This window comes from Medicago sativa, chromosome 6, assembly GCF_051527215.1.
Source record: "Medicago sativa cultivar Bolivia chromosome 6, Bolivia_mono, whole genome shotgun sequence".
Taxonomy (NCBI): domain Eukaryota; kingdom Viridiplantae; phylum Streptophyta; class Magnoliopsida; order Fabales; family Fabaceae; genus Medicago; species Medicago sativa.
Genome location: NC_140754.1, coordinates 37,140,887 through 37,285,065, shown reverse-complemented (window position 1 = coordinate 37,285,065; position 144,179 = coordinate 37,140,887). Strand labels below are relative to the sequence as shown.

The window sequence follows — 144,179 nt, the reverse complement described above, 5'->3', positions numbered from 1 at the left end:
AAAATTCATGGTGGAAAGGATATGGGTTTTTTGTTGATTTAGGGTTACGATTCTGAATGGTGAAGGTTCTGAGTGAGAGTTCTAAGTTCTTTGAGTTCAGAATCAAGAAGATTTGAGAAAGAATTGGAAAGGTTCTCAGTGAGGGTTTAGATCTGTGAGTTTTGTTTCCTGAAAATTTAGGGGGATGTATTAGATTAGGATTCTATGGGATTTTAAAAGACTTTTTAATTATGAAAAAGTCTTGTGGTATTCAATCAAGACTTTTTGCAACTTAAAAAAGTCTTGTGGTATTCAATCAAGACTCTTTGTCATTTTAAAAAAGTCTTGAGGTATTCAATCAAGACTTTTCATCACTTAAAAAAAGTCTCATGGTATTCAAAATCATTCAAATTTCGAAGGATTGTTTAATAAATTGGATTTTGATGGATTTTGTGGAATTTTGTAGTGTAATTTTAACAAGAAAAAGTCTTTTATGAAAAGATGAGATTTCTTGGGATTGTTTTTCATTTAAAAGTTACTATCTCTTTCTTCTCCCTTCTCTCTCTCCCCTCCCCCCTCTCTCCTTTCTCTCTTCGTCTCTCTATCTCTCCATTCTCTCTCTCTCTCTCTCTCCCTCCTCTCTTCTCTCTCTCTCACCTCTCTTAGAAAAACTCAAACGACTTCTCTAATTTCAAACACAAAATGAGGGCTGACACAATATTTTTTTTTTTGAAAGATTTGTAAGAGCTGTCATAATTTTAAATATGTACAATTGAATTTTGTGGGAATAACATTTTTAACAAATAAAAAATGTGTATGGAGAATAATGTGTTAAGAGTGTTTTTTAGTCCCTTAAAATCTTATAAAATCCATAAAATCCTTAAAATTTTAAAATCAATAGTAAAAGAATTTTTTATTGGTTTTATTTTTCTTTATTCAAACGCTAGAATTTATTTGTTCATTATTTTTATCATTCACACTTGTAAGTTTGTTCTTTTTTTCCCTAAAATTCATTGAATCCTTTAAAATTTTAAAATCCCATAAAATCCTTTGAAATCCTTAAAAGTCAATGTGATAAATCCATTAAAATCTTGAGTGTATAAAGTCTTTTACATAAAAAGTCTTTTAAAATCTCACAGAATCAATATAATCTCACACAGTCTTTTAAAATCTTAAAGACTTTTTTTATTAAAATAGTCTTTTAAAATTCTAATCCAATACACCCAGAATAGGATGAAATTGTGAGTGAGAAAAGTTTAATTTTATTATTTAATAAAGCTGCAAAAAAGAATAAAATAAAAGTATAGATTTTGGAATTACCAAACCCATTAGTGACTGATTTATCCATCACCAAATCGGTCTCTAAAATAATTTGCGACTAATTTAGTGACTCAAGAAAATTTGGTTATAAAACAAAATATTCAGTCTCTGATTCGGTCTTAACAGTGACTAAATTATTTGGGTCGCTAAATCAGTCACTGATGGCGTGTTTTCTAGTAGTGAATTCAGTAATAGTTTTATGTTTAAAAAATGCGGTAATTCTTAATGTTTGAGGTAAGAAAATTACTTGGCGATCTATCAAACAAAGTATGCGCATTGATCAAAGCCACTCAAGTCCAAAAAAAGTTACAATATCATTCAGAATAAGGAAGTAGTTTCTTCTGGTGAAAAAATAATACAATCAACAAAATAACCGGCAACAAAGCTTATAAGAAGTCGAATACTGCCAGCAGGAGAGCCCTTTCTGAATGATAAGGAACACAAAACAAACGATCCATACTTTCAGACCTCTTCTCCTCTAATTCTGATGATCCATATTTTCCCATCCATCATCCAATTTAACAAGATTTGTTGTTCTCTTGATCCATCTGCTTTACCACATTGATATTCACCTTTTTCAACAAATCGAATTTGCCAGATGTTGTCATCTTATGAAAGGTCTATTAATGATGAGGTTGAGGAAGATCTGCACTTTCATGACAAAGTGGTATACCATGGATTTAAGTATAGCCAAGTTAGCTATGATAGCTTGATGAATGGGTTATTTATAACAGGACACACACGAGCTGCTCTCATGTCTGTCCCATTTTACATAATCCATTGATAAAGATTACTAAAAGTCAATTCAGATCACAACATTTAGTTGAATCATAGTAAAGATCTAGACACACACGAGCTACCCTCATGTCAACTTTAGCATACATATATACTGTCTAGGTTATATGAGTCATCGAGGAGGAGCACACTCCCAGTCCCAAGTGAATACCACCAGACCAACCAAAGTGGGTTAATTTTTTATTTTATTTTACTCTGGTCGACGTATTAGTGTCTTTGTCATGTATGCACTTTCATAAGTTCCCAAACCACACATTGAGGTAAGCCTCGTGAACAAGGATACTTCTATTTCACTTTATATATTGTATATTTAACTGCTCTTACCAATATTTCATTTGAAATATAAGCTCGTAAGAGATGAGATTCCATTTAACTTTTTTCAATGTTCCCAACGATCTGTTTATTCCATGTATGTTTAAGCCTTGTCTAATTCTTTCATCATTATCTGATTTGAAATATAAGATTCATTGTTTAGTGCTTATACAGCTCATGATTATCTGTTTCAAATGGTGTTTGTTTTAAGTAGGCAACAATTGTATGCTTGGTATTCCGGTTTGTAATCTCATGAGCTTCCTCTCCCCTTTAACATGGCGAGTTGGGACTGACCTCCCAGCTTTCCATTTGGCTTGTTGGCTCGTCTTGGGGCCTGTAGTGCCGTCCGAGGCATTTTTTTCTCGCAATGTTTTCCAACCTAAAAACCCCTAAACATCATCTAATCAATGCACATTACATCGAACGATTCTTGAAAATGAAAATCATGGATAATCTTAACATATACAATGAGAATGGCTTATGAGAGTTTATACACGAACATGATCGGGTAGCAATAAACCTAAGCATGTGAACTCTAGAACCTCGACTTAGGTAGTCGAGAATATGTAAGATAGCACGCCTCTAAAGGGTATTATGAATATGATATGTATATGACCATGTTTATGTATGATATGTCGTGTCTCTTGTGATCCATGTCAGAGGGATTTCAAGGGGTTCACATCAGGGGAACGGGACATGCTCCGCAAGGTAGGCCCGGACGACATTAAGAGGAGTCTGATGTATCTTAGCTAGGAATTCATCGGTCATGTAAGGGATTGTACTCGGGGTTACTCCACCCGATACACTCCGTAAAATCAACTCAGATAATTGTTGGATACACCATGCACTACTACAAATTTGGGAAAATATAGCGCCTCATAAATAGCGCTTTTAACACTAAAGCGCTATAAATTAAAACACGGAGGTCTTAGCTAGCGCTTTTTTGAAAAAGCTCTATCTATCATTTTAAGTATATATAGCGCTTTGTATTGAAAGCGTCAGTATAGGTTAAATAAAAATAACAGTTATTTAAATAAAAAATATGATTAATCGTATATGGCACTTTTTATGAAAAGCGCTATATATAAATCAACCTTAAATAGCGTTTATAGGTTAAAAAAAGTGCGATTGTATGCTTGAGAAAGATAGCGCTTATAGGTTAAAAAAAGCGCCATTTTATTAACTGATTTAATGTACATTAACTAACAGGTCCCCTGTTCGATCCCCTGCATAGCATATTTCAAATATTTTTTGAATTTTTATGAAAAATGGATTGCATCTTTCAAACAAAAAATGAAAAATGGATTGCAGTAACAAAGCACACCTTTTTTTTAAAAAAAAAAATTGGTACAAACCTTTTTTAATTCTTTTATCATATATATAACAAACTAAATCTAAACTTTTAAAAAAAAAAAACAAATCTAAACTTTTTTCCCAAAAAACAAATCCAAACTAAAAAAAACAAATCAAATGTCCTGGTCCCACTAAATCCTACTTTTCCATAAATCCTACTTTGCAGGTTGCGTTTTTTGTTTTTTTATTTATATTTGAAAAAAAATGCTTTATACACTAACAACAAAGCGTAACTTCTTTTTGTTATATACTCAAAAGTAAAAAAGAATCCCAATTTTAATGGAAATCCCTATTTTAATGCATCCTAAAGATAAAATAAAAACTATAACATAATTTTCATGAAGTTTGCGTTTTTTGTTTTTTATTTATATTTGAAAAGAAATGCTTTTTTTTTTGTTACACAAAAAAAAACGCTTTATACACTAACAACAAAACGTAACTTCTTTTTGTTATATACTCAAAAGTAACAAAGAATCCCAATTTTAATGGAAATCCCTATTTTAATGCATCCTAAAGATAAAATAAAAACTATAACATAATTTTCATTAAACGTATTTTTTAAATCAATTAATAACATAACCCAAAACTACTTTACTCAAAACTTTCATTAGATCGTGTGCAGGCAATTCAGTCCAAAACCACCACCTCTATCGATTCATTCATCACCAACCACCTATATCTATCAATTCATTCATCACCATCACTCGACTCCTTCGATCTATTCCAAAACCATAACCGTCTCTTTTGATTCATTCCAGAACAACCACCTCTATCTCACTCTTAATTGCGGTGCATCATATCGTCGCTGACGTCATCCGGTTACATCTTTTTCAATACTCAATTCTTCATCTCAGGTACCATCTTCATTCTTTCCTTACCTCAATTTAACTCAAATATTCTTTAATTTTTTCATATTTTCATCTGGATATTTTAGGTTTTCAAGGTTCAAACTAAATTTAAGACTGCACTGTTAGTGATTAGGATGAATTTGACAATCGAAAATTCAAAATTTTTGTTTGATGAATAATTATCCATCCATCGTGACTTCTACATGGCATACCAAATAAACTAACTTATACAATTACTTATTATTTTATTTTTTGTAGTGTCCTCGCCAAGAAAATGGTATAGATGTCGGGTACTTTGTGATGAGGTTTATGAAAGATATTCTCATTTCAAAACTGAATGAGATTCCAAAGTTGGTATGTTTTTTTTTATATTAAAGTATAATATCTATGTATAATTAAGTTTAGTAAGTAACATGGTTATTTTTAATGTTATAATATATACAGTACATTGATGGTTTCTAATAGAAATCTAAGAAGAATGGTGTCGGTTCATGATCAGCCTAAAAGTTATATGATTTTTTTTTTATAATAAGGTGAGTTTAATGTTTCTAAATATATTTGCTAGAAGTGGTAGTTGTTTTAATTTATAATCTTGCTTTAATTTGTACTCATGATCAGTAGTACTTTGAATTTATCTCTAATATAATATAGCGTTATTGCTTAATGGCGTTTTCTGGTATATATTCAGGTGGAGGAGAGTGAACGAAATTTGGAAATGAATGATGATTTGCATGCTTGTTTTGGATAAAAATGTTGAGAAGACCAAGAAGATAGATGAAGACTGCATGATACCATAGAAGATTTTGATCTTTATGTCAACTAATTAGTTGTAACTCTTAGAGATATCCATGTTACCATATTAGAGGCTAAACATTTCTGACTTTTATGCTATATATATACATACATTTTTTATGATATGGTTATGTTTTATTTGATAAATAATAGTCTCAATTATAATGTGCCTAAATTATATACATTTCCCTTTAAATTTCAGACTTTATATATATATATATATATATATATATATATATATATATATTACTTTAAATTAATAAAAAAACACTATCTTGATCAAAAAAAAATAAAAAAAACGCTATCTGGAAAGGAATTTTTTTTTGACAAAAATAAAATAAAATAAATGCTTTTCCTAGCGCTTTTTAAACAAAAACACTGTTTTTAAACTTGTCTTAGATGACGTTTATTTTTGAAAGCGCTATCTAAGGAGAACCTTTGCTAGCACTTTTTGACATAAAGCGCTATATAAACCCTGCTATAGCTAGCGCTTTATACGGAAAAAAAGCGCTATATTACCTTTACCATCGCCATTTACAATAGCGCTTCAAAAGCGCTACCTAAAGCCAAAAAAAAGCGCTATATAAGCCCATTTTTGTAGTAGTGATGATATGCTATGTTTATGACAAGAAATGACATGATATACGACATGATACAAGTTTAGCTACAAGTGACGACGGTTTAGGCTTGCACAATCGTCTTAGGTATGAATGAGTTGACTCACGTACAATCAACCATTCGGTTGTGTTGTAGACACGTGGTAACCGTAGGTTTCCCCGAGGTTACCTCTAGCCTAGGACTTAGGTAGAACTCACCGAGACTTTATGTCTCAACCCATCCCTTCATTTGTTAACGTTCATAGGTTGCTCGAGGCAAAGGTAAGGAGAAGGCTTCGGATTGATCGTGCTTTGTTGGATTTAGCTCTTATGACCCTTAGTTGATGTTATGTTATGTATATATATATATATATGTGTGTGTGTGTGTGTTGTAATCAACCTTGTCGTACTTGTTTCATTCGACTTACCATGTATAAATAATGTAATATATGTGACTTGAGACGACTTATGTATCTGAATCTCAACTTATTTTGCTTTCGTATTGTATTATTAATGTATCCAGTATCAGTTATAACGCACATGTTAAATATTCTAGACACGTTTAATATGGGCGTTACAATGTTCTTCGTATAGACGGACCAATTCGATCACCCTACATAACAAAGATAGGAAGGAAAAATAAAAATTTCATACCCTATCATTTTGTACGGAAAAAACAAGAAAATTTCCCCACTCATTCCTCCGATCATCTGAACAGTTTGGAGCAGGTGCTACCAAAAAATAAGACGATCCGGAAATATCACATGTATTTCTCTTATCAAATGAATCTGTATTTAAATCTCTGGGCCTGCAAAAAATAAATAGAAATAGATTAACATGTTTATTAGTAAATAGATCACCCAAAAGAAATTATTTGAATAATTTTAAAATACAGGTAAAAACATAATAATCCTTACAATTTAGTTAGTGGGCTGGTGCACTTTATGTGGCATATCAATGTGGAGCCTTTTTAACGCTAATGACATTGTTGATCTGCTGGTGTGAGTGGCTGGTAAGATCACGCAAATGTAATAAAATAAAATAACTTTTTTCGATGGAAATTAGATATCTTATTTTAGGCTCCTGTAATCTCAATCTGAGACTACGAATAACGAGAGATTGTTTTGGAACGAACAGAAACTCATGTACTTGGAGGCGAGAAAATGAAAGTGAAAGACTATACATGTATGTATATTATGTGCTTAGTTGGTGTTTTTCTGTCTCATTTCTTTTTCGAAAAGACTTAACATTTGACAATGGTGGAAAATTAGAAAGATTTGACAATTCTTTGTATTTCTTTAAGTTTTAAAATCAGAGGTATTGATTTATAAAATTGGCAAAGTAAAACCATAAAAGCCAACAATTTAATAAAAAAGCCAAAGAAGGTAAACTTGATATATGGTGGGAGTTTAGATCATAGTATGCAACTTAGGATAATGTGGATTCTGTTAAAGAAATCTAGGACATGATGCTTTAACATTATAGATCAATAAGTTAGAAAGCAAATAAATTATTAGTTTCAAAGATCAATAACAGGATGCCTAATGTAGAAAGCAAACTAAAAGATGGAGTAAAGAGTCATTAACCAATGCCTAATGACTTACAGAGTTCACTCAGTATGTGTGTTTGGCCACTTGTGTGTTTGTTCCATGTTAAAGGTGGAATCCGATAGATTGTGCGTTAGGATAAAAGGATCGTTGGTTTCTAGCATGCTGTGTTTTGGCATGAGCTTTTTGTTGTCTTCTGTCCAATTTCCAGCTAGCCTCTTTGGCCTCCCACAAGATAAAGCCATGTCAATAATTCCTGAAATAAAAGATTTTATTATCTTAGGATTGCAACAAATAGTCAGAGGATAATTACCTGATCGAGGTAATAAGTACAAATTCTCACCTGATCGAGGTGAAAGCTCTTGGAGGGAGAATAACAATTCAGAGTGCTGCAGCGGTAAGAACAACTTCACTGGTAGTTTCTAACCGTTGGATCAACCACTCAAGGTTTATTTCAAAAAATCAATCTTCCTCTCATAAAAATAATGAGGACTTTGTTGTCGCATTCATCTTTATTATTACTTCTTTTGCTGCAGTAAAGTAGTATATTCTATTTAAAACACAGAAAATACCAAACTGTATATTCTTTTAAGCCAAGATTAGTTTAAATTATATTAAAATATATTAAAAATACCAAAAAAAAAAACAGAAGAATGGTTAAAAGGTATCGTTTGATCCATATTGCCGATCCTACTTGATGGAAAAAACAAATGGTTGTTGTTTTATGTTCATACTTAAAGAATGACACCTATTTACTTCAATTTGACGGCTTTCCCAATATTATTTCAACACTGCGACATAACTTATATAGACGAATCTTTTTGTTACCTGCATGCAAATAGTTAATGATATTAATAATAATAATCCACATTTATTTTATAATAGATCAATGGTTATATAAAAAGCTTATTGACCCAAGTGTGAAGATTTCTACATTTATTCTAGACCTAGTAGAAGAAGTGAACATGAACAAGTTCTGCTGCTCTAACTGTCAACCATTTCAGAGCAGAATCCATACCACTACTGCCACTCTTGGAATACAGGTACCTATAACAAGTATACAAAGTTTGAAACAATTAAAATGTCAAGGCCCATATAACACCAAAACCACCACTCTGCTACCATTACATTACAAAGAGGTGTGAAATAAAGATATCAAAGTCCATTAAATTTGTTGATAATTCGTATGACAATTATAACACAGCCTATACTATAGTTAAAGATCTTCCAGTAAAATCTATATTTGTCATTATCTTTTGACGTCATGAACAACTCAGAAATCTGCAAAATACAAAAAGGAAAAATTAATTCATCAATACAAAGAAAATGTTGTTACTACACCCTACATTGTCAAGATTCAACCATAATCTTGAAAATGTCGGTTGTAGCAACATTTTCTCTATTTTGATGAACTGACTTTTCCTTATTTTATTTTGCAGATCATTGAGTTATTCATAATGCCAAAAAAAGATCACAAATAAAATTTACAGGAAGATATACCATTAAAGTTTCCGAAACATTATAATTATCATGCGAATTTTCAACTGTCCTTGCATCTCAATTCAATTTTAGGTCAAGATAGTTTGTAGTCCACTGGTTCACAATTTTAATCTTGATTCTAAACACAAGACTCTCATTATTTAGTTATTGTGTGCATGTCTAAGAGCACCACAACTAAATAATCAATTGAGTATATATGAAACCAAGTGTGTATTTCTCTTTGAAAAAAGATAATAAACTTACACTTCAGTTCAAAATATATTAGCTGCAAAATATTCCACATAGATTCAAATAGTAAATCAGTAACATAAAGTCTCATATGATCAAATTAACGAGTATCAAACCAAAGTAGATCAATTTAATGATTAAATCTGTTATGGACCGACTCAGGACAATCAAGAAACCCTTCTGGCTCAAGGATTTCATTACTAAGTAGTGTTTGTTATTTGGGCCTCCTTTTCTTTTTTGGGCTTAGTTATTTTTGTTTCCCCTAAAGTCACTTGATGACTAAGTAAGGACAGTTCTGTAATTTCAGTTTCTATCTCTGCACTATATATATGGGCTTGTAGCCAAACCCTAGACTATGGAGAATCTGAAATGATATTTTACTTGTTCTTATCTTTTTTGTGAAAACTTAGCAGAATTTACAGCCTTCTTTTAATTTATCAGTCTTAGGAATAGAAATCTCTATCAATTGGTGCTTTCATTTATCACTTCAATGCCTCCCAAACCTGCAAATAAAGATCTGGATGAAGTCAATTTGCAGCTGGGTGCTTTACAATCACAGATTGAAAATCAACAGATTATGCAAGATACCAGGCATGAGTCGCTGCAAACCGCTATGGCAGCTGGGCAAGAGTCTCTCACCACCATGATGAATGGCTTAAAGGAACAAATTGCTGCTATCAGCTTGCAATCGCAGCAGAACCACGCGTCTTCCTCAGGTAATACTCCTCCACCTAGATCCCTAGGATTGGAACACTCACACATGGTTTCGACAACATTTGTCTCACCCACCATGCCACACACACCAGATCTGACCTATGGCCGATCCACACCACACACCACAGCTTCACACATAACAGCACCATACATACCACTCCCAAGGCTAACCCATTCTCCAAATTTCAATATCTACAACCCATCCCTTCAATACATGAGCCAAACCCAGCCCTTTACATCACCTCTCTACTCTACGTCATTCCAAACTAACCCAACTATCCCATATTTTAACAATTCACAAAATTACAATCCAACCGGTTTTACCCCATATCCATCCCACACCATCGCCGCGCAAAACCCCTCAACCCAACAACGAAAACCGAAGCTAGATTTGCTTGTTTTTGATGGAACTGAACCACTTGATTGGTTATTTCAAGCCGAACAGTTTTTTCAATTTTATCAAATACCAGCTGACCAAAAACTTTCATTGGTGAGTTTTTATATGAAAGGGGAAGCTCTAAGTTGGTATAAATGGATGTATGATAACAAACAGCTCACAGATTGGCCCGCCTTTACCAGACACCTAGAACTACGTTTTGGTCCTTCAACCTACGAAAACCACCAGGCTGAGTTGTTTAAGATACGCCAACAGGGCAGTGTTGCCGATTACCGGGCCAAATTCAAAAAACTGTGTAACCGCGTTTTAGGGCTTTCAGCTGAAGCCATTCTAAATTGCTACATTTCGGGCCTGATTCCGGAAATCCGAAATGAGATGGCTGTCCTAAAACCTACCATAATCTCCCAAGCCATTGGTTTATCCAAACTACTTGAAGCCAAACAAAAAGAGTCAAAGCCCAAATATTTTAAGAACTTCACACCAAATACCACCACCCCTACACCCTCTCGTACCACTACAAACCCTCCCACCCTACCACAAAAGCCCAGCCCTACATCTCTTCCACTACCCCAACCACCCACACCCACTAATTTACCCATCAAACGAATATCAGCAAGCCAAATGCAAGAGAGACGCACTCAGGGACTTTGCTACAATTGCGATGAGAATTACATCGCTGGACACAAATGTGCTGTTGGCAAATTTTTGTTGCTGTTAGATGATGAGCTGGAGGACACTACTAATGACGACACAACTGACGACCCAGAATTGCCAACGGAGGAACTCTACTTTCACCTATCCCCACAAGCTCTACATGGAAAACCATCGCCAAAAATACTTCGTTTTAAAGGAATGATAGGCGAACTGTGTGTCACAGTGCTTATCGACACCGGGTGCAACCGCAACATTTTACAACCACGAATTTCCAACCACCTAAAGCTGCAAACAGCCCCCTGCCCAAATTTTTCAGTAATGGTGGGAAACGGCTCCCATATCCATTGTTCCAAGATGTGTCCAAAGGTTCCCCTCATTCTACAAAACCAGTGTTTTACAATTCCATTCTATCTCCGATCAATCCAAGGGGCAGATGCTGTCCTTGGCTTGGAATGGCTAGAAACGTTGGGCCCTATACAAGCTGATTTTTCTACCCGTACAATCACTATTACCCACAACAATTCCCCCCTTACACTACAGGCTGAGACCTCTAACACACCCTCAAACACTACTTTCCACCAGTTTTTTCAATTACTCCACACAGACTCTATTTCCTCAATGCACCTCCTAACCATACAAGAAATTGATCCCACACCCACCCAACCCAAACCACAACCTTGGCCACCCGAAATACAATCTCTTTTGAATGATTATCCAGCAGTTTTCCAGGAACCACATGGCCTACACCCACCAAGACCTCAGGATCATCATATTCCCTTGTTACCCAACACCACCCCTGTTAATGTGAAACCTTACCGTTACCCTCATTCACAAAAAGAAGCAATGTCTAGCCTCATTCAGGACATGCTGAAAGAGGGCATAATTATGCCCAGCAACAGCCCTTTCTCTTCACCTGTGCTATTGGTACGAAAAAAAGATGGTACTTGGCGCTTTTGTGTTGATTATCGCGCCCTCAACGCTGTCACTATCAAGGATAGATTTCCTATTCCGACTATTGATGAGTTATTAGATGAACTGGGTTCTGCAACTGTTTTCACAAAAATTGATTTACGTTCAGGTTATCATCAGATTCGAGTTATCACAGAAGACACTCATAAAACAGCTTTTCGCACTTTTGATGGGCATTACGAATTTCTTGTTATGCCTTTTGGCTTATCTAATGCCCCATCTACATTTCAGTCCGCAATGAATGACATGTTACGACCCTACTTGCGGCGGTTTGTTTTAGTTTTCTTTGATGACATTCTAATTTTTAGCAAAATTTTTTCAGACCATTTAACTCATGTTCGCCTTGTTTTAGAATTACTGAATTCAAATCAATTTGTTGCGAAGTTATCTAAGTGTGTTTTTCCTGTTGATACTATTAACTATTTGGGTCATGTTATTTCCTCAAAGGGTGTCACACCAGATCCAGAGAAGATTCAAGCGGTCGTTGACTGGCCAGAACCTCGTTCACTCACGGCCCTTCGAGGATTTCTCGGTCTCACGGGGTTTTATCGGCGATTTATTCGCCATTACGCCACTCTCGCCGCTCCTCTCACCGATTTGTTACGTTCCACTAAATTTACATGGAGTACAGAGGCCACAGAGGCATTTACAGAATTAAAATCAAAAATTTCAGAGTTGCCACTTCTTGGACTGCCAGATTTCTCCAAGACCTTTGTTGTCGAAACAGATGCATCTTCAGTCGCTATTTGCGCCGTTTTACGACAAGACAGCCAGCCTCTAGCATTCTTCTGCAAAAAGATGTGTCCCGGGATGCAAGCTGCTTCCGTCTATGACCGTGAAATGTACGCAGTCACCGAAGCTGTCAAAAAATGGAGGCAATATCTTATTGGTCAACATTATCATATTTATACAGACCAAAGGAGTTTAAAGAATCTGCTGACCCAAAAGATCCAAACACCAGAACAGCAAAAATGGGCAACAAAACTACAAGGATTCAGTTTCGAGATTTTCTACAAACCTGGAAAGTCGAATCAAGTTGCCGATGCACTCAGCCGCAAGTTTGTCGACGAACCAACGCTACTTCTTGCCATATCATCTCCAGTACCAGCAGTTTTGAACAGGCTCCAGCAATATTATGAGTCAGACGAAGAAGGGAAAGAATTAGTTGTGAAGCTCTTAAGTGACACTCAATGCAATGACTTGTACAAATTCCACAATGGTTTACTTTATTTCAAAGAGCGGCTCTTTATGCCTGATCTCCCGGAACTCAGACAGGCTTTCCTTCGAGAATATCATTCTACTCCTACGAGCGGCCACTCTGGTACTCAGGCCACTCTAGCTCGGATCTCCTCTTCTTTCTACTGGCCTGGCGTCTCAAAGGACACCAAGTTATTTGTCAAGAAGTGCTCTACCTGCCAACAGAACAAATACATAACAAAAAAAAAGAGAGGGTTACTATAACCACTTCCTGTTCCGAATCAAGTATGGGAAGAGCTAACAATGGATTTTATAACTCATCTTCCAAACTCTTTTGGACATACAGCAATTTGGGTCATTTGTGATAGACTTACCAAGTTTGTTCATTTTCTAGCTCTTCCTACTAAGTATTCTGCCTCAGATCTTGCAACACGCTTTTCAGTAGAAATTTGCCGTTTGCATGGAATCCCAAAGTCCATCATATCTGACAGAGATCCAATATTTCTCAGTTCATTTTGGAAAGAATTATTCAAAGTACAAGGAACAACATTAAGGTACAGTACAGCTTACCACCCAGAAACTGACGGCCAAACAGAGGTCATGAATAGATGCTTGGAAGCTTATTTAAGATGTTTTGCCAGCGACCAACCCAAGCAGTGGTTCAAGTTCCTCCACCTCGCAGAATACTGGCACAACTCCACTTATCATTCCTCCATCCAAATGACACCTTTTCAAGCTCTGTATGGAAGAACACCACCAACTGCAGCTGATTATACGCCTGGCTCAACACAGATCGGATCCTTAGATGCCACTATGCAAAAACGACAGGAAATACTTAAGACTTTATAGAGTAACTTGAAACGAAACAGACAGCGCATGCAAGAACAAGCGAATAAAAACAGAGAGGACTGTACCTTTGCATGTGGTGACTGGGTTCTCCTTCATCTCCGACCATACCGTCAACAAACGGTGCAGAGAAGAACATCTCAAAAGTTGGCAAAACGTTACTTTGGGCCTTTCCAGATCCTCCGTCGTATTGGTGCGGTCGCATATGAGCTAGATCTACCTCCTTAGTCTCGGATCCATCCTGTTTTTCATGTATCTTTGCTAAGGAAATATCATGGTGATAATCCTCTTGGACACTACAAACCCCTACCAACAGACATCTCTTCCTTCATGTCTGAAGAAGGCGTTGCAAACAATAAGCAGGAAGAAGACAGAGAGTTTTTTAAGTTAAGAAAAAGGGAAGAGCAAGTTGATGCGGGAGAGAAGAAAATTTCTAAGTTGGGAGCATTCTCAGAGGAGAGTACAAAAACAAATCTAAGTCCCCCTCTGTCTCCAAATCCTAGTCTTAAATCTCCTTCAGTTTACAAAGGCCCATCTACACCATTGATTTCAAAAGGACCGTCGGATGGGAACTTAGGGAAGGAAAAACGTTCCAAAAGCACTTTTCCCATGACCTCATCAGTACATGGACCCCCTACAGCTGTACCCACTACACAACAATTAAATTCAATTAATTCTTCCAAAGGATCCGTTGAACAAGTCACATGGGCAACAGTCTCCTCACATCTCAATACACAATCTCAGCCACTCCTTTCTCAATCAAAAAATGTGCCCACACCTACCTCCAACCAAAAGGCAACAACTGTCCCACTACAGACCAAACCATTACCCAATGTTTTCCAACCCATCACTGCGTCACACACGCGTCCACACGCGCCCTCCAACCACTCTCCCACGCGTTCCCACGCGTCTGACCCTCCTTCCAGCCATGCTCCTTTGACTGCTGTCCCTACAAGCTATTGGGCCGGATCCCCTTCACAAAAACTGAACCTTGAGGACAAGGTTCCTCTTGGGCCCGGGAGTATTGTTATGGACCGACTCAGGACAATCAAGAAACCCTTCTGGCTCAAGGATTTCATTACTAAGTAGTGTTTGTTATTTGGGCCTCCTTTTCTTTTTTGGGCTTAGTTATTTTTGTTTTCCCTAAAGTCACTTGATGACTAAGTAAGGACAGTTCTGTAATTTCAGTTTCTATCTCTGCACTATATATATGGGCTTGTAGCCAAACCCTAGACTATGGAGAATCTGAAATGATATTTTACTTGTTCTTATATTTTTTGTGAAAACTTAGCAGAATTTACAGCCTTCTTTTAATTTATCAGTCTTAGGAATAGAAATCTCTATCAAAATCTCTTCTTAAAAAAAGTGTAATGATTAAATACAGTATTTCACAAATCCCAAAACTTTTAGTTAGATTCTCATGAAAACATGTTCCACCATCAATTCTCTTATGGTTGATTCTAGTTTTATATTGAGAGATTGTTGTGGATCTGGAATAAAAATAAACACAGGCGTCCCTAGAATTTTAGTCACAATAAAGATTAACAACTTGGTAAATAGTTTCCTTAAAAAAAAAAAAAAAACTTGTAAATAGTTTTTGTGGTATAATTAGTAATAGAATTCTTCTTCCAAAAAAAAAAATGGTCATGGAATTATCTCATATTCAAAAACAACATAAAATTATAAGCATCAAATAACTATTAATGAGAGCAAATATAAATAGAGAATAGATAAACTTATCGGTAGTAAAATTCTTGAATGCAAAATTGACCACGGATATAACTCGATCAGCATCTCTAACATCAATTCACAAGACCTCTAGAATAATATAGATTACAGAATAGCAGTGGTAGTACATAGTCACTATGCTAAGGAGCTGCCTTATATGTAACTGAGAGAGTATATTTGTATACTATGTGCAATGAATAGTGGAGGTCCAACATAAAAATAGGATTTGACTGCATGGGATTAGGGACTAAAGATAGGGATTGTCGAACAACCAACACACATGGGCATTTCTTAAGGATTAAGCTCGAGAAGAATAAGTCAAGAAAGAAGAGAAACCAAAAATTAAATAAAATTATTTTCAATTAATTTCCTTTTAGAATTCTTCAAGTGCATTATATTTGTACAGGTGCATTATAGGTTAGTAAGGTCATTATCATTTTGTTGGGCACCAAGATTTCTGAAAAGAATTCTTCAAGTGCATTATATTTTTTCAATAATACTTATTAGTTAAATTTAATATATTTTTTACTACAAATGAAAAGCTAACATAAAACATACCACACATTGCATTATATTTATGAAAGAAATATTAATTTGGTCCTTACGAATATTTATTTGGTCCTTAAGAATGTCAAAGATATACTTTTATTTTTTATTGAAAGAGTGTTTTTTTTATTTGTATGAAAACTAATTACAATGAATGGAAAAGGCAGAGGAAACATATTTGCAAGGGACTGGTGATGCACATATTGAGGAAGTGAGAGGATGGAATTGAGAGAGAGAAGTAGGTAACCTAAATTATTCCCTTGAAAATTTGTGATTATGCTTACGTTTTGTAAATTGACTTGTTCCATTGATTTAATATTTAAGACTTCTATTGCTTTTCTATATATACATACATATCACCCTTATACATTTATCGTCGCCACTCTTGTGATACAATAATGTCATTTGTAAAACAACCAATATCAGTATTGGCAACATACAGTGGATAAGCTATTTTTTTGCGAAAGTACCCCGCGTAAGAATGTAGCTTGTCCACTATATGTTGCCAATATTGATGGAAGCATACTAAAAGCATCTTCAAGGATAATTAATTAATTATATATTTGGATCTACATTCGTGACAAGTTGTAGGTAAATTTTGGTTTTGCAGTAAGTTTCAGTTAGGAAATGTAGTAGTTTAAGGAACGATTAGGAGGAATAAAAGCCATGTCATTGTCCTAAGAAAAGCTTGTTAGATGATCGTTAGTGAATTAATATATCTTAAATTAAGAGGAATAAAGGTTGTTGTGTGGATTAAGAGCTTAAATGTTTCACTCTGAATGAATGTCATTAACTAGGTTGAAGCATTTGGAATTCTCCGCACATGATTCTACTGCTGCAAAGACCATTGCCGCACCTCTCAATCTTTATCATGTTGCAGTGAAAAGGTAACTACTTGAAATGCATTTGTGTAATGTAATATGAGCATTTATCATGCGAGGATAGTGTAATTTACTCAAACTTTAATAATGGCATTGGTTCAAGTTTCTAAATGTATAAGTAATCATTGTTCAAATGAAAAGATTTAAATATCATTAGCAAAGATATATCTTGTAGTGCTTCTGAATAAACTTTTATGCATATTTGACATGTTGTCAAATATTTTAGGGACATGGAATGATCTCTTCTTTTGTCGTACACAAGACATGATGATATAAACAGAACTTGATCAGGTTCTTCTCCATGTTTTCGAATGAATTGTTATTTCAAAACAAGCACTAATCAGGAATGCAAATATCATTTAATTTAAGGAATCTTTCAATTGTAACAAGCACTAAACAGAAAATTTGTGCAACAACCAATAATGTTATAGGTTATCCAAATCTTTTGAAATTGAAAAATTGGCTTAAATATGTTTTTCGTCCCTGCAAATAGGGGTCGCTTAATATTTCGTCCCTGCAATCGCTAATCCTTTTTTTTTGCCCCTGCAAAGTTTAATCACTTAAAATTTCGTCCCTTGACCCAGTTAATTAATGCCATGTCATCTGATTACTGACGTGGCACTGTTAATCTGGTTTTCACTGTGATTCAGCAAATGGGCACGGGAATGGACAAAATTGCCACTCTTCATCTGAGACCAAGGAAAAATGACGAAAATGCCCTTCATTCCTTCATTGTTTTCATTTTCACACGAATTGAGATTTGTGGGTGACGAATTTCTAGGGTTTGAAAAGGGGAAAAACGCAATTGAAGATTGTTGTTGATGTATGATACGAATCGATCTCAATGAAGTGGTCTAGCTCGTATTCAATGGCGAATCCAGGGAATGTGTCAAACTCGAGTTCGAAGAACGCAGCGTCTGGAGAATCATCACGACGTTATACGGGTATGTGTTGTCGAAATGATGAACTATGTTTGTAGTTGTTGTATTTTATTGAATGTGTAACACCCATACCAGACGTATCTAGAATGTCTAACATGTGCGTTAGTTTAGTACTGAATACATTAGAAATTTACAACATAAAAACTTCGAATGAATATCGTATACAACAAATGCGTTCGTACAATAAGATTATAACTCAACTTTTCTAAGATATAATAAAGACATCCTTGAATATCCATATCCTGCTGCAGCTGGTACGAACGAACACTTGTTGAAACATCCATCCGGCTACTAGCTTCCCAAACCATCCTGATATTTGAAACAAATAAGGATTGGGATGAGACATAATGTCTCAGTGAGTTCCACCTAACCCTAGGCTATAGGCAACCACGGGGAAAACCTACGGTCACCACGTGTCTACAATACAACCTGCTGGTTGATTATACGTGTGTGGGGACTTGCTTTCTTAGATGGCGGTGCTTGATAGGGCCGTCTTAATATTCTTAACTCGTTATAGGCTTCTCTTCCTATACGTGTCATGGCAGTTAAGGGGAATCTAAAACCGCAATGCCAAGATACGCTCTATGCATCAAGGCTCTCATAAACTTCTATCATGACACGATTCTAAACCGGACGATTAGGGAAAACCTAAGATCGTCACTGGCATTTTTTCTATTCTTGCTTCTACTTGCTTAATATGTTGTTTCAACAACATATCTTCTCTTATCACATAAGTGATCCTTGCTATCTTACTACTTCTTGACGAACTACGCCAAGTCTCTACTTGTTCTTGACGACCTACGTCAAGGCTCTATGACATAACATAAACATGTATGATAGATATGCATAGTTAGCTTCATTAATTATGTTAGCGTGTAACAAACAACTTTTCTGAGTTCATTTTACGGATTAGTCCCGAGTGGAGTAACCCCGGAAGATAATCCCTTACTACCGGTGAAATGCTTAGCAAGAGCGCACCGGACTCCCTTAGTGAACGTGCGGGTCCCTTACGGCTCATCCCGTTCCCCATGGAGAACCTTTTATATCCAACCTTGGAAGGAATATAAAAGACACGACACCTTTACTTCTTAGTGGTCTTGACCACTTAATACTTAGTCTTATGCATGTATGAAGGTTAAACCTATTTATGCTATCTGTTTTACCTCGGATCTTAAACCGACCCCTACTAGAGGTAACTTGTATGCTTGTTTATCATACTTTGTGAATAGATTAACTAATCATTCACATCTTAACTTAAATAAATCTAAGCTTAACTATCTAGTTTTCGATAACTAAACCGAGGCTCTAGTTCTTTCCCTTTCTTAAAAGATTAACTTGCTACCCAATTCATGATATAATTCTCTCATTTACCATGCTTAGATAAACTTGCCAAGTACTTGATTCTTATTCCATGGAAACATTTTGGAAACCTATGCCTTAGGGTCTTGATATAAGTAGTTTATTAGTGTAAAAGAATGCATGCAAGCTAACTGGACCCAAATGGCAACGCACAAGATGAGACGAGCAAAACAATGCAGTGAGCACTGCTTCACTCGCCTCGCGAGAGAACTTACTCGCAGTGGCGAGTACTAACTCGCAGTGGCGAGCTAAGAGGCGAGCAACACCCCCAGTTCGGCCATTCTGCTCGCATCGCGAGCTCCTTGCTCGCAGTTGCGAGTACTTACAGTCCAGCACCTGCATAATGCTTGTTTATGACCAAAAATCTTCAAATCCAAGTATCCCAAGGCATATAGTGACTCTAATATTCATATAACACCTGGAAAATAGTCATGGAACAAGTGTACACAAGTATATCAAACATGATAAAGATAGGGTAATACAATCACAAAATGAAACTCTAGAAAAAATATGTTTCCTTACTAGCATGATCACACAAAACCAAGGGAGGAAAGCTAACTAAGGAACTCACCTAAACAATACTCTTGTGACATCTCCAAGTTCCAAGCTCAAACAAGTCCAAACCCTAGCTTTTGTCCCACTTGCTCCCTTTGCTCAAACCATTACCCTCTTGATGTTTTCTTGCAATTTAAGACATCTTGATCCTTGCTTGACCTTCTTTAATCCAACCCCAAGCTCTCTTCAACAAAACACTAATCTCATAATCCTTTCCATGTGATGATTGAGTTGGAAAATAAGCTTAATAGAAGCTTCTACTTGTTCATAAATCTTGGTAGTATCATAACATGAGCTTAATCTTTAAGAAGAATAGGTTTTGGAAGATTGATGAAGAGGAGAAGAGAGATGGTGGCGTGGGAGTAGAGAGAGAAGGGAGAGAAGTTCCCAAATCCAACCCTAGAGAGAGAAAGGAATAAAGATTATGAAGATATTTGTCTCCAAAGCCAAATAAATATCCCTTAGCGTGTAATTACCATAATACCCTTGCCTCAAGCGTTTTAATTATGACACTGATACTTAACTAGTATTTAGCTGACATCTCGTAATAATTATTCTCCATACTTACTTTCCATAAACTTTAATCCTCTGGCACGATCGACTGGTAATATTCCGATACTGACAGGCGGGATATTACATTCTACCCCCCTTAAATAAATTTCGTCCTCGAAATTTAGAAATCATCTACCAATCATTGCAACTGAGACCTACCTTCTTAGTTTTCCGTTAAATAATTTTCGATCATTTCCACTTAAAAGGTTTGATACATACTTTCCTTATCGAAACATGTAACTCATCCTCTTCTTAACCCGTGATAGGCGTTTGGCAAGTGCACCAAATGCTATCGAAGTAGTAAAAATATCGATCCCACGAGGACTGTTTTTAACTTCAATAATTCAATCGCGTTATAAAATTAGGATGTATAAAAGTTTATTTTGTTTTGCCACTAGGCAGTAGATTTGGTTTGATTTTATGAAATCAAATAAAAGAAAATAGATTTGATTAAGAAAATATGGAGAGAGAGATGAGATCAGATCCGTCGAATCCTCTAAGTTCCCCTAATTGGTCTACTGCACCTATTTGTTATGAATCCTCTTCTAATTTACGATGATTAACAAAATAGCCCTAATCAATCCCTTGAGTTAGGACCCTCTTCTTAAACTACAACCCCTAATTCCTTAGGTGGTCTAATAATTCTTGAAGGTTTTACCGAACGTTAACCTATTATCACTAACAAACGATTATCTATTCCTAGACTAACCCTGTTTATTAGAACAATTCAATTAGGTCTAAGTCGAAAGCCATGGTCAGTGGTCGTTCGTTCTCACGAAATCAAGTTATATGTGATCAAGATATAAAAAGCATTAAGAACAATTGAATTGAATAAACTAGAATTGAATTCATAAACAAAATAGAGTTTCACAGCAACATGTGTCAATTAGGGATACAAAGATTCATCTCGGATCTAATCTCTAAGAGATTTAGCTACTCATAATCGAGTTTACAAATAGCATAATCAATGAAATAATTAAAACATACATGAATTGGTAAAAGGTTGAAGAAATCGCCCTTCTAGCCGTCTCCGATGTCTCAAAATCGCACTTTGCTCTCCAAAATCGTTACCCCCATTCTTCAGATTGAGTGCAGTATTTATAGAAGTTTTGGGCCTGAAGTTGCAAAATCGCGCCGCGCCGTGTTAATAATCGCGCCGCGATTTCACTCAAACAGGGATGTTGTAATTTTCTGCGTCCAAAATCGCGCCACGCCTCATAAAAAATCGCGCCACGATTCTGCAATTTCCAGCACTTCCAGAATTTCTGCTTTTCACACACCCAGACTGTCTAAAATTGCTACATACTCAATAAAAACATCAACACAACTGTTTCTTCAAAATCTTCTATTTTTCTTGCTTTTCTTGCTGCTTAATCTTGCTTGTGAACTCCAAAATGTGATGAAAATGACACTAAAAATAGCGAATAATTGACTGTCATCACATCCCCAAACTTGAACCATTCCTTGTCCTCAAGGAATCTACTTGCAATATTGACAATCGACAGTAAAATAACAATTACCTGATCAAGCGATAGTACCCAAAAGTTCAACACCTTACTAGCTAAAGATGAGCTAGTTTGACTTGTACGCATCCACCAATTCACAACTCCACGCAAAAATATGAAAGGGTTCACACATAGTCGACATGCAATCTACATATTACCATACGCTTGAAAAGTTTCTAAACGTCAATCAAAATCAATGTCAATGCATACTTTGAGGTCTTTAAGGGTTATAACGGGGCTTAGGTGAAGGTGGGATAATATTTGGATAAGTAGGCTACACAAAATTTGAGTTAGGCATTCCTACGGAAGTTAAGCACAAAATTCAATCCATCATTCATTCACCTTATGGAACAACAATTCTTGCAAAGGTACTAGAGAACACTTGTAACTATTGGGACAATCGAGTTTAAAGTTACTCGGATTTTCAATGTTTTGTCCCTTTTTCATTCTATTCTTTTCTTCCTTTTTTTTTTTTGATACACCATTTTTGTGTGTATTTTTCATGATAATGTTCTTTGTTCTCTAGTACCCCCAGCCCCAAACTTAGTTGGTTGCAAATTCCAATAGCAACCCCAAACTTAATTATTTAGAAACATTCTACAATGCCTAACTCAGAAAAGCAATATGGGACAAGTCCTAAAAGTCTCTAAGCTTGTAATGTAGTTTGTCACCGAACAAAAAGTTCTAATCCTACCGGCTCAAATTGGTTAAGAAAAGGATAAAATATAACAGTTATAATCAGGGTAGGCTTCAAAAGGCTCACATGACCAAGCGCTTTTGCTTCAGTGTGCTAATGACAAAGATCAATCAACATTAGAGAAAAATCGCAAGTTCTAGAAATGTAAATGCATGGAACACTCTAATATAAGTAAATTGAAAAACAAAATTTGGCCATGAATCCTTACAGTTTAGATATCTGGGAGTTGTGACTACCTATCTTTAACGTCGTACGCTTCGCCTTTGATGCACAAGTCACTCCTCCTTTTGAACTTTTGGAATACCAATTGAACAAATATTTGTTACTAAACTGGAAAAAGTCAACAAACAAGCAAATTCATTAATAACAAACAAGTTCAAGAACAATTACATCAACGGGGGCCACAACCGAGTTAATCCAAAATGAAAATTAAAGACAAATTGTTTGACTCAACAATAGAAATAAAATACTGAAAATAAAGACATAATAAAAAGGATGGGTTGCCTCCCACCAAGCGCTTTCTTTTACGTCATTGAGCTCGACGCTTCAACCACTGTTAGGGTGGCAAATATGTCAAAAAGAACACTTCATCCTTCTTCTTCCTCTTGTTTGATAGGAATTCCATGAATTTGGCACAAAGAATCAGATACTTCCATGCACCCACTGTTAAACCTTTAGAGTTTGAACTCTCCCACCTTAGAGAAGGACATTCATCCATTTGCACACGAGTGATTTCCTTAACCCCTGTTTGTTCAGACTTCGGAAAAATGTCAGCACTCCTCACTTTTGGATTTTCTTCCACCACAACTTTGTGACACTCAATCTCCATCTGAACCAGCTTCCTCTGAGACTCATGTGCTTTCTCAACAAGATCACCACACTGAACATCAAACTTTTCAAATAAAACTTGATTTGACACCAAGAAATCATCTAAAATATTCTGAAGTTGAGTATTGTAATCGATGTTGATCACCTCTTTCATCCCTTCACCATCACTACCTGGTTGATTTGCCTCATGATGATCACAACTCGATATTTTGTTGTCAAAAATTTTGATCTTAAAAGATAGCATATATTTTTCATACTGCAACTTAGCAATCTCTTCTGTGTCATAGAGGAGTACCCTGTCTATCATAGCTGCAAAAGTTGGATAAACTTTTCAGTAGAACAGTACAATGAGAAGAAAACAAAGAGCATAATATTTTTTTTTAATATATATATACAAAAATATAAAAGACAGAAATCCTAAATAATAACGTAATTGCCAAATTGAAATGACTCAACAGTCCCCGGCAACTGCGCCAAAAACTTGATAGGCGTTTGGCAAATGCACCAAATACTATCGAAGTAGTAAAAATATCGATCCCACGAGGACTATTTTTAACTTCAATAATTCAATCGCGTTATAAAATTAGGATGTATAAAAGTTTATTTTGTTTTGCCACTAGGCAGTAGATTTGGTTTGATTTTATGAAATCAAATAAAAGAAAATAGATTTGATTAAGAAAATATGGAGAGAGAGATGAGATCAGATCCGTCGAATCCTCTAAGTTCCCCTAATTGGTCTACTGCACCTATTTGTTATGAATCCTCTTCTAATTTACGATGATTAACAAAATAGCCCTAATCAATCCCTTGAGTTAGGACCCTCTTCTTAAACTACAGCCCCTAATTCCTTAGGTGGTCTAATAATTCTTGAAGGTTTTACCAAACGTTAACCTATTATCACTAACAAACGATTATCTATTCCTAGACTAACCCTGTTTGTTAGAACAATTCAATTAGGTCTAAGTCGAAAGCCATGGTCAGTGGTCGTTCGTTCTCACGAAATCAAGTTATATGTGATCAAGATATAAAAAGCATTAAGAACAATTGAATTGAATAAACTAGAATTGAATTCATAAACAAAATAGAGTTTCACAGCAACATGTGTCAATTAGGGTTACAAAGATTCATCTCGGATCTAATCTCTAAGAGATTTAGCTACTCATAATCGAGTTTACAAATAGCATAATCAATGAAATAATTAAAACATACATGAATTGGTAAAAGGTTGTAGAAATCGCCCTTCTAGCCGTCTCCGATGTCTCAAAATCGCACTTTGCTTTCCAAAATCGTTACCCCCATTCTTCAGATTAAGTGGAGTATTTATAGAAGTTTTGGGCCTGAAGTTGCAAAATCGCGCCGCGCCGTGTTAATAATCGCGCCGCGATTTCACTCAAACAGGGATGTTGTAATTTTCTGCATCCAAAATCGCGCCACGATTCTGCAATTTCCAGCACTTCCATAATTTCTGCTTTTCACACCCCCAGACTGTCTAAAATTGCTACAGACTCAATAAAAACATCAACACAACTGTTTCTTCAAAATCTTCTATTTTTCTTGCTTTTCTTGCTGCTTAATCTTGCTTGTGAACTCCAAAATGTGATGAAAATGAAACTAAAAATAGCGAATAATTGACTGTCATCAACCCGCATAAGAAACGAATATGATCTCCTCTAACTTAATATCTTCCTCAAAATCACAGAACTATTTTGGAACATAGTGATTGAACTTACCTCTGCTACATGAGAATTGGTTGTTCGGATCCATAACTTATCCATTTAGTATTAACCACTCATATAAGTAACATTCCTGTTAACTAAACACTCAAGATTTGCCTTTTAACTGGGGTCCTAATGGAAATCTATGTTTGCCCTGCAGTGCTCACTTGCATCTAGATCATCTTATCATGCATACATAGTCTTTCTTACCGCACCTTGCGATTTATGCCTCTTACTTATGTTACTTATCTTGATGATTATACAAATCTCTTAGCTCTTCCAAGCTCTTCAAAAACCTTTCTAACTTGACATGAAGAAGCGAAACCCATTACGTTGATTCACCTGACAACTTATTAACCATTTTTTGTGGTTCACTTTCCCTTAAAACTTTCTGCTAAGTCCATTCGCACTTGCATTGAACACTTTGGTACACAACCGTGCATCCCGTATGATATTGATATCACGCGAACGTTGTCAATTCCTCTTAAATCTTTATCTCCATAATATTTGCATACCTTCTAACACCGTTTCTTGTTAGATAATAACGATACTCTTTCTAGTACTTTACTTCAAAAGATTTCTAAACTTTGGTAGATAGGTTCTTGGAACGAACATTTACTTGAATAAAGAAAATCTCATTTTGAAGCCAAGTTTGTAATGGTACCTCAGAACCACAGGACGAGTCTCTAAATTTTATTAAAAAGGTTTTACAACTCGCCTCAAACTTGTCTATATCAAGTTGGTTCTGAAGTCCTTACGTCTTAAGTGAGCTTGCTCACGTACGGCGCAACTCATCGGTTTCATCAATGTTAAAAAAATATTTTAAAACAACTTCGTTCCCAAGTTCCTTGATACCAATCTTAACTTTAAGAAAGTTATACTCATAGCTTGACACTATTCTAACAAGTATCGTTATCATTTAACAAGTTTGATATAGGAGGGTATGTACTTCTTCGTGCATATCTCATGAATGACATTCCTTTATCTCAGCACATATTCTTCCTGACCAGCCCATAACTCTTCTATGCATTCGACATTACCAATTAGGCAATCCGATTACTTCATTGTGGTAACTCTAGTCTTCCTTGTCTTACTTAAGTGAATGCACCTCCTTTATACTTTTACCTTAATCAACACTGACTGCATAAGCATTGATAATTACTTCTCATCAAAAATCTTTGCTCGTCTCTTAATGCTTCTTCACTAAAACCGTATTACTATCTCAAACATTCTTCACGAAGATTCTTACTTCCAATTTTCATACTCTATAGTTACCATCGACAACTTAACCGATTAACTTATGTTGCGCTACTCTGATTCCCTCCGGTTGGCCTAAACCAAAACTCTAATCCGTTGAGATGAGTAAAACTTTACACTTACCACTGCTTGTGAATTTAAAACTCATGATATACTTATCGTATACTCATAATACTTTACTTGGGGATAAGCCTTACGTTCTTGCTAATGGAGTTCACCTCCTGATTTATACATATCATACTTGAGCTTATTTCCGAGGGATCTCAAATTCCCATAGTAGACTCATCTTTCACTTGAATATACACTCCTTAAACATCTAACTTGTACCTTAGTACCCTCTCATATTATATTTTGCTTACTCATTCCTATGCTTGCTCGTTGGTTTTTCTTTTAAAGAAAACTTCATAATTAGCACACGGGTCATTGACGTTGATGAGTTTTCCACTATAAGTATTTACATATATTATATAAATACTGAATCTAGGTCCTAGTTGTTACTCTAAAATCATAGAACGAGTTGATAACATATACGTGTCATCAAATCTTGGTTCTATTGAGTTTAGCCCACTCAACGCAAGTCGTAACAACCGGTACCTACAAAACTTCTTTTGAATTTTCAAAACTGTCAACTTCAATTACCCACATGTGTATGTCATTCTAAAATCTTGTAAACTTTATGATTCAACATCCTAACGAGCCTTAGCAAGTTAATTAAGCAAAACGTAGATTCGGGGAATACTCATAACTCCACAAAATTCAAAAACCTTGTGATCTAATAAAACTCTTCACCACTTAACTGCTTACTTCATGTCTTCACCTCCGTGACGTTCATTCTAAATACCTGAATCTCTAAACTCTTGGTCTAAACTCCTTCTCTACCCTTGTCACATTAACTTCCTAAGTTACCTTAAACTGAATCGATGTTCATTAATGTTTGCTCATGCCTTTTCCTTTGAAAACTTTAGGATGTGATATGCATTAGTCACTCAATGTCCTAATGGTTTTTTTTTTTCGCATAAAGAATTGTAAAGGCAACTCTCCAATAATTAATGCAAATCCTAGAGACGAACTAACAGTTTTCGGAAAAACTGAGAATTTCGCCCCAGGTTCGCTATTGGCGAGTTTCTTCAGCTCATTTTTCTCAAAAATATACTTTGCATGAAAATTCTTATTTCTCAAGTAATCCAATGCACATCAATCATTCCTAACATCGTAAATATTATATAACATATGCATGGCAAGCATCAACCTAATTCAATACAATCCTTGGCACGTCGGAAATCAATGCCTTAGTCCTGATAACATAAAACTCTCACTTAAATCCTTAACTTCTCCCACTACGAGTAGCTTACCTCATTACGTTTCCGCTTAACGTAAGTTCCCAAACACTAGAACCTACTTTGAACACACAAACCCTTGGCTTTATTCACATAACACAACCCCTGAGATCCCACTGATTCCATCAACATATGTCGACCTCTCCTTACCTTGTAGTCTTGCACTTACTTTCCAGAATACAATTCCTTTCTATGCAATAAACCCGTTCCAACAACGACTCTTACTGAAGCTTCCAGTTGTACTTAGATATATCTAATTCCTTCTCTTACGGGGTGTACAGAGTATACTTAACATCTTACCCGCCATTGTCTGAACGTTCCTTCTTAGCATTGCCTTACCTTCCTAGAGGTTTCATACTTCTACTTGTTTGTTCACCGGCCACCTACTGGCACGATCAACTTCTTATCAATACTCAGTCTGATTTCTCACTTCTGAGTTCACACCTTCCAGTGTATCTTCATCACATACTTCGTTCCTCGAGGGTCCTATTCAGCTCTAAGGCATCCTTTCTAATCGTCGAATGTTAAATTGAGTTGATCAGGCTCAACTAACAACAACAACTAGAACATTTACCCGGAAGCCAATGGTCCCACTACCTTTGTTGTAACTTAATGACCCAAGGCACGGTCTGAATCGACCTGCTCTGATACCAAATGTAACACCCATACCAGACGTATCTAGAATGTCTAGCATGTGCGTTAGTTTAGTACTGGATACATTAAAAATTTACAACATAAAAACTTCGAATGAATATCATATACAACAAATGCGTTCGTACAATAAGATTATAACTCAACTTTTCCAAGATATAATAAAGACATCCTTGAATATCCATATCCTGCTGCAGCTGGTACGAACGAACACTTGTTGAAACATCCATCCGGCTACTAGCTTCCCAAACCATCCTGATATCTGAAACAAATAAGGATTGGGATGAGACATAATGTCTCAGTGAGTTCCACCTAACCCTAGGCTATAGGCAACCACGGGGAAAACCTACGGTCACCACGTGTCTACAATACAACCTGCCGGTTGATTATACGTGTGTGGGGACTTGCTTTCTTAGACGGCGGTGCTTGATAGGGTCGTCTTAATATTCTTAACTCGTTATAGGCTTCTCTTCCTATACGTGGCATGGCAGTTAAGGGGAATCTAAAACCGCAATGCCAAGATACGCTCTATGCATCAAGGCTCTCATAAACTTCTATCATGACACGATTCTAAACCGGACGATTAGGGAAAACCTAAGATCGTCACTGGCATTCTTTCTATTCTTGCTTCTACTTGCTTAATATGTTGTTTCAACAACATATCTTCTCTTATCACATAAGTGATCCTTGCTATCTTACTACTTCTTGACGAACTACGCCAAGTCTCTACTTGTTCTTGACGACCTACGTCAAGGCTCTATGACATAACATAAACATGTATGATAGATATGCATAGTTAGCTTCATTAATTATGTTAGCTTCATTTTACGGATTAGTCCCGAGTGGAGTAACCCCGGAAGATAATCCCTTACTACCGGTGAAATGCTTAGCAAGAGCGCACCGGACTCCATTAGTGAACGTGCGGGTCCCTTACGGCTCATCCCGTTCCCCATGGAGAACCTTTTATATCCAACCTTGGAAGGAATATAAAAGACACGACACCTTTACTTCTTAGTGGTCTTGACCACTTAATACTTAGTCTTATGCATGTATGAAGGTTAAACCTATTTATGCTATCTCTTTTACCTCGGATCTTAAACCGACCCCTACTAGAGGTAACTTGTATGCTTGTTTATCTTACTTTGTGAATAGATTAACTAATCATTCACATCTTAACTTAAATAAATCTAAGCTTAACTATCTAGTTCTCGATAACTATACCGAGGCTCTAGTTCTTTCCCTTTCTTAAAAGATTAACTTGCTACCCAATTCATGATATAATTCTCTCATTTACCATGCTTAGATAAACTTTCCAAGTACTTGATTCTTATTCCATGGAAACATTTTGGAAACCTATGCCTTGGGGTCTTGATATAAGGAGTTTATTAGTGTAAAAGATTGCATGCAAGCTAACTGGACCCAAATGGCAACGCATAAGATGAGACGAGCAAAACAATGCAGTGAGCACTGCTTCACTCGCCTCGCGAGAGAACTTACTCGCAGTGGCGAGTAGTAACTCACAGTGGCGAGCTAAGAGGCGAGCAACACCCCCAGTTTGGCCATTCTGCTCGCATCGCGAGCTCCTTGCTCGCAGTTGCGAGTACTTACAGTCCAGCACCTGCATAATGCTTGTTTATGACCCAAAATCTTCAAATCCAAGTATCCCAAGGCATATAGTGACTCTAATATTCATATAACACCTGGAAAATAGTCATGGAACAAGTGTACACAAGTATATCAAACATGATAAAGATAGGGTAATACAATCACAAAATGAAACTCTAGAAAAAATATGTTTCCTTACTAGCATGATCACACAAAACCAAGGGAGGAAAGCTAACTAAGGAACTCACCTAAACAATACTCTTGTGACATCTCCAAGTTCCAAGCTCAAACAAGGCCAAACCCTAGCTTTTGTCCCACTTGCTCCCTTTGCTCAAACCATTACCCTCCTGATGTTTTCTTGCAATTTAAGACATCTTGATCCTTGCTTGACCTTATTTAATCCAACCCCAAGCTCTCTTCAACAAAACCCTAATCTCATAATCCTTTCCTTGTGATGATTGAGTTGGAAAATAAGCTTAATAGAAGCTTCTACTTGTTCATAAATCTTGGTAGTATCATAACATGAGCTTAATCTTTAAGAAGAATAGGTTTTGGAAGATTGATGAAGAGGAGAAGAGAGATGGTGGCGTGGGAGTAGAGAGAGAAGGGAGAGAAGTTCCCAAATCCAACCCTAGAGAGAGAAAGGAATAAAGATTATGAAGATATTTGTCTCCAAAGCCAAATAAATATCCCTTAGCATGTAATTACCATAATACCCTTGCCTCAAGCGTTTTAATTATGACACTGATACTTAACTAGTATTTAGCTGACATCTCATAATAATTATTCTCCATACTTACTTTCCATAAACTTTAATCCTCTGGCACGATCGACTGGTAATATTCCGATACTGACAGGCGGGATATTACAGAATGTCTGTGTTATTAGTTGTTGTTTTTGAGTAAATGTTAAATAATATTGACGATGTTGTCTGTTATGTGTGGTTTCCATCGTTTCTAAATTTCCGTTTATTTGTTTTTCCAGATGGTATTGCTGTTAAGTTTCATTACGGGGGTAGCTTTGTTAGGGATTGGGTTATTTGTTACAATGGTGGAAAAGAAACATTGATTGAAGGTTTAGATCCTGATAGGTGGAGTTACTTTGAGATAAAGGGAATTCTGGGAACTGGTTTGCTAGTTAAGGAACCTTATAGGTTGTGGTGGATGTTAGATGAAGAGGTTAGTTTTAGGGTGATTAAAGATGATGCTAGTGCTGAAGTTGTAAAAGATTATGCAGTTAAAAAAATGTCTGTTGTGAATGTTTTTGTTGAGCATGATGTGGATGAAAGTATAGCTGTAGTTGATGTTCCTAATTACGTTGTTGTTGGTGAGGAGTTGGGTCAGAGTTATGATGTAGTTAACAATGAAAAGGGTGAGAGTTCTGATGCTGTAAGAAGGGAGAAAGGTAAAGGGGTGTTAGTTTACAGTGATAATGAACAAGGAGATGTTTGTTGTACAAGTAGCAGTGAGGATGAGGGTGAAGATGAAGATAATATTGACAGGGAACTTGATAGTGAAGAAGAGAGAGCACTTGGCTTTGAAGATGGGTTTGAAGGAGTGGATAATGTCAATATGAATGAAGACACTGATGTAAAGATGGCTGATGTAGGAACAAGTGAGCAAGTGGATAATGTTGCTGATGTGTATGATGCTGATTGGGGGAAGGAGTATGAGAGTGAAGAGTTAGATTCTGATGATCCAGATTTGAGTGGTGATGAGAAAGGACCTGCTTATAATGTATTTCAGCCCAGCCAATTAACTAAGGATTATGTGTTTACAGTTGGCATGGACTTTAGGAGTCTTAAAGAATTCAAGGAGGGTGTAAAGGAGTGGTGTGTATTAAATCAGACCCAGGTTAAAACTGTCAAACATGATAAAGTAAGGTGTAGAATAGTGTGCAAAGATACCAATTATAAATTTTTAACTCTTTGCAGCAAGGTGGCCCACACCCATTCATTTAAATTAAAGACATGGAATGGGGACCACACATGTGGTAAGGTTTTAGAAAACAGAAGTGCTGATGTACACTTTGTTACCAAATATGCCCTTGATAAGTTGAGGAACTCTGACATGAAGGTTACTGATATAATGACAGATCTGAGAACACAGAAATCAGTTGGAGTTTCATTTTATGTAGCTTGGATGGCAAAAAAGAGGGCCATGGAAATCATTGAAGGGGATGCAAGGAAACAATATACTTTAATGTGGAGATATGCAGCTGAGCTTCAAAGGGTGTCCAAAGGAAATAGATGCAAGATTAATGTTGAGAGATTGTCTTTGAATGTTCAACCTAGGTTTAGCAGGTTTTATTTTTGCTTTGATGGTTGTAAGCAGGGCTTTTTATCAAGTTGTAGGCCATTCATAGGGGTAGATGGGTGTCATCTGAAAACCCAATATGGAGGTATTCTACTGGTTGTAGTGGGTAGAGATGCAAATGACCAATACTTCCCTTTGGCCTTTGGAGTTGTAGAGAATGAGACAACAGATTCATGGAGGTGGTTCCTTACATTATTGCTTGAAGATATTGGAACCAACAGGAGATGGGTATTTATATCTGATCAACAGAAGGTTAGTTATTTTTTTTAGATCTGGTTGCTTCCTTTAATTTAATTGTGTAACTGGCTCTTTAACTCTTGAACTATATAACTGTTAATTAATTTCAGGGTCTGATATCAGTTCTTGATGAGTGGTCAGACATAGTTGAACACAGACTTTGTTTGAGGCATCTTTATGCAAATTTTAAAAAGAGGTTTGGAGGTGGTGCTTTGATCAGAGACTTGATGATGGGTGCAGCCAAAGCCACTTACTATCAATTGAGGAAGTCAAAGATGGATGAGCTACAAAAGGTTGACTTGAAAGCATGGGAGTGGTTAATGGGACATAACCCTAAATATTGGTGTAAGCATGCTATGTCTTATTACCCTAAATGTGATGTTTTAATGAACAATATATCTGAATCATTTAATTCAACAATATTGGTTGCTAGAGACAAACCAATCCTTAGCATGGCTGAATGGATTAGAACATATTTAATGAATAGGATGTCAACCAATAGGGCTAAGGTACAAAATTGGAACTATAGGATAATGCCTATGCCTAGGAAAAGATTAAATACAGAAATTGTGAAGTCTGGTGGTTGGGTAGCCATATGGGTTATTGCTGATGAATTTGAAGTTCATCAAATTGGAGGAGGTCATGCCTTTACTGTTAATTTGGCCAAACACACCTGTTCTTGTAATTTCTGGGAGTTGGTGGGGATTCCATGCAGACATGCCATTCAGGCAATGTCTAAAACATCAAAGGACCCAGAAAATTATGTATCTGAATGGTATAGCAGGGACATGTATGAAAAATGCTACTCACACAATGTCAGTGCTATTAATGGTCAAGACATGTGGCCAGAGGTTGAATGTGAAGAGATGTTACCTCCTGATTACAAGAAAGGGGTAGGAAGACCAAAAAAGCTTAGAAGGAGAGAAGCTGATGAAGCACCATCATCACAGGGTAAGTATAAAAGATCTGGAACTACTTACAGGTGCACAAGATGTGATGAGTTTGGGCATAATGCTAAAGGATGCAAAAATCTAACTGTCAACCCCAATGCTCAAAAAAGAAAGGTATTACATTTACATGTTAATATTCTCACTGTTTATATCATATCACTTTGAGTTATAAGCTAACATGTGTGCACTTTTATGAATGAAAACAGAGAAAGCCACCAAGACAAACAAGTGCAAGTGCAAGTGAAGCTGTTGATGGAGCAAGTGCAAGTCAGAGTCAAGCAGGGACTAGGGAGTCTATACTGAGTACCCTAGACATAACTGAGGTTGTTCAGGGTGCAAGTAAAAAAAGGAAGGTTGGGAGCAATAGAAGATTCAATCCTCCAAGACAGAGTAAGAAACCTCCAAAAAATCCAATGGCTTTTATGTCTTCATCTGTCAAGCCAAGTGCTAATGTACAAACAACAGTGCACACCACCAAAAAATCACACACCTTTATAGTGCCAAGTGCTAATGTCAACATTGTTGTGCACACATCAAAAAATGCACACACACATATGAAGCCAACTGCTAATGTCAACACTGTTGTGCACACATCAAAAAATGCACACACACATGTGAAGCCAACTGCTAATGTCAACACTGATGTCCACACATCAAAAAATGCACACACAGTTATCAAACCCTCAGCTAATGTCACCACAGTTGTGAAACCAACACCCAATGCCCAGCAACCTGTCATGAAAAAACCTGCTATGCAGAAAAAGCCCCCAACAAAACCTCCTGTTAAGACCTTAGATGTTGTTAGAGCCATTGTGGAGCCAATAGTGAAAGTGAAACAAGTTAGGAGGAGTAGCAGAACAATATGGAAAGGTCCAAAAATCAAAGATGGTCCAGGGAAAGATATGGAAAACCCAATTGAGCTGGTTGATGAAGAAGTTGCAGAGGCAAATGGATCAGGGAAAGATGTTGCTGAAGCTAGCCCAAGGAAATTAAGAGATGAAGGTGGAAGCTGCTTGGCCTTGTTAAGAAGTGTTGAGAATGTGAGATATATTTAGTGATTCCTACTGACTTGTATTTTCTGTTTGGCTATGTCCAACTTTTGTAACAGCAGTACTTGGTTAAGACTTGTATTTTGTGTTTGCCTATATCCAACTTATGTAATAGCAGTACTTGGTTAAGACTTGTATTTTGTGTTTGGCTATGTCCAACTTATGTAATAGCAGTACTTGAATTGACATAACTCTGTCATTTGCTTGGCTAAGACCAACTTTTGTTACACTAAGTATGAACATCAGTTCTTTATGAATGAATGGTTTTTAATTTTTCAACTATTATAACTTGTGTTTCAAACTTTAATAGCAATCATTTGACAAGCATTGACACAAGCTAACAAGGCATGATTTCATTCATTAACATCGCATTACATAATAGGGTACCAACAACATTACGCAAACACAATTTCCCTAATAATAGATAGTACATTACACTACATTACACCATAAAAGACCACTATACACCATAACAGACCACAATACACAAACTACATAACATCACTTCTTAACAAAGAAAACAGCAAAGATCAACCAGCTAGCTATGATAAGCCACTTAAGCCATTCAACCTTCTTCTTCTCAGCCAACACCTTCATTTTCCACTTGTCTTTCTTCTTCTCCTAGATTTGACCACAGTTGCAATATTGCTTGGCAGACTTTCCAGACTTTGCAGACTCAGCTTCACGAATCATAGGTCCATTCACAGCTGCAGAATCTGTTTCACAATTCACATGTGCATTCAAAGGAGCTGACTCTGCTTCCCTTGAGTTTGAAACAGCTGAATAGCACTGAACCATTGGTCTGCTAACTGGCCCAAGTTCATCATCCCAAATCCACTCATTACAGGTTTTGTTTTTTTTCTACATACCAAACCATTTCCAATGTTATTCACTGTCATTAAAATACTATAAAAACGTAAAATTCCAACAACTTACTTGCCAATCTCGACACCTCCAGAACCTCCTGCCTGGATTTTCCAAAGTCGTTGATATGTAAATAATCATCGGCTTTGGAGGTAAACAACGGCACAGTGGAAGCATCCCTCGAGATGTGGGCAATGACTGAGGGGGAAACTTGCCACCATTGAAGTATGTTTCATAGCTGTCTCTTGTTGAGGTATCAGTAGACATTTGAAATGTTGAGGAAATCAGTGTTGGAGAAAGAAAGGAAGAGGACGAACAAGAGAAGAAGCAAGAGAAGAAGACCATCTGCAGAAGAGAAGAAAGGGAAGAAGAGAACAAGAAGGAAATCAGCGGTGAAAGAGAAGAGAAGAAGAGGGTTCTTGAAGAAGAAGAATGAAGGGCATTTTTGTCATTTTTCCTTGGTCTCAGATGAAGAGGGGCAATTTTGTCCATTCCGGTGCCCATTTGCTGAGTCACACAAGTGAAAACCAGATTAACAGTGCCACGTCAGTAATCAGATGACATGGCATTAATTAACTGGGTCAAGGGACGAAATTTTAAGTGATTAAACTTTGCAGGGGCAAAAAAAAAAAAGGATTAGCGATTGCAGGGACGAAATTTTAAGCGACCCCTATTTGCAGGGATGAATAACATATTTAAGCCTTGAAAAATTTGAATGACCTTCTTATAAGTAAAAGTTTAAGTGAAGTTTGGTGAAGTGATGCTCAATCTGATGCTAATTATATTCAAAAAAAATAATTCCCTAAATATAAGTCGTTTTTCAAGTTACTAGATGTATTTATTATTTTTTTCGAAAGATAAACTTAATTAATGCGTGCTTATGAAAAGGGAAGGATACCCCCAATCCCTTTTTCATTTTAACTTATCCAGTTCAAAACAGTTTCATTCTGAAATCAAATATCATGACATATTTATATGTGGAAGATATCTAGCACGTCTTAACCCATTTACAGTATTTGCAGGTTGTTCTTTTGAGGTTGGCTATTTTTAGCCAAAATAGAAGCCGAAACTGTTAGAGGTATTAATCTGGTTCATCTGTGTAAAATGGGTAGGCTAATTCTTAATTGTGCAGAAACATGAGCTATGTTTGGAAAGATAGATTTTACATTAGAAAATAATTATAAGGCTGAGGTAAGAAAATAACTAGGCCGTCTATCTAAGACAATGACGCTCATTGATCAAGTAGATAGAAAGAAAATCTCCAATGGTCCATTAAGCAGAGTTAGACCCTCTGTTAGTCAAATATCAAAGCCACTCAAGTCCAAGAAAAGTTACACTATTGTTCAGAATAAGGAAGTTATTTCTTCCAGCAAGGAAAAACAATGAAACCGAGAAAATAACCGGCAACAAAGCATCTACAAATACTGCCAGCAGGAGAGTCCTTTCTGTCATTTGAAACTCGCTAGAAAGATGAAACAAAGCTTCAATTTTTTATCCCGTTTTGTTTTTTTAACCTTGCCATGCCTTGCAGTTTGAGAGTGCATAGTTCAAATAGGAGTTTGACCCTAAAGAGTTTTTTGATATGCAGTTTTGATCGGCCAAGCACGGTTCCCCAATTAATATCCTGCAAGAGTAAAATATTGGATATTGTCTAATTGCCTCAAATTTTATAATGTGGATTCTTTTTATAGAAATCTAGGACATGATGCTTTAATCTTGTATCTTCTAGTTGCTTTCAGTTTTTATTTATTAGCTAAAAATATTGCAATTTTTACAACGATCCATCAATTCAATCACGACAACTATCCATCAATTCTTGGTATTCATCTGATGAAGACACAAGGTATAACATCAATGCAACTACTACCAAACAAGGTTTTAAAAAAGATCTGCAACTCACAACGTCAAAGTTTTTGATGCACCTATGACTGCATTGAGACCGCGATCACGACCACACCATCTATATTCGTCTTCAATTTTTGCAATACCAAGGATCCCAACACGATGGTGATTTAAAAATTTGATAATAAATTATTAGTTTTGAAGATCAATAGGAGGATGCTCAACCTAATTTAGAAAGTAAATTTAAAGATGACATTAGTTCAAATCCCAGCAACATGATTTGATTACCAATTTCTAGTAAAGGTGAAAATCTGCTCCTTTTCTTCAAATCGATATTTCTAACTCTGTAAGTTCAAATGCAATCCCCTTATTTCAAAACACGTAGATACTTCATATAAAATAGAGAATCAACAAAACTTGGAATTTATAATATGTCAACGTAACAACGAGAGACATTTGTAAAACCAATAATATGCAGAGTTTCACACAGTATGTTCTATACAGGTATTGAGATTTGAACAGTCTTGTTGAGCTTAAATTTTAATTGAGTTCTTTTCAGAAGTTATAAAGACAACAATGCTACAATTATATGATGATTTTAGCCAATTTTTTAGTTCAATATAATGTTTTTTTTCACGATAACAGTAGCACATAGACACAGTCACACACACAATTAACAGTAGCATGCATAAAGACCTCAATATTTTAATTGTTAGATTGCTGAATTTTCTTCAGCTAATAAAATGTTCTAGAGTTGAAAATTTTAGAGTTGAAAAATTTAGTTTTTTTGATCTGATGTGTCATTGACCAATCTTATGTTTACATTTTTCTAGTACTATTGCTTTGAGCAAGAGTTGTCGTCTGAGCTGCTGAAATTTCCAAAGAAGATGAGAAAAGGACTATATGGGGAACCTGTCACTATCTGGGTCAGCTGCAAACTTGATTGTTTGTGGACAGGCTGGCCGAGCTCCGAACCTATCATACAGATTTGGTTTGGACACTCATAAGAAATTTGTTGTTGAACTTCAAAAGGGCTCTGTTGTATAAATTTACGTATAAGCAAAATCGATTTCCTGATATACAAGTTAAAAGGTATATGAGAAGATATACATATAGGTTCAAAAGAAGTTAAAATTTATCATCGTTCAAAAGAAAAGATTTAAATCTCTTCTTGAAGTGCTGCTGAATCGACTGTTATGCATATTTGTCATGTTGTCAAATATTTGAGGGACATGGAATTATCTCTTCTTGTGTCTTCAACAAGAATATGATCAGTTCATAATCCATATTTTTGAATGAATTTTTATTTCAAATCAATTGGGACTACAGCCCTGTCCTTTTGAAATTAAGTATATGTCGAATTGAATTGAAGAGAATGTAAACATCATTTAATTTTACGAAGCTCTCATTTGTGTCAAGCACTAACAAAAATTTGTGCAACAACCAATAATGTTATAGGTTAAATCTTAAGAAATTGAAATTTTTTAATGACCTTCTTATAAGTAAAAGTTTAAGTGAAGTTTGGTGAAGTGATTCGCAATCTGTCGCTAATTATGAGTCGTTTTTCAAGTTCCTAGATGCATTTATTATTTTTTTTGAAAGATAACCTTAATTAATATGTGCTTATGAAAAGGGAAGGAGGAAGTATCATGAGATATTTGTATGTGAAAGATAACCTGTTTACAATATTTGCAGGCTGTTCTTTTGAGGTTGGCTATTTTTAGCCAAAATAGAAGCCGAAATTGTTAGAGGTATTGATTTAGTTCATTTGTTAGATAACTAGCGGCTTAACCCGTTTACAATATTTAATTCTTAATGTTTGTGAAGATACATGAGCTTTGTTTGGAAAGATAGATTTTACATTAGAAAATAATTTTAAGGCTGAGGTAAGGAAATAACTTGGCCATCTAACTAACACACTGATGCCTATTGATCAAGTAGATGGAAAGAAAATCTCCAATGCCACTCAAGTCCAAGAAAAGTTACACTATTGTTCAGAATAAGGAAGTTGTTTCTTCCAAGGAAAAAAACAATGAAATCGAGAAAATAGCCGGCAATAAAGCATCTACGAATACTGCCAGCTGGAGAGCCCTTTCTTTCATTTGAAATTCGCTAGAAAGATAAAACAACCCTTCAAATTTTTATCCTGTTTCGTTTTTTAACCTTGCCTTGCCTTGCAATTTGAGAATGCATACTTCAAATAGGAGTTTGACCCTAAAGAGTTTTTAGATATGCAGTTTTAATGGCCAAGCACGGTCCCCCAATTAATACCCTGCAAGAGTAAAATGTTGGGTGACTTATATTTTGAAGTCTCCAAATATCAAATTGAAGGATACACCCTAATCGTCTAAAATCGGATTTTTCGTCTGTTGTATTCTTTTGTGATGACTGTATTGTTTGTATAGCTAGTATCTTAGATTGAAAATATTGTTGAAATGTTGGTTTGTTCTTGCCAATTAAGTCATTGATGGCCACTCTTGTGATTGCAATTTCTCTCTATGTTGTAGGAAATAGTGCTTGTCCATTTTCCATGATGGTGTTTTGTGTACCGCATTTCTCTCTTTTGAAAATTCCGATTTTGATCATACGAAGGATGTGACAATATTGGTAGGACATCTTTTTTTTTTTTTTTTTTGTATGATGAAGGCCAAATGAATAAAAACCAGGAGGGGTCATGAATCCGTATACAGTTAAGAGGAGGCAATTAAAGATGGCGGTTGACACAGTTTCCTTCCCTATGATAACAAGTTGTGACTCAGTCTCTAACCAGTGATTCTGCCAGTTTTCAGTGAAAGCTTTCTGAATCGCAAATATGGCTGCAGATAATTCAGCTATGAAACCTGAAGTAACCCCAATATTTAGCACAAAAACTTGCAGATAATGATTCTTTAATCTTGTATCTTCTAGTTGCTTTCAGCTTTTTATTAGCTAAAAATCTAATTTTTACAACGATTCATCAATTCAATCACGACAACTATCCATCAATTCTTGATATTCATCTAATGAAGACACAAGGTATAACATCAATGCAGCTACTACCAAACAAGGTTTTAAAAAAGATCTGCAACTCACAACGTCAAAGTTTTGTATGTCCCTATAACTGCATTGAGACCGCGATCACGACCACATCATCTATATTCGTCTTCAATTTTTGCAATACCGAGGATCCCAACACGATGGTGATTTAAAAATTTGATAATAAATTATTAGTTTTGAAGATCAATAGGAGGATGCTCAACCTAATTTAGAAAGTAAATTTAAAGATGGAGTAACGAGTCACTAACCAATGGTATTTCAAAAAAAGAGAAGAACACTCGCAGGTGACATTAGTTCAAATCCCAGCAACATGATTTGATTACCAATTTCTAGTAAAGGTGAAAATCTGCTCCTTTTCTTCAAATCGATATTTCTAACTCTGTAAGTTCAAATGCAATCCCCTTATGTAGCATGCATAAAAACCTCAAGATTTTAATTGTTAGATTGATAAATTTTCTTCATCTAATAAGATGTTCTATTTCCTTGAAAATTTTAGAGTTGAAAAATTTAGTTTTTTTGATCTGATGTGTCATTGACCAATCTTATGTTTACATTTTTCTAGTACTATTGCTTTGAGCAAGAGTTGTCGTCTGAGCTGCTGAAATTTCCAAAGATGAGAAAAGGACTATATGGGGAACCTGTCACTATCTGGGTCAGCTGCAAACTTGATTGTTTGTGAACAGGCTGGCCGAGCTCCGAACCTATCATACAGATTTGGTTTGGACACTCATAAGAAATTTGTTGTTGAACTTCAAAAGAGCCCTGTTGTAGAAATTTACGTATAAGCAAAATCGATTTCCTGATATACAAGTTAAAAGGTATATGAGAAGATATACATATACGTAGATGAGTACTAAGGTTTCTATGTTTTCAACATTTGTTTTAAATTTTAAATTTAAGAAATAAGTTGGTGTCTTATAAGACTTAATACAATAAAAATAATAATAATAACCCTCATTTCCTTTATAATACATCAATGTTTATATAAAAAGTTTGCTCACCAAGAACCAAAACTTATTTGGACAATTTCATAGCAGAATCCATTTCTTGAAACACTAGTAGAGCTTGCTTACAAATTACCATGTACATGAGGTATATAAAGTGATAATATTTTTATATATCATTTAAAAGAATACATTATATGAAGAACCAATGCTGCCTCTCTTGTAATACATGTACCTATAAGTCTATAACAAGTGTGCAAAATTTAAAACAATTAAAAGGTAAAGCCTATATAATACGAAAGGAAAATGCTGAATCGCACGAGATAGCTACTCGTGCATGCCCCGCGAATGATATGGCATAGTAATGGGGTCCACTTTCTTAAATTTTATTTGGTACAAAATACCCAAATTATAACCTTAGATTTTTTTGTTTGACAGCAACTTTGTGAATGAACTCGACTCAGTAAAGCACGTGAGCAAACTGAATCCCCTTCCTTCCTTATTGCAACTACGCCGTTGTATCCCGTCGTTCTGGTCAATGATTTTTTATTTTTCGAGGATAAATTCAAAGCACCTTCACTATTCGAGTTTCCCTTGTCACAATCCCACACTGTTACTATGCTGAGCCACTTTCTCCCCTCTCTCAGTTTTATTTATTTTTTGGAAAATTGTTTTTTTTTTGCTGCAATTTTCTTAAAAAATGATTGGTATTGTACTTTAATTACAATTGTTTGATATTTCACCCCAATGAAGAAAAATTACTTTAAAGGAAGAATACGTATTGAAGCAATTAATTTAGGATGAAGAATAATAATCTTTGCTAGATTTGAAGTGAAGAATATATTGTTTTGCGGGAGGTAGTTGTGCGGTGAAAACGGGCAACAGCTGTGGTAAATAGAAGTATTAGCAGCATTGATACGTTAATGTAATGGTAGTTGTGCGGGAGAAACACATCAGGAAGACAATGAGAATGACGACAACAGTGACAATCAAAACGACAAGTGGATGGCAGTGATGAAATTTAGTGTGAGATGGGATGTTTGTAGCCGACAAGTCCTTCTTTGCGTGATTTTCTCTTCCATATATTTTAGTTATTTATTTTAGTTTTAATATTTAAAACCCTATAACAATTAGAAAAGGAAAACTGGGTGGGGAACAAAGCGTGTTCGTGCCATTCGCGTGGTTCGCTTCTCGGACCATATAGCATAACTGAATACGAAAACCACCACCCTGCTACCATTACATTACTGAAGTATGAATCGAACCAAGATGACAAGAGGTGATAAATAAAGATCGTCACTTGCTACAATGAGCAACATAAAATCAAAGGCGGATTCAAATACTATTGAGCAACATTATACCCTATATTGTTTGATTTCAAGAAATTCCAAGAGCTTCATTCTACCAACTCAACCGCTTTTAAAATGCTATAATGAAACCTGATATCCGTGTCTAATCAGCATTCAACATATCAAAACCATTTAAATATGTTGATAATTTCGAAGACAGTTATAATACATCCAAAACTATGGTGAAAGATCTTCCAATAAAATCTACAATGGTGATCATTTTTTGGCATTAGGAATAAGGTATAAATCTGCAAAATACGATAACCAAGAATTAGTTAATCAAAACAGAAAAAAATTTATTACAACTGGCATTTTCATAATTCAATCATAATCTTGAAAATGCCAATCGTATTAACATTTTCTCTATTTTGGTGACCTAATCCTTCCTTTTTGTATTTTACTGATTTCTTCATTGTTCTTAATACCAAAGAAGGATCACAAGAAAGATCTATCACAATAAGTTCGGATACTTTATAATTGACATGAAATTATCAACACATTCAGAGGATTTGAAATCTTGAATAATGAAGAGACATGGATTTCAGGCTTTATTAGCATGCATCTTACATTAGAGTGTATCGTGGAATTGGTTGAAGTGGAAATCAAACAATATCAAGAATACTCATGCTCAGTAGTATTTGAATCCTAGTTTCTTTTTAATATTATTTTCCCTTGGCCTTTGAAAAAATAAAGTTTGGTTTCCTTTTGATTTTTATTTCTTGGTTACGGGAAAAAGTAGAATCATATAACCATTGTGACCTAAATTTTTTAATTGAAAATCATAATCATATAGATATTGTACAAATTTTCTATAATATCTCATATAGAACCATATAACCATTGTGTACTTCAAAAAAAATTCGTACACAATTTTAATCTTGATTCTAAACTCAAGACTCTCATTACTTAATTATTCTTTGCATGCCTGAGAGTACGAAACTACTAAATAATCAAATGAATATATATGAAACAAGGTGTGTATTTCTTGGTGAAAGAAACCAAAGTTTTGTTATAAAATAATAATAAAAACAATAACTTAAAATGATAATTTCATATTGTAACATTGTCATCACAAAAACAACCAAAATAACTGAATTATCATATAGATACATAAAAGCAAATCAATTTACAAGACAACTTGATAAAAGCAAAATAACTGAATATGATAGTTATCCTTCCCCGATAACTATCATATTCGGAGGTTGCATGACAACTTGAATGTAATGAACATAAACTCGATGTACATGGAGGGGAGAAAGTATTTTGCTATAATTAGAGAAATAAAACTGAAAGAGTATATACGTATGAATACTACGTGACGTGCTATAGTTGGTGTTTTTGTGTGTCTCATTTCTTTTTCCAAAATGGTGTGTTTAATAGCATAAATATATGTAGACCAAGATTTTCGGGTGTCAAGCCATTGATTGGACTCGAACCTTCAATCTACCGGACTTGCTCGATTTTATTCTTGGGAAGGGAAAAATGAGATTGAAAAACCCTTTTTGGATCCGGGGGTCGGTTACGATTCGGGAAGGTGTTAGGCACCCGCGTCGTTCACGGTACTCCGTGAGAACCTCTTTCTAACTTTATTTTTATTTGAAAATTTATTGTTTAAAGTTGAAGTGAAAGAATGGAGGGAGAAGAAGTTGGAGTTTTTTGTTATTTTTTATTTGATCGATTTGAAAGGATTAAAGCCTCTGCCTACGTACCCTTTTTTAAAGGGATCAAAACCGCCGTAGTTCTCTCTTAAAAAAGTTTTTTGTGGGTTAGGTTGATTTTAATTTATTTTTTAAAATGGTTTTAAGAAGGGTTGCGAGACCTCAAGGTATAGAAGAATAAAATAGAAGTGAGGTTGTTTCATTTTATTTGAGAAACTTAGTCTAAGTTTAATTAGAGTTCATTTAGGAATTTGATTAAGAAAATAAAGGAAAATCTCTTGGATTTGGATCCAAGGTTTATTAAGAAAATAATTTGACTTTTGCTTATTTGATGTTTGAGATAAAAAGGATTTTTCTAAACTAACGGAAAGCGAGCGTGACAACGTGAAAAATAAAGCGAGAGTAAAGCAACAAATAAAGTGATATGGTGTCGGTGCTAGTGTCGGTGTGTGCAATTACTAAGCTATTACATACCATCCTAGGGGCATTCTAAAGCAAGAAATAAAAAGCTCAAAAAATAAATTACATCAACGCCTAAAATACACACTAAGATATTGGAAAATAAATAAATTGCAAGAATGAAGCAAATGCGTGAGATTATACTAGAGATAAAGCAATCATGATAAGAAATTTAAAAGCATTGCATGAATTATCAAAAGAAAGCATGATGTCAAAATATTAAAGTAAAGCGTGAAGTGGAAATTGAAATATTAAAGCCAAATTAACAAAGGATATTATGGAGTAAAAACACTTAAAATGCATGAAATAAAACTTTTTAAAACATTAAAGCAAAATGAAAAAAGCCATGGAGTTTAAAGTATTTTTTTAAAAGATGCATGAAAGAAAACCACAAAATGAGTTTAAAAATGCATGAGATAATTTTTGTGTTTAGAAGCCTATATAGCTATAATGCATATGATGAAAATTTAACCAACCAACCATATAACAAATCAATGCATGATATGAAAAGATAATTTGATTTACGATGCATGAAAGTATAATTGAAAAATTAGGCAAATTATATAGTAAAATCAAGCATGATATAGAAAATGATTTGGATTAAAATATATGCAAATTATAACCAACATTAAACAAAATTGCATGATAAAATGACGCATGATTTAAAAAAATTGAATTAAAATGTATGCAAATATAACTATCGTTAACAAGCAAAGAAAAGGGGGTACAGTGTGCAAACAAAGGTACATGCAGCAACAGAAAAATGCAGTAAAGCAAAAAGTGTGATGGGCTGAGAGCAATTTATAAAACGGGCTTGGGTTATGGGTATGGATTAATGGGTCAAGCTGCTGGAACTGTTTTGAAAATGGAGCGGGTACATAAAAAAAATGATGTTGCTGTGTTTTCAATTCACTTATGCTATACGTTCCTCTTTCTACCACTTAAGAAAAACACATGCTCTCATCTCTCTAAAGTAGCGCTGCTACTTTTTCTTCTCAGGCCAACAACAAATTTCCGGCACGGTGGCCGGTGATGCACCGCCGTGCCGGAACTCCAAAACTCAACCAAGTTCAAAAATAAATTCAGTTTTCAATATCCTTTTTCTCATAGAACTCGAATCCAGACTCACAATCTTCAAAATACAAGCACAAAAGCCTAGATCTACAATTCTTAAAACGGAAATCTTAGCACAAACATAAGAGAAAATGAACGAAGAATACCTGCGGTTATGAATGGAGAAAACAACAACGAACGGAAAACTTCTTACTCTTCACGAATCCAGCGATCTTCTTCTTTGATTCATTTCAGCTTCTGGACATGGTTGAGTTTTGGATCGGTTACCGCTTTCTTCTCCTTCAACTCCTTTGAATCGGTTGTGGATTCGGCCTTTGCGGCTTGTGATGAAATTGTAGTGCTGTACGAAACCTCCCTACTTCTTCTCTGTTGCGTTTCTGCTGTTGGATTTGTGTTGACAGTGGTGTGTTGAGCGTGGATATGAGTTGTTGATGTACCGCGAACTTTCCTTCTCCTCAAACCGGTTCAAACGCTGTGCTTAGGTGTTGATGTTGATCCCGACGGTTTGGTTGTGATGAGAACCAAAATCGGTTTTGTTTGTTGATTTGATGTATGAACAAATATTGTGATAGAGTAGTGGATACGAGTTCTGAAATGATGGTTTGGGCGTGGTTTCAAATGAACACAGTGTTTGTTCAAGTTTTGTGTGAAATTTGCTTTTGGAAAATTAAGTGTTCATGATGATTTTTTGATTTATGGGGAGTGTGATCTATTTTCCTTTCACAGCCGCAGTAGAAGGTGTTTGTGTAATTCTATGCCAAGCCCCCCTTTTGCCAATGATTGGCAACACTACTTATAGTAAAAAAACTAGGTTATGAAAGATGAATGGACTAAAGACCAAGTTACCCTTGAAGAAACTTGGAGACAAAGGAAAGAATTAGATGCTCTTTGGACCAATTAACAAAGGACACATGGACTTAAGACAAAACAAGTTATTAATAAAACAAAATAAAAATGACATTAAAAGCAAAAAGAATAAATGGTTAAAATGAAATAAAATAAAATAGAATTGTAAAATAATATAAAAGTGATAAAAAAAATGTAATAAAATTTAAAGCTGTCGAAACTTCGACTGAGACGACTAAAACTCGCGGTGGTTTTAAAACACGAACAAAATTTTTTAAACAGTTTAATCATACGGACAAAAGGAATTTACCTAAAAAGGTCTATTTATCAAAGAAATGAATAAAAGACTTTAAAAGCACGTGTAAAAATTTAAAATGTCTAAAAAACAAATAAAGCGATTTCAACTAGATAAAGCGCGAACAAAATTTTACTTGCAAGATAAAAGACTTTAAATTACTAAACAACGACTGAAGAAATTTTAACTGGTTAAAGCGAATAAAAAAAGAAATTAAGCCGTTTTGAAATATAGACAAAAATGGGTAAAAACAGAGCAAAGTGGTCAAAATTTGGGGTATGACAGATGCCCCTATTTAAGTTTCTTCGTCACGAAGATTTGAAAGAAGACTTTTAAATCGATAGGTCGAAGAGACTTAAATACTAAGTACACCGAATTTTGACCAGTTGAAAAGCTGAGAATGCAATGAATATAATGATATGAATGCAAACGATGCAAGCATGAATGCAATAAACTGACTGGGGAACAAACTGATAAGTATCACTGGGGAGATAAAGTTTGTCTATTACCGACTTCCGTGGTAAAGACAACATGCGGAGGATAAAGCTTGTCTGTTACCAACTGTCGTGGTAAGGACGAAAATGCGGAAGATAAAGCTTGAACGGAAGATAAAGCTCAAACGGAAGATAAAGCTTGAGACGGAAAATAAAGCTTGAAATGGAAAGTAAAGCTTGACACGGAAAATAAAGCTTGTCTAATACCAACAGCCCGTGATAAAGACGACATCACAAAAAAGATAAACACATGTTTATTACCTTTACTGGGCAAAGACGAACAGAAGGAAGGGATTCCGACTCTTCTGGGGGTAGAACAGGTTCACTGGGGAACAAAGGGTTGTCTACTATCGCACTGATAGCAGCATGAAGTCAAAAAGACAGATAATACCTACTATCGCACAATGATAGCTGTATGAAGGTAAGAATTATGAAAGAGACATCGCCTACTACCTGTAAGATAGTTGTATGAAGACGAATGAAAGAGATGTTGCCTACTATCTGTAAGATAGCTGTATGAAGACAAATGAGAGAAAAGTTGTCTACTATCTGTAAGATAGTTGTATGAAGACAAATGAAAGATACAATGTCTACTATCTGTAAGATAGCTGTATGAAGACAAATGAATGGCTGTCTACTATCTGTAAGATAGCTGTATGAAGACAAATGAGAGAAACAGTGTCTACTATCTGTAAGATAGCTGTATGGATAGCTGTATGAAGACAAATGAGAGAAACAATGTCTACTATCTGTAAGATAGCTGTATGAAGACAAATGAATAGTTGTCTACTATCTGTAAGATAGTTGTATGAAGATAAACCAAATAAAATTGGACAGATGCTGGGGAAATTGAAATGTATTTACACAATGGTCATTTGTAGAAACCGACACTTGAAAAAAAAAAGTTTGATTGGTGACCTCTCTGGATCAGACACAACTGGGGATGACACTTTTGAAATACAATTGAAATAAGACACAAGGTCGTCAATGCAATCATGTATGAATGATATTTGTATGCAAGTTATGTGTGCTTGGATGTTTATATGCATGAATATGTGTATGAATGAATGTATGAGTACATGAATGTATGACTGTATATGACAGGTGGACTTGATGAAAGAAAACAGGATAGGTAAGATGAGAGATGGGCTGACACCACAGTACAAACACTCGGCAATCTTCTTTGGGGATAACATTACTGGAGATGAATCAAGACATTGTTGGGGTAAAGCCCCTCAAACAAACCACTGATGGGGATAAAGCCCACATTCAAACCAGCTGATGTGATAAAGAGCCCGATAATCAAAACATTTAAGGGAGACACAACCCATTAATCAAACCGCTAAAAGGAGAATGCCCAATAATCGATCCACTTGGGGAAATAGCTCATCAATCAACAATTTGGCAGAAGTCGCCATCTCTAAGGGATAAAATACATCAATCAATCATTTTGGCAGAAGTCGCCACTTGTAAACCAGCACAAAGTGCATTCTTTCCATTTGGCCCACTTGAACTGTGATGCCCCTGTCTTTATTTTCTTTTTCATTTTTTGTATTGCTTTTCTCTATTTTTTTTGAAAATCCCTAACATTTGCCTGGATCGCCCTTTCAGGTTTTCAATCCACCGGGAGTATATATATATATATATATATATATATTTTTTTATGCCCCTAATTTTTGCCTGGACCGCCCTTTTCGGGTTTTCAGTCCACCGGGACGCTCATTTTGGCCTAAGCCGCCCTTTCGGGTTTTCGACTTAGCGAGCTCTTCTTTTTTTTTGTATTCTTTTTTCTTTTTTTTTTCTTGACAGAGGTCGTCGCACAGCACTTGTTCATAACTATCTTGCAGAGTTTAACTGTCCTTGGGACGAATGTTGATGTATGCTTCTCTTACTCATAAGTTCAAAGAATATGTACCTGTTGTTTATGCTTTTCAAAGGACATTAAAAAAGATTTTTTTTTTTTTTTTGCTTTAAGTATTCTCATCAAAAATAGAAGAAAATTATGCAAACAGAATAAATGAGAATTTCAAATAAATGGGCACAAGCTCAAATTAGATGTAAAGGAGTGGTGACCTGCCAAAGGCGTGGTTCCCAAGATTTTAAAAAGTTTGGAAAATGGTAATTATATTGGAAAAGGTACATTGAACACGATAACCGCTATGCTCTCTAACAACTTTGAATTCCACTGTTTCGAGTCTTTGATTTGCAGATGCTTCATGTCGAAGGTCTTTTGACAGTTGAAAATGCCCCAGATGAATCATATCTGAATTGATGCAGTTACCTTGCCATAAATCGGACGCCTTTTGACGGCTGAATTGCCCCAAGTGAGTCATGTCCGACCAGATGCAGTTACTTTGTCACAATCCTTAACTTTTGCGTAGGTCACCCTTGCGGGTGTCAACCTATCAGGATAAACACATTTTTTTTTGTCACTTTTTTTTTTTTACATGTCTCTAACTTTTGCATGGACCGCCCTTTCGGGTTTTCAGTCCATCGAGACGCTCTTTTTTGCCTAAGCCGCTTTTTTAATGTTTGCGACTTATCGAGCTGATTTTTGATTTCTTTTTTTTTTTCATGTCTCTAATTTTTGCATGGACCGCCCTTTCAGGTTTTCAATCCATCGAGACGCTCTTTTTTGCCTAAGCCGCTTTTTCCAGTTTGCGACTTATCGAGCTTTTCATTTTAACAAAGTATTTCTTGACTGCACTGGCATTCATAGGGCACACAAATTCATCACTATCCTTGGTAATTAGGCATACATTGCCCCTGGAATCAGGTAACACATTTTTTAGCACAAAGCCACTTTCTTGACTTTCACGGGGACGAGCCTTCTTTGTCAAATACTTGATATAACTGTCGGTGGCACACGACAATAACACTTTTGAATTCATCCAAGCTTAGCTTTCATTGGAACCTCTGTCGACAGGACTTTGACCTCCCTGTAGAGTACTGCCTTTATATATTGAGGGATGGTGGGGGGGGGGGGGGGGGGTTGCCCCTGTTAAAGTGTGCACTTGAAGTACAATATCCCTGCAAGGCAGATGGAAGCATCTCGTGCCAGTCTTTGTACATGAAAGTCCTCTTCTGGACAATCTTTCTTGATATTCGCAGCTTCGATGGCGAAGATGCCCCAGTAGGCGAGAATCTCATCGGAAATTTCTTCATCATCCTCCTCTTCAGCCTCGGATACAAGGAACTCAGAGTTGAGAGAGGGTACATGGTTAAAGTGTTCAAAGGGCTTATTAATGCATGATTTGATTATTGATATAAACATTATGATTATGCAGATATATGGAAAGAATTATTTGGGTTTTTTGTATTACCATTTTTTCCAGAAAAAGCACAAAATAAAAACAAAGTCAGGATCAAAGCGACCTTTTAATTAATGATGACAATACATAAAGCAAAAAGCCCTAAACAAGTTCACTTCCGTCTCGGGTGGGACGAAAGGATTTTTTTTTTGAAAAACATAAAGCAACAAACAAACATATTAATTGAACAAATGAGTAGTAGAAATAAACATCAGCAACGACCGAATTGCAGCTAAACATTCCATGTATCAACATCAGGCTCCAAGATCCGATAGCGGATTAACTTGCATATTCAAATTCTAAACTCTTCAAAAGGTATGAGATCATCTTTGACCAGCTTCTGGACTTCCATTTTCAAAGAGAAACAGTGCTCAACACCATGACCTTGTGCCCCTTGATGGAAAGTACAAAAGAGGTCAGGTCTCCACCGCTTTGGCAATTTCTTCGGTGTTGGAGGAGGTGGCCTGGTCTGGACAAGATTCCTCTCAAGCAAATAGGGAAGCAACCTTTCATACTTCATAGGAATCGGATCATACTGTGGTGCTTTCTGAGTCTGTTGACGGGGCTGTTGTTGATATTGCTGAAATTGGGGTTGATAACCCGAACTTTGCAGAGCATTTGTGACAGGCATAACAGCGGCCACAAGATGATAAGCCAGATACTGTTGTTGAGGCTGACTTTCTGCCACACTCATTTCCTGGTCTTCCTCTTCTGAACCATTAGTGGGAACAACTTCTTTGATCAAATGTCCTTTTCGAACCCAATCTTCAATACGCATGCCTGCGGTCATCATACCCGCGAAATCGGCAGATGCACTTGCAAGCATATGCTCAAAATAGAACGGATCCAATGTTTCCAGGAAAATCTCGGTCAATTCTTTCTCTTCTAGACGTGGACGAACTTGTTCAGCGAAATCTCTCCAACGTTGGGCATAAGCTTTGAAGGATTCATTATCATTCTGAGTCATGGCCTGTAGTTCCTTTCTGTTTGGGGCCAAGTGCAAGTTGTAGTTATACCGCTGAACGAAAGCCTCACACAAATCACTGAAAGTTTTGATATCATCCTTGCTCAGACTCATATACCATATCAGTGCGGCACCAGTCAAACTATCTTGAAAACAGTGGATAAGGAGCTCATTATTGCCTACTTGAGCAGACATCTTTCTCACGTACATTACCAAATGAAGCTCAGGGTAAATGTTCCCTTTGTATTTCTCAAAATCAGGGACCTTGAATTTGGGTGGTATCACGACATTGGGAACCAAGCAAATATCATAAGCATTTTTCCCAAACAGTTCTTTCCCACGAAGAGCTTTCAATTCCAATTGTATTCTGTCAAACTTTTCTTCCAGTTCAGCTATCCGGTCGTATGCAACCACATTTTTTGAGTGATAGATATGCCCAAGGCCCTGCTGAGTAGTATGAATCAACGGTGATGAGTAAGTCATAGTGGCTTGAGGGATCAAAGGGCCTGATTGAGGGATAGGCGTTGTCTGTTGCACAAAAGGAGCTTGAACCTTAGAGACACCAGGATGAAATACTTCACTAGAACTTAAAGGTGTACTCCAGAGATAACCTTCCAGCATAGCATGTTGAGGAGTACTAGCAAACACTGTCGAAATCGGGGTAGTGGAAGCAACCGTCTGAGCTTGAGTGCTGCCGATAGGAAGAGACAAAGGCTGACTCTGTGCAACCATCATCAAAGATACTGAGTTCCTCAAAATCTCATTTTCGGCCCGGAGGGTTGTCACCTCTTCACGAAGCTTGCGGTTCTCTTGTTCAAGTTCAAGATGATCCATTTTGATTTGCTCGAGTGTTGTAGATGCGATTAGACAGATGGATGGACCCTTTTGTAGACAGAAACAAGGCATGAGACACGGACTAGAAACTATGAATGCAAAATGATGCATGATATGTTTTATGCAAAAATGTGATTTTTTTTTTGAAGAATTTATCGAAGCTAATTTGTAAACATTGTAGAGGAACATGGTTTCATTTGAAAATTGTAAAGATATCGCAATCGGTTCCTTTTTCAAGAGGTAAGAACGAAACCAAGGACAAAGTTCTTCAATAAAAGCAAAAGCTTAGTTAGGATTTTTTCAAATTGTATTGCTTGGTGTTCATTCTTACAAGGTCCATTCCTTTGATGTTTACAAAAAACTTAACTAAATCCTTCAACATTTTCAATGGATGAAAAAAAAAGTTTATGGATGAATGCATGTATGTATGGTAATGCTAGAATACATAGAATACATGGGGGCTAGATTCATAATGTTGGAGTTGAAGGTAACGCCATTTGGTAAGGACTATGGTTTGAATTTCACTCGTAACAAGGGTTCTACCAAGTTCCCAAATTACAACTACCCTCATGAACTTATCGGTGCGTAGGACTGCTCCTAGACCAACAGTATTCGTAAGGAAGTCTAGTTTGAGTGTAGTATCGCATGACGACTAAAGTCAAGACCGCTCTTGGTTTAGCCACCGCACTACGTCCTAGAAAGGCCAAGATGGGTTAAAGGTAATCTAAAGATTCTCAACGCTTGATGGGTTTCAAAAATAATATCGCCAATCACGACTACTCATGGTGACGTATATTTACTCTTGAACCCACGTTGAGTGGAGTTATATCACATGCACACATAGGCAGGACCGCTCCTGGTATGGCACTATGATCGTACTCCGTCCTATCTTATGTTTCACTCAAGTCCGGGAGTAGGACTTTTATTTTTCTCACCCCTCACGTAACAAAGTAAAAATATTTACAAAATAGTAAAGCAAAAATAAAGGAAGAAAGGTGGGCTTTACCCGCATAGGATCCCCAGTGAAGTCGCCATTTTTGTAGACCAAGATTTTCGGGTGTCAAGCCATTGATTGGACTCGAACCTTCAATCTACCGGACTTGCTCGATTTTATTCTTGGGAAGGGAAAAATGAGATTGAAAAACCCTTTTTGGATCCGGGGGTCGGTTACGATTCGGGAAGGTGTTAGGCACCCGCGTCGTTCACGGTACTCCGTGAGAACCTCTTTCTAACTTTATTTTTATTTGAAAATTTATTGTTTAAAGTTGAAGTGAAAGAATTGAGGGAGAAGAAGTTGGAGTTTTTTGTTATTTTTTATTTGATCGATTTGAAAGGATTAAAGCCTCTGCCTACGTACCCTTTTTTAAAGGGATCAAAACCGCCGTAGTTCTCTCTTAAAAAAGTTTTTTTGTGGGTTAGGTTGATTTTAATTTATTTTTGAAAATGGTTTTAAGAAGGGTTGCGAGACCTCAAGGTATAGAAGAATAAAATAGAAGTGAGGTTGTTTCATTTTATTTGAGAAATTTAGTCTAAGTTTAATTAGAGTTCATTTAGGAATTTGATTAAGAAAATAAAGGAAAATCTCTTGGATTTGGATCCAAGGTTTATTAAGAAAATAATTTGACTTTTGCTTATTTGATGTTTGAGATAAAAAGGATTTTTCTAAACTAACGGAAAGAGAGCGTGACAACGTGAAAAATAAAGCGAGAGTAAAGCAACAAATAAAGTGATATGGTGTCGGTGCTAGTGTCGGTGTGTGCAATTACTAAGCTATTACATACCATCCTAGGGGCATTCTAAAGCAAGAAATAAAAAGCTCAAAAAATAAATTACATCAACGCCTAAAATACACACTAAGATATTGGAAAATAAATAAATTGCAAGAATGAAGCAAATGCGTGAGATTATACTAGAGATAAAGCAATCATGATAAGAAATTTAAAAGCATTGCATGAATTATCAAAAGAAAGCATGATGTCAAAATATTAAAGTAAAGCGTGAAGTGGAAATTGAAATATTAAAGCCAAATTAACAAAGGGTATTATGGAGTAAAAACACTTAAAATGCATGAAATAAAACTTTTTAAAACATTAAAGCAAAATGAAAAAAGCCATGGAGTTTAAAGTATTTTTTTAAAAGATGCATGAAAGAAAACCACAAAATGAGTTTAAAAATGCATGAGATAATTTTTGTGTTTAGAAGCCTATATAGGCTATAATGCATATGATGAAAATTTAACCAACCAACCATATAACAAATCAATGCATGATATGAAAAGATAATTTGATTTACGATGCATGAAAGTATAATTGAAAAATTAGGCAAATTATATAGTAAAATAAAGCATGATATAGAAAATGATTTGGATTAAAATATATGCAAATTATAACCAACATTAAACAAAATTGCATGATAAAATGACGCATGATTTAAAAAAATTGAATTAAAATGTATGCAAATATAACTATCGTTAACAAGCAAAGAAAAGGGGGTACAGTGTGGAAACAAAGGTACATGCAGCAACAGAAACATGCAGTAAAGCAAAAAGTGTGATGGGCTGAGAGCAATTTATAAAACGGGCTTGGGTTATGGGTATGGATTAATGGGTCAAGCTGCTGGAACTGTTTTGAAAATGGAGCGGGTACATAAAAAAAATGATGTTGCTGTGTTTTCAATTCACTTATGCTATACGTTCCTCTTTCTACCACTTAAGAAAAACACATGCTCTCATCTCTCTAAAGTAGCGCTGCTACTTTTTCTTCTCAGGCCAACAACAAATTTCCGGCACGGTGGCCGGTGATGCACCGCCGTGCCGGAACTCCAAAACTCAACCAAGTTCAAAAATAAATTCAGTTTTCAATATCCTTTTTCTCATAGAACTCGAATCCAGACTCACAATCTTCAAAATACAAGCACAAAAGCCTAGATCTACAATTCTTAAAACGGAAATCTTAGCACAAACATAAGAGAAAATGAACGAAGAATACCTGCGGTTATGAATGGAGAAAACAACAACGAACGGAAAACTTCTTACTCTTCACGAATCCAGCGATCTTCTTCTTTGATTCATTTCAGCTTCTGGACATGGTTGAGGTTTGGATCGGTTACCGCTTTCTTCTCCTTCAACTCCTTTGAATCGGTTGTGGATTCGGCCTTTGTGGCTTGTGATGAAATTGTAGTGCTGTACGAAACCTCCCTACTTCTTCTCTGTTGCGTTTCTGCTGTTGGATTTGTGTTGACAGTGGTGTGTTGAGCGTGGATATGAGTTGTTGCTGTACCGCGAACTTTCCTTCTCCTCAAACCGGTTCAAACGCTGTGCTTAGGTGTTGATGTTGATCCCGACGGTTTGGTTGTGATGAGAACCGAAATCGGTTTTGTTTGTTGATTTGATGTATGAACAAATATTGTGATAGAGTAGTGGATACGAGTTCTGAAATGATGGTTTGGGCGTGGTTTCAAATGAACACAGTGTTGGTTCAAGTTTTGTGTGAAATTTGCTTTTGGAAAATTAAGTGTTCATGATGATTTTTTGATTTATGGGGAGTTTGATCTATTTTCCTTTCACAACCGCAGTAGAAGGTGTTTGTGTAATTCTGTGCCAAGCCCCCCTTTTGCCAATGATTGGCAACACTACTTATAGTAAAAAAACTAGGTTATGAAAGATGAATGGACTAAAGACCAAGTTACCCTTGAAGAAACTTGGAGACAAAGGAAAGAATTAGATGCTCTTTGGACCAATTAACAAAGGACACATGGACTTAAGACAAAACAAGTTATTAATAAAACAAAATAAAAATGACATTAAAAGCAAAAAGAATAAATGGTTAAAATGAAATAAAATAAAATAGAATTGTAAAATAATATAAAAGTGATAAGAAAATGTAATAAAATTTAAAGCTGTCGAAACTTCGACTGAGACGACTAAAACTCGCGGTGGTTTTAAAACACGAACAAAACTTTTTAAACAGTTTAATCATACGGACAAAAGGAATTTACCTAAAAAGGTCTATTTATCAAAAAATGAATAAAAGACTTTAAAAGCACGCGTAAAAATTTAAAATGTCTAAAAAACAAATAAAGCGATTTCAACTAGATAAAGCGCGAACAAAATTTTACTTGCAAGATAAAAGACTTTAAATTACTAAACAACGACTGAAGAAATTTTAACTGGTTAAAGCGAATAAAAAAAGAAATTAAGCCGTTTTGAAATATAGACAAAAATGGGTAAAAACAGAGCAAAGTGGTCAAAATTTGGGGTATGACAATATAGAAGCGTGTATCTCACCTCCCATGCATAATGGAAGTTCTGTTATGGATGAGGAAAAATTACCTTTGACTGGTATGTGGAAATAACACCTGTGATTGTGACAGTTATGGATGAGAAAAACTAGGCTTTGACTTGGCACTAGGTCATCCAAGCGTTAAAAAGATTCAAGAAAATCGAATAGAAAAGGTTGGAATTTTTGAAAAATTGAACATGAGAATAAAGGAACTAAACCAAGTGTCATGTGGGCTGAGATCACGTTGTAGGGACATTGCATAATAAATGATATGAGATCATTCTCTCTCATTTCATTGGAGAATAAAGATAGGAATTCTCTAACAAACAACACATAATTTCTTAAGGCTTTGTTTAGGAGTTTGGAGGGGAAGGGAAGAGAGGGTTTTGGGGTGGAAAATACAAGGAAAAATGGATAAATCTTCCATATTTTTTTAAAGAATTGATAATCGTTTTTTAGGATGCTAAGTGTGAGGAAAGTTTTCAAGAGTTGAAGAGGAGGTTGATTTCAGCATCAATGTTGATTTTGCCGAATGTGAAGGAATCGTTCGTGGTGTATTGTGATGCTTCTAAGATGGGTCGAGGAGATGTACTTATGCATAATCGTCAGGTTGTGGGTTATGTTTCGAGGCAGTTGAAGGTTCATGAGAAGAATTATCCGACCCATGATTTGGAATTGGCAGCAGTTGTGTTTGTGTTGAAGATTTGGAGGCATTACTTGTATGAGTCTAAGTTTAAAGTGTTTAGTGATCATGAGAGTTTGAAGTATCTGTTTGACTAGAAGGAGTTAAATATGAGGTAGAGAAGGTGGTTGGAATTCTTAAAGAATTATGATTTTCAATTAAGTTATCATCCAGGAAAGTTGAACGTGGTTGCATATGCTTTGAGTAGGAAGACGTTGTACATGTCGGCACTTGTGGTGAAAGAGTTATAGTTGATCGTGAAGTGAAGAGGTTAAGAGAAAAAGAAATTGTTTTGGTGAAAGTGATTTGATTTGGACCAACCGGTGAGAGCACTACTTGGGAATCGGAGAGTCAGATGAAGCAATCGTTTCCAGAGTTGCTTTCTTCAGTTAATTTTTGAGGACGAAAATTCTTCAAGTTGGGGAGAGTTGTAGCAGCCTTTTATTAGTATTATTTTTATTTATTTATGAGAAGATCAGAACATATTTGATTTCCTGAGGAAGTGGTAACGACTTAGGAAAATCTTTGAAGGTGATCATAATGTTCCTATTAATGTGCCTACTTTTTAGGAGTTTCCTTATCCGGCCATGTTGACTGAGTACTGGATCACCGGTTTGATCTGAAGCCCGATTATGTTTATGACCCGCATTGCTTTAGTATTTAAACAAGGCTGCAAGACCTGAAGAATCATTCAAGCCATCATTTCAGAAGAATAGTTTATTTAGGGTTTTGAGTCTCTTGTTTGTGAGCGTTTCGTGTATCATCTTGATGCATGTTTAGGACTCTATTTTGAGTTGTAAATTGTGCACTACTCCGAAGCTTTTAAGCAAGGAGTTGGGTAGTCTGTGAACTGCACCAAAGCTTTTAAGCACGGTTGCAAGTTGTTATGTTTTGAAGGTAATTTCATTTTATAAGCGTTTGTAATTTAAAAATCACAGGGGTTATGATCAGATGTAAGGGAGTGAGATGGGATCTCAGATCTAGGAGTTCCTAGGTTGAAATCTGGTCAGGGTAGGTCCTAGGTCATCAGTGAAAACGTGGTTTGCTGAGAGCTTTTGAATACGGACTACACTAGTGGATTTCCTTCCTAGCTTGGTTGCCCCCAGAGTAGGTGACGTTGCACTGAACTGGGTTAACAAACTCTCTGTGCATCTTTTATGTTTCTATTTGTTTTTGTTCATTTGCATTTGTTTTGTTGTAAGGTTTTCTGGCATATGTTTCAACATTATAATACATCTAACTAGTGTTGAAACATCTCATACAACATCTTAGTCTAACGTGCCAGAATTTCACACTTGTTTCTACTTGCTTGATTATCTTGCCGACGTAGGTAATAGGCCTGCCGGTAAGGGAGAGATAGTGGTGGGTGGCATCATCACATACATAGCTAGGCAATTTGGAGTGGGTGAAGATGAGGGGATAAATCCAATTGAGGGAAACAACAGGCTTAACATAGACACCCTCATCGCTATGAACTTCATAAAACATCATCCGCCCATGCAATATTCACTCAAACTCAATGTGCCTATTTTGTTACTTCTTCTTCTTCTTCTTCTTCTTCTTCTTCTTCTTCTTCTTCTTCTTCTTCTTCTTCTTCTTCTTCTTCTTCTTCTTCTTCTTCTTCTTCTTCTTCTTCTTCTTCTTCTTCTTCTTCTTCTTCCTCTCTCTCTCTCTCTCTCTCTCTCTCTCTCTCTCTCTCTCTCTCTCTCTCTCTCTCTCTCTCTCTCTCTCTCTCTCTCTCTCTCTCTCTCTCTCTCTCTCTCTCTCTCTCTCTCTCTCTCTCTCTCTCTCTCTCTCTCTCTCTCTCTCTCTCTCTCTCTCTCTCTCTCTCTCTCTCTCTCTCTCTCTCTCTCTCTCTCTCTCTCTCTCTCTCTCTCTCTCTCTCTCTCTCTCTCTCTCTCTCTCTCTCTCTCTCTCTCTCTCTCTCTCTCTCTCTCTCTCTCTCTCTCTCTCTCTCTCTCTCTCTCTCTCTCTCTCTCTCTCTCTCTCTCTCTCTCTCTCTCTCTCTCTCTCTCTCTCTCTCTCTCTCTCTCTCTCTCTCTCTCTCTCTCTCTCTCTCTCTCTCTCTCTCTCTCTCTCTCTCTCTCTCTCTCTCTCTCTCTCTCTCTCTCTCTTTCAGCCTCCAATAAAGTCTCTAGAGTCGTAAAGAAAATTCCAAACTCCCTTGAACTTTATTCTTTTTTGTTTTGCTTTTTATTATAAGGCATGATTAAGTAGCTTGTTTTTATTAGAAATTATGGCATAAATTTTTGTTGTCTTCTCTTAAAAGGTTGTTTTGTACATGGCGTGACCCTGTGTTTTTAGTGTTCTGCTATACCCACATCATGTTTTATTGTGAAAATTCTCCACGAGAGAAAACACTTACTTCGCAATCTTCAGCAAGTGTGCGGAAGAGGGTATTTTAAGGAACACGTTCTAACTTTAATGGTAACTTAGACCCTTAAAAATCTTCGCAGTAAAAGTAGTATAAGATTGTGTGGAAAATAATGTGTTATATTGTTATAATGTGTTGAACCAAAATGGGGAGGGAGAATATCACCAACACGTGGAGGAAAGGACACCCCTCGCCGACTTCCTAAATGGGTGATGACTCTCTAATCGAACTTAAGTTCTATAAATCCCTCAAAAGAGGAAATAATTCATCAAAGCATGGAGGAAAGGACACCCCCTCACTGACTTCCTACGTGGAGATGATTAAAATTGCAACACTACTTAGGGTCATCATGGAATCTAGGAGGAAAGGATACCCCTCGCGGACTTCCTATGAGAAAATGGTAGCCCCTAAGCAATCTGCAAGCCCCCAAGTGCTTAAATTGTCACTTTAATTCTAACTAAATTCCCATCTCTCTTATATGAAATGAAGAAAGGACTTTTCTCGGTTACTTTAGTGTTAAGGTTAGAACCTGTTCCTCATAATATCTGTCTTATACAGGAGCAAGAAAAGGTTTGAACTACACACACACACACTCACTTGAGACTTGATGTTGGGTTGAATAGGTTCGCAAGGAATACTTGAAGTTGTGATTAGTGTACATTGAAACAAAGCCTTAGGGGAGACATGAGTTTTCAATTTGAATTGCCATATGTCAATCTTTTTGTTGCTGCTATGTCTATGCCTTTTGCCTGAGGACAAGCAAAGATTCTAGTGTGGGGGAGTTTGATGAGTCAATAATTAGCTAGTTTTAATATAATATTTGGTTTCGTTTTAATTAGATTTAAGTTTATTTTATTTTAATATTATTTCCTTTTTGAGCTATTTTACTTCAATTGCATATTATTATATTTCAGGAATAAATATTCGATGGATTGAGTCTTGGAGCAAAAGATAGGAGTCTGGAGCTGATTCGGAGCAAAAATACGAAGATTCGGAGACAAAAATATGTCTCCCCCAAGTCAGAAGCTTGGCACGGCCCGTGCTAAGGTTGGCACGGCCGTTGCCACCTCCCAGGACAGCCTTTTGCTGCTTTTGCTTAGGATTTAAGCTACTCTATTCTGGTTTTGACCAAAAAGCCCGCAGTTGCTTGTGGAACATTCTATTGATGTAATTGCTTAGAATTTAAGTCGAATGTTTCATATAAATAGAGTAGCTAGCCATCACAAACAAAATCATGTTTATTTCTTGGAATTCAATAAGTGACAATTGTCTTTCTCAATAAAGTTCTTCTTTTATTTCTTTACTTTCTTGTTATTTACTTTATGCTTTCCCTCTTCTTCTCTATGTCTACAATGAGCATGAGTGAGTAGACTTCTTTATCTTGGGATTGTTGGATAAGTCTAATGACGTAATTCGAATCAAACCAAGCCTTAAACCTTAATTTTATGTAACCCTAATTTCTAATCTAAATTCACCGTTTTAACATGAATTAACCATTATCAAACTGTGGAAATGAAAGTGGAGGGTTTGATAATTGTTAGTTCAATATTCAAAATATCAATTCATAAAACGAAAGTGGAGTTTTGATATTCGAACAAGTGAATTTAGACAAGGATTGCGAAACATGAGAATAGTCTAGCAAACCTTGAGACATATAAAGTTTCGAGTTTCAAGGATTCCAAAGGCAATCACCCATGAGAATAGGCGTGGTTGTTGGAGGAACACACTCACTGAGACCGAAAGGAGATGTGATAGGCTAAAGAAAAACTTGTCTTTAGAAATTAGGACTAACGTAAAGTTATACGTTTAAGGGTTTGTTTGTGAAGGATTCATCATTATGATGAACCAATATCTCAAGTCTCCTTTTATTATTATTATTATTATTTCTTTCATTAATAATCAAACCTTTTCAACTGAACTCTCCTCTAATCATTCTCTAAAAGTTAATTGAATTGAACAACTCCCTGTTGGACGATACTCTCTTTTTATTACTACTTCGATAGACCGTGCACTTGCGGTTTATCCCATCAATTACTCCTACACATACCACTTTAAACTTCTAGTAATCAAATTTTGGGGTTTGGGGCCAAACCATAACTTTTGGGTTCACTGAAAAATAGTTATGCTGAATATTCGTAAAATTGCATCAAGACCTACTTGTAGTATTTTTGTCATAACTCAAAATCTAAAACTTATTTTTAAGTCAAACCAAATGCAATAGAAAGCTAGGGGCGCACGGTCGTGCCTACAGGGCACACGGTTGTGTGTCTCTTGTCTGACAATTCAGAATTTTCGATTTTTTCGTTTTCATCGTTTCGCGCATAAAATTCATACCGTTAATCCGTTTTGATTCCGTTTTCGTCTATGCGTTCCCTACACTAAGCTCTATCACATTATACAGAAAAATTCATGTTTCTCCAATCCCAAAACAGATTATTCAAAATCACTTATAACCACTTGTTTTCCAAAATCACTTATAACTAGCTTTTCATATAAAAACCCAAGTTTCTTCCCAAAGCTTTTCACAACACAAACTTATGACCAAAAACAGAAGTTCATCTAACCTAACTCAACACAACAACAACAACAATTCACCTCAATTCATCAAGAATCATAATTCACCATTTATTACCCCTTTTCTCCAAAATTCATTAAAACAACAACAACTAAATCACAACTCACAATTAGCAATACCTAAGGTATAACTTACCATCAACAACTTAGCATAACATCAATCAAAGCATCTCCCAATTTCATCAACAATCAACAACAACAACAACAACTTCATTTTTATCCATTTAAGCAAAAATCATCAAAACAACTTATCAACAACAACAACCATGAGTTTTGAGCACATAGCACATCAATTTCATGAATTTTATCATACCCTTAAATTCACATGAATTGAGAGTATGAAATTCATCATCAAAAATCACAAAAGCCACAATTAACATAAAAGCACTTAAACCCATAATTGAAAATAGTAGATTATATAGCTTAAATGTGAAAAAGAAGCCATCCCCCTTACCTCTTGACTTCAAGAATCCAAACCCTAACTTCACTTTAGCTCCTAGCCTTCAATCCCAAGCTCTCTCCCTCTAGCTCCTTTTTTCTCCTCTTGATTCACTTTCTCTCTTTACCTCTCTCTCAAAATGTTTGTGAAATGAGTGAATGAATGTAATGACCTAATTTTCTCACAAGGGTTGTGTTTATATAGTCACCACATAATTGGGCTTAAGTCTCTAGTTGTATTAATGGGTTCAATACTCTTACCAACTAATTCACCAAAGTTACTACACACATAAACCGTCGGAATAACGAATAATTACCGTCTCTTAAATAATTACCCCAACTCATTTGTAACTTAGTAAAAATAATTATTCCCACTTAGAACACTACAACTAACCTTCTAAAAAAAATGACTACTTTTCCCTTGCTAACCAAATGACCAAAATACCACTGAGTCTAAAATTACTAAAATACCCTTCTTAAGCCAAAATTCACTAATCCCAAATAAAATACACACAGAAACAATTAATCACACGAAAGCACATATAAACACAATAAAAAAAATATAAAATAAATGTAGCGAAAAACAAGCTGTTACAAGGAGCGCGTCTTTGCTCAAGGATCACCCTACACGTGTCATGCTCCATCCCTAATCACATGCTGCATAACCCGGAGTAGGTTATGGCCAACACGCGCCTATATTAAGGTGAACTTGCTTCACCCTCAAGGGACACATCACTTTTCACAACATGTCTTTCACACTCATTCTCAGTTCCATTACTGACTTTAGCATCGGAGTGCTAACGTACCTACAGACACCTTTCGTTCCACCGCGAAGATTCATCGCCGCCGTGCCGGAAGCTGTTTCCGTCACACCGAAGCATTCCTTGCCGCCATTGCCACTCAACCTTTCTTACCAGACATATCATTTGGCGCTAGAAGGAGGGGATCATTCCTAACCACCACGATCCAACGATCCTCCACCGTAACCAATTTGTGTTACGCGCACCTCCGCCGTAACCGTTTTCAGTTACATGTTCCTCCACCGCAACGATTAACATTTATGGCTCCTCTCTCTGAAGTAATGGTTGGAACTCGCAGGAGAACCGCCACGAACCATTCCTCCGCCTCTCGAGCACCGCGTCCAACGACTCAAATTCTCCAAAGTTGAACGGTTCCGATTCTCGGGCCGACGAATTCTGAGGAAGACGACGCTATCCTAGGTACTGCAACTGATGCCACGCTGCAACCTCCTCCGACACAACGGTTCTCCCTCCGTCTACTCCGAAGAAGGAGGACGCTCCTTCACCATCGTTTCCTCCGCTTTCACCGTCGTTCGTAACGAATGAACTATTGGCGAACCTGGTGAGCCTACCGCAACAACAGAATGACCAGTTCGAACGTGTAGAGAGAATTCGAGGCAAAGCCTCGAAGGAAACCTCCACAGGGAAGACAAGGGGAGTTTCTTTGGTTCTGGAAAATCACCACAAGAGTCGTGATGTGCTCCACAACTACTCGAATTCGGTACACGATGGACACCTCCGCCGTCGTGATGTGATTTCATTCTGAGTGACGTGTTATTTAATTATTTTGAACTCAAATTTTCCACTTCCTTTAGAAACTAGTAACGTACACAATTACTGAATTGAATAATCTTATGGCTCTTCAAAAAATATCCATAGAAATTTTTAACTAATTTCGCATCGTAATAGATTCAGGAAAAAACAATCGGTCTTGACGAAAATAAACTTTAAAATATTTGTAACACACATGTATGTTCCCGCTTTTGTTGTTAAATTTCAACCATATCAATCAAACATTATGTAATATTTCTTTAACTAATCAAATATATTATTCCTTACATGTTGGTAAAATTTAACTTATCAACGGTATTTGTAACGAACCCGTGCCATAGCATGGGTATTTGCCTAGTTTTGTTAAAAGCAATGTATATATTCAAAAGCTTTAAAATTGAAATTGAAATTATCAAATAACTTTGTAATTCCTTGTGTAAATCCTTTTTCAGAAGGATAAAAAATGTGTAATTTCCTGTGTACATAGCTTAGTTGGTAGAGACAATACATTGTATATATAGAGGTCGGTGTTTCGAACTCGAAAAACTTATGTATTCATCTTAAGATGAAACTCTACCCACTAAATTACTTGACAAGACATTGTATTGTATTTATGGAAAGTTCATTCGAAAAGGTTCTTAAGAATGAAAAATGAAAGAAAATGTTAATTTGGTCCTTACGAATATTAATTTGGTCCTTAAGAAAGTCAGAGATATAATTTTTTTTAAAGAATTGAAATAGTGCTTTTTTAATTGTATGAAAACTAATTCCAACGAACGAAAACTAATTTGGTCCTTATGTGGCATTTGTACAGTCAAAGGCAGAGGATACATGTTTGCAAGGGACTGGTGATGCACATATTCAGGAAGTGAGAGGATGGAATTTAGAGAGAGAAGTAGCACACTTATCACCCGTAAATTGTTCCCTTGAAAATTTGTGATTCTGCTTAAGTTTTGTAAATTGTCTTGTCCATTGATTTAATATTTAAAGCTTCTATTGCTTTTCTACTACTCCCTCCGTCTCTAAATAATAGTCGTTTAAGGTTTATGCGCGATTATTAAGGAAATGATTAATTGTGTTGATTTTGATGGTATAATTAGTATCATTTACTAAAACACCCTTATTAATTGTAGTTAGTGAAGTAGTTAAGTTGGATGAAATTCAACAAATAAGGGTATAATAATGGAAAAAAATAATAAATACTGCATTGGTATTCTAAAGTGACAATTATTTTGAGAAAAAGAAAAATATGTAAAGAGACAATTATTATGAGACGGAGGAGTAATATTCGTACATAGTTATCACCCTTATACATTTATCGTCGTCACTTGTTGTGACAGAATAATGCCATTTGTAGGGTTCACTTTCAGGTTTTCATTTAATTTTAAAACAACCAATATCAGTATCGGCAACATACAGTGGATAAACTGTTTTTTTTTGCGAAAGCACCCCGCGTAAAAATGTAGCTTGACCACTATATGTTGCCAATATTGATGGAAGCATAGTAAAAGCCTATTCAAGGATAATTTATAACCTATCTATTTGGATCTACATTGGTGACAAGTTGCAGGTAACTTTTGATTTTGCGGTTTGTTTCATTTAGGTTGAAGCATACTAAGAGCTTAATTTGATAAAGTACTGTTTTGGTTATTATCATGTCTTTTGTATGTGTTCTTTAGTTAATTAATATATCTTAAATGTATCATTGTGAATGAATATTATTACATAGGTTGAAGCATACTAAGAGTTTAATTTGATAAAGTATTGTTTTGGTTATTATCGTGTCTTTTGTATGTGTTCTTTAGTGAATTAATATATCTTAATTGTATCATTGTGACTGAATGTTATTAAATAGGTTGAAGCATTTGGAAAGGGCTTGAAGATCACTAGCTATCGATGTAAATTATCCGCGCATGCTTCTACTGATGCAACGGCCACTGCTGCACCTCCCAATCTTCACCATGTTGCAATGAAAAGGATTTAAACCTCGTTAGCAAAGATTCGTCGCTTTAAAATTGAATTTGAAGTTTTCCTTCAACATGTAAATTTTAGAGTAAACCCTCATTTGGGTCCTTGAAAGTGTTGCTCGCTATCAGGCACATCCCTAGATCAATGAAACGAACCAAAAACTCCCCCGATGATTGTTTCGTTAGTCAAATAAATCCAAAACGTTAACTTGGTGTTAACTCCGTTATACTCACAGACGAGGGACCAAAATGACAACAATCATGTTTCTGCCTTCATCTTCTTCAATATTCTTCAATGCCCCCAATTCCTTCATCTTCCCCAACACTACTCATGAACTCATGCTCACTAACACCTATGTCCAGAAATGATCATATTCAAAATCAAAATTCAAAATTGATTCCCTCATGCTCAAACTTTACAAAATCCCACTTCTAACAATATCACTTAGGTACAGCTGTCTGGATTGGGGGAGGTACACAAACTGTCCAACTGTGTGGCAGTGTTTAGCCTCAAGTTGGTTGTGTTTGTTTACTGATTTTTGTTGCCCGCTTTTCATAAGGTGCAGCTGCAGTTTTTTTGGTTGTTATCCTGCTTATTTTGCGCAGGTTTAGGGAGAGAACAACGACAAATTCTCCATACTGAAATGATGGAAAAGAGAGAGCAACAACAACAAATTTCTAAATAAATTTTCATCAACAGTGGCAACAACACATATTCAAACTTCATCAACACCAGCAATCTCAACAACAAATTTCGAATTAATTTTTCATCTTTTTTAAATAACCCCAATTTTTTTCCCTGTCTATTAGAATTTGGACCGAAATGAATGCTTTAAAAATTTATAAGTGATTAGAATTTGTGGGTGAGAATCTACAACAGATTTGGGATTGATACAAATTATTGATGGATGGAGCTTTCTGGAATCAATTTAGGTATTTGAGGTTTTTGGTTTCAGGCTCTGTGATTTTGTGGCTGCAAAACTGATACGATTGCGGGATTTTTTTGGCCTAACAGGTTGCGTATTGTTGCTGGTTCTATTTTGGTTTCTAGGCATTCTAGGTGTTTTTTTTTTCTTCTGTTTTTGTGCTGTATTTCCTCCTGCTGTTTCGATTTGTATACAGGTGGAGGTGTGAGCATCACTTCTTTGTAACCTTTCTGCCGTTTTGCACTACTTCGAAAATGGGAGAGGAGAAATTGGGGACAAAAATGGGGTCTAGGGTTTGAAATTAAGATTGCAGATTGTGTGTTTGATGAAGGAGAGAAGAAGAAAAGTGAGAACAAAGGAGGGATTATTTTTGTCTTTTGGAATGTTTTGAGATGGAGGGTATGAAGGAAGATGAATATATGAACTTGTTAATTTTTTCCAGAAAATTGAGGGATATTACATTCATTCACATCCCTCTCCAATTGACACATCATCACACTTAACGTTCAATTAACGTTTTGGACGTGGACGACTAACGGAACAAACATTGGGGGAGTTTTTGGTTAGTTTAATTGATCCAGGGACGTGGCTGATAGCGAGGTGAACTTTCAAGGACCCAAATGAGGGTTTACTCTAATTTTAATATTACTCCAAAAGCATTTAAATCCAGATTTTACAGTACATATGTAAGACAATATAGGCTTTTATATGTATTTAGTCCTTGTAAATATCGCTCATTTAAAATTTGGTCCCTGAATTCGTTAATCCTGTATTTTTACCCCCTACAAATTTAATCACCTAGAAATTGGTCCCTCAACTCAGTTAATCACTGCCACATCACTGATTAGCTTACATGGCAGTTCTGATTGATTCATAAGCACGCAAAATGACCAAAATGTCCTTGAATGCTTCATGTTCAAAACCCATAAAACTCTTTCTTCTTCTTGGCATTTCATGAAACACATCTTCTGCAAAAATTCATGCAAAACTGTAACCACTACTCCCACCACCCAATCATCACCTCAATCCACGCGTATGAAGTCGATCGAGAGTGCAGCACGACAATCTCTCTTTTTCACTCGATCGAGACCTTCATGCTTCTATTTGTTCTTCTTCCTCTGTCTTTTCTCCATTCCGTGGATCAACACCCATTTGATTTTGATTTTTGTTTTCATGTCCACCCCCATTTGATTTTTCAGAAAAAGGAGAAAGAATAAGGGTAGATTGAAAAACGCAACCCATTTTGGCTTCCTTACCAGCAGTTCTATTTTCTTTTTGTTCAATATATTTTCTGCAAAAGGGAAAAACACTACCCAAGATCTAGTTTCTTTGGTTATTTTCTAACAAAAAAAAAAATCAATTATTTTTTTAGGGAATCACTTGTTCTATATGAATAATCACTTTGTCATATACCCCATCCTTTTTGTCTGCTTCTTACTTGAATTACTGGAACAAAATGAATAACATTAGCAATTTCTGGGTATTTTTTTTTTGTTTTGAAAAGATTCCAAATTAAAAAAAAAAAACTAATCTAAGAAATTAATTTTATACATGACCAGGAGGTAGTGAAATTGAATACCCAGAAATGGATTGAAGAAAATAGTATGTTGGTGCAGTGGTTAGCTCTCGTGGGAAATGATGAAATTTTCATGTTAAATTTGTGAAATGAAATTGAAATTGAAAATAGTATAAGGTGAAGTTATATTTGTGAATGAATCTGGGAGTGAAGAGATGAAGAAGCTTAATGTGAGGTGGAAGAAGTGAAGAAGATGAATTTGAGGGCATATTGGTAATTTCTCAGTTGCCTGAAAGTCACAGGGGTATTTTTGTCCATTCATATGCATTTTTGATGAACCAGCAAGTGAATTAACCAATTAGCAATGCTACGTCAGCACATTAGTGATGTGAAAGTCATTAACTGGGTTGAGGGACCAAATTTTAAGTGGCAAAAATCCAGGATTAACGAATACACGGACTAAATTTTAAATCACCCATTTTTTTTGAAAGAAAATTTTAAATGACCTATATTTACAGGGATTAAACAAATATAAAAGCCGACAATATATTACCATATTTTGTTGACCAACAAGGAGCACAATGTGAGGAACAAAAGTGATGATTTTAATCAATTCTAACTTTGAAATTTAAAAGTGTGTCTTCAGCGGTTGAGTGAATTGACATTGGTAATGATATGTTTTCAAAAATTTGAGGACATGGAATTATCTCTTCTTGTGTCGTACAAAAGAACACGATGATATAAATTTGGCTAGATCTCAGGTCCTTCTCCATGTTTTCAAAATGAATTGTTATTTCAATACACTTGTTATTTAATTGAAGGGAATGTCAAGAGCATTTAATTTTAGGAAGCTCTAATCTGAGGTAAGCTAGCACTAAACAAAAATCTGTGCAGAAAGCAATAATGTTATAGTTAGTGTATGATGCCACACTTCCCACAGCTAAACTTGGACATCACGAATGCCATTCGAGTGATTTGATAAGGGGTGGCTCTGAATTTTTTATGTATACTCTAGTATGGTCATAGATATTTGGATTAGTTCTATCCCATTCTTATAAAGTTAACTTGTACTATAATAAATGTCTCCCATATATATATATATATATATATATATATATATATATATATATATATATATATATATATATATATATGAGGGCTGCTAACTTACACCAACCTAAAAACATTAAGGTGCAAGTTAGCAAGCTGCACCTACTTATAATTTAATAAAACACCCATTTGTTTATATTCTAATTAATTTTAAATAGAAGGGCAATTTTGTAACTAGCTTAAAAAAGATTCTTAAAAAAAAAACAAAAAAGACAATGACATGCTTAAGGTACAAAACATGTAATAAAGACAAACTTTTAAGGAAACAATATTTGGAATGATGAAAGTGGGTGTAAATTAGTGAAGGTTGCTAACTTTCACCTTAATAATACTTATAAAAATGAGTGTAAATAATCAAGTGGATGTAGGTTGCTAACTTGCACCTTAATAATTTTAGGTGGGTGTAGCTTGCTAACTTGCACCTTAGTGTTTTTAGGTGGGTGTAAGTTAGAAACCCCCTATATATATATATATATATATATATATATATATATATATATATATATATATATATATATATATATATATATATATATATATTCAGTAATCATGGTAATTACTAGAAATTTGATAAAACAAAAAAGTGTTCACTACATGATCTCCCGTAAAACTTTTGCATATGTGAAGGGAAGAAAAGGAAATTTTTTTCAAGAATTACAAGGAAGAATTAATAATACCAGATTTTGGATTATTAATGCTTCTCTTAAGCACATCCAACTCTTTAACCAACCTCTCCACGACTTTTGTTGGCAAAAATACAGGTATAACCACACCTTCCTCTCCTTTAACATTTTTAAAAGCTATATGAAAGCAAGCAAGACCGGGATTAGCACCATCTCCTCCTTTAGCTGGTCCTCCATACACAGCTTTCCCCCAACCAAACTCAACATCTCCAAATCCAGCACGTGTAACATCAGACACTAAATACAATCCCGACTTATTAAAATACGGTCGACCCTTCATAACCATTAAATCTGCCGTTGATTGCATATACTCTTTAGTAACATTAGCTTTTACATTCTTAACTAAATCTAATGCATATGCCAACGGATTTTCAATTAGTTTTCCTGCAGTTGTGACTGCGACAGAGTACGCGAAAGCATTACCGTAGTAACCATCTGGTAGAAATAGGTTAACAAATTTGCTACGTGCATTCACAACGCAGATTAAGCGAATTTCTTCGTCAATATCTAGTTGTAATGCTATTGTACGACAACGCCAAAAATATGCAGTGATGATTTCAAACATAGAGTGTTGTTGTAGTTGGTGAGGAGGAAGGAGAGTGCGAATTTCCGCCACCTCGGTGGGACCAAAGAAGAAAGTGTGGTGGACCATGTCGTCTAAGGAAAAAGTGGTTCCTTTGTTGTCTGGTTCTGGGTCGTATTCGTGATGAGTGCACGTCACTCTTGGTGGGTTCCTTGCACTTAAAAGCTCTCTACACCACACAGGTAAGATTGACGGTTCACTCATCCCTCGAGATATTTCTCCTAAGGCACTCATGAACTGAACTATACCTGATCCATCGCTGATTGTATGATTCATCCGAAGAGCAAAAATGAAACCACCACACTTGAGTCGTGTTACCTGCATATGGTTACAATCATACCTTTACTGTTGTGTATAAATTTAAATATAAATATTTTTGTAAGAGATGGTATAAATACAATTGTTGTTTTGAATTCTCATAAGATTCCTCTAAACAAGACAATCATATTTGAGGAACGCCAAACACTAAATAATAAATATATATATGTATCCCTCTTGAATATAGTTACGTTAGAGCTTTAGTTTAGCATATTTTGGTAGTCTAGTCTCTAACAGAAAATATAAACATGACGAACTAAATAAATTGGGTTACATCCTCTTGGATTTAGCATGTGCAAGTATTCTTAAAAAGTGATATATGACAACTTCGTAAAAGTCATGATCATTATATTGAAAATCATATTTTTGAAACAACTTGAAACTGTATATTTTCCGGGTACCTCTAATATGGACTGTTCATGCAACTCGCTACCATAATTTATTTTTACAATAATAAATCTACATATCGTATTTTCCAACATTCATTCAACACATCATTTTATCTTTATCTTTCTTTTTATCGCATCATCAACCTTTCATATTCATCACATTCCATACTCTTACTTCTTTCTCTCTCAAGGTGTATGCGCCTAATAGTACGCAACCAAACATTTTTCTATTTATATTATGATAAATGCTATTTGGACATGAAGTAGCACATATATACCTGAATAAGGACCAATGGAGTGTGAAGCACATCTGTAGAACCGGGAACATCATAAAGAAGCTCTTGCAAGCAAGGAAATGGAGGATGAAGAGCATCGCCAAATTCTTTCAGACTAACATCAGCATCAGCTTCAATAAACAAAACACCTTCTCCGGTACAATCGACCATAAGTTTCCTACCAGGACCTTCCCTCAATCTACCAGCAAGTGGATAATAAAACACAAGTGTCGACAGGGTCTTTCCCTACCATAATTGGACTATAGTTGTAAAATTGTATCACAGGAGTTTGAAAACGTATCGACTCTTGGTCATCTATGTCTGAGAGTAATTTTATTTCATGAGGTGTGGGTTTTGATGGAGTCACCATTTCTGGGTTACGCCTCTTAACTGTGAATAACAGAGATTGGGCCATGATATTGTTTGATATTACAAGGGGACTTAATTTGATAATGGTTTTTAATCGATGCTTGAATGTTATGGTATTTGCAAATACTGAATGTGCCTATGCTGTATATATAGTGCACCATACGTAAGTAAAGCACATGGATGGCCCATTCATTGTGCTGCTCATGCAATAATTTATACGAGTTATTTTTATATATATTTTTTAATTTCTCATTGGTGCCAATATAGGAGGTAATCCCATTTAAGTTCGTGAATCCACGAAAAATATTATCACTAATTTACCGCAGGAGTTCTGATTATATCGGAAGGGATAAGCTATTTATCGCGACTTGCGTGCTTGCGAAGTAATCACGACTGAATATGAAGGCTTCTAGTCAACTCTATTTATCTGCCAACCACTCATGTATTGTGTTAGAGGGGGATCTGACTGTTAAAATGCATTCGCTAAGCATTCGTGAAATAGAGGTTTGCTCGCAAACCTCTTATCGGAAAATTCATCCGCGAGCAAAATATGTCTTCTAATTGAATTAATTGGGAAACAAGTTAGTAGCACATGACAAGAGCGTGTGTTTGAATAGTAAAAGAATAGCGTACTAGAAAATAGGCATGTGCTTCAAACTTGGTGATCAAGTTTGGATGAATCATGGATGGTTGTGATTAAAATCATATGCTTCTACTTTGATCAAATGGCCAGGACGAAATCATTAACTATTAAAATGAAATATTGTGACAAAATTCTCCTTCCTTCTCTTTCTCTCCAAGTCCGAAATACAACTCTCTTTTAAATTTATTTTATTGGTGACAACTCTCTTTTAATTATTTCTTTTCTTTGCAGCCTTTTGAGAGAAAGTGTGAGGTAGGCCAAGAGAACAGTTGAACAGAAAATATCAATTTCTAGTTAGATCTATGAGTTGACAACCTTGTCGTAGAGTTTCCATGGTGCTATTGTAAGTTCAGATTGTAACCTAAGAGGGGGATAAATTAAGTTTTCAGACTTTTTAGGATTATTTTTGAAATTTAGGGTTTTTTCTTTTAACAAATCAAAATGAGATATATTATAGACAACGGTGACTCACCCCGCACAAGGCGTGGGAGGGAGAGACACTAGCAAAATTTACAAAGTCAAGGTGCTAAAACAAAGCACCATCCAAACAAACAAGCTAAATTACACAATAATGCCCATACAAGGGAGCAGATGTTTCCACCAATCATGATAACTGTAACTGAAAGAAACATGCTTTAATTTTAACCATAAAAATGAATTTAGCTTGACCTTTTCAATAAGCATAAAAGGGGTAGCAGCCGTATGTTGGAAGACACGGTTGTTCCTCTCCTTCCAGATAACCCAAGCAGCAACAAACCAAATGATCGTTAGGAATAAATGAGAGCACCTTGGAATACCTGGCATTTTTTTGAAATGTTGAAAATGTTATCGAAGGTCACGTGGAGAAACCACATAATTACCTAGCCAATGTCGCACATCGAACCAAAGACCGCTGGAAAAGTCACAATGGAGAAATAGATGCAATGCCATTTCAGACGCCCCACACCCTGTTGCACACGTCGATGCATCAAAATGAATAACTCCCCGCCGTAACAAGTTGCCTCTAGTCGAAAGTCTGTTGCGAAGGAGTCTCCACACCATCAGAGATACCTTTGAAGGAATATGATTGAGCCAGACATCATCCACAAGATTCCTATCCATATTCACGCCTGAGAGGGTTAAATAGCGATAGGATTCCCACACTGATGAGTAGCCACGAGCAAGATCCAATAACCACCTCCAATGTTAAGTAATAGAGCAGAACACTCCCTCACACTCTCTTTCTCCCAAGCTAACAAACGACGTCTCCACATCCACGCCGCTCCCTCTTCCTCCCACCCTAGCCTCAACATCTACTCCATCGTCCTCTCCTTACTCAGCTAAATCAAAAAGTCTAGGGAATTTTTATCTTAAAGGAACTTCCCCAATCCAATTGTCATACCAAAAAAGAGTACCTCGCCCATCACCAATCACGCTACAGACATTTTCATCAAATCAATGCCCAACTCCCTCACCAGTCCCCTCTCGGACCCTGTTAATCATCCGCCATCAAAGCGAACTTTGGTTTCAACCCTCCTGCAGCCACCCCCCAACCTCGCCATAACGAGCCGTAAAACTCTATACCACAGCCCCTCCTTATCTATCAGCAACCTCCAACACCATTTACCCAACAAAGAAATATTAAAAGCACCCACCCGCCTGACCCCCAAACCACCAAACTCCTTAGATAAACAAATTAAGTCCCATTTAATCCAAGCTATTTTCCTATTTTTCTCACCACCCCCAAAAAAATCTTTTAAAAAGAGATTCAATAGAAGAAATTATACTTGAAAAATCTTTTGAAATTTAGGGTTCTTATTATTTTTTTGAAAAATTGTGTTGAATGTAGGAACGAATGCGGAAAAATAAAGAGCATAGGGACCAACAAAGAAGCATAACTTCAATTTTAACATAAGTAAAACTTTAAAACATGAGAGGCATATACATGAAAGAAGATACGAAAAAAGGCTTTAACAATAAACTTTATTCAGTTATAATATTCGCTGGTCACCCAATAAAAGTGGAATCATTGAGGGTTGATTAAGGCACTAACTCATGATAAACATAAAAAAGACTTTAACAATAAATTGAGCTATGTTTGTTATAACTGACATAAAAACAATATGAATACCCAAGTTACATAAAAATATATTTATTTTGCTTTCTTCTCCAAAGCTACTCTTAGTCCAAATGTATGAGATATAGTTTGACCAAAGAAAACCAAAGAGATTCATTAGAAAAATAAGCGTTTTTCCTCGTGAGCATAGCTCAGTTGGTTTGGACAATGCATAATATATGCAAGGTCCGGGATTCGAATCCCGGCCACCACCAAAAAAAAAGAAAAATAAGCGTGTTATTTCACAACCTAGAGAATTGTTATATACCGTAACAAAAATCAAATTCATTCCTTTTAGTACTATTCAAAATCTATTTTATGTGTCCTCATGAGCTTAGCACAGTTGGTATGGACAATGCATAATATATGCAAAAGTCTGGGGTTCAAACCCTGACCACCACAAAAAAAAACTATTTTATGTGGATCAGGATCATTATGTGGATCAGGATCAAGCCTACGATCATAGTTAGGATCTGCAAAAAATAATCAAGCCTACGGCCATAGTTCTAGCCGTCACCCCTTTCTTATTTTTCCTTCTTGTCAGAGGGGTGATTTATGGTCAATTTTGACGCAAAAATCACCCCTCCGAGTTGTTTTTCCTTCTAGCCGTCACCCCTTTCTTAATTTTCCTTCTTGTCAGAGGGGTGATTTATGGTCAATTTTGACGCAAAAATCACCCCTCCGAGTTGTTTTTCCTTCTATCCTAATTGAATAAGTGATTTCACATATTTTTTGTTTTCTTTCCATTGTTTTTGTGATTTCGTCGTCTCTGAATGACTCTGTTTGTTTTGATTTCCCGTCTTTGTGCGGTGTGTTTTTTATTTCCTGTCTTAGTGCGGCGTTTATTTGATTCAAGTTGAAAGATTAACTTTGCACAAGTGCAAATCCGATCAATGATAATGACTTTGGCGTCATCAACGTTGCAGATCCGGAGACATGAGTATTTCGGAGACTTCAATATAGTCATATTAGTCATATTTGTAGGCATATATACTTTGCCATTTTATGCTATTAACATGGATGTTGTGAGTTTGTTCACAGATTCATCCTTTTTGTTTTTAGCGAATTTGGATTTGTATTGTATCGATGCACTTTATCAATTTGAATGAATGAATATCGTTTACTTTTGTTAAAAAAAAGAAAAGCCTACGGTCATAGTTAGGATCTGCAAAAAAAATAAATTAATATCTTTATATAATAATAACATAAAACTCCTTAAGTTTTTGGCAATACAAACATGAACACTATCATGCAATTTATTAGAGTGATTCTAGAAAGCCAAGCACTACTACAAAATATATATTTTACATCATGGGGGTTTTAGTTTTCACATCAGTCGCAAAATAACTGAAGGGAAACATATAGACTGTGGGTTTTTACATCAGTTGACATATGCACATGAGGGGAATTCTTAATAGCATGTACCATTTACATCAGTGGATAATTGGAATGAAGGGAAAAAAATGCGGTGGCATTTTCGTAATATGAGTAAAAACTTTTACCTTATCCCTCTTTCTCTATCGTGAAACACATACACTTTACCTTCCGCACTTTTTCACTCAATCGAACAGTCAAAAACCTTATCCCAACCCACCACCGTCTCTCCCATCCACACCGTCCAAGCTCAATCACAACCACAGTTCCCAATCACACCAAACGCAGCGCATCCTTCTTCTTTCTTCTTCTTCTTCTTCAATTTTATCTAACTATTCATTCCTCGTGTTCATTCAACACAGTAGCCTAAACCTATTTCACGAATTCATTCATACAACACAGTGATTCGACCAAAACCACAGACATTAACACAAATTCGAAATCCAGCATCACAATACCTCTTCAAATCGGTTCGCACCGAAGCATCAACAACACACCACATCTTCAATCACAAGATCCAAGCCGGCGTGAAACCGAACTGAAGAAGGAGATGAGTCAAGAGGTAAAGAACCAAACTAAGTCTGAAGCAGATCGGACCGGAACTGAAGCACAAATTAAACTGAACCAAAGGAGCAGTTTCGAAGTTTTCCATGTAGCGATATCTTCTCCGATTTAAACCAGAGGTAACGTGTTTTCCTCTTTGCTTCTGTTCTACCTTGGTTTCCTTTTCTCTAACTCGGATCTGTAAGTCTCAGATTTGATTATTTTTGGTCAATATTATTAAAATGGTAAGGGTCACTCTTTGAATATTTTTGAAGGTTTATATTAGATAAATTTTGAGATAATAAGTGTTTGCTAATGATAAAAAAAAATAATTAATTGAACAATTTTCTTAGATAATTCCTAAATCCTAACGATGAAAAAAACTTAATTAAACAATTTTCTTAAATTATCCCTGAACAATTATCAAAGAGAAAATTATGCAGCTTCTTGGATTAGCATTATATTTATTAATTTAAGGGGTGTTCTGTTTGTTTCAGGTATGGTCATGGGTGCAGCTCTGTCAACTGTCTACTACAACCTCAGGCTGAGACATCCTACCTTGGATATGCCAATCATTGACTATGATTTGGCACTTCTCATTCAACCTATGTTAATGCTTGGAATCAGCATTGGAGTGGTCTTCAACGTTGTATTTCCTGATTGGCTTGTCACTATATTGCTTATTGTTCTTTTCTTAGGTAACCAGGAATTAGACATATTTGTTGCTCCTCAGAATATTTTTACTCTTATGCAGGCACATCATCAAAGGCATTCTTTAAAGGGCTTGAGACATGGAATAAGGAAACCATAATGAAAAAGGTCCCATTTAATATATCATGTAGTACTATAATATTTTCACTGTATTTTCACTATCTTTGGTGTGCTGGCTGGTATAGTCGGTGGATTGCTGGGACTAGGGGGAAGATTTGTTATGGGTCCGCTTTTTCTAGAGCTAGGGGTCCCTTCTCAATCGAGAGTTTCAAACTGCAGTATATAAATCGCCCTTCTCTTATCCTGATCAACAAACAGTTGGTTAGTATGATTCCTAATTGGATCGGATGTCTTCTTTGCAGGTGTCAAGCGCCACGACCACTTTTGCAATGACATTCTCCTCGTCTATGTCTGTTGTAGAATACTATTTGCTGAAACGATTTCTGGTTCCTTATGGTTTGTGCCGCGATAGCTTCTAACTTTCTACTTTTTATAATTTTATTTCTAACTGTTTGAACCTATTTTAACTCATTCCAGGAGGCTTCCAGGAGACAAGAATCAAATGGTGAGTTCAGAAAATATTCATTACTAACATTTACCAAAAACAAAATAAAGTTGACCTGGACCATTATTTTTCCTGATGTCAGAGTGTGTTCGATTTCTTTTTGGTTAGGTTCAGGAGAATATAAAGCTCTTCCAACTGGACCAAATGTTTCCATTGAAAAGGAAAACGACGTACAAGAGAGTATTATATTGGGGGAGGATGATATTTCCATATTTAATAATAATTTGGTAATATCCATTTGATCAAAGTGACACTAATGATCTTTTTTCAATGGTCCCTGGAGGAATTTGAACTCCGTCATTAGATTAGAAGGACAAACTCTTACCACTAAATTGACACCTTATTGATATAATAATTCATTCAATTGCAGGTGTTTATAATTGAAAATGTATATTGGAAGGAGTTTGGGCTTCTACGATTTGTGTGGATTTCATTCCTTGCACTACAGATTGCCAAGGTTTGTTCTGTCATCACAGTTATTAATACATAATACCAGTTTATAACTTTCAATTAATCTAAGTCTCTTTTATTTTTTTTTGACAAAATTAATCTAAGTCTCTTGTTAACAGCAAAACTACACAACTACATGTTCTGTAGCATATTGGGTACTGGACTTGTTACAAGTAAATTTACCTCTTGTGGTTTTGCTTTTCTTGATTGAACATGATATCTCATTGTCACTCAATTTTTATGAATTTATATTTGAATGTATGTTACAAGTTACAAAAATATCGAAAAAAGTTTGAATCATGTTTTACATGTTACATATGCAGATCCCAATCTACAGTATGTAAATCGTGCTTCTCTTAACCTGATCATCAAACAGTTGGTTAGCATGATTCCTAATTGAATCGGATGTCTTCTGTGTAGGTGTCAAGCGGCACAGCCACTTTCGCAATGACATTCTCTTCGTCTATGTCTGTTGTGGAATACTACTTGCTGAAACGATTTCCGCTTCCTTATGGTTCGTTCCGCGATAGCTTCTAACTTACTTTCTACTTTATATTATATTCAGTTTTGGACAATTGCATTGCTTCTGACCAATGAACTTTTTGAAATGTGACACACAGCTCTTTACTTGAGCCTGGTGGCTTCTATTGCAGCCTTGGTTGGACAACATATTGTGAGAAGGCTGATCATCCTATTTGGAAGAGCATCTCTCATCATCTTTATTCTAGCTGGCACAATATTTATCAGTGCAATCTCACTAGGTAAGCTTACCCATTTTTTGGATTTGGGTTGTGTGCAATCACAATCTCGTAATTGTATGCAGTTAGTCACATTTAGACGGCAGATTAAAATCTAAATGTAGAGATCTTGAAACTGGCAGTTTAGATTAAAAAAATGGAAATCTATACACAAACATTGTATCAATATATGGTGCACTCATTTTTTTCACTCATCTTGTTAGGTGGAGTTGGCATTTCAAATACGGTGCACAAGATTGTCGATCATGAATATATGGGATTTGAGAATATCTGCAAGTACGGATCATAGCACATTTACATTATTATTATTATTATTATTATTATTATTATTATTATTATTATTATTATTATTATTATTATTATTATTATTATTATTCAAAAGTTGCGTACCAAGGCCAAGAGCTAAGTTGACCGTGATAGATTGATTATTTGTTATCCTGTTAGAAGGTGTAAATTTTTATTATTGCCAAGTGATGGAGTGATTCCGTAGGAAACTCAGAAACTTAAATTCATTCACAATATTATTGCCATCTAAATCACATTTTACCCGCTTGCATGAATGGCATTTTCGCTCAGGGCTTGATCGATACATATGGATAATTGGAATGATATATGCTTATTGTAGTGATAATTATATGTCTTTGAAATGAATACTTGTGAGGGTTATAAATTAGATTTTGTATCTGTTAGCTTTTTAGCTTCCTTTTTGGCATTAAAATATCATTTTTTTTTCATATTTCTAATATAAATAAAAGAAAAGAACATGGTCTCAAGCTGGTTTTGTAAGCAGTATTAATAAAGCATAATTTTTTTTTAAAGAAAGTGTAGATTTCACATCAGTGGGAAAAAAAGAACTGATGTGAAAACCCTGATCTTAAATTTTAAAAAGAACGTATCACATCAGTGGGAAAAAAGCCTGATGTGGAAATATTGCTATTACATCAGTCCGTACCTGATGTGAAATGACGTGCACATTCTACATCATATCACTTTACATCAGTTGCCACCTGATGTGAAAAGTAGTTTCCAACTGATGTGCAAACTGATTTCTGTAGTAGTGAAGGTTTATGTTTCAATGATCTGTTTTGCTAATTAATTAATTTAAGAATCCTAAAATGTTGCATTAAGTCATGAACAATGTCAATGGCTGAACTGCAGCCGGTAATTGCAAAAATCTATGGAATGGTTTTCTCGCAGATTGACATCTTCCACAAGGTAGTCTAGATGTATCTGAATATGTTACTCAACTGAATATCTTCTTCTTCTTCTTCTTCTTCTTCTTCTTCTTCTTCTTCTTCTTCTTCTTCTTCTTCTTCTTCTTCTTCTTCTTCTTCTTCTTCTTCTTCTTCTTCTTCTTCTTCTTCTTCTTCTTCTTCCTCCTCTTCTTCTTCCTCTTCTACCCTTAAAAATCTTCAGAGTAAAAGTAGTATAAGATTGTGTGGTAAATAATGTGATATATTTTTATAATGTGTTAAACCAAAATGGGGCGGGAGAATATCACCAACACGTGGAGGAAAGGACACCCCCTTGCTGACTTCCTAAATGTGGTGATGACTCTCTAATCGAACTTAAGTTCTATAAATCCCTTAAAAGAGGAAATGATTCATCAAAGCATGGAGGAAAGGACACCCCATCTCTGACTTCCTACGTGGAGATGATTAAAATTGCAGCACTACTTAGGGTGATCATGGAATCTAGGAGGAAAGGATACCCCTCGCGGAATTCCTATGAGAAAATGGTAGCCCCTAAGCAATCTGCAAGCCCCCAAGTGCTTAAATTGTCAATTTAATTCTAACTAAATTCCCATCTCTCTTATATGAAATGAAGAAAGGACTTTTCTCGGTTACTTTAGTGTTAAGGTTAGAACCTGTTCCTCATAATATCTGTCTCATACAGGAGCAAGAAAAGGGTTGAACTACACACACACACACACTCACTTGAGACTTGATGTTGGGTTGAATAGGTTCGCAAGGAATACTTGAAGTTGTGATTAGTGTACATTGAAATAAAGCCTTAGGGGAGACATGAGTTTTCAATTTGAATTGCCATATGTTAATCTTTTTGTTGTTACTATGTCTATGCCTTTTGCTTGAGGACAAGCAAAGATTCAAGTGTGGGGGAGTTTGATGAATCAATAATTAGCTAGTTTTAATATAATATTTGGTTTCATTTTAATTAGATTTAAGTTTATTTTATTTTAATATTATTTCCTTTTTGAGCTATTTTACTTCAATTGCATATTATTATATTTCAGGAATAAATATTCGATGGATTGAGTCTTGGAGCAAACGATAGGAGTCTGGAACTGATTCGGAGCAAAAATACGAAGATTCGGAGACAAAAATATGTCTCCCCCAAGTCAGAAGCTTGGCACGGCCGTGCCACCTCCCAGGACAGCCTTTTGCTGCTTTTGCTTAGGATTTAAGCTACTCTATTCTGGTTTTGACCAAAAAGCCCCCAGTTGCTTGTGGAACATTCTATTGATGTAATTGCTTAGAATTTAAGTCGAATGTATCATATAAATAGAGTAGCTAGTCATCACAAACAAAATCAACTTTATTTCTTGGAATTCAATAAGTGACAATTGTCTTTCTCAATAAAGTTCTTCTTTTATTTCTTTACTTTCTTGTTATTTACTTTATGCTTTCCCTCTTCTTCTCTATGTCTACAATGAGCATGAGTGAGTAGACTTCTTTATCTTGGGATTGTTGGATAAGTCTAATGACGTAATCCGAATCCAACCAAGCCTTAAACCTTAATTTTATGTAACCCTAATTTCTAATCTAAATTCACCGTTTTAACATGAATTAGCCATTATCAAACTGTGGAAGCGAAAGTGGAGGGTTTGATAATTGTTAATTCATTATTCAAAATATCAATTCATAAAACGAAAGTGGAGTTTTGATATTCGAACAAGTGAATTTAGACAAGGATTGCGAAACATGAGAATAGTCTAGCAAACCTTGAGACATATAAAGTTTCGAGTTTCAAGGATTCCAAAGGCAATCACCCATGAGAACAGGCGTGGTTGTTGGAGGAACACACTCACTGAGACCGAAAGGAGATGTGATAGAATAAAGAGAAACTTGTCTTTAGAAATTAGGACTAACGTAAAGTTATAAGTTTAAGGGTTTGTTTGTGAAGGATTCGTAATAATCTCAAGGCTCCTTTTATTATTATTATTATTATTATTATTATTTTCTTTCATTAATAATCAAACCTTTTCAACTGAACTCTCCTCTAATCATTCTCTAAAAGTTAATTGAATTGAACAACTCCCTGTTAGACGATACTCTCTTTTTATTACTACTTCGATAGACCGTGCACTTGCGGTTTATCCCATCAATTACTCCTACACATACCACTTTAAACTTCTAGTAATCAAATTTTGGGGTTTGGGGCCAAACCATAACTTTTGGGTTCACTGAAAAATAGTTATGCTAAATATTCGTAAAATTGCATCAAGACCTACTTGTAGTATTTTTGTCATAACTCAAAATCTAAAACTTATTTTTAAGTCAAACCAAAGGCATTAGAATGCTAGGGGCGCACGGTCGTGCCTACAGGGCACACGGTCGTGTGTCTCTTGTCTGACAGTTCAGAATTTCCGAATTTTTCGTTTTCATCGTTTCGCGCATAAAATTCATACCGTTAATCCGTTTTTGATTCCGTTTTCGCCTATGCGTTCCCTACACTAAGCTCTATCACATTATACAGAAAAATTCATGTTTCTCCAATCCCAAAACAGATTATTCAAAATCACTTATAACCACTTGTTTTCCAAAATCACTTATAACTAGCTTTTCATATAAAAACCCAAGTTTCTTTCCAAAGCTTTTCACAACACAAACTTATGACCAAAAACATAAGTTCATCTAACCTAACTCAACACATTAACATCAACAATTCACCTCAATTCATCAAGAATCATAATTCACCATTTATTACTCCTTTTCTCCAAAATTCATTAAAACAACAACAACTAAATCACAACCTAAGGTATAACTTACCATCAACAACTTACCATAACATCAATCAAAGCATCTCCCAATTTCATCAACAATCAACAACAACAACAACTTCATTTTTATCCATTTAAGCAAAAATCATCAAAACAACTTATCAACAACAACAACCATGAGTTTTGAGCACATAGCACATCAATTTCATGAATTTTATCATACCCTTAAATTCACATGAATTAAGAGTATGAAATTCATCATCAAAAATCACAAAAGCCACAATTAACATAAAAGCACTTAAACCCATAATTGAAAATAGTAGATTATATAGCTTAAATGTGAAAAAGAAGCCATCCCCCTTACCTCTTGTCTTCAAGAATCCAAACCCTAACTTCACTTTAGCTCCTAGCCTTCAATCCCAAGCTCTGTCCCTCTAGCTCCTTTTTTCTCCTCTTGATTCACTTTCTCTCTTTACCTCTCTCTCGAAATGTTTGTGAAATGAGTGAATGAATGTAATGACCTAATTTTCTCACAAGGGTTGTGTTTATATAGTCACCACATAATTGGGCTTAAGTCTCTAGTTGTATTAATGAGCTCAATACTCTTACCAACTAATTCACCAAAGTTACTACACACTTAAACCGTCGGAATAACGAATAATTACCGTCTCTTAAATAATTACCCCAACTCACTTGTAACTTAGTAAAAATAATTATTCCCACTTAGAACACTACAACTAAACTTCTAAAATACCACTGAGTCTAAAATTACTAAAATACCCTTCTTAAGCCAAAATTCACTAATCCCAAATAAAATACACACAGAAACAATTAATCACACGAAAGCACATATAAACACAATAAAAAAAATATAAAATAAATGTAGCGAAAAACAAGCTGTTACAAGGAGCTCGTCTTTGCTCAAGGATCACCCACCACGTGTCCTGCTCCATCCCTAATCACACGCTGCATAACCCAGAGTAGGTTATGGCCAACACGCGCCTATATTAAGGTGAACTTGCTTCACCCTCAAGGGACACATCACTTTTCACACTTGTCTTACACACTCATTCTCAGTTCCATTACTGACTTTAGCATCGGAGTGCTAACGTACCTACAGACACCTTTTGTTCCACCGCGAAGATTCATCGCCGCCGTGCCGGAAGTTGTTTCCGTCACACCGAAGCATTCCTTGTTGCCATTGCCACTCAACCTTTCTTACCGAACATATCATTTGGCGCTAGACGGAGGGGATCATTCCTAACCACCACGGTCCAACGATCCTCCACCGTAACCAATTTGTGTTACGCGCACCTCCGCCGTAACTGTTTTCAGTTACACGTTCCTCCACCGCAACGATTAACATTTATGGCTCCTCTCTCTGAAGTAATGGATGGAACTCGCAGGAGAACCGCCACGAACCATTCCTCCGCCTCTCGAGCACCGCGTCCAACGACTCAAATTCTCCAGAGTTGAACGGTTCCGATTCTCGGGCCGACGAATTCTGAGGAAGACGACGCTATCCTATGTACTGCAACTGATGCCACGCTGCAACCTCCTCCGACACAACGGTTCTCCCTCCGTCTACTCCGAAGAAGGAGGACGCTCCTTCACCATCGTTTCCTCCGCTTTCACCGTCGTTCGTAACGAATGAACTATTGGCGAACCTGGTGAGCCTACCGCAACAACAGAATGCCGTGTAGAGAGAATTTGAGGCAAAGCCTCGAAGGAAACCTCCACAGGGAAGACAAGGGGAGCTTATTTGGTTCTGGAAAATCACCACAAGAGTCGTGATGTGCTCCACAACTACTCGAATTCGGTACACGATGGACACCTCCGCCGTCGTGATGTGATTTCATTCTGAGTGACGTGTTATTTAATTATTTTGAACTCAAATTTTCAACTTCCTTTAGAAACTAGTAACGTACACAATTACTGAATTGAATAATCTTATGGCTCTTCAAAAAAATATCCATAGAAATTTTTAACTAATTTCGCATCGTAATAGATTCAGGATAAAACAATCGGTGTTGACGAAAATAAACTTTAAAATATTTGTAACACACATGTATGTTACCGCTTTTGTTGTTAAATTTCAACCATATCAATCAAACATTATGTAATATTTCTTTAACTAATCAAATATATTATTCCTTACATGTTGGTAAAATTTAACTTATCAACGGTATTTGTAACGAACCCGTGCCATAGCATGGGTATTTGCCTAGTTTTGTTAAAAGCAATGTATATATTCGAAAGCTTTAAAATTGAAATTGAAATTATCAAATAACTTAGTAATTCCTTGTGTAAATCCTTTTTCAGAAGGATAAAAAATGTGTAATTTCCTGTGTACATAGCTTAGTTGGTAGAGACAATACATTGTAATATATAGAGGTCGGTGTTCGAACTCGAAAAACTTATGTATTCATCTTAAGGTGAAACTCTACCTACTAGATTACTTGACAAGACATTGTATTGTATTTATGGAAAGTTCATTCGAAAAGGTTCTTAAGAATGAAAAATGAAAGAAAATGTTAATTTGGTCCTTACGAATATTAATTTGGTCCTTAAGAAAGTCAGAGATATAATTTTTTTTTAAAGAATTGAAATAGTGCTTTTTTAATTGTATGAAAACTAATTCCAATGAACGAAAATTAATTTGGTCCTTATGTGGCATTTGTACAGTCAAAGGCAGAGGATACATGTTTGCAAGGGACTGGTGATGCACATATTCAGGAAGTGAGAGGATGGAATTTAGAGAGAGAAGTAGCACACTTATCACCCGTAAATTGTTCCTTTGAAAATTTGTGATTCTGCTTAAGTTTTGTAAATTGTCTTGTCCATTGATTTAATATTTAAGGCTTCTATTGCTTTTCTACTACTCCCATGTCGTCGTTTAAGGTTTATGTACGATTATTAAGGAAATGATTAATTGTGTTGATTTTGATGGTAAAATTAGTATCATTTACTAAAACATCCTTATTAATTGTAGTTAGTGGAGTAGTTAAGTTGGATGAAATTCAATAAATAAGGGTATAATAATGGAAAAAAATAATAAATGCTGCATTGGTATTCTAAAGTGACAATTATTTTGAGAAAAAGAAAAATAGGTAAAGAGACAATTATTATGAGACGGAGGAGTAATATTCGTACATACTTATCACCCTTATACATTTATCGTCGTCACTTGTTGTGACAGAATAATGCCATTTGTAGGGTTCACTTTCAGGTTTTCATTTAATTTTAAAACAACCAATATCAGTATCGGCAGCATACAGTGGATAAGCTGTTTTTTTTGCGAAAGCACCCCGCGTAAAAATGCAGCTTGACCACTATATGTTGCCAATATTGATGGAAGCATAGTAAAAGCCTATTCAAGGATAATTTATAACTTATCTATTTGGATCTACATTGGTGACAAGTTGCAGGTAACTTTTGATTTTGCAGTTTGTTTCATTTAGGTTGAAGCATACTAAGAGCTTAATTTGATAAAGTACTGTTTTGGTTATTATCATGTCTTTTGTATGTGTTCTTTAGTTAATTAATATATCTTAAATGTATCATTGTGAATGAATATTATTACATAGGTTGAAGCATACTAAGAGTTTAATTTGATAAAGTATTGTTTTGGTTATTATCGTGTCTTTTGTATGTGTTCTTTAGTGAATTAATATATCTTAATTGTATCATTGTGACTGAATGTTATTAAATAGGTTGAAGCATTTGGAAAGGGCTTGAAGATCACTAGCTATCGATCTAAATTATCCGCGCATGCTTCTACTGATGCAACGGCCACTGCTGCACCTCCCAATCTTCACCATGTTGCATTGAAAAGGATTTAAACCTCGTTAGCAAAGATTCGTCGCTTTAAAATTGAATTTGAAGTTTTCCTTCAACATGTAAATTTTAGAGTAAACCCTCATTTGGGTCCCTGAAAGTGTTGCTCGCTATCAGGCACATACCTAGATCAATGAAACGAACCAAAAACTCCCCCGATGATTGTTTCGTTAGTCAAATGCATCCAAAACGTTAACTTGATGTTAACTCCGTTATACTCACAGACGAGGGACCAAAATGACAACAATCATGTTTCTACCTTCATCTTCTTCAATCTTCTTTAATGCCCCCAATTCCTTCATCTTCCCCAACACTACTCATGAACTCATGCCCACTAACACCTATGTCCAGAAATGATCATATTCAAAATCAAAATTCAAAATTGATTCCCTCATGCTCAAACTTTACAAAATCCCACTTCTAACAATATCACTTAGGTGCAGCTGTCTGGATTGGGGGAGGTACACAAACTGTCCAACTGTGTGGCAGTGTTTAGCCTAAAGTTGGTTGTGTTTGTTTACTGATTTTTGTTGCCCGCTTTTCATAAGGTGCAGCAGCAGTTTTTTTGGTCGTTATCCTGCTTATTTTGCGCAGGTTTAGGGAGAGAACAACGACAAATTCTCCATACTGAAATGATGAAAAAGAGAGAGCAACAACAACAAATTTCTAAATAAATTTTCATCAACTGTGGCAACAACACATATTCAAACTTCATCAACACCAGCAATCTCAACAACAAATTTCAAATTAATTTTTCATCTTTTTTAAATAACCCCAATTTTTTTCCCTGTCTATTAGAATTTGGACCGAAATGAATGCTTTAAAAATTTACAAGTGATTAGAATTTGTGGGTGAGAATCTACAACAGATTTGGGATTGATACAAATTATTGGTGGATGGAGCTTTCTGGAATCAATTTAGGTATTTGAGGTTTTTGGTTTCAGGCTCTGTGATTCTGTGGCTGCAAAACTGATACAATTGCGGGATTTTTTTTGGCCCAACAGGTTGCGTATTGTTGCTGGTTCTATTTTGGTTTCTAGGCATTCTAGGTGTTTTTTTTTCTTCTGTTTTTGTGCTGTATTTCCTCCTGCTGTTTCGATTTGTATACAGGTGGAAGTGTGAGCATCACTTCTTTGTAACCTTTCTGCCGTTTTGCACTACTTCGAAAATGGGAGAGGAGAAATTGGGGACAAAAATGGGGTCTAGGGTTTGAAATTAAGATTGCAGATTGTGTGTTTGATGAAGGAGAGAAGAAGAAAAGTGAGAACAAAGGAGGGATTATTTTTGTCTTTTGGAATGTTTTGAGATGGAGGGTATGAAGGAAGATGAATATATGAACTTGTTAATTTTTTCCAGAAAATTGAGGGATATTACATTCATTCACATCCCTCTCCAATTGACACATCATCACACTTAACGTTCAATTAACGTTTTGGACGTGGATGACTAACAGAACAAACATTGGGAGAGTTTTTGGTTAGTTTAATTGATCCAGGGACGTGGCTGATAGCGAGGTGAACTTTCAGGGACCCAAATGAGGGTTTACTCTAAATTTTAATATTACTCCAAAAGCATTTAAATCCAGATTTTACAGTACATATGTAAGACAATATAGGCTTTTATATGTGTTTAGTCCCTGTAAATAGCGCTCATTTAAAATTTGGTCCCTGAATTCGTTAATCCTGTATTTTTACCCCCTACAAATTTAATCACCTAGAAATTGGTCCCTCAACCCAGTTAATCACTGCTGCATCACTGATTAGCTTACATGGCAGTTCTGATTGATTCATAAGCACACAAAATGACCAAAATGCCCTTGAATGCTTCATGTTCAAAACCCATAAAACTCTTTCTTCTTCTTGGCATTTCATCAAATACATCTTCTGCAAAAATTCATGCAAAACTGTAACCACCACTCCCACCACCCAATCATCACCTCAATCCACACGTATAAAGTCGATCGAGAGTGCAGCACGACAATCTCTCTTTTTCACTCGATGGAGACCTTCATGCTTCTGTTTGTTCTTCTTCCTCTTTCTTTTCTCCATTCTGTGGATCAACACCCATTTGATTTTGATTTTTGTTTTCATGTCCACCCCCATTTGATTTTTCAGAAAAAGGAGAAAGAATAAGGGTAGATTGAAAAACGCAACCCGTTTTGGCTTCCTTACCAGCAGTTCTATTTTCTTTTTGTTCAATATATTTTCTGCAAAAGGGAAAAACACTACCCAAGATCTAGTTTCTTTGGTTATTTTCTAACAAAAAAAATCGATTATTTTTTTGGGGAATCACTTGTTCTATATGAATAATCACTTTGTCATATACCCCATTCTTTTTGTATGCTTCTTACTTGAATTACTGGAACAAAATGAATAGCATTAGCAATTTCTGGGTATTTTTTTTTTGTTTTGAAAAGATTCCAAATTAAAAAAAAAAAAAACTAATCTAAGAAATTAATTATATACATGACCAGGAGGTAGTGAAATTGAATACCCAGAAATGGATTGAAGAAAATAGTATGTTGGTGCAGTGGTTAGCTCTCGTGGGAAATGATGAAATTTTCATGTTAAATTTGTGAAATGAAATTGGAATTGAAAATAGTATAAGGTGAAGTTATATTTGTGAATGAATCTGGTAGTGAAGAGATGAAGCTTTATGTGAGGGGGAAGAAGTGAAGAAAATGAATTTGAGGGCATATTGGTAATTTCTCAGTTGCCTGAAAGTCACAGGGGTATTTTTGTCCGTTCATATGCATTTTTGATGAATCAACAAGTGAATTAACCAATTAGCAATGCTACGTCAGCACATTAGTGATGTGAAAGTCATTAACTGGGTTGAGGGACCAAATTTTAAGTGGCAAAAATCCAGGATTAACGAATACACGGACTAAATTTTAAATGACCCATTTTTTTTGAAAGAAAATTTTAAATGACCTATATTTACAGGGATTAAACAAATATAAAAGCCGACAATATATTACCATATTTTGTTGACCAACAAGGAGCACAATGTGAGGAACAAAAGTGATGATTTTAATCAAAGGAAATTCTACGGTGCAGTCACCCAAATGACTTTTCCAATAAAGTCAAATCTTTTAAATCAGTTTGTTCAAAAACCGGCTTTAAAAGTCTAAATAAAAAATGGAATTCATTAAAGGACCAACAGGGAAGTGTATTTTACAACCCTTTATTTTATGTCCAAACTATCAAGATATTACACTAGTTAAAGCACAAATTAGATGGTGTGATACAACGGCTGAATATTTTTTAGACAAATATTTATATGAAAGCCATGAAAATGAAGATCATTTTTTATATAACGAATATAAAGGATTAGCTCAAGATTTAAGGAATAAACTTAAAAAATTAGCTAGATGAGTGAAGAAAATAATACACTCACAACCAGAGTTAAAGCTTTGCTTGACGAAACCAAGAAATTAAATGAGAGATTTGAAAGACAAATTTCTTTTCTTGAAACCTTACCTCAAATCTATAAACAAAATAATTTGTTTACAAAAGATTATGAGCAAGGATTAGAAAGACCCCATGAAACTTGGGTAAATATGGAAAAAGATTTTCCGTGTTACAATAAAAATGAGAACCATAAATATCCTCATATATATCATTCTTTTAATCCTCAGTTAAATAATATCACTGATATGATTAATTATCTAATAAAAAATTGTTGTAGACAACATCTTTCTCTTGAAGAAGGGGGGAAGAATAAGGAAAAAATCGAAATCAAAGAAAAAACCTTGTTTGCTAACTATAAAAGATGAGTATAGAAGAAAACATAGAGTATCAACTCGAAAAATTAGATCAACTTATGGCTACTTTAGTTATAAGTGAAAAAGATTCCATTAAGGAAGAACCTGAACCTAAAGATCTAGAAGATTTTGTCTACGACTTTAGTTCCGATGATGATTGAAAAGACGATGGAAATTTCGTTAAAATAGAACAATTAGAAATGGGCGAAAGCTCAGGAACAAAAAGAGGACCCTCTTATAATTGGAATACAGAATTCCATAGAGAATTTTCTCAAGCTAAATTCCAAAGAATTCCTATGAATTATATTCCCAAAGATAGTGTAAATGATGGAAGTGGAATTCTAAATATTGATTGTGTTGACAATCTTGTTCAAGCCATAAGAAGCTGGTATAATAAAAATACTATCCAAATACAGTTAGATAGTGATTTAAAAGGTCTAAGCCCAAAACAGATTTTTAATTATCTTTTGTGTAGAACAGAAGGTAATGCATATAAATTTCTGGCTGAAAAACCTGAAGAAGAACAAACTGCAGAAAACAGTATGGGAATGATCAATAAAATCTTTGAATGGCTTTTAAATGAATTCAAAGGATGGCAAGATACGGTAGATTCAAATATCGCATTTGATACTGAAAAATTATGGAGAATAATGAATTTATCCATATGTAATCCTTGTTATATAGAAAATTATATTTGTGAGTTTTCACAATTATATTATGACTTAAATAAGGATACCAGAGAAAACCAAAAAGTTGTTGAATTATTTTACCAAAAATTACCTATGGCAATGTCCCAAATAATTCAAACCGAATTTAATAGTGCAGTTTCCTCAGGAAAGGTTAAAGACACTTTAGGAGCTAGAATTTCTATTCTTAGAAATTGGATGCAAGAACAGTGCCTAAAGAAACAATCAAAACGAGATGCATGAATAGGATTGTGCTGCGATAGAATTCAAGGAAAAATTGGAGCATATGGTTGTGAAAAAACTAGGAGAAAAAGAAAATATCCTAGAAGAAAGAAATTTAAAAGATTTTCCTATGATAAAAAGAAACATGGGAAGAAAAAATTCTATAGAAGAAAAAGGGAGTACCCTAGGAAAAATAAAACCTGTCCTAAAGGTAAAAAATCATGTACATGTTGGCTATGCCATGAAACAGGACATTATGCTAATGAATGTCCAAAGAAAGTTTCTAAAGAAAAGAAACAAGTTTTAAACATGATCTATAGAATAGGTTATGAACCAGTAGAATCAGATTCAGATTCTGATTGGGAGCAACAAAGTTTTTATGAACTTTGTACAGATTCCGAAGATGAGCAAAACCAAGATTTTGAGTAAAGGAAACCCTAGTGCTACTTTTATCAAAATAAAACTTCGCAAGAAGGAAATTTTAGCCTATTTAGATACAGGCGCAACATTATGTTTCGGAAAACGAAGCATATCAAGAGATTGGAAGAGGTTAGAAAAACCCAAAGAAATAATTGTTGCAGACAAATCAAAACATCAAATATGGTTTGTTTTGAGAGACATTTCAATTACCATAGAAGGTTATGAATTTTTTATACCAACAATCTATCTCCATGATTCAGGATTAGATTTAATTATTGGAAGTAACTTTTTAAAGTTATATGCACCGTTTGTGCAAAATGTTAAAACTATTTCTTTGCTTTGGAAAAATTTAGCAAACCCCAAAGAAAAGACAAAAGTTATAACAACAAAAATTATAACTAGAAATGAGATTATTCAATTAATTTCTGAAAATCTTATAAACCTAAAAAGTATTTGGGAAGAAGGAAAATTCTTTTTAAATCTTGAAGAAATAGAACAAAAACTCGATACTGTATGTTCAGAACGGCAACTTCTCTTCTTTCTTGGACATTATCAACATCTCTGAAAGGAATTGGTCTCCTCAGTGCAGGCTGGTTATTTTATCTGCCATCATTCATTGCTTTCATACTATTTGGCATTGCAGGAATCAGAGTAGATTTAATGATAAGAAGATTATGTTTTCATCAGCTATTAACATCATTATTTCTGGCACTTCTATCTCTGGAAATAACTCCAATTTGCCAGCTAGTTCATCTATCTCAGAGTTTGTTATTCTCAAAAGGTTTGATGTGTATATTAATCCTCCTAAACAACAATACATCAAAGAAGTCTTATGGTCTCCTCCCTGTTTCAATTGGGTTAAGTGCAACACAGATGGAGCTTCTCATGGTAATCCGGGCATTGCTGCTTGTGGCGGAATATACAGGAATGCGCATGCAGATTTTCTTGGTGCTTTTGCTATTAATCTCGGTGTCAATTCTGCCTTAAACTCAGAACTTATTGCAGCAATGGTAGCCATTGAAATTGCAAATCTTAAGAACTGGCATAACTTGTGGCTGGAAACTGACTCCATGCTGGTTTTCCTGGCTTTCAAATCTTCTAAGATTGTTCCTTGGCACTTAAGGAACAGATGGGATAACTGTATGTTTCTTCTTAATAGGTTTAACTTTTTTGTCTCTCATATTTATAGGGAGGGCAATCACTGTGCAGACCAGCTTGCCAACTTAGGTTTAGAATTGCCTTCTTATTCTTGGTTCAACACTGTTCCTCCTCAGGTTAATGTTGAATTGGGGAGGAATAAGACAGGCTTCCCTAACTATAGATTTTGCTAAGCTCTTCTTGAGGGTTTTTGGTTTTATGTCCCCCCTCAATCTTTTGTACTTATGTTTTTCCTTTCTTCCTTAATATATTTTCTGGGGGTGTCGGCTTTCTAGCTGCATCTTCCTTTGTTTAAAAAAAAAAAAAAAGATCCTTTAGATAATCTGAAAAATACAAATCATGAACTTGTTACCATTAAATTACGAGATCCTAATAAGGAGATTAATGTAAAATATAAAATGCCTTATTCAGTACAAGATAAATTAGACTTTCAAAAAGATATAAAAGAACTTCAAGAAAAGAAGTTAATTACTCCATCTGCAAGTCCACATTCGGCACCCGCTTTTTATGTGACAAATCACAATGAAATAAAAAGAGGAAAAGCTAGAATGGTGATAAATTATAAGAAACTCAATGATGCTACAATCGGAGATTCTTATAAATTACCACGAAAGGATTATATTTTGCAGAAAATAAAAGGATGTGATTGGTTTTCATCCTTTGATGCAAAATCAGGATATTATCAAATTAGACTTTCAGAAGGAACTAAGCCTTTAACAGCTTTTTCATGTCCACAAGGTCATTACCAATGGAATGTCCTTCCATTTGGACTAAAACAAGCACCATCTATATACCAAAGATTTATGGATAATGCTCTTAGAGGATTAGAACATATATGTTTGGCATATATTGATGAAATTTTAGTTTTTACAAAAGGAACTAAAGAACAACATCTTAAAGATGTAGAAATTGTTTTAAACAGAATTTCAGAAAAGGGAATTGTTATTTCAAAAAAGAAATCACAATTAGCCAAAAAAGAAATCGAGTATTTAGGCCTTATTTTTAAAGAAAATGGTACTTTCGATTTATCTCCACATGTTCAGGAAAAGATTCAAGCTTTCCCTGATGAATTGAAAGACCGAAAACAAATTCAAAGATTTTTAGGATGTTTGAATTATATTGCCAATGAAGGATTTTTCAAAAATTTGGCAACTGAAAGAAAGATTTTACAGAAAAAGATATCTGAGAAAGTTCCATGGTCATGGACTGAACAAGATACTCTAACTGTAAAAACTATTAAAAGAAAAATTAAAGTTTTACCCAGCTTATACAATCCAACAGAAAATGATTTTTTAATTGTTGAGATTGATGCTGATAAAACAACCTGGGCAGGTTGTATGAGAGCTCTACCTAATGGTAAAGCGATACTGAATCTTGATGATTCAGGAAACTATGTTGGTGATGTAACCCATCAACAAGGAATGAAAGATACTGGAGCAACCCAGTACGCTAAGTCTAGTAGCTCGAAAGAGAAATTGGACAAATTATCTGATTTATCAGAAAAATTAGTATCAAAAGATACTAAGATTGATTATTCTTATGAAAATATTAAAAATAAGATAAAAGATGAAGATCTTTTACTTTGTAAATATGTTTCAGGATCATTTACAGATACCGAAACAAGGTATCCAATTCATGAATTAGAAACATTAAGTTGTGTTAAAGTTTTAACAAAATGGCAAATGGAATTAATTCCAACCAGATTTTTATTAAGAACAGATTCCAAATATGTAACCGGATTTTGGAAATATGACCTTCGCGTCAATTATAAATATGGAAGACTTGTAAGATGGCAGATGAAACTCCAACCGTTTCACCCATATATTGAATATATAAAATCTGAAAAGAATTGCTTTGCAGATGCATTGACAAGAGAATTGAAGCAGCTATAAAGACGCTACAGAATTCTCTCAGACAAAAACAGGAGCAAATTGCCTCTGCAAAAAATCGTCTTGAAACTCTTCTTTCTGAAGAGGGGGAGATGATATTAACAATTCAAAACCTTGAAAAACTTTGTAAAAAAGAAACACCAACAGTTTCAGAATCTAAAAATAGTGAAAACTGGGATCTGCTAGGTCAAGATTCTGGAAAATTCAACTACTATGTAAAATACTCAGCTCCAAAAGAGTCAAACATCCCAATTGAGTCAATAGAACCAAAAGGATGGAAATCTTCAACAACCCCAACAACTGTCCTTGCAGATTTACCAAAAACATCTTGGGCTGATAAAGTCGAAGAAGATGAAAGAAAAAATGGAAAAGAAAAAGAATCCATTGATCAACAAACAAGCCAAAAAATTGACAGTCAACTTGGAGGCAAAAAGAAAGCTTATGTAATTTTTGATGGACCTATGAAAGGTATCTACCAAAACTGGGCAACCACAAAGTTACATACAAATGGCAAAAATGTCAGATACAAAGGTTATGAGACCCTTGAAGAAGCAAAAGCAGCCTACAACGCTGTTTACAAAGAAGTTGCAACAGCCAATAACATAGTCCAACCATAAAAAATGGAGATAAAACAGAAGATATCTGTAGATAAAATTATCTATGGAGAAAGACAGTTCGTCAAAGAAGTCACCATTGGAGACTACTACAAAAACTGGAGATGGCTAACCAACTATTCAGAAGAATTAAAAACAGAATGTTTTTATCCTAGTAACAACGGGATAGAAGTAAAAGTTGTAACAGTCCCAGGCGTAAGCAAATAATTAGTCAGATCATTCTATGATTGTGGAATGATTAAAACAATGTATCTTCAAGAAGATGCAGGAAGAAAAATTCATGAACTAGAACTTCTTCCAAAAGATATAGGCGATATCGCTTATAAATTCAACAATAGCTTCGCAAAAGGTAAAGAGTTCTTTTTATCTTTTACTTCAACTTATCCATGGTTTGAAGACGATGAAGTTATTAAAGCCAGACACTTAATCAAGATTGACATTTCAAATGATGGAAGAGATGTAGATCCAAGAACAGAATGTTTTCTGCATCAAATGGAAAAATTCTATGATACTCTCATTAGATTTGGATCAAAATTACCTAACTTCAGGGTAATTACTGCAAAAGAAAGTTTTCTAGTCTACAGTGACTCAAGAAAACAAGCAAGAGAAGAACACCTTCAGCAAATTCTAAAGTTCGAAGAAAACTTTAGTGGGCTTGAAGCAGACTTGGGCCGTCTACCCGACCCAATCCAACAGGAGTGCTGCCAACACTTTCAAAAATACAAAGGACACCAATGCAAGTGGTGTGCAAAAGACATAAATAACGTGGCAGACAAAGAATCGTTGTATGACAGTAACGTTTCACCAAACAACGAAGAAAATGTAGAAAATTAGTGGGCATGGGACCCATTTAGAGATAAGCCTTATCTCTAAGGCAATTATGTAATATAAATTTCTTTGTCGTTTTCTTCTTTCTGTCATGTCATTTCTTTTCCGTGTGCTGTAAAGGAAAGAGACGTTGTGCCAACTATGAAGGCCAACTTGTGAGTCTCTCATCCTATAAATAAGGGCCTTGAAGCTCATTTGTAATCACCATGAATTGAAGCAATATAAGTTATATCATTTGATATGAGCTTGCCTCTTAGTTTTAAGAACTAGTGGTCCTATAGTGGTAAAACACTATAGCTGAGAATTCTTGAGGTAATACTCTGGAGGAATTCGCCCTGAGTTGGGAAAAACTCAACACAAGCAGAAAAAACTGCTGAAGAAATCGAATTACTGAAGCAAAAATCAATATTTCTGAAGAAATAATCAGGTATGACTTTACTGCATATTAAACATGACTGAAATTTCATATTTTGAAGGAACATCTAGTTATTATGCTGATAGCATAATAGATAATAAAATAGAAGAAGCAGATTTATCTTTAACTGCTGAAGAAAATTTTAAAAGAAAATTTAGTAAATTAAGAGAATTTCTTTCAAGAAAAAATATTCTGAAATTTGGAATAGTAACAGGAGAAGAAGCAATTCCTATTGAAACAACTAATGGGAAAATAGCTATATCTACTATAAACAAAGAACAAATCATAAAGAGACTTGAAACGTTTTCCGAAAACGAAAGAAGGAAAATTGGTTATATTCATATATCAACCATTCAATTCTTAATCAAAAGTACCTTCATGAAAGGTATTAATTCACCCTTAGAAATAGCCCTAGAAGACTCTAGGATTTTAGATAAAAACCATGCAATGATTGCAAAAGGAAAATGTAATCTTAAAGATGGAAAAATAAAATTTGATATAAATTTACAAATAGGATTATCCCTAAAAGATATAGATCTAGATAGATCCATAGTTTTTCATTATAAAATGGAAAATCCAAAATTCATGAAAGAAGGTAATCATCCTTTTACAATTTATTATAGAATTAATTATGCTCTGAGTAATTCACATCATAGCATAGAATTCTTAGGAAAAGATACAATTCATATTGATGAGTTGTTTAAACCATTCGTTTCTCTAGAATCACCAATCTATAAAAATTTCGCAAGAAATAGCTTTTCTTTAATAAAAGCAGAAAAGAATCTGTTTGAAGAAACAGAAAAACCATTACTTAAAAGCCAAAGTCTTCGAATGACAGATTTTAATAAACCATTAAATTCTCAAAATATATTTGAAGATGATGCCTCATCCTCAAATAACACTTCATTCGAACCTCCTAGGAAGGATTTCGAAATAAGCAGAGAAAAAGAGCTTAAGGATCTGCATGATTCTATAAAAACTCTATCGATACAGGTTAATAAGATTAATCAAAGACTATAAAAAGTCAAAATGCCTGGATTAAATCTAAAAACAGAGTTACAACTCTATAAGCAAAAACTAGAAGAAATAATTTCTGAAATAAATTATCAAAATACAAGAATTATGTTAAAACAAATTCTTTTTGATTCACAAGATTTAATAATCTACCATGTAGATTCTATTTCTAAGTTATTAGAAGAAATAGAAGATTTGAATACTCTTACAAGTATTCAGCAAGAAAAAGCAAAAATGCTTTTAGAACCCTTTCAAGGTTTAGCAAAAATCGAAAAAATGTTAAAACAAATAAAAACTGAACAAATGTTAGAACAAGAAAACCTCCGCTGGAGAATCAACAATTAGATATGCCTGGTTTAACTCTTAAATCAGAATTAATACTTTTTAAAACTAGGTTACAACATCTAGTAAGTGATATAGAATGGTATTATGATCTAATAACATACAAACAAATAATATATAAAGCTCAAACTTTAATGAGATCTCATATAGATTTAATTGAAGATCTGGTAGAAGAAATGCAAGAAAATCTCACAGAGATTCAAAAGAAGAGAGCAAAAATTCTTTTAGAACCTTTTTGGGGTTTAGAAAGAATTGAACAACTTATAAATGAAGCTCGAGCTCGAGAAAATTCCGCGAAAGACCCCACTTCAAATCTGGTATCAGAGCCAGGAACACAATCCTAAGGGATAAAAATGAAAACAATAATAAAAAAGAAATTAAAAATATCTTTTTTCTTAAAACAAAAGCTTTTTAAAATCGTTTTTCCAAACAACCGATTTAAAAAGACATCCACGTGGCACTCTCCTATTAAGCCACATAAGCGACTTTTCCAAAAAAGTCATAAAAGTAACTTCACCATAGAAGCCCCCTTTAATCAATTCTAACTTTGAAATTTAAAAGTGTGTCTTCAGCGGTTGAGTGAATTGACATTGGTAATGATATGTTTTCAAAAATTTGAGGACATGGAATTATCTCTTCTTGTGTCGTACAAAAGAACACGATGATATAAATTTGGCTAGATCTCAGGTCCTTCTCCATGTTTTCAAAATGAATTGTTATTTCAATACACTTGTTATTTAATTGAAGGGAATGTCAAGAGGATTTAAATATAGGAAGCTCTAATCTTAGTTAAGCTAGCACTAAACAAAAATCTGTGCAGAAAGCAGTAATGTTATAGTTAGTGTCTGTTGCCACACTTCCCACAGCTAAACTTGGACATCACGAATGCCATTCGAGTGATTTGATAAGGGGTGGCTCTGAATTTTTTATGTATACTCTAGTATGGTCATAGATATTTGGATTAGGTCTATCTCATTCTTATAAAGTTAACTTGTACTATAATAAATGTCTCCCATATATATATATATATATATATATATATATATATATATATATATATATATATATATATATATATATATATATATATATATGGGGGCTGCTAACTTACACCAACCTAAAAACACTAAGGTGCAAGTTAGCAAGTTAGCAACCTGCACCTACTTATAATTTAATAAAACACCCATTTGTTTATATTCTAATTAATTTTGTAAATAGAAGGGCAAACTTTTAAGGAAACAATATTTGAAATGATGAAAGTGGGTGTAAATTAGTGAAGGTTGCTAACTTTCACCTTAATAATACTTATAAAAATGAGTGTAAATAATCAAGTCGGTGTAGGTTGCTAACTTACACCTTAATAATTTTAGGTGGGTGTAGCTTGCTAACTTGCACCTTAGTGTTTTTAGGTGGATGTAAGTTAAAAACCCCATATATATATATATATATATATATATATATATATATATATATATATATATATATATATTCAGTAATCATGGTAATTACTAGAAATTTGATAAAACAAAAAAGTGTTCACTACAGGATCTCCCGTAAAACTTTTGCATATGTGAAGGGAAGAAAAGGAAATTTTTTTCAAGAATTACAAGGAAGAATTAACAATACCAGATTTTGGATTATTAATGCTTCTCTTAAGCACATCCAACTCTTTAACCAACCTCTCCACGACTTTTGTTGGCAAAAATACAGGTATAACCACACCTTCCTCTCCTTTAACATTTTTAAAAGCTATATGAAAGCAAGCAAGACCGGGATTAGCACCATCTCCTCCTTTAGCTGGTCCTCCATACACAGCTTTCCCCCAACCAAACTCAACATCTCCAAATCCAGCACGTGTAACATCAGACACTAAATACAATCCCGACTTATTAAAATACGGTCGACCCTTCATAACCATTAAATCTGCGGTTGATTGCATATACTCTTTAGTAACATTAGCTTTTACATTCTTAACTAAATCTAATGCATATGCCAACGGATTTTCAATTAGTTTTCCTGCAGTTGTGACTGCGACAGAGTACGCGAAAGCATTACCGTAGTAACCATCTGGTAGAAATAGGTTAACAAATTTGCTACGTGCATTCACAACGCAGATTAAGCGAATTTCTTCGTCAATATCTAGTTGTAATGCTATTGTACGACAACGCCAAAAATATGCAGTGATGATTTCAAACATAGAGTGTTGTCGTAGTTGGTGAGGAGGAAGGAGAGTGCGAATTTCCGCCACCTCGGTGGGACCAAAGAAGAAAGTGTGGTGGACCATGTCGTCTAAGGAAAAAGTGGTTCCTTTGTTGTCTGGTTCTGGGTCGTATTCGTGATGAGTGCACGTCACTCTTGGTGGGTTCCTTGCACTTAAAAGCTCTCTACACCACACAGGTAAGATTGACGGTTCACTCATCCCTCGAGATATTTCTCCTAAGGCACTCATGAACTGAACTATACCTGATCCATCGCTGATTGTATGATTCATCCGAAGAGCAAAAATGAAACCACCACACTTGAGTCGTGTTACCTGCATATGGTTACAATCATACCTTTACTGTTGTGTATAAATTTAAATATAAATATTTTTGTAAGAGATGGTATAAATACAATTGTTGTTTTGAATTCTCATAAGATTCCTCTAAACAAGACAATCATATTCGAGGAACGCCAAACACTAAATAATAAATATATATATATGTATCCCTCTTGACACTACAAGAAAGCTTTGAAATTCCGAGGCACAAAACTCCTTGGTAATCGTCAATATCTCCTCGGAATACCAATTTTTTCCGAGGAACGCATGTCCTGGAAAAATAGTTGGTTGCAATCCTATTACCGAGGAAATTTCCGAGGAACTTTTGTTTCCGAGGAAAAATGTCCTCGGAATAATGATTTGACAGCTGCATCGCAGACTGACGCATCTGAAAAGCTGTCACTGAAGTGACTAGGATTTCCGAGGAACATTGTCCTCGGAATGTATTTAATTTAAAAAAAAATTAAATTATTTTTTTTTGGGTGCCAAAACTTTTGAATTTCAAATTTTTGAAAGACCACTAATATTATTTTCAAATTTCAAAAAAGCGCTAATTTTATTTTCAAATTTCAAACAACATAATTTCAAATAACTCAACAATCAATCAACTTAATTTTACTAATTTTTCACACTAAAAAAAAACTAAATTTTCACTACTTTCACACTTGCAGGAACTTATTGTTCAGTTTTTCACAAATTTTGCATCAATTCCACAATACATAAAAATAAAAACATGATTAAACACTAAAAAGTTGATGTTATTCTAGATTGAATACAATACAACATAGATAATGCACAAAATTGAACATAATTGGAACTAAATCAAAGAAGTTTGTAACAACAATACATAATGAATGAACAATTACAGCATATTATATATATTTTTTTTGAAGAAAGCATATTATATATATGAAAAGAGCTTTCACAAAGATAGTGGGATGAGCTCAAAATTACACAGGAGAATAAAACATCCTCACGCCCACAACATAACAGCACCTACCAAAACTACACAAACCCCTCCTGTTACAGTAAACGCTTAAAAATACAATCTCAGCAGGACAAAATTCGGCCAGCAAAACAACACAGATCGAACCTCCCCTAAAGAACAAAAACACAAACAAAACATGCGATTCTTGTTACCATGAAATCAAATAGGGAAAAATGGAATTCAATTAAAAGGGAAAAATGGAATTTTGGGGAAAAAGGGTTTTGTGGGTTCAGCAAAAAATCAAAAACGAAAATGGAAAATATTAACTCACCTTGATCCTTTTTAGCTTCTATTGAAGGATTTGAGAAGAAAAAGATACATGCAAAACTTCAATTGCTCAAAAATGGAGGTTTTGTGAGGTATGGGTGAGAGAGAGCATGGTGTCGCAGTTGAGAGAGAAGATGAAGCACACATTCAGTTTTTTTTTTTCTTTTTCTTTCTAAGTTTCAATATTGTACACTATGTAATAGAGAATGAAATGACAACATGTTCTCCGAGAAACATTGTCCTCGGTACTTCCTCGGTATGTAATCTTGAAAACCGTGTTAAACTGATTATGCAGCTAGTGGAGCAGAGATTCCTGACACGTGCATACCGAGGAAATTGTTCCTCGGAAAACCCTTATTTTAGCGAGAAACCAAGATTCCTCGGAATTTTTTGGTCGGAATTCCCTTCATTTCTTGTAGTGTGAATATAGTTACGTTAGAGCTTTAGTTTAGCATATTTTGGTAGTCTAGTCTCTAACAGAAAATATAAACATGACGAACTAAATAAATTGGGTTACATCCTCTTGGATTTAGCATGTGCAAGTATTCTTAAAAAGTGATATATGACAACTTCGTAAAAGTCATGATCATTATATTGAAAATCATATTTTTGAAACAACTTGAAACTGTATATTTTCCGGGTACCTCTAATATGGACTGTTCATGCAACTCGCTACCATAATTTATTTTTACAATAATAAATCTACATATCGTATTTTCCAACATTCATTCAACACATCATTTTATCTTTATCTTTCTTTTTATCGCATCATCAACCTTTCATATTCATCACATTCCATACTCTTACTTCTTTCTCTCTCAAGGTGTATGCGCCTAATAGTACGCAACCAAACATTTTTCTATTTATATTATGAGAAATGCTATTTGGACATGAAGTAGCACATATATACCTGAATAAGGACCAATGGAGTGTGAAGCACATCTGTAGAACCGGGAACATCATAAAGAAGCTCTTGCAAGCAAGGAAATGGAGGATGAAGAGCATCGCCAAATTCTTTCAGACTAACATCAGCATCAGCTTCAATAAACAAAACACCTTCTCCGGTACAATCGACCATAAGTTTCCTACCAGGACCTTCCCTCAATCTACCAGCAAGTGGATAATAAAACACAAGTGTTTTTGCAAGTGCATTTCTAAGAATGTCAACAGGGTCTTTCCCTACCATAATTGGACTATAGTTGTAAAATTGTATCACAGGAGTTTGAAAACGTATCGACTCTTGGTCATCTATGTCTGAGAGTAATTTTATTTCATGAGGTGTGGGTTTTGATGGAGTCACCATTTCTGGGTTACGCCTCTTAACTGTGAATAACAGAGATTGGGCCATGATATTGTTTGATATTACAAGGGGACTTAATTTGATAATGGTTTTTAATCGATGCTTGAATGTTATGGTATTTGCAAATACTGAATGTGCCTATGCTGTATATATAGTGCACCATACGTAAGTAAAGCACATGGATGGCCCATTCATTGTGCTGCTCATGCAATAATTTATACGAGTTATTTTTATATATATTTTTTAATTTCTCATTGGTGCCAATATAGGAGGTAATCCCATTTAAGTTCGTGAATCCACGAAAAATATTATCACTAATTTACCGCAGGAGTTCTGATTATATCGGAAGGGATAAGCTATTTATCGCGACTTGCGTGCTTGCGAAGTAATCACGACTGAATATGAAGGCTTCTAGTCAACTCTATTTATCTGCCAACCACTCATGTATTGTGTTAGAGGGGGATCTGACTGTTAAAATGCATTCGCTAAGCATTCGTGAAATAGAGGTTTGCTCGCAAACCTCTTATCGGAAAATTCATCCGCGAGCAAAATATGTCTTCTAATTGAATTAATTGGGAAACAAGTTAGTAGCACATGACAAGAGCGTGTGTTTGAATAGTAAAAGAATAGCGTACTAGAAAATAGGCATGTGCTTCAAACTTGGTGATCAAGTTTGGATGAATCATGGATGGTTGTGATTAAAATCATATGCTTCTACTTTGATCAAATTGCCAGGACGAAATCATTAACTATTAAAATGAAATATTGTGACAAAATTCTCCTTCCTTCTCTTTCTCTCCAAGTCCGAAATACATCTCTCTTTTAAATTTATTTTATTGGTGACAACTCTCTTTTAATTATTTCTTTTCTTTGCAGCCTTTTGAGAGAAAGTGTGAGGTAGGCCAAGAGAACAGTTGAACAGAAAATATCAATTTCTAGTTAGATCTATGAGTTGACAACCTTGTCGTAGAGTTTCCATGGTGCTATTGTAAGTTCAGATTGTAACCTAAGAGGGGGATAAATTAAGTTTTCAGACTTTTTAGGATTATTTTTGAAATTTAGGGTTTTTTCTTTTAACAAATCAAAATGAGATATATTATAGACAACGGTGACTCACCCCCGCACAAGGCGTGGGAGGGAGAGACACTAGCAAAATTTACAAAGTCAAGGTGCTAAAACAAAGCACCATCCAAACAAACAAGCTAAATTACACAATAATGCCCATACAAGGGAGCAAATGTTTCCACCAATCATGATAACTGTAACTGAAAGAAACATGCTTTAATTTTAACCATAAAAATGAATTTAGCTTGACCTTTTCAATAAGCATAAAAGGGGTAGCAGCCGTATGTTGGAAGACACGGTTGTTCCTCTCCTTCCAGATAACCCAAGCAGCAACAAACCAAATGATTGTTAGGAATAAATGAGAGAACCTTGGAATACCTGGCATTTTTTTGAAATGTTGAAAATGTTATCGAAGGTCACGTGGAGAAACCACATAATTACCTAGTCAATGTCGCACATCGAACCAAAGACCGCTGGAAAAGTCACAATGGAGAAATAGATGCAATGCCATTTCAGACGCCCCACACCCTGTTGCACACGTCGATGCATCAAAATGAATAACTCCCCGCCGTAACAAGTTGCCTCCAGTCGAAAGTCTGTTGCAAAGGAGTCTCCACACCATCAGAGATACCTTTGAAGGAATATGATTGAGCCAGACATCATCCACAAGATTCCTATCCATATTCACGCCTGAGAGGGTTAAATAGCGATAGGATTCCCGCACTGATGAGTAGCCACGAGCAAGATCCAATAACCACCTCCAATGTTAAGTAATAGAGCAGAACACTCCCTCACACTCTCTTTCTCCCAAGCTAACAAACGACGTCTCCACATCCACGCCGCTCCCTCTTCCTCCCACCCTAGCCTCAACATCTACTCCATCGTCCTCTCCTTACTCAGCTAAATCAAAAAGTCTAGGGAATTTTTATCTTAAAGGAATTTCCCCAATCCAATTGTCATACCAAAAAAGAGTACCTCGCCCATCACCAATCACGCTACAGACATTTTCATCAAATCAATGCCCAACTCCCTCACCAGTCCCCTCTCGGACCCTGTTAATCATCCGCCATCAAAGCGAACTTTGGTTTCAACCCTCCTGCAGCCATCCCCCAACCTCGCCATAACGAGCCGTAAAACTCTATACCACAGCCCCTCCTTATCTATCAGCAACCTCCAACATCATTTACCCAACAAAGAAATATTAAAAGCACCCACCCGCCTGACCCCCAAACCACCATACTCCTTAGATAAACAAATTAAGTCCCATTTAATCCAAGCTATTTTCCTATTTTTCTCACCACCCCCAAAAAAATCTTTTAAAAAGAGATTCAATAGAAGAAATTATACTTGAAAAATCTTTTGAAATTTAGGGTTCTTATTATTTTTTTGAAAAATTGTGTTGAATGTAGGAACGAATGCGGAAAAATAAAGAGCATAGGGACCAACAAAGAAGCATAACTTCAATTTTAACATAAGTAAAACTTTAAAACATGAGAGGCATATACATGAAAGAAGATACGAAAAAAGACTTTAACAATAAACTTTATTCAGTTATAATATTCGCTGGTCACCCAATAAAAGTGGAATCATTGAGGGTTGATTAAGGCACTAACTCATGATAAACATAAAAAAGACTTTAACAATAAATTGAGCTATGTTTGTTATAACTGACATAAAAACAATAATAATACCCAAGTTACATAAAAATATATTTATTTTGCTTTCTTCTCCAAAGCTACTCTTAGTCCAAATGTATGAGATATAGTTTGACCAAAGAAAACCAAAGAGATTCATTAGAAAAATAAGCGTGTGTCCTCGTGAGCATAGCTCAGTTGGTTTGGACAATGCATAATATATGCAAGGTCCGGGATTCGAATCCCGACCACCACCAAAAAAAAAAGAAAAATAAGCATGTTATTTCACAACCTAGAGAATTGTTATATACCGTAACAAAAATCAAATTCATTCCTTTTAGTACTATTCAAAATCTATTTTATGTGTCCTCATGAGCTTAGCACAGTTGGTATGGACAATGCATAATATATGCAAAAGTCTGGGGTTCAAACCCTGACCACCACAAAAAAAAAAAAAACTATTTTATGTGGATCAGGATCAAGCCTACGATCATAGTTAGGATCTGCAAAAAATAATCAAGCCTACGGCCATAGTTCTAGCCGTCACCCCTTTCTTATTTTTCCTTCTTGTCAGAGGGGTGATTTATGGTCAATTTTGACGCAAAAATCACCCCTCCGAGTTGTTTTTCCTTCTAGCCGTCACCCCTTTCTTATTTTTCCTTCTTGTCAGAGGGGTGATTTATGGTCAATTTTGACGCAAAAATCACCCCTCCGAGTTGTTTTTCCTTCTATCCTAATTGAATAAGTGATTTCACATATTTTTTGTTTTCTTTCGTTTGTTTTTGTGATTTCGTCGTCTCTGAATGACTCTGTTTGTTTTGATTTCCCGTCTTTGTGCGGTGTGTTTTTTATTTCCTGTCTTAGTGCGGCGTTTATTTGATTCAGGTTGAAAGATTAACTTTGCACAAGTGCAAATCCGATCAATGATAATGACTTTGGCGTCATCAACGTTGCAGATCCGGAGACATGAGTATTCCGGAGACTTCAATATAGTCATATTAGTCATATTTGTAGGCATATATACTTTGCCATTTTATGCTATTAACATGGATGTTGTGAGTTTGTTCACAGATTCATCCTTTTTGTTTTTAGCGAATTTGGATTTGTATTGTATCGATGCACTTTATCAATTTGAATGAATGAATATCGTTTACTTTTGTTAAAAAAAAAAAGAAAAGCCTATGGTCATAGTTAGGATCTGCAAAAAAAAATAAATTAATATCTTTATATAATAATAACAGAAAACTCCTTAAGTTTTTGGCAATACAAACATGAACACTATCATGCAATTTATTAGAGTGATTCTAGAAAGCCAAGCACTACTACAAAATATATATTTTACATCATGGGGGTTTTAGTTTTCACATCAGTCGCAAAATAACTGAAGGGAAACATATAGACTGTGGGTTTTTACATCAGTTGACATATGCACATGAGGGGAATTCTTAATAGCATGTACCATTTACATCAGTGGATAATTGGAATGAAGGGAAAAAAATGCGGTGGCATTTTCGTAATATGAGTAAAAACTTTTACCTTATCCCTCTTTCTCTATCGTGAAACACATACACTTTACCTTCCTCACTTTTTCACTCAATCGAACAGTCAAAAACCTTATCCCAACCCACCACCGTCTCTCCCATCCACACCGTCGAAGCTCAATCACAACCACAGTTCCCAATCACACCAAACGCAGCGCATCCTTCTTCTTTCTTCTTCTTCTTCTTCAATTTTATCTAACTATTCATTCCTCGTGTTCATTCAACACAGTAGCCTAAACCTATTTCACGAATTCATTCATACAACACAGTGATTCGACCAAAACCACAGACATTAACACAAATTCGAAATCCAGCATCACAATACCTCTTCAAATCGGTTCGCATCGAAGCATCAACAACACACCACATCTTTAATCACAAGATCCAAGCCGGCGTGAAACCGAACTGAAGAAGGAGATGAGTCAAGAGGTAAAAAACCAAACTGAGTGTGAAGCAAATCGGACCGGAACTGAAGTACAAATTAAACTGAACCAAAGGAGCAGTTTCGAAGTTTTCCATGTAGCGATATCTTCTCCGATTTAAACCAGAGGTAACGTGCTTTCCTCTTTGCTTCTGTTCTACCTTGGTTTCCTTTTCTCTAACTCGGATCTGTAAGTCTCAGATTTGATTATTTTTGGTCAATATTATTAAAATGGTAAGGGTCACTCTTTGAATATTTTTGAAGGTTTATATTAGATAAATTTCGAGATAATAAGTGTTTGCTAATGATAAAAAAAATAATTAATTGAACAATTTTCTTAGATAATTCCTAAATCCTAACGATGAAAAAAACTTAATTAAACAATTTTCTTAAATTATCCCTGAACAATTATCAAAGAGAAAATTATGCAGCTTCTTGGATTAGCATTATATTTATTAATTTAAGGGGTGTTCTGTTTGTTTCAGGTATGGTCATGGGTGCAGCTCTGTCAACTGTCTACTACAACCTCAGGCTGAGACATCCTACCTTGGATATGCCAATCATTGACTATGATTTGGCACTTCTCATTCAACCTATGTTAATGCTTGGAATCAGCATTGGAGTGGTCTTCAACGTTGTATTTCCTGATTGGCTTGTCACTATATTGCTTATTGTTCTTTTCTTAGGTAACCAGGAATTAGACATTTTTGTTGCTCCTCGGAATATTTTTACTCTTATGCAGGCACATCAACAAAGGCATTCTTTAAAGGGTTTAAGACATGGAATAAGGAAACCATAATGAAAAAGGTCCCATTTAATATATCATGTAGTACTATAATATTTTCACTGTATTTTCACTATCTTTGGTGTGCTGGCTGGTATAGTCGGTGGATTGCTGGGACTAGGGGGCAGATTTGTTATGGGTCCGCTTTTTCTAGAGCTAGGGGTCCCTTCTCAATCGATAGTTTCAAACTGCAGTATATAAATCGCCCTTCTCTTATCCTGATCATCAAACAGTTGGTTAGTATGATTCCTAATTGGATCGGATGTCTTCTTTGCAGGTGTCAAGCGCCACGACCACTTTTGCAATGACATTCTCCTCGTCTATGTCTGTTGTAGAATACTATTTGCTGAAACGATTTCCGGTTCCTTATGGTTTGTGCCGCGATAGCTTCTAACTTTCTACTTTTTATAATTTTATTTCTAACTGTTTGAACCTATTTTAACTCATTCCAGGAGGCTTCCAGGAGACAAGAATCAAATGGTGAGTTTAGAAAATATTCATTACTAACATTTACCAAAAACAAAATAAAGTTGACCTGGACCATTATTTTTCCTGATGTCAGAGTGTGTTCGATTTCTTTTTGGTTAGATTCAGGAGAATATAAAGCTCTTCCAACTGGACCAAATGTTGCCATTGAAAAGGAAAACGACGTACAAGAGAGTATTATATTGGGGGAGGGTGATATTTCCATATTTAATAATAATTTGGTAATATCCATTTGATCAAAGTGACACTAATGATCTTTTTTCAATGGTCCCTGGAGGAATTTGAACTCCGTCATTAGATTAGAAGGACAAACTCTTACCAATAAATCGACACCTTATTGATATAATAATTCGTTCAATTGCAGGTGTTTATAATTGAAAATGTATATTGGAAGGAGTTTGGGCTTCTACGATTTGTGTGGATTTCATTCCTTGCACTACAGATTGCCAAGGTTTGTTCTGTCATCACAGTTATTAATACATAATACCAGTTTATAACTTTCAATTAATCTAAGTCTCTTTTATTTTTTTTTTTTGACAAAATTAATCTAAGTCTCTTGTTAACAGCAAAACTACACAACTACATGTTCTGTAGCATATTGGGTACTGAACTTGTTACAAGTAAATTTACCTCTTGTGGTTTTTCTTTTCTTGATTGAACATGATATCTCATTGTCACTCAATTTTTATGAATTTATATTTGAATGTATGTTACAAGTTACAAAAATATCGAAAAAAGTTTGAATCATGTTTTACATGTTACATATGCAGATCCCAATCTGCAGTATGTAAATCGTGCTTCTCTTATCCTGATCATCAAACAGTTGGTTAGCATGATTCCTAATTGAATCGGATGTCTTCTATGTAGGTGTCAAGCGCCACAGCCACTTTCGCAATGACATTCTCCTCGTCTATGTCTGTTGTGGAATACTACTTGCTGAAACGATTTCCGCTTCCTTATGGTTCGTTCCGCGATAGCTTCTAACTTACTTTCTACTTTATATTATATTCAGTTTTGGACAATTGCATTGCTTCTGAACAATGAACTTTTTGAAATGTGACACACAGCTCTTTACATGAGCCTGGTGGCTACTATTGCAGCCTTGGTTGGACAACATATTGTGAGAAGGCTGATCATCCTATTTGGAAGAGCATCTCTCATCATCTTTATTCTAGCTGGCACAATATTTATCAGTGCAATCTCACTAGGTAAGCTTACCCATTTTTTGGATTTGGGTTGTGTGCAATCACAAACTCGTAATTGTATGCAGTTAGTCACATTTAGACGGCAGATTAAAATCTAAATGTAGAGATCTTGAAACTGGCAGTTTAGATTAAAAAATGGAAATCTATACACAAACATTGTATCAATATATGGTGCACTCATTTTTTTCACTCATCTTGTTAGGTGGAGTTGGCATTTCAAATACGGTGCACAAGATTGCCGATCATGAATATATGGGATTTGAGAATATCTGCAAGTACGGATCATAGCACATTATTATTATTATTATTATTATTATTATTATTATTATTATTATTATTATTATTATTGTTATTATTATTATTATTATTATTCAAAAGTTGCGTACCAAGGCCAAGAGCTAAGTTGGCCGTGATAGATTGATTATTTGTTATCCTGTTAGAAGGTGTAAATTTTTATTATTGCCAAGTGATGGAGTGATTCCGTAGGAAACTCAGAAACTTATATTCATTCACAATATTATTGCCATCTAAATCACATTTTACCCGCTTGCATGAATGGCATTTTCGCTCAGGGCTTGATCGATACATATGGATAATTGGAATGATATATGCTTATTGTAGTGATAATTATATGTCTTTGAAATGAATACTTGTGAGGGTTATAAATTAGATTTTGTATCTGTTAGCTTTTTAGCTTCCTTTTTGGCATTAAAATATCATTTTTTTTTCATATTTCTAATATAAATAAAAGAAAAGAACATGGTCTCAAGCTGATTTTGTAAGCAGTATTAATAAAGCATAATTTTTTTTTAAAAAAGTGTAGATTTCACATCAGTGGGAAAAAAAGAACTGATGTGAAAACCCTGATCTTAAATTTTAAAAAGAACGTATCACATCAGTGGGAAAAAAGCCTGATGTGGAAATATTGCTATTACATCAGTCCGTACCTGATGTGAAATGACGTGCACATTCTACATCATATCACTTTACATCAGTTGCCACCTGATGTGAAAAGTAGTTTCCAACTGATGTGAAAACTGATTTCTGTAGTAGTGAAGGTTTATGTTTCAATGATCTGTTTTGCTAATTAATTAATTTAAGAATTCTAAAATGTTGCATTAAAGAATCCTAAAATGTTGCATTAAGTCATGAACAATGTCAATGGCTGAACTGCAGCCGGTAATTGCAAAAATCTATGGAATGGTTTTCTCGCAGATTGACATCTTCCACAAGGTAGTCTAGATGTATCTGAATATGTTACTCAATTGAAATTTTTTTGGGACGAATTGGAAAATGTAATGAGGCTTAGAGTTAGAAGGGGTAATATGGGAAAAAGGAATATGAACCCTTATAAATAAGAGAACGCCAAGGAATTAAGGCATGAAATGTGAGATGTAACGAATTAAGGCATGAAATGTGAGATGTAACTTCTTATCTCTAATTCTATAGTCACTCACTTCTATTCTTCTTATTCATGTTACATTCCTTCGTTACCTATTACTCTCTATAAACAGAGATTCCAATTACCAAGTTGTAATGCTTAATTGAGTAAATCAATGAAATTTCATTTACATTTTTAATCCATTTAAGTAGAATCATTACATTGGTGCTTTCATTGTCACCATGGCATGGGCTGAATCAGTAGGAACTCGTTGGGAATAGATAGAAGCCGAGTATAACGCTGAATGGACGAAATTGGCGTATCTTGACGGTCCGGGATATACCGCATGGGACAGAATTGAAGCCAAATTTAACCTGCGGCGTAAATACTTCTCCGGAAGCTCCTCCCATGGTGTTCAGAACTCAATCGAAAAAGCTCCGATAGAGTCATGTTCATCTCACTTCATATCTGCAATGGCTGAATCGAATCGAGAACATAATTTGCATATGGCCGATTCTGCACGCAAAATCCCAGAGTCGTGTGCGAGAATGTTCAAGTTGTTGGAAGAGGAGACAAAAGCTACCAAATCGACTGGCGATGCGGTTCCGATTTTGGCCAAAATTCTTCTGTGCGTAGAACGAATAGAGGAACAATCTGTCACCGGTGAAGATTATGCTGGTTTGACGATTGCAATAGAGGCGGCGGATAATCTTTTGGTTCCGACGGTTTTTCTTCCTTCGACGGAACAAATGGCTCCAACTGTCATCATCGATGAAGATCAGCTCATCCATCCAACATCACAACTATGAAAGGTACAAGTCACACAAATTTCAGAATCGTCAAACATTCTAATTTCATACATATTTCAGAAACTGGAAGACGATGTCGTAGCTATACCATTTCTGCGTGATGCTACTCATTCCTTCACCACTAATGCATTAACCATACACAACTACCCATATGACCCATGACCATTCGACACAGCAGCAATACCCAAAGCTTGATAATTGTTAATTCAATATTCAAAATATTAATTCATAAAACGAAAGTGGAGTTTTGATATTCGAACAAGTGAATTTAGACAAGGATTGCGAAACATGAGAATAGTCTAGCAAACCTTGAGACATATAAAGTTTTGAGTTTCAAGGATTCCAAAGGCAATCACCCATGAGAATAGGCGTGGTTGTTGGAGGAACACACTCACTGAGACCGAAAGGAGATGTGATAGGCTAAAGAGAAACTTGTCTTTAGAAATTAGGACTAACGTATAGTTATACGTTTAAGGGTTTGTTTGTGAAGGATTCATCATTATGATGAACCAATAATCTCAAGTCTCCTTTTATTATTATTATTATTATTTTCTTTCATTAATAATCAAACCTTTTCAACTGAACTCTCCTCTAATCATTCTCTAAAAGTTAATTGAATTGAACAACTCCCTGTTGGACGATACTCTCTTTTTATTACTACTTCGATAGACCGTGCACTTGCGGTTTATCCCATCAATTACTCCTACACATACCACTTTAAACTTCTAGTAATCAAATTTTGGGGTTTGTGGCCAAACCATAACTTTTGGGTTCACTGAAAAATAGTTATGCTGAATATTCGCAAAATTGCATCAAGACCTACTTGTAGTATTTTTGTCATAACTCAAAATCTAAAACTTATTTCTAAGTCAAACCAAATGCATTAGAAATCTAGGGGCGCACGGTCGTGCCTACAGGGCACACGGTCGTGTGTCTCTTGTCTGACAGTTCAGAATTTCCGATTTTTTCGTTTTCATCGTTTCGCGCATAAAATTCATACCGTTAATCCGTTTTTGATTCCGTTTTCGCCTATGCGTTCCCTGCACTAAGCTCTATCACATTATACAGATTATTCAAAATCACTTATAACCACTTGTTTTCCAAAATCACTTATAACTAGCTTTTCATATAAAAACCCAAGTTTCTTCCCAAAGCTTTTCACAACACAAACTTATGACCAAAAACAGAAGTTCATCTAACCTAACTCAACACAACAACATCAACAATTCACCTCAATTCATCAAGAATCATAATTCACCATTTATTACCCCTTTTCTCCAAAATTCATTAAAACAACAACAACTAAATCACAACTCACAATTAGCAATACCTAAGGTATAACTTACCATCAACAACTTAGCATAACATCAATCAAAGCATCTCCCAATTTCATCAACAATCAACAACAACAACAACTTCATTTTTATCCATTTAAGCAAAAATCATCAAAAACAACTTATCAACAACAACAACCATGAGTTTTGAGCACATAGCACATCAATTTCATGAATTTTATCATACCCTTAAATTCACATGAATTAAGAGTATGAAATTCATCATCAAAAATCACAAAAGCCACAATTAACATAAAAGCACTTAAACCCATAATTGAAAATAGTAGATTATTTAGCTTAAATGTGAAAAAGAAGCCATCCCCCTTACCTCTTGTCTTCAAGAATCCAAACCCTAACTTCACTTTAGCTCCTAGCCTTCAATCCCAAGCTCTCTCCCTCTAGCTCCTTTTTTCTCCTCTTGATTCACTTTCTCTCTTTACCTCTCTCTCAAAATGTTTGTGAAATGAGTGAATGAATGTAATGACCTAATTTTCTCACAAGGGTTGTGTTTATATAGTCACCACATAATTGGGCTTAAGTCTCTAGTTGTATTAATGGGCTCAATACTTTTACCAACTAATTCACCAAAGTTACTACACACTTAAACCGTCGGAATAACGAATGATAACCGTCTCTTAAATAATTACCCCAACTCATTTGTAACTTAGTAAAAATAATTATTCCCACTTAGAACACTACAACTAACCTTCTAAAAAAAATGACTATTTTTCCCTTGCTAACCAAATGACCAAAATACCACGGAGTCTAAAATTACTAAAATACCCTTCTTAAGCCAAAATTCACTAATCCCAAATAAAATACACACAGAAACAATTAATCACACGAAAGCACATATAAACACAATAAAAAAAATATAAAATAAATGTAGCGAAAAACAAGCTGTTACAAGGAGCGCGTCTTTGCTCAAGGATCACCCTACACGTGTCCTGCTCCATCCCTAATCACATGCTGCATAACCCGGAGTAGGTTATGGCCAACACGCGCCTATATTAAGGTGAACTTGCTTCACCCTCAAGGGACACATCACTTTTCACAACATGTCTTACACACTCATTCTCAGTTCCATTACTGACTTTAGCATCGGAGTGCTAACGTACCTACAGACACCTTTCGTTCCACCGCGAAGATTCATCGCCGCCGTGCCGGAAGCTGGTTCCGTCACCCCGAAGCATTCCTTGCCGCCATTGCCACTCAACCTTTCTTACCGGACATATCATTTGGCGCTAGAAGGAGGGTATCATTCCTAACCGCCACGGTCCAACGATCCTCCACCGTAACCAATTTGTGTTACGCGCACCTCCGCCGTAACCGTTTTCAGTTACATGTTCCTCCACCGCAACGATTAACATTTATGGCTCCTCTCTCTGAAGTAATGGTTGGAACTCGCAGGTGAACCGCCACGAACCATTCCTCCGCCTCTCGAGCACCGCGTCCAACGACTCAAATTCTCCAAAGTTGAACGGTTCCGATTCTCAGGCCGACGAATTCTGAGGAAGACGACGCTATCCTAGGTACTGCAACTGATTTCACGCTGCAACCTCCTCCGACACAACGGTTCTCCCTCCGTCTACTCCGAAGAAGGAGGACGCTCCTTCACCATCGTTTCCTCCGCTTTCACCGTCGTTCGTAACGAATGAACTATTGGCGAACCTGGTGAGCCTACCGCAACAACAGAATGACCAGTTCGAACGTGTAGAGAGAATTCGAGGCAAAGCCTCGAAGGAAACCTCCACAGGGAAGACAAGGGGAGTTTCTTTGGTTCTGGAAAATCATCACAAGAGTCGTGATGTGCTCCACAACTACTCGAATTCGGTACACGATGGACACCTCCGCCGTCGTGATGTGATTTCATTCTGAGTGACGTGTTATTTAATTATTTTGAACTCAAATTTTCAACTTCCTTTAGAAACTAGTAACGTACACAATTACTGAATTGAATAATCTTATGGCTCTTCAAAAAATATCCATAGAAATTTTTAACTAATTTCGCATCGTAATAGATTCAGGAAAAAACAATCGGTCTTGACGAAAATAAACTTTAAAATATTTGTAACACACATGTATGTTCCCGCTTTTGTTGTTAAATTTCAACCATATCAATCAAACATTATGTAATATTTCTTTAACTAATCAAATATATTATTCCTTACATGTTGGTAAAATTTAACTTATCAACGGTATTTGTAACGAACCCGTGCCATAGCATGGGTATTTGCCTAGTTTTGTTAAAAGCAATGTATATATTCAAAAGCTTTAAAATTGAAATTGAAATTATCAAATAACTTAGTAATTCCTTGTGTAAATCCTTTTTCAGAAGGATAAAAAATGTGTAATTTCCTGTGTACATAGCTTAGTTGGTAGAGACAATACATTGTATATATAGAGGTCGGTGTTCGAACTCGAAAAACTTATGTATTCATTTTAAGGTGAAACTCTACCCACTAAATTACTTGACAAGACATTGTATTGTATTTATGGAAAGTTCATTCGAAAAGGTTCTTAAGAATGAAAAATGAAAGAAAATGTTAATTTGGTCCTTATGAATATTAATTTGGTCCTTAAGAAAGTCAGAGATATAATTTTTTTTAAAGAATTGAAATAGTGCTTTTTTAATTGTATGAAAACTAATTCCAACGAACGAAAACTAATTTGGTCCTTATGTGGCATTTGTACAGTCAAAGGCAGAGGATACATGTTTGCAAGGGACTGGTGATGCACATATTCAGGAAGTGAGAGGATGGAATTTAGAGAGAGAAGTAGCACACTTATCACCCGTAAATTGTTCCCTTGAAAATTTGTGATTCTGCTTAAGTTTTGTAAATTGTCTTGTCCATTGATTTAATATTTAAGGCTTCTATTGCTTTTCTACTACTCCCTCCGTCTCTAAATAATAGTCGTTTAAGGTTTATGCACGATTATTAAGGAAATGATTAATTGTGTTGATTTTGATGGTATAATTAGTATCATTTACTAAAACACCCTTATTAATTGTAGTTAGTGGAGTAGTTAAGTTGGATCAAATTCAATAAATAAGGGTATAATAATGGAAAAAAATAATAAATGCTGCATTGGTATTCTAAAGTGACAATTATTTTGAGAAAAAGAAAAATATGTAAAGAGACACTTATTATGAGACGGAGGAGTAATATTCGTACATAGTTATCACCCTTATACATTTATCGTCGTCACTTGTTGTGACAGAATAATGCCATTTGTAGGGTTCACTTTCAGGTTTTCATTTAATTTTAAAACAACCAATATCAGTATCGGCAACATACAGTGGATAAGCTGTTTTTTTTGCGAAAGCACCCCGCGTAAAAATGCAGCTTGACCACTATATATATGTTGCCAATATTGATGGAAGCATAGTAAAAGCCTATTCAAGGATAATTTATAACTTATCTATTTGGATCTACATTGGTGACAAGTTGCAGGTAACTTTTGATTTTGCGGTTTGTTTCATTTAGGTTGAAGCATACTAAGAGCTTAATTTGATAAAGTACTGTTTTGGTTATTATCATGTCTTTTGTATGTGTTCTTTAGTTAATTAATATATCTTAAATGTATCATTGTGAATGAATATTATTACATAGGTTGAAGCATACTAAGAGTTTAATTTGATAAAGTATTGTTTTGGTTATTATCGTGTCTTTTGTATGTGTTCTTTAGTGAATTAATATATCTTAATTGTATCATTGTGACTGAATGTTATTAAATAGGTTGAAGCATTTGGAAAGGGCTTGAAGATCACTAGCTATCGATGTAAATTATCCGCGCATGCTTCTACTGATGCAACGGCCACTGCTGCACCTCCCAATCTTCACCATGTTGCAATGAAAAGGATTTAAACCTCGTTAGCAAAGATTCGTCGCTTTAAAATTGAATTTGAAGTTTTCCTTCAACATGTAAATTTTAGAGTAAACCCTCATTTGGGTCCTTGAAAGTGTTGCTCGCTATCAGGCACATCCCTAGATCAATGAAACGAACCAAAAACTCCCCCGATGATTGTTTCGTTAGTCAGATAAATCCAAAACGTTAACTTGGTGTTAACTCCGTTATACTCACAGACGAGGGACCAAAATGACAACAATCATGTTTCTGCCTTCATCTTCTTCAATCTTCTTCAATGCCCCCAATTCCTTCATCTTCCCCAACACTACTCATGAACTCATGCTCACTAACACCTATGTCCAGAAATGATCATATTCAAAATCAAAATTCAAAATTGATTCCCTCATGCTCAAACTTTACAAAATCCCACTTCTAACAATATCACTTAGGTGCAGCTGTCTGGATTGGGGGAGGTACACAAACTGTCCAACTGTGTGGCAGTGTTTAGCCTCAAGTTGGTTGTGTTTGTTTACTGATTTTTGTTGCCCGCTTTTCATAAGGTGCAGCTGCAGTTTTTTTGGTTGTTATCCTGCTTATTTTGCGCAGGTTTAGGGAGAGAACAACGACAAATTCTCCATACTGAAATGATGGAAAAGAGAGAGCAACAACAACAAATTTCTAAATAAATTTTCATCAACAGTGGCAACAACACATATTCAAACTTCATCAACACCAGCAATCTCAACAACAAATTTCGAATTAATTTTTCATCTTTTTTAAATAACCCCAATTTTTTTCCCTGTCTATTAGAATTTGGACCGAAATGAATGCTTTAAAAATTTATAAGTGATTAGAATTTGTGGGTGAGAATCTACAACAGATTTGGGATTGATACAGATTATTGGTGGATGGAGCTTTCTGGAATCAATTTAGGTATTTGAGGTTTTTGGTTTCAGGCTCTGTGATTTTGTGGCTGCAAAACTGATACGATTGCGGGATTTTTTTGGCCTAACAGGTTGCGTATTGTTGCTGGTTCTATTTTGGTTTCTAGGCATTCTAGGTGTTTTTTTTTCTTCTATTTTTGTGCTGTATTTCCTCCTGCTGTTTCGATTTGTATACAGGTGGAGGTGTGAGCATCACTTCTTTGTAACCTTTCTGCCCTTTTCCACTACTTCGAAAATGGGAGAGGAGAAATTGGGGACAAAAATGGGGTCTAGGGTTTAAAATTAAGATTGGAGATTGTGTGTTTGATGAAGGAGAGAAGAAGAAAAGTGAGAACAAAGGAGGGATTATTTTTGTCTTTTGGAATGTTTTGAGATGGAGGGTATGAAGGAAGATGAATATATGAACTTGTTAATTTTTTCCAGAAAATTGAGGGATATTACATTCATTCACATCCCTCTCCAATTGACACATCATCACACTTAACGTTCAATTAACGTTTTGGACGTGGACGACTAACAAAACAAACATTGGGGGAGTTTTTGGTTAGTTTAATTGATCCAGGGACGTGGCTGATAGCGAGGTGAACTTTCAAGGACCCAAATGAGGGTTTACTCTAAATTTTAATATTACTCCAAAAGCATTTAAATCCAGATTTTACAGTACATATGTAAGACAATATAGGCTTTTATATGTATTTAGTCCCTGTAAATAGCGCTCATTTAAAATTTGGTCCCTGAATTCGTTATTCCTGTATTTTTACCCTCTACAAATTTAATCACCTAGAAATTGGTCCCTCAACTCAGTTAATCACTGCCACATCACTGATTAGCTTACATGGCAGTTCTGATTGATTCATAAGCACGCAAAATGACCAAAATGCCCTTGAATGCTTCATGTTCAAAACCCATAAAACTCTTTCTTCTTCTTGGCATTTCATGAAACACATCTTCTGCAAAAATTCATGCAAAACTGTAACCACTACTCCCACCACCCAATCATCACCTCAATCCACACGTATGAAGTCGATCGAGAGTGCAGCACGACAATCTCTCTTTTTCACTCGATCGAGACCTTCATGCTTCTGTTTGTTCTTCTTCCTCTTTCTTTTCTCCATTCCGTGGATCAACACCCATTTGATTTTGATTTTTGTTTTCATGTCCACCCCCATTTGATTTTTCAGAAAAAGGAGAAAGAATAAGGGTAGATTGAAAAACGCAACCCATTTTGGCTTCCTTACCAGCGGTTCTATTTTCTTTTTGTTCAATATATTTTCTGCAAAAGGGAAAAACACTACCCAAGATCTAGTTTCTTTGGTTATTTTCTAACAAAAAAAAAATCGATTATTTTTTTAGGGAATCACTTGTTCTATATGAATAATCACTTTGTCATATACCCCATCCTTTTTGTCTGCTTCTTACTTGAATTACTGGAACAAAATGAATAACATTAGCAATTTCTGGGTATTTTTTTTTTGTTTTGAAAAGATTCCAAATTAAAAAAAAAACTAATCTAAGAAATTAATTATATACATGACCAGGAGGTAGTGAAATTGAATACCCAGAAATGGATTGAAGAAAATAGTATGTTGGTGCAGTGGTTAGCTCTCGTGGGAAATGATGAAATTTTCATGTTAAATTTGTGAAATGAAATTGGAATTGAAAATAGTATAAGGTGAAGTTATATTTGTGAATGAATCTGGGAGTGAAGAGATGAAGAAGCTTTATGTGAGGTGGAAGAAGTGAAGAAGATGAATTTGAGGGCATATTGGTAATTTCTCAGTTGCCTGAAAGTCACAGGGGTATTTTTGTCCGTTCATATGCATTTTTGATGAATCAGCAAGTGAATTAACCAATTAGCAATGCTACGTCAGCACATTAGTGATGTGAAAGTCATTAACTGGGTTGAGGGACCAAATTTTAAGTGGCAAAAATCCAGGATTAACGAATACACGGACTAAATTTTAAATCACCCATTTTTTTTGAAAGAAAATTTTAAATGACCTATATTTACAGGGATTAAACAAATATAAAAGCCGACAATATATTACCATATTTTGTTGACCAACAAGGAGCACAATGTGAGGAACAAAAGTGATGATTTTAATCAATTCTAACTTTGAAATTTAAAAGTGTGTCTTCAGCGGTTGAGTGAATTGACATTGGTAATGATATGTTTTCAAAAATTTGAGGACATGGAATTATCTCTTCTTGTGTCGTACAAAAGAACACGATGATATAAATTTGGCTAGATCTCAGGTCCTTCTCCATGTTTTCAAAATGAATTGTTATTTCAATACACTTGTTATTTAATTGAAGGGAATGTCAAGAGCATTTAATTTTAGGAAGCTCTAATCTGAGGTAAGCTAGCACTAAACAAAAATCTGTGCAGAAAGCAATAATGTTATAGTTAGTGTATGATGCCACACTTCCCACAGCTAAACTTGGACATCACGAATGCCATTCGAGTGATTTGATAAGGGGTGGCTCTGAATTTTTTATGTATTCTCTAGTATGGTCATAGATATTTGGATTAGGTCTATCTCATTCTTATAAAGTTAACTTGTACTATAATAAATGTCTCCCATATATATATATGGGGGCTGCTAACTTACACCAACCTAAAAACACTAAGGTGCAAGTTAGCAACCTGCACCTACTTATAATTTAATAAAACACCCATTTGTTTTTATTCTAATTAATTTTAAATAGAAGGACAATTTTTAACTAGCTTAAAAAAGATTCTTAAAAAAAAACAAAAAAGACAATGACATGCTTAAGGTACAAAACATGTAATAAAGACAAACTTTTAAGGAAACAATATTTGGAATGATGAAAGTGGGTGTAAATTAGTGAAGGTTGCTAACTTGCACCTTAATAATACTTATAAAATGAGTGTAAATAATCAAGTCGGTGTAGGTTGCTAACTTGCACCTTAATAATTTTAGGTGGGTGTAGTTTGCTAACTTGCATCTTAGTGTTTTTAGGTGGGTGTAAGTTAGAAACCCCCTATATATATATATATATATATATATATATATATATATATATATTCAGTAATCATGGTAATTACTAGAAATTTGATAAAACAAAAAAGTGTTCACTACAGGATCTCCCGTAAAACTTTTTGCATATGTGAAGGGAAGAAAAGGAAATTTTTTTCAAGAATTACAAGGAAGAATTAATAATACCAGATTTTGGATTATTAATGCTTCTCTTAAGCACATCCAACTCTTTAACCAACCTCTCCATGACTTTTGTTGGCAAAAATACAGGTATAACCACACCTTCCTCTCCTTTAACATTTTTAAAAGCTATATGAAAGCAAGCATGACCGGGATTAGCACCATCTCCTCCTTTAGCTGGTCCTCCATACACAGCTTTCCCCCAACCAAACTCAACATCTCCAAATCCAGCACGTGTAACATCAGACACTAAATACAATCCCGACTTATTAAAATACGGTCGACCCTTCATAACCATTAAATCTGCCGTTGATTGCATATACTCTTTAGTAACATTAGCTTTTACATTCTTAACTAAATCTAATGCATATGCCAACGGACTTTCAATTAGTTTTCCTGCAGTTGTGACTGCGACAGAGTACGCGAAAGCATTACCGTAGTAACCATCTGGTAGAAATAGGTTAACAAATTTGCTACGTGCATTCACAACGCAGATTAAGCGAATTTCTTCGTCAATATCTAGTTGTAATGCTATTGTACGACAACGCCAAAAATATGCAGTGATGATTTCAAACATAGAGTGTTGTTGTAGTTGGTGAGATGGAAGGAGAGTGCGAATTTCCGCCACCTCGGTGGGGCCAAAGAAGAAAGTGTGGTGGACCATGTCGTCTAAGGAAAAAGTGGTTCCTTTGTTGTCTGGTTCTGGGTCGTATTCGTGATGAGTGCACGTCACTCTTGGTGGGTTCCTTGCACTTAAAAGCTCTCTACACCACACAGGTAAGATTGACGGTTCACTCATCCCTCGAGATATTTCTCCTAAGGCACTCATGAACTGAACTATACCTGATCCATCGCTGATTGTATGATTCATCCGAAGAGCAAAAATGAAACCACCACACTTGAGTCGTGTTACCTGCATATGGTTACAATCATACCTTTACTGTTGTGTATAAATTTAAATATAAATATTTTCGTAAGAGATGGTATAAATACAATTGTTGTTTTGAATTCTCATAAGATTTCTCTAAACAAGACAATCATATTCGAGGAACGCCAAACACTAAATAATAAATATATATATGTATCCCTCTTGAATATAGTTACGTTAGAGCTTTAGTTTAGCATATTTTGATAGTCTAGTCTCTAACAGAAAATATAAACATGACGAACTAAATAAATTGGGTTACATCCTCTTGGATTTAGCATGTGCAAGTATTCTTAAAAAGTGATATATGACAACTTCGTAAAAGTCATGATCATTATATTGAAAATCATATTTTTGAAACAATTTGAAACTGTATATTTTCCGGGTACCTCTAATATGGACTGTTCATGCAACTCGCTACCATAATTTATTTTTACAATAATAAATCTACATATCGTATTTTCCAACATTCATTTAACACATCATTTTATCTTTATCTTTCTTTTTATCGCATCATCAACCTTTCATATTCATCACATTCCATACTCTTACTTCTTTCTCTCTCAAGGTGTATGCGCCTAATAGTACGCAACCAAACATTTTTCTATTTATATTATGAGAAATGTTATTTGGACATGAAGTAGCACATATATACCTGAATAAGGACCAATGGAGTGTGAAGCACATCTGTAGAACCGGGAACATCATAAAGAAGCTCTTGCAAGCAAGGAAATGGAGGATGAAGAGCATCGCCAAATTCTTTCAGACTAACATCAGCATCAGCTTCAATAAACAAAACACCTTCTCCGGTACAATCGACCATAAGTTTCCTACCAGGACCTTCCCTCAATCTACCAGCAAGTGGATAATAAAACACAAGTGTTTTTGCAAGTGCATTTCTAAGAATGTCAACAGGGTCTTTCCCTACCATAATTGGACTATAGTTGTAAAATTGTATCACAGGAGTTTGAAAACGTATCGACTCTTGGTCATCTATGTCTGAGAGTAATTTTATTTCATGAGGTGTGGGTTTTGATGGAGTCACCATTTCTGGGTTACGCCTCTTAACTGTGAATAACAGAGATTGGGCCATGATATTGTTTGATATTACAAGGGGACTTAATTTGATAATGGTTTTTAATCGATGCTTGAATGTTATGGTATTTGCAAATACTGAATGTGCCTATGCTGTATATATAGTGCACCATACGTAAGTAAAGCACATGGATGGCCCATTCATTGTGCTGCTCATGCAATAATTTATACGAGTTATTTTTATATATATTTTTTAATTTCTCATTGGTGCCAATATAGGAGGTAATCCCATTTAAGTTCGTGAATCCACGAAAAATATTATCACTAATTTACCGCAGGAGTTCTGATTATATCGGAAGGGATAAGCTATTTATCGCGACTTGCGTGCTTGCGAAGTAATCACGACTGAATATGAAGGCTTCTAGTCAACTCTATTTATCTGCCAACCACTCATGTATTGTGTTAGAGGGGGATCTGACTGTTAAAATGCATTCGCTAAGCATTCGTGAAATAGAGGTTTGCTCGCAAACCTCTTATCGGAAAATTCATCCGCGAGCAAAATATGTCTTCTAATTGAATTAATTGGGAAACAAGTTAGTAGCACATGACAAGAGCGTGTGTTTGAATAGTAAAAGAATAGCGTACTAGAAAATAGGCATGTGCTTCAAACTTGGTGATCAAGTTTGGATGAATCATGGATGGTTGTGATTAAAATCATATGCTTCTACTTTGATCAAATTGCCAGGACGAAATCATTAACTATTAAAATGAAATATTGTGACAAAATTCTCCTTCCTTCTCTTTCTCTCCAAGTCCGAAATACATCTCTCTTTTAAATTTATTTTATTGGTGACAACTCTCTTTTAATTATTTCTTTTCTTTGCAGCCTTTTGAGAGAAAGTGTGAGGTAGGCCAAGAGAACAGTTGAACAGAAAATATCAATTTCTAGTTAGATCTATGAGTTGACAACCTTGTCGTAGAGTTTCCATGGTGCTATTGTAAGTTCAGATTGTAACCTAAGAGGGGGATAAATTAAGTTTTCAGACTTTTTAGGATTATTTTTGAAATTTAGGGTTTTTTCTTTTAACAAATCAAAATGAGATATATTATAGACAACGGTGACTCACCCCCGCACAAGGCGTGGGAGGGAGAGACACTAGCAAAATTTACAAAGTCAAGGTGCTAAAACAAAGCACCATCCAAACAAACAAGCTAAATTACACAATAATGCCCATACAAGGGAGCAGATGTTTCCACCAATCATGATAACTGTAACTGAAAGAAACATGCTTTAATTTTAACCATAAAAATGAATTTAGCTTGACCTTTTCAATAAGCATAAAAGGGGTAGCAGCCGTATGTTGGAAGACACGGTTGTTCCTCTCCTTCCAGATAACCCAAGCAGCAACAAACCAAATGATTGTTAGGAATAAATGAGAGAACCTTGGAATACCTGGCATTTTTTTGAAATGTTGAAAATGTTATCGAAGGTCACGTGGAGAAACCACATAATTACCTAGTCAATGTCGCACATCGAACCAAAGACCGCTGGAAAAGTCACAATGGAGAAATAGATGCAATGCCATTTCAGACGCCCCACACCCTGTTGCACACGTCGATGCATCAAAATGAATAACTCCCCGCCGTAACAAGTTGCCTCCAGTCGAAAGTCTGTTGCGAAGGAGTCTCCACACCATCAGAGATACCTTTGAAGGAATATGATTGAGCCAGACATCATCCACAAGATTCCTATCCATATTCACGCCTGAGAGGGTTAAATAGCGATAGGATTCCCGCACTGATGAGTAGCCACGAGCAAGATCCAATAACCACCTCCAATGTTAAGTAATAGAGCAGAACACTCCCTCACACTCTCTTTATCCCAAGCTAACAAACGACGTCTCCACATCCACGCCGCTCCCTCTTCCTCCCACCCTAGCCTCAACATCTACTCCATCGTCCTCTCCTTACTCAGCTAAATCAAAAAGTCTAGGGAATTTTTATCTTAAAGGAATTTCCCCAATCCAATTGTCATACCAAAAAAGAGTACCTCGCCCATCACCAATCACGCTACAGACATTTTCATCAAATCAATGCCCAACTCCCTCACCAGTCCCCTCTCGGACCCTGTTAATCATCCGCCATCAAAGCGAACTTTGGTTTCAACCCTCCTGCAGCCATCCCCCAACCTCGCCATAACGAGCTGTAAAACTCTATACCACAGCCCCTCCTTATCTATCAGCAACCTCCAACATCATTTACCCAACAAAGAAATATTAAAAGCACCCACCCGCCTGACCCCCAAACCACCAAACTCCTTAGATAAACAAATTAAGTCCCATTTAATCCAAGCTATTTTCCTATTTTTCTCACCACCCCCAAAAAAATCTTTTAAAAAGAGATTCAATAGAAGAAATTATACTTGAAAAATCTTTTGAAATTTAGGGTTCTTATTATTTTTTTGAAAAATTGTGTTGAATGTAGGAACGAATGCGGAAAAATAAAGAGCATAGGGACCAACAAAGAAGCATAACTTCAATTTTAACATAAGTAAAACTTTAAAACATGAGAGGCATATACATGAAAGAAGATACGAAAAAAGACTTTAACAATAAACTTTATTCAGTTATAATATTCGCTGGTCACCCAATAAAAGTGGAATCATTGAGGGTTGATTAAGGCACTAACTCATGATAAACATAAAAAAGACTTTAACAATAAATTGAGCTATGTTTGTTATAACTGACATAAAAACAATAATAATACCCAAGTTACATAAAAATATATTTATTTTGCTTTCTTCTCCAAAGCTACTCTTAGTCCAAATGTATGAGATATAGTTTGACCAAAGAAAACCAAAGAGATTCATTAGAAAAATAAGCGTGTGTCCTCGTGAGCATAGCTCAGTTGGTTTGGACAATGCATAATATATGCAAGGTCCGGGATTCGAATCCCGACCACCACCAAAAAAAAAGAAAAATAAGCATGTTATTTCACAACCTAGAGAATTGTTATATACCGTAACAAAAATCAAATTCATTCCTTTTAGTACTATTCAAAATCTATTTTATGTGTCCTCATGAGCTTAGCACAGTTGGTATGGACAATGCATAATATATGCAAAAGTCTGGGGTTCAAACCCTGACCACCACAAAAAAAAAAAAAAACTATTTTATGTGGATCAGGATCAAGCCTACGATCATAGTTAGGATCTGCAAAAAATAATCAAGCCTACGGCCATAGTTCTAGCCGTCACCCCTTTCTTATTTTTCCTTCTTGTCAGAGGGGTGATTTATGGTCAATTTTGACGCAAAAATCACCCCTCCGAGTTGTTTTTCCTTCTAGCCGTCACCCCTTTCTTATTTTTCCTTCTTGTCAGAGGGGTGATTTATGGTCAATTTTGACGCAAAAATCACCCCTCCGAGTTGTTTTTCCTTCTATCCTAATTGAATAAGTGATTTCACATATTTTTTGTTTTCTTTCGTTTGTTTTTGTGATTTCGTCGTCTCTGAATGACTCTGTTTGTTTTGATTTCCCGTCTTTGTGCGGTGTGTTTTTTATTTCCTGTCTTAGTGCGGCGTTTATTTGATTCAGGTTGAAAGATTAACTTTGCACAAGTGCAAATCCGATCAATGATAATGACTTTGGCGTCATCAACGTTGCAGATCCGGAGACATGAGTATTCCGGAGACTTCAATATAGTCATATTAGTCATATTTGTAGGCATATATACTTTGCCATTTTATGCTATTAACATGGATGTTGTGAGTTTGTTCACAGATTCATCCTTTTTGTTTTTAGCGAATTTGGATTTGTATTGTATCGATGCACTTTATCAATTTGAATGAATGAATATCGTTTACTTTTGTTAAAAAAAAAAAAAAGAAAAGCCTATGGTCATAGTTAGGATCTGCAAAAAAAAATAAATTAATATCTTTATATAATAATAACAGAAAACTCCTTAAGTTTTTGGCAATACAAACATGAACACTATCATGCAATTTATTAGAGTGATTCTAGAAAGCCAAGCACTACTACAAAATATATATTTTACATCATGGGGGTTTTAGTTTTCACATCAGTCGCAAAATAACTGAAGGGAAACATATAGACTGTGGGTTTTTACATCAGTTGACATATGCACATGAGGGGAATTCTTAATAGCATGTACCATTTACATCAGTGGATAATTGGAATGAAGGGAAAAAAATGCGGTGGCATTTTCGTAATATGAGTAAAAACTTTTACCTTATCCCTCTTTCTCTATCGTGAAACACATACACTTTACCTTCCTCACTTTTTCACTCAATCGAACAGTCAAAAGCCTTATCCCAACCCACCACCGTCTCTCCCATCCACACCGTCGAAGCTCAATCACAACCACAGTTCCCAATCACACCAAACGCAGCGCATCCTTCTTCTTTCTTCTTCTTCTTCTTCAATTTTATCTAACTATTCATTCCTCGTGTTCATTCAACACAGTAGCCTAAACCTATTTCACGAATTCATTCATACAACACAGTGATTCGACCAAAACCACAGACATTAACACAAATTCGAAATCCAGCATCACAATACCTCTTCAAATCGGTTCGCACCGAAGCATCAACAACACACCACATCTTCAATCACAAGATCCAAGCCGGCGTGAAACCGAACTGAAGAAGGAGATGAGTCAAGAGGTAAAGAACCAAACTGAGTGTGAAGCAAATCGGACCGGAACTGAAGTACTAATTAAACTGAACCAAAGGAGCAGTTTCGAAGTTTTCCATGTAGCGATATCTTCTCCGATTTAAACCAGAGGTAACGTGCTTTCCTCTTTGCTTCTGTTCTACCTTGGTTTCCTTTTCTCTAACTCGGATCTGTAAGTCTCAGATTTGATTATTTTTGGTCAATATTATTAAAATGGTAAGGGTCACTCTTTGAATATTTTTGAAGGTTTATATTAGATAAATTTCGAGATAATAACTGTTTGCTAATGATAAAAAATAATAATTAATTGAACAATTTTCTTAGATAATTCCTAAATCCTAACGATGAAAAAAACTTAATTAAACAATTTTCTTAAATTATCCCTGAACAATTATCAAAGAGAAAATTATGCAGCTTCTTGGATTAGCATTATATTTATTAATTTAAGGGGTGTTCTGTTTGTTTCAGGTATGGTCATGGGTGCAGCTCTGTCAACTGTCTACTACAACCTCAGGCTGAGACATCCTACCTTGGATATGCCAATCATTGACTATGATTTGGCACTTCTCATTCAACCTATGTTAATGCTTGGAATCAGCATTGGAGTGGTCTTCAACGTTGTATTTCCTGATTGGCTTGTCACTATATTGCTTATTGTTCTTTTCTTAGGTAACCAGGAATTAGACATTTTTGTTGCTCCTCGGAATATTTTTACTCTTATGCAGGCACATCAACAAAGGCATTCTTTAAAGGGCTTGAGACATGGAATAAGGAAACCATAATGAAAAAGGTCCCATTTAATATATCATGTAGTACTATAATATTTTCACTGTATTTTCACTATCTTTGGTGTGCTGGCTGGTATAGTCGGTGGATTGCTGGGACTAGGGGGCAGATTTGTTATGGGTCCGCTTTTTCTAGAGCTAGGGGTCCCTTCTCAATCGATAGTTTCAAACTGCAGTATATAAATCGCCCTTCTCTTATCCTGATCATCAAACAGTTGGTTAGTATGATTCCTAATTGGATCGGATATCTTCTTTGCAGGTGTCAAGCGCCACGACCACTTTTGCAATGACATTCTCCTCGTCTATGTCTGTTGTAGAATACTATTTGCTGAAACGATTTCCGGTTCCTTATCGTTTGTGCCGCGATAGCTTCTAACTTTCTACTTTTTATAATTTTATTTCTAACTGCTTGAACCTATTTTAACTCATTCCAGGAGGCTTCCAGGAGACAAGAATCAAATGGTGAGTTTAGAAAATATTCATTACTAACATTTACCAAAAACAAAATAAAGTTGACCTGGACCATTATTTTTCCTGATGTCAGAGTGTGTTCGATTTCTTTTTGGTTAGGTTCAGGAGAATATAAAGCTCTTACAACTGGACCAAATGTTGCCATTGAAAAGGGAAACGACGTACAAGAGAGTATTATATTGGGGGAGGGTGATATTTCCATATTTAATAATAATTTGGTAATATCCATTTGATCAAAGTGACACTAATGATCTTTTTTCAATGGTCCCTGGAGGAATTTGAACTCCGTCATTAGATTAGAAGGACAAACTCTTACCAATAAATTGACACCTTATTGATATAATAATTCGTTCAATTGCAGGTGTTTATAATTGAAAATGTATATTGGAAGGAGTTTGGGCTTCTACGATTTGTGTGGATTTCATTCCTTGCACTACAGATTGCCAAGGTTTGTTCTGTCATCACAGTTATTAATACATAATACCAGTTTATAACTTTCAATTAATCTAAGTCTCTTTTATTTTTTTTTTTGACAAAATTAATCTAAGTCTCTCGTTAACAGCAAAACTACACAACTACATGTTCTGTAGCATATTGGGTACTGAACTTGTTACAAGTAAATTTACCTCTTGTGGTTTTTCTTTTCTTGATTGAACATGATATCTCATTGTCACTCAATTTTTATGAATTTATATTTGAATGTATGTTACAAGTTACAAAAATATCGAAAAAAGTTTGAATCATGTTTTACATGTTACATATGCAGATCCCAATCTGCAGTATGTAAATCGTGCTTCTCTTATCCTGATCATCAAACAGTTGGTTAGCATGATTCCTAATTGAATCGGATGTCTTCTGTGTAGGTGTCAAGCGCCACAGCCACTTTCGCAATGACATTCTCCTCGTCTATGTCTGTTGTGGAATACTACTTGCTGAAACGATTTCCGCTTCCTTATGGTTCGTTCCGCGATAGCTTCTAACTTACTTTCTACTTTATATTATATTCAGTTTTGGACAATTGCATTGCTTCTGACCAATGAACTTTTTGAAATTTGACACACAGCTCTTTACATGAGCCTGGTGGCTACTATTGCAGCCTTGGTTGGACAACATATTGTGAGAAGGCTGATCATCCTATTTGGAAGAGCATCTCTCATCATCTTTATTCTAGCTGGCACAATATTTATCAGTGCAATCTCACTAGGTAAGCTTACCCATTTTTTGGATTTGGGTTGTGTGCAATCACAAACTCGTAATTGTATGCAGTTAGTCACATTTAGACGGCAGATTAAAATCTAAATGTAGAGATCTTGAAACTGGCAGTTTAGATTAAAAAAATGGAAATCTATACACAAACATTGTATCAATATATGGTGCACTCATTTTTTTCACTCATCTTGTTAGGTGGAGTTGGCATTTCAAATACGGTGCACAAGATTGCCGATCATGAATATATGGGATTTGAGAATATCTGCAAGTACGGATCATAGCACATTTACATTATTATTATTATTATTATTATTATTATTATTATTATTATTATTATTATTATTATTATTATTATTATTATTATTATTATTATTATTATTATTATTATTATTATTCAAAAGTTGCGTACCAAGGCCAAGAGCTAAGTTGGCCGTGATAGATTGATTATTTGTTATCCTGTTAGAAGGTGTAAATTTTTATTATTGCCAAGTGATGGAGTGATTCCGTAGGAAACTCAGAAACTTATATTCATTCACAATATTATTGCCATCTAAATCACATTTTACCCGCTTGCATGAATGGCATTTTCGCTCAGGGCTTGATCGATACATATGGATAATTGGAATGATATATGCTTATTGTAGTGATAATTATATGTCTTTGAAATGAATACTTGTGAGGGTTATAAATTAGATTTTGTATCTGTTAGCTTTTTAGCTTCCTTTTTGGCATTAAAATATCATTTTTTTTCATATTTCTAATATAAATAAAAGAAAAGAACATGGTCTCAAGCTGATTTTGTAAGCAGTATTAATAAAGCATAATTTTTTTTTTAAAAAGTGTAGATTTCACATCAGTGGCAAAAAAAGAACTGATGTGAAAACCCTGATCTTAAATTTTAAAAAGAACGTATCACATCAGTGGGAAAAAAGCCTGATGTGGAAATATTGCTATTACATCAGTCCGTACCTGATGTGAAATGACGTGCACATTCTACATCATATCACTTTACATCAGTTGCCACCTGATGTGAAAAGTAGTTTCCAACTGATGTGAAAACTGATTTCTGTAGTAGTGAAGGTTTATGTTTCAATGATCTGTTTTGCTAATTAATTAATTTAAGAATTCTAAAATGTTGCATTAAAGAATCCTAAAATGTTGCATTAAGTCATGAACAATGTCAATGGCTGAACTGCAGCCGGTAATTGCAAAAATCTATGGAATGGTTTTCTCGCAGATTGACATCTTCCACAAGGTAGTCTAGATGTATCTGAATATGTTACTCAATTGAAATTTTTTTGGGACGAATTGGAAAATGTAATGAGGCTTAGAGTTAGAAGGGGTAATATGGGAAAAAGGAATATGAACCCTTATAAATAAGAGAACGCCAAGGAATTAAGGCATGAAATGTGAGATGTAACGAATTAAGGCATGAAATGTGAGATGTAACTTCTTATCTCTAATTCTATAGTCACTCACTTCTATTCTTCTTATTCATGTTACATTCCTTCGTTACCTATTACTCTCTATAAACAGAGATTCCAATTACCAAGTTGTAATGCTTAATTGAGTAAATCAATGAAATTTCATTTACATTTTTAATCCATTTAAGTAGAATCATTACATTGGTGCTTTCATTGTCACCATGGCATGGGCTGAATCAGTAGGAACTCGTTGGCAAAAGATAGAAGCCGAGTATAACGCTAAATGGACGAAATTGGCGTATCTTGACGGTCCGGGATATACCGCATGGGACAGAATTGAAGCCAAATTTAACCTGCGGCGTAAATACTTCTCCGGAAGCTCCTCCCATGGTGTTCAGAACTCAATCGAAAAAGCTCCGATAGAGTCATGTTCATCTCACTTCATATCTTCAATGGCTGAATCGAATCGAGAACATAATTTGCATATGGCCGATTCTGCACGCAAAATCCCAGAGTCGTGTGCGAGAATGTTCAAGTTGTCGGAAGAGGAGACAAAAGCTACCAAATCGACTGGCGATGCGGTTCCGATTTTGGCCGAAATTCTTCTGTGCGTAGAATGAATAGAGGAACAATCTGTCACCGATGAAGATTATGCTGGTTTGACGATTGCAATAGAGGCGGCGGATAATCTTTTGGTTCCGGCGGTTTTTCTTCCTTCGACGGAACAAATGGCTCCAACCGTCATCATCGATGAAGATCAGCTCATCCATCCAACATCACAACTATGAAAGGTACAAGTCACACAAATTTCAGAATCGTCAAACATTCTAATTTCATACATATTTCAGAAACTGGAAGACGATGTCGTAGCTATACCATTTCTGCGTGATGCTACTCATTCCTTCACCACTAATGCATTAACCATACACAACTACCCATATGACCCATGACCATTCGACACAGCAGCAATACCCAAAGCTCGATTATAGACTCCGTCGCCACTGCCAAAACCACCAAATCGTAGTTTTCAGAAGATTCCTGTGAAATTTCAAACGAAAGGGAACCTCACCATGGCACCACCACCTCCAGAACCTCCTGACGTCGGGATTAAAGTAGTGAATCAGAGCGCTATGTGTCACAATTTGAGATTTGAGAATGCAAGAGTTAGCGTATGTAACAACCCGATTTTCGCTAGATTTATTTTATTTGTTTTCATATGTGCTTGTATGTGATTAATTGCCTCTGTGGGTGTTTTGGCAATAGAAGGGTATTTTAGTCATTTTAGACTCAGGGTTATTTGAGTCATTTTATAAGAAAGGGTAAATTAGTAATTTCACTGTGAGGATTGTTTTTAGTGTTTTGGTGGCAATAATTATTTTTACCAAGTTACAAAGTAAGACGGAGTAATTAATTAATTAAGAGCCGGTAACTATTTGTTATTTTATCCATAAGTGAGTAGAAACTTTGTGAATTGGTTAGTGTGAACTTTGAGCCCATTAAGACAATTGAGGGTTGAGCTCAATTATGTAGAGCCTATATAAACTCTAGTCTTTAGAGAAATTAGGTTACATAGTGATGCAGGAGGGTTTCCTTAGTAATTTTATAGTATTTTATTTTAGCCAAATCTTAGTAATTTTCTAGAACTTTCTATTATTATTTCATTTTGTTTTATTTCGGCCCACAGGTTTGTTATTTCTTTTTCTATTTAAACAAAACATTATGCAGCCTAAGAGGCACTTTTTTTATTCAATAAAATTATTCGAGATTTTCTCTCAATACTGGTGGATTCCGGAAACCCTTATTTTGATAGGTTTGTCGCTTACAACCTGTCAGTTTATCTTTTGGGTTTAGCGCTTGCTAGCCTACGCTTCCGCACTGCGTCAGTTGGTATCAGAGCAGGTTTCTCCTATTCTTTTTCTAACATGATCAGCCATGGGAGATATAACGATTACGAGGGCAGAATTTGACTGTTTAAATGCGGCCGCCAAAGCTCTCTTAGATCAGTTGACGACGTTGACAGCTAAGGTTGACAACATCATCAACAACAGAAAAAAACAGAACAGGAGATGTGAACCAATTAGGGTTCGTGGTAGAAACAATCAAATTATTGAGGATTCAAATTTTTCAAAGGTGGAGAAAACTGATTTCGAAGAGATAATGTCGAATCACTGGAAGAAGCTGCAGATTTTACGAGAACATGCCAATTCAGCTAAATCTATTGAAAAGGATTGGAAAGCATTAAGGGCTAAACTTGACAAGGATGAAGTCAAACCAGAAGGTGAAAATCTCTGACAACACGGAGGTCTTTCAGCAGACATTGAACCACCACAAGCTTAAAAATACAAAGAAGTTCAAGGAATTCCTCGAGAGTCAAGTCAATCTGCCATTTGTGAATCACTAATCGTATATTCAACATCCATAAGCACAAACCAGAAAAAACCCCAAAGAACTAATTTCGTCACTTTATCCTTCGATTCCACGTTCTAAACCACCTTACCTCACGGATTCATCTTCTTTTTTCTTCAATCCTTTGACGTTCGGTGACTACGAATTAGAGAAATCACAAGTTGCAAACACCATCGATGTCAATCCAATTTCAAAAATCAACATGGATATAACAAACAAATCCCAAATAAAAAATTCTCGTCAGTCGATCCGCAACACTTGGGTGAGGTAAAATTCCGACCACTCTTGCATAACACAGTCGGTGGATCCGCGCGATCAGTATTTCTAAGTTTCGACTGTCTAAAATGTTTTGATCCTGATGGATCGTTACCGGTCTCGTTTCTTCCACAAATTTCTGTTTTGAATTTGTTGCATCCACAATCGAAACCACCTGATATCATTATCTAGAAATTGGTGGAGAAGCTTGTTCGAACTCCAAAGCAATCAAAGTCTATGACAGCTGAAGACCAGTCTGCTTCACAAGGATTGAAATGGTCTTTTGCTGTTGGGCGCACTTTTGGAGATGAAGGCTTATTCTTTCTTGCGGAGAGCTTAGCATTTAGCCAGACTGGAGAGGAAGATGTCAAGAGAGCATTTTGGCACATGCGTGATGCTCAAGGGAAGCCACCTGGTGTGATTAGATGGTGGCCTTCAAGATCAGTCACATTCATAGATAATCATGTTATTGGCTCAACTCAGGCTCACTGGCCTTTCCCCTCTGATCATGTTATGGAGAGGTATGCATACATATTGGCTTATTTTGGGACACCAACAATTCTCTATGACCACTTTTATGATTGGTTATCTAATACCACGGTAAACACCTCTTTTGGGTCTCTCCCTATTCATTTATCCTTCAATACCTTATTGAGATCCCTTTCTTCATGCGCCTCCACATATAAGAGTTTCTTTGGCACCAAATTGATCACCGTATTGTGGAAAAGCTCAAACATAGTGGCCAAATTTACTATATGTCCATTTTTTCTTTTATTGGTTGGTTGTATTTGTATTGATGTGATCCCTAACTTTTGTCAAGGTGAATTCCATGATTCTAGAACTAGGAAATCGTATGCCTATAAGAAAATAAATGTATATCTATTACTTGGTGACTTCACGAATACAGTAATTGATATTGAAATTGGTAGATATATTACAACCAAAGGGTTGCACCCCTTTATGGACAATAACTTTATACCAGACCCTACAAAAAGAATTTCCATAGTTTTCTATGTTGGAGTTCCACAAATCCTACTTATAGAATGTTTTTAAACCACTTAGTTCAATTGATATACATCTTGCTAATGCATTGAGATTATGTGGCTACACTACTATGCTTCATAAAATTCTAGCAGTACTTCCTACCTACCTTGCAAAGGTTGCAAGCTCACCACATGCTTCATCAGCTTATGTAAATCCAAATGTTGTGTTAGTATGTGGGGCAGATTAAATTCAAGGCTAAAATGATGAATCTAGAAAGTATTCTGCATGCTACTACATTTCTTCAACGGGATAAAGTCAACTGTTATATTTTTCAAACCAAACAATCTTGGCATTTCACTCAATGGGATCCGGATGGTCGCTTGTTCATTGGAGGAGTCAACATATATGGGAAGCTCCTTATCAGAATAAGAACTCGGGGTCGAGTTCTTCAGAGGTGGAGGAGACTAATGCAGGAGGGTTTCCTTAGTAATTTTATAGTATTTTATTTTAGCCAAATCTTAGTAATTTTTTAGAACTTTCTATTATTATTTCGTTTTTTTTTTATTTCGGCCCACAGGTTTGTTATTTCTTTTTCTATTTAAACAAAACATTATGCAGCCTAAGAGGCACTTTTTTTATTCAATAAAATTATTCGAGATTTTCTCTCAATACTGGTGGATTCCGGAAACCCTTATTTTGATAGGTTTGTCGCTTACAACCTGTCAGTTTATCTTTTGGGTTTAGCGCTTGCTAGCCTACGCTTCCGCACTGCGTCAGTTGGTATCAGAGCAGGTTTCTCCTATTCTTTTTCTAACATGATCAGCCATGGGAGATATAACGATTACGAGGGCAGAATTTGACTGTTTAAATGCGGCCGCCAAAGCTCTCTTAGATCAGTTGACGACGTTGACAGCTAAGGTTGACAACATCATCAACAACAGAAAAAAACAGAACAGGAGATGTGAACCAATTAGGGTTCGTGGTAGAAACAATCAAATTATTGAGGATTCAAATTTTTCAAAGGTGGAGAAAACTGATTTCGAAGAGATAATGTCGAATCACTGGAAGAAGCTGCAGATTTTACGAGAACATGCCAATTCAGCTAAATCTATTGAAAAGGATTGGAAAGCATTAAGGGCTAAACTTGACAAGGATGAAGTCAAACCAGAAGGTGAAAATCTCTGACAACACGGAGGTCTTTCAGCAGACATTGAACCACCACAAGCTTAAAAATACAAAGAAGTTCAAGGAATTCCTCGAGAGTCAAGTCAATCTGCCATTTGTGAATCACTAATCGTATATTCAACATCCATAAGCACAAACCAGAAAAAACCCCAAAGAACTAATTTCGTCACTTTATCCTTCGATTCCACGTTCTAAACCACCTTACCTCACGGATTCATCTTCTTTTTTCTTCAATCCTTTGACGTTCGGTGACTACGAATTAGAGAAATCACAAGTTGCAAACACCATCGATGTCAATCCAATTTCAAAAATCAACATGGATATAACAAACAAATCCCAAATAAAAAATTCTCGTCAGTCGATCCGCAACACTTGGGTGAGGTAAAATTCCGACCACTCTTGCATAACACAGTCGGTGGATCCGCGCGATCAGTATTTCTAAGTTTCGACTGTCTAAAATGTTTTGATCCTGATGGATCGTTACCGGTCTCGTTTCTTCCACAAATTTCTGTTTTGAATTTGTTGCATCCACAATCGAAACCACCTGATATCATTATCTGGAAATTGGTGGAGAAGCTTGTTCGAACTCCAAAGCAATCAAAGTCTATGACAGCTGAAGGCCAGTCTGCTTCACAAGGATTGAAATGGTCTTTTGCTGTTGGGCGCACTTTTGGAGATGAAGGCTTATTCTTTCTTGCGGAGAGCTTAGCATTTAGCCAGACTGGAGAGGAAGATGTCAAGAGAGCATTTTGGCACATGCGTGATGCTCAAGGGAAGCCACCTGGTGTGATTAGATGGTGGCCTTCAAGATCAGTCACATTCATAGATAATCATGTTATTGGCTCAACTCAGGCTCACTGGCCTTTCCCCTCTGATCATGTTATGGAGAGGTATGCATACATATTGGCTTATTTTGGGACACCAACAATTCTCTATGACCACTTTTATGATTGGTTATCTAATACCACGGTAAACACCTCTTTTGGGTCTCTCCCTATTCATTTATCCTTCAATACCTTATTGAGATCCCTTTCTTCATGCGCCTCCACATATAAGAGTTTCTTTGGCACCAAATTGATCACCGTATTGTGGAAAAGCTCAAACATAGTGGCCAAATTTACTATATGTCCATTTTTTCTTTTATTGGTTGGTTGTATTTGTATTGATGTGATCCCTAACTTTTGTCAAGGTGAATTCCATGATTCTAGAACTAGGAAATCGTATGCCTATAAGAAAATAAATGTATATCTATTACTTGGTGACTTCACGAATACAGTAATTGATATTGAAATTGGTAGATATATTACAACCAAAGGGTTGCACCCCTTTATGGACAATAACTTTATACCAGACCCTACAAAAAGAATTTCCATAGTTTTCTATGTTGGAGTTCCACAAATCCTACTTATAGAATGTTTTTAAACCACTTAGTTCAATTGATATACATCTTGCTAATGCATTGAGATTATGTGGCTACACTACTATGCTTCATAAAATTCTAGCAGTACTTCCTACCTACCTTGCAAAGGTTGCAAGCTCACCACATGCTTCATCAGCTTATGTAAATCCAAATGTTGTGTTAGTATGTGGGGCAGATTAAATTCAAGGCTAAAATGATGAATCTAGAAAGTATTCTGCATGCTACTACATTTCTTCAACGGGATAAAGTCAACTGTTATATTTTTCAAACCAAACAATCTTGGCATTTCACTCAATGGGATCCGGATGGTCGCTTGTTCATTGGAGGAGTCAACATATATGGGAAGCTCCTTATCAGAATAAGAACTCGGGGTCGAGTTCTTCAGAGGTGGAGGAGACTAATGCAGGAGGGTTTCCTTAGTAATTTTATAGTATTTTATTTTAGCCAAATCTTAGTAATTTTTTAGAACTTTCTATTATTATTTCGTTTTTTTTTTATTTCGGCCCACAGGTTTGTTATTTCTTTTTCTATTTAAACAAAACATTATGCAGCCTAAGAGGCACTTTTTTTATTCAATAAAATTATTCGAGATTTTCTCTCAATACTGGTGGATTCCGGAAACCCTTATTTTGATAGGTTTGTCGCTTACAACCTGTCAGTTTATCTTTTGGGTTTAGCGCTTGCTAGCCTACGCTTCCGCACTGCGTCAGTTGGTATCAGAGCAGGTTTCTCCTATTCTTTTTCTAACATGATCAGCCATGGGAGATATAACGATTACGAGGGCAGAATTTGACTGTTTAAATGCGGCCGCCAAAGCTCTCTTAGATCAGTTGACGACGTTGACAGCTAAGGTTGACAACATCATCAACAACAGAAAAAAACAGAACAGGAGATGTGAACCAATTAGGGTTCGTGGTAGAAACAATCAAATTATTGAGGATTCAAATTTTTCAAAGGTGGAGAAAACTGATTTCGAAGAGATAATGTCGAATCACTGGAAGAAGCTGCAGATTTTACGAGAACATGCCAATTCAGCTAAATCTATTGAAAAGGATTGGAAAGCATTAAGGGCTAAACTTGACAAGGATGAAGTCAAACCAGAAGGTGAAAATCTCTGACAACACGGAGGTCTTTCAGCAGACATTGAACCACCACAAGCTTAAAAATACAAAGAAGTTCAAGGAATTCCTCGAGAGTCAAGTCAATCTGCCATTTGTGAATCACTAATCGTATATTCAACATCCATAAGCACAAACCAGAAAAAACCCCAAAGAACTAATTTCGTCACTTTATCCTTCGATTCCACGTTCTAAACCACCTTACCTCACGGATTCATCTTCTTTTTTCTTCAATCCTTTGACGTTCGGTGACTACGAATTAGAGAAATCACAAGTTGCAAACACCATCGATGTCAATCCAATTTCAAAAATCAACATGGATATAACAAACAAATCCCAAATAAAAAATTCTCGTCAGTCGATCCGCAACACTTGGGTGAGGTAAAATTCCGACCACTCTTGCATAACACAGTCGGTGGATCCGCGCGATCAGTATTTCTAAGTTTCGACTGTCTAAAATGTTTTGATCCTGATGGATCGTTACCGGTCTCGTTTCTTCCACAAATTTCTGTTTTGAATTTGTTGCATCCACAATCGAAACCACCTGATATCATTATCTGGAAATTGGTGGAGAAGCTTGTTCGAACTCCAAAGCAATCAAAGTCTATGACAGCTGAAGGCCAGTCTGCTTCACAAGGATTGAAATGGTCTTTTGCTGTTGGGCGCACTTTTGGAGATGAAGGCTTATTCTTTCTTGCGGAGAGCTTAGCATTTAGCCAGACTGGAGAGGAAGATGTCAAGAGAGCATTTTGGCACATGCGTGATGCTCAAGGGAAGCCACCTGGTGTGATTAGATGGTGGCCTTCAAGATCAGTCACATTCATAGATAATCATGTTATTGGCTCAACTCAGGCTCACTGGCCTTTCCCCTCTGATCATGTTATGGAGAGGTATGCATACATATTGGCTTATTTTGGGACACCAACAATTCTCTATGACCACTTTTATGATTGGTTATCTAATACCACGGTAAACACCTCTTTTGGGTCTCTCCCTATTCATTTATCCTTCAATACCTTATTGAGATCCCTTTCTTCATGCGCCTCCACATATAAGAGTTTCTTTGGCACCAAATTGATCACCGTATTGTGGAAAAGCTCAAACATAGTGGCCAAATTTACTATATGTCCATTTTTTCTTTTATTGGTTGGTTGTATTTGTATTGATGTGATCCCTAACTTTTGTCAAGGTGAATTCCATGATTCTAGAACTAGGAAATCGTATGCCTATAAGAAAATAAATGTATATCTATTACTTGGTGACTTCACGAATACAGTAATTGATATTGAAATTGGTAGATATATTACAACCAAAGGGTTGCACCCCTTTATGGACAATAACTTTATACCAGACCCTACAAAAAGAATTTCCATAGTTTTCTATGTTGGAGTTCCACAAATCCTACTTATAGAATGTTTTTAAACCACTTAGTTCAATTGATATACATCTTGCTAATGCATTGAGATTATGTGGCTACACTACTATGCTTCATAAAATTCTAGCAGTACTTCCTACCTACCTTGCAAAGGTTGCAAGCTCACCACATGCTTCATCAGCTTATGTAAATCCAAATGTTGTGTTAGTATGTGGGGCAGATTAAATTCAAGGCTAAAATGATGAATCTAGAAAGTATTCTGCATGCTACTACATTTCTTCAACGGGATAAAGTCAACTGTTATATTTTTCAAACCAAACAATCTTGGCATTTCACTCAATGGGATCCGGGTGGTCGCTTGTTCATTGGAGGAGTCAACATATATGGGAAGCTCCTTATCAGAATAAGAACTCGGGGTCGAGTTCTTCAGAGGTGGAGGAGACTAATGCAGGAGGGTTTCCTTAGTAATTTTATAGTATTTTATTTTAGCCAAATCTTAGTAATTTTTTAGAACTTTCTATTATTATTTCGTTTTGTTTTATTTCGGCCCACAGGTTTGTTATTTCTTTTTCTATTTAAACAAAACATTATGCAGCCTAAGAGGCACTTTTTTTATTCAATAAAATTATTCGAGATTTTATCTCAATACTGGTGGACTCCGGAAACCCTTATTTTGATAGGTTTGTCGCTTGCAACCTGTCAGTTTATCTTTTAGGTTTAGCGCTTGTTAGCCTACGCTTCCGTACTGCGTCAGTTGGTATCAGAGCAGGTTTCTCCTGTTCTTTTTCTAACGTGATCAGCCATGGGAGATATAACGATTACGAGGGCAGAATTTGACTGTTTGAATGCGGCCGCCAAAGCTCTCTTAGATCGGTTGACGACGTTGACAGCTAAGGTTGACAACATCATCAACAACATAATAAAATAGAACAGGAGATGTGAACCCATTGGGATTCGTGGTAGAAACAATCAAATTATTGAGGATTCGAATTTTTCAAAGGTGGAGAAAACTGATTTCGAAGTGATAATGTCGAATCACTGGAAGAAGCTGCAGATTTTACGAGAACATGCCAATTCAGCTAAATCTATTGAAAAGGATTGGAAAGCATTAAGGGGTAAACTTGACATGGATGAAGTCAAACCAGAAGGTGAAAATCTCTGGCAACACGGAGGTCTTTCAGCAAACATTGAAGCACCACAAGGGAGAGTGTGAAATAGATTAGAAAATAGATTTACATAAAATTGGGGTTCTAGGCTTGATATGATAGGGATTAGGTCATTAGACTCATCCAACAATCCCAAGATAAAGAAGTCTACTCACTCATGTTCATCATAGACATAGAGAAGAAGAAGAAGAAGAACATGAAAGTAAATAAGAAAATAAAAAGAAGAACAAAAGATGAATAGATATGTCTGCTATAACTGCTCTATTTATAGCCTAAAACTAACTTAAGCCCCAAGAAACACATCACTAGAATGTTCCACAAGAAATCCATAGGCTTTTAGGTCAGAAATAAACTAAAAAAGGCAGCTGGAACCTTGGCACGGCCGTGCCACCACAGGCACGGGCCGTGCCAGCTTGATTGGCAAAACAGCAAAAAGGGGAAAATGTGTCGCACACGACCGTAGGCCTGGAGGCATGAGTCGTGCCTGTCGTACTAGTTTGTGGCCTCCTTTCATACATTGGAGGCACGGCCACGCCATTGCTAGGTACGACCGTGCCTGATATTTTTGCACAAGATCTTCATAGTTCTAGAAAGTAAATAAAAACACATAAAATCTAAATAAAATAGACTCAAATAACTATTTAAAAATACTAATTAATGAATCACATAGAACCACCAAAAGGGAGAGTATGCTATGAGTTCCCTAAGATTCATAAATGGGAAAACCCTTTAGGAACACTGACCTTCATTGCCTTTGGGAATTTAGGAATGCCAAGTTAAGTATATGTTTCAATTACCAATGAGGGCGTAAGACCCCACGTGTAAGGATCACCGTCTGACCAGTAGGTGAAACTCAACATTCGAGGAATAAATCGAAATCAATAGAGAGAGTAAGACCCCGCACGTAAAGATCACTGTGCGATCAG

The 144,179-nt window shown here is 35.6% G+C and overlaps 9 protein-coding genes, 6 long non-coding RNA genes and 1 pseudogene across 17 annotated transcripts in view; 11 read left to right on the top strand and 5 right to left on the bottom strand.

The window, feature by feature from the left end:
* The window catches only part of LOC146914922 (uncharacterized), a 2,994-nt gene extending 2,833 nt beyond the window's left edge, over positions 1-161 (bottom strand). Inside the window, exon 1 of the long non-coding RNA XR_015013194.1 lies at positions 1-161. This exon is cut by the window's left edge and continues 271 nt beyond it. This is a non-coding gene — a long non-coding RNA (uncharacterized LOC146914922).
* A 3,963-nt stretch (positions 162-4,124) lies between these two features.
* Positions 4,125-5,522, top strand: LOC146914921 (uncharacterized). Of its 2 annotated transcripts, XR_015013192.1 has the most exons (4): positions 4,125-4,613; positions 4,866-4,961; positions 5,052-5,140; positions 5,296-5,522. It is a non-coding gene; the product is annotated as an uncharacterized LOC146914921 (long non-coding RNA). The 2 variants fall into 2 exon arrangements; XR_015013193.1 differs by lacking the exon at positions 5,052-5,140 and having other exon boundaries at positions 4,516-4,613.
* Positions 5,523-9,760: 4,238 nt separating this feature from the next.
* On the top strand, positions 9,761-13,465 carry LOC146914920 (uncharacterized). The gene has a single exon (XM_085721175.1). The coding sequence runs from the start codon at positions 9,761-9,763 to the stop codon at positions 13,463-13,465; it is 3,705 nt and encodes a 1,234-aa protein (XP_085577301.1).
* An 18,648-nt stretch (positions 13,466-32,113) lies between these two features.
* On the top strand, positions 32,114-34,967 carry LOC146914919 (uncharacterized). Its single transcript, XM_085716205.1, has 4 exons — positions 32,114-32,771; positions 32,867-33,820; positions 33,913-34,203; positions 34,267-34,967. Exons 1-4 carry the CDS (start codon positions 32,274-32,276, stop codon positions 34,759-34,761), a joined length of 2,238 nt encoding a protein of 745 aa, XP_085572331.1. The 5' UTR covers positions 32,114-32,273; the 3' UTR covers positions 34,762-34,967.
* Positions 34,968-39,153: 4,186 nt separating this feature from the next.
* On the top strand, positions 39,154-40,048 carry LOC146914918 (uncharacterized). The gene is made up of 2 exons (XR_015013191.1): positions 39,154-39,212; positions 39,969-40,048. It is a non-coding gene; the product is annotated as an uncharacterized LOC146914918 (long non-coding RNA).
* Positions 40,049-51,219: 11,171 nt separating this feature from the next.
* LOC146914917 (uncharacterized) lies at positions 51,220-52,725 on the bottom strand. The gene has a single exon (XM_085721174.1). It carries the CDS (start codon positions 52,723-52,725, stop codon positions 51,220-51,222), a length of 1,506 nt encoding a protein of 501 aa, XP_085577300.1.
* Positions 52,726-70,800: 18,075 nt separating this feature from the next.
* Positions 70,801-72,652, bottom strand: LOC146914916 (benzyl alcohol O-benzoyltransferase-like). The gene is made up of 2 exons (XM_085716204.1): positions 72,415-72,652; positions 70,801-71,747 (listed from the first exon to the last, which is right to left on the bottom strand). Exons 1-2 carry the CDS (start codon positions 72,580-72,582, stop codon positions 70,818-70,820), a joined length of 1,098 nt encoding a protein of 365 aa, XP_085572330.1. The 5' UTR covers positions 72,583-72,652; the 3' UTR covers positions 70,801-70,817.
* Positions 72,653-77,088: 4,436 nt separating this feature from the next.
* Positions 77,089-78,130, top strand: LOC146914915 (uncharacterized). Its single transcript, XR_015014442.1, has 2 exons — positions 77,089-77,575; positions 77,933-78,130. It is a non-coding gene; the product is annotated as an uncharacterized LOC146914915 (long non-coding RNA).
* A 455-nt stretch (positions 78,131-78,585) lies between these two features.
* LOC146914914 (uncharacterized) lies at positions 78,586-79,333 on the top strand. The gene is made up of 3 exons (XR_015014441.1): positions 78,586-78,711; positions 78,820-79,168; positions 79,281-79,333. It is a non-coding gene; the product is annotated as an uncharacterized LOC146914914 (long non-coding RNA).
* A 275-nt stretch (positions 79,334-79,608) lies between these two features.
* LOC146914913 (sulfite exporter TauE/SafE family protein 3 pseudogene) lies at positions 79,609-80,427 on the top strand (annotated as a pseudogene). Its single transcript, XR_015016591.1, has 3 exons — positions 79,609-79,675; positions 79,782-79,922; positions 80,123-80,427. The product of XR_015016591.1 is annotated as a sulfite exporter TauE/SafE family protein 3 pseudogene (transcript).
* Positions 80,428-97,751: 17,324 nt separating this feature from the next.
* On the top strand, positions 97,752-98,735 carry LOC146914912 (uncharacterized). Its single transcript, XM_085717563.1, has 2 exons — positions 97,752-98,553; positions 98,629-98,735. Exons 1-2 carry the CDS (start codon positions 97,752-97,754, stop codon positions 98,733-98,735), a joined length of 909 nt encoding a protein of 302 aa, XP_085573689.1.
* A 1,939-nt stretch (positions 98,736-100,674) lies between these two features.
* LOC146914911 (benzyl alcohol O-benzoyltransferase-like) lies at positions 100,675-104,255 on the bottom strand. The gene is made up of 2 exons (XM_085717566.1): positions 103,776-104,255; positions 100,675-101,604 (listed from the first exon to the last, which is right to left on the bottom strand). Exons 1-2 carry the CDS (start codon positions 104,211-104,213, stop codon positions 100,675-100,677), a joined length of 1,368 nt encoding a protein of 455 aa, XP_085573692.1. The 5' UTR covers positions 104,214-104,255.
* Positions 104,256-108,844: 4,589 nt separating this feature from the next.
* LOC146914910 (uncharacterized) lies at positions 108,845-109,509 on the top strand. The gene is made up of 2 exons (XR_015014443.1): positions 108,845-108,955; positions 109,312-109,509. It is a non-coding gene; the product is annotated as an uncharacterized LOC146914910 (long non-coding RNA).
* Positions 109,510-110,938: 1,429 nt separating this feature from the next.
* LOC146914909 (sulfite exporter TauE/SafE family protein 3-like) lies at positions 110,939-111,809 on the top strand. Its single transcript, XM_085717564.1, has 3 exons — positions 110,939-111,057; positions 111,164-111,304; positions 111,504-111,809. The coding sequence occupies exons 1-3, from the start codon at positions 110,991-110,993 to the stop codon at positions 111,587-111,589; spliced, it is 294 nt and encodes a 97-aa protein (XP_085573690.1). The 5' UTR covers positions 110,939-110,990; the 3' UTR covers positions 111,590-111,809.
* Positions 111,810-122,697: 10,888 nt separating this feature from the next.
* LOC146914908 (benzyl alcohol O-benzoyltransferase-like) lies at positions 122,698-124,863 on the bottom strand. The gene is made up of 2 exons (XM_085716203.1): positions 124,384-124,863; positions 122,698-123,716 (listed from the first exon to the last, which is right to left on the bottom strand). The coding sequence occupies exons 1-2, from the start codon at positions 124,819-124,821 to the stop codon at positions 122,787-122,789; spliced, it is 1,368 nt and encodes a 455-aa protein (XP_085572329.1). The 5' UTR covers positions 124,822-124,863; the 3' UTR covers positions 122,698-122,786.
* Positions 124,864-129,509: 4,646 nt separating this feature from the next.
* On the top strand, positions 129,510-132,451 carry LOC146914907 (sulfite exporter TauE/SafE family protein 3-like). Its single transcript, XM_085721173.1, has 10 exons — positions 129,510-129,566; positions 129,924-130,124; positions 130,181-130,245; positions 130,675-130,702; positions 130,811-130,872; positions 131,073-131,159; positions 131,274-131,327; positions 131,575-131,668; positions 131,775-131,915; positions 132,116-132,451. Exons 2-10 carry the CDS (start codon positions 129,926-129,928, stop codon positions 132,199-132,201), a joined length of 816 nt encoding a protein of 271 aa, XP_085577299.1. The 5' UTR covers positions 129,510-129,566; positions 129,924-129,925; the 3' UTR covers positions 132,202-132,451.
* Positions 132,452-144,179: the final 11,728 nt, after the last annotated feature.

What these genes read in the sequence shown, in the direction of transcription:
- LOC146914920 (XM_085721175.1), top strand. Translation starts at nt 9,761, where the DNA reads ATGCCTCCCAAACCTGCAAATAAAGATCTGGATGAAGTCAATTTGCAG.
- LOC146914919 (XM_085716205.1), top strand. Translation starts at nt 32,274, where the DNA reads ATGAAGGTTACTGATATAATGACAGATCTGAGAACACAGAAATCAGTT. An exon ending in TTATATCTGATCAACAGAAG is followed by an intron (nt 32,772 to 32,866) that starts GTTAGTTATTTT and finishes AATTAATTTCAG; the next exon opens with GGTCTGATATCAGTTCTTGA. An exon ending in CCAATGCTCAAAAAAGAAAG is followed by an intron (nt 33,821 to 33,912) that starts GTATTACATTTA and finishes GAATGAAAACAG; the next exon opens with AGAAAGCCACCAAGACAAAC.
- LOC146914917 (XM_085721174.1), bottom strand. Translation starts at nt 52,725, where the DNA reads ATGGATCATCTTGAACTTGAACAAGAGAACCGCAAGCTTCGTGAAGAG.
- LOC146914916 (XM_085716204.1), bottom strand. Translation starts at nt 72,582, where the DNA reads ATGGTCGATTGTACCGGAGAAGGTGTTTTGTTTATTGAAGCTGATGCT. An exon ending in CTCCATTGGTCCTTATTCAG is followed by an intron (nt 71,748 to 72,414) that starts GTATATATGTGC and finishes AACCATATGCAG; the next exon opens with GTAACACGACTCAAGTGTGG.
- LOC146914912 (XM_085717563.1), top strand. Translation starts at nt 97,752, where the DNA reads ATGACTGAAATTTCATATTTTGAAGGAACATCTAGTTATTATGCTGAT. An exon ending in CCAAAGTCTTCGAATGACAG is followed by an intron (nt 98,554 to 98,628) that starts ATTTTAATAAAC and finishes CTTCATTCGAAC; the next exon opens with CTCCTAGGAAGGATTTCGAA.
- LOC146914911 (XM_085717566.1), bottom strand. Translation starts at nt 104,213, where the DNA reads ATGGCCCAATCTCTGTTATTCACAGTTAAGAGGCGTAACCCAGAAATG. An exon ending in CTCCATTGGTCCTTATTCAG is followed by an intron (nt 101,605 to 103,775) that starts GTATATATGTGC and finishes AACCATATGCAG; the next exon opens with GTAACACGACTCAAGTGTGG.
- LOC146914909 (XM_085717564.1), top strand. Translation starts at nt 110,991, where the DNA reads ATGACATTCTCCTCGTCTATGTCTGTTGTGGAATACTACTTGCTGAAA. An exon ending in ACGATTTCCGCTTCCTTATG is followed by an intron (nt 111,058 to 111,163) that starts GTTCGTTCCGCG and finishes TGTGACACACAG; the next exon opens with CTCTTTACATGAGCCTGGTG. An exon ending in TATCAGTGCAATCTCACTAG is followed by an intron (nt 111,305 to 111,503) that starts GTAAGCTTACCC and finishes TCATCTTGTTAG; the next exon opens with GTGGAGTTGGCATTTCAAAT.
- LOC146914908 (XM_085716203.1), bottom strand. Translation starts at nt 124,821, where the DNA reads ATGGCCCAATCTCTGTTATTCACAGTTAAGAGGCGTAACCCAGAAATG. An exon ending in CTCCATTGGTCCTTATTCAG is followed by an intron (nt 123,717 to 124,383) that starts GTATATATGTGC and finishes AACCATATGCAG; the next exon opens with GTAACACGACTCAAGTGTGG.
- LOC146914907 (XM_085721173.1), top strand. Translation starts at nt 129,926, where the DNA reads ATGGTCATGGGTGCAGCTCTGTCAACTGTCTACTACAACCTCAGGCTG. An exon ending in GCTTATTGTTCTTTTCTTAG is followed by an intron (nt 130,125 to 130,180) that starts GTAACCAGGAAT and finishes ACTCTTATGCAG; the next exon opens with GCACATCAACAAAGGCATTC. An exon ending in ACGATTTCCGCTTCCTTATG is followed by an intron (nt 131,669 to 131,774) that starts GTTCGTTCCGCG and finishes TTTGACACACAG; the next exon opens with CTCTTTACATGAGCCTGGTG.